Genomic DNA, 144179 nt, shown 5'->3' on the forward strand with positions numbered 1-144179 from the left:
GCACTGGCATAAAATGTTTGATTGGTTGAAATGTCATTTATGTTCAATCTGAAGGAACCTACCCACTCCCACAAGTGTCAGAGCAGACTATCAGAATTACTGAAGAAGGAATCTGCAAGCCAAAGGAAATACCTACTCTTAAGAAGCTCAATGTTACACAGATGTAACCACCAAAGGATTTTGTAGACTATTCACAGATTTTAAGATTAGAAGAGACCTCCTCTCATTTGACCTTCCGTGTATGACAGACTAGAGAATTTCACCGTTACCCTCTATTGAGCCCAATAACTTGTGTTTGATTAAAGCATTTCTTCCAGGAAGACATCCAATTTTGAAGACACCACAGGACGGAGAATCCACCACTTCCCTTGGTAGCTTGTTCCCGTGGTTAATCACCCTCACAGTTAAAAACGCTGGACCTTATTTCTATTTTGAATTTGTCTGGCTTTACCATTCAGCTGTTGGTTCTTGCTTTACCTCTCTCTGCTAGATTACAGAACCCTTTAGAGACCAATATCTTCATGGATTCCAAGGTCAGAAGGGACCATTGGGATCATCTAGTCTGATGTCCTGTATGACACCAGCTACAGAACTTTATTGATACCTTGTAATCAGGTCTCCTCTCTCTCTCTCTCTCACTGTAAGGCTTTTTTTTTTTTTTTTTTTGAGAACTCTATTTTTGTGGAGCTTCTCTGCACCCTTTTCCATTTTTCAACATCCTTTTAAAAATGTGGGCACCAGAACTGAATGCAGGATTCCAGTATTGGCCTCATCTGTTCTTGCATGAAGGATAATTTCGCTGCAATATTTTCATTGAAGAACTCACAAAACTTCAACAATTAGTTAAAACATTTTTTATATTGTCAAGACTCATAGTAATGCAAACAACTGTAACTTTATTGTAATTTCTAACTGTACCATGAAAGGCACATAAACTTCAATGTAACAAAATAATTCCGCTATGTTTCCACACGCACACTCCCTTTCTCGTATGGTCGTGACAGGAAGATCCTTTCACAGAAAGGATTATTTAGTTTGTGCATGCATATAGCTCATTATTGCAAACGTATCAGCGTAAATGTCAGAAGGCAACAGACACCAAATCCGGACGTTGACCATTTGGGGATTTCTAACCGATGCAGAATAAATAACTTTATATCATACAGCTTTCTAGTACCAAGTGTAGAATACAAGATATTGATTGCCTTTTCAACTGCCAGCACCCCACATTACAAAGATCGTTTTGCAACAAATTATGAGTATTATGACAAAAGCAATGACGTGTCTTGTTATGGGTCAATGCTGTCTATTCATGTAAGTTAACTACTTATGAATCCAAGTAGAACACAACTTGAGCAAAACCACCATGTCTGCGGAACCACATGAATGATTTCAGACTTTTTGGTTGGAGTATAAAGCAAAAGGCCCCGATCCTACAATTGGGTCCAGATCAGCAGACCCTCATGGAAACCCATGAACAATTTTAGGGCTCTGCATGATTGCAAAAGGTTTGTCTTGTACAGACTGGATTGCAGGATCTGGACTGAAAGTAGCCCGCTTTCTCGACGGCATAAAAGCACTATTTGCATAATTAATCCTTTAATTACATTCTTCCCCCTATATTTTAACAAAATAAATAACAAGAACAAATAGGGCTCATATCATGTTGGGGTCTCTTCAATGATATGGGTGCTTTACAATTTTTAGTTTGGCCAGGGTCATACCAACGCGCAGCACATACCATTTCAAGAAAAACGGGTTTGCCAACAATGAACGCGTGAAGATGAGTAGGAGGGAAACCTTACATATTGCACACCACCACTGGGGAATAAACGGACAGAGGAGCAGGTATTTTGTACAATCCTTTTGACAACAGAAACTTGGCTTATCCAATCAGTTGGCAAGAAAAAAAAAATCTGACCCTGTGAATTCAGAATAATTTTTCTTTTCCATTTTTGACAGTTGAACTTTGATAACTGCAATGTGATATAGCTGTGTATATTATATATGTTGTATAGACACTGTGTGCGGGTATATATAGTGTATATATCAAACATCCATGTATACAGATCTGTGGTCATCCCCAGAGATACAATCCTAGAACCTGAAAATTCTGCTTGTTCTGCAAGAGGGGATCATCTTTTGTGCAGGAACTCAATGTGACTCAGCAGAGAGGGAAGAAACTCCAGCGCCAGCGAGGTGGACTTTTAAAGCTTGGAGACTTTGCACATGGCCGAGTTAGATCTAGTTTTGGCTTGTGCTGATGTGGAAGGGAAAACCGCTTTCAACTGATGCAGAACCTCTCCATTGCTAGCAAGAGACACGCCCGGCACCAGGGATGGTCTCGAGGATAGCGGTGCGAGTCTAGCTCCGCAGCTAATCGGTGCATCTCCTATCACCTGCAGGAAGCGTTGGCCAGCAGGTGGCGGGTGATCCTATTGCAAAGCACCCTGCAGTGAGGTGCTGGGTGCCACCGAATGCTGCCCCCTATTGATGCGCCTGCATGCTTCACTGCTCACTCTCCCTGCACTGGCTAGACAGTACCATGGCAGCAATTGGCTACATATATCTCACACACAATGCAAACACTGATGTTATTATACATAATGGGCAACATTCACTGATATGTCCTGAATGTTCTCCCCCCACTCGGGCAATGTAAAGCCCTCACAAACTTGGCAGCAGAGTGATGAAAAGTAGCCAGTGTTTATGGAAACCCTGGCACATTTTCTAGCAAAAAAAACTATGTATCAGGCAGCAATGCTGTAGCAAATTTTGCAGTGTTCGTTATTTGCTCTATAACACTGTCTCCCGTATAGCGATAACACTGATTACGGTGCCCCCCTGCGCCAAAACTCTGAAGTCCTTTTTGTTACCAAAAACACACCCGCATTTCTTATAAAAATATCACACTCCTTATTTATAAAATAACCATTTTGTTAAGAAAAGTTTCCAGTTAAAAATATGATATAATCAAAATATGGTAAACTATGGCTGTAAAATACTAAATCCTAATTAAAAATAGGTCCTTTAAAAAGAGGCATTGTGCTGTAAATATTAGTTGCTGTAATGCTTTGCCCCATATTTACTGATTGTAAAATTATCATGACACCTGTTCATGTTAATGTCATTAGGACACTCCATCTCGAAAGCTGCACCTGTCGCATTTCTGATAGAACATCTTCCTCCTTTCATCAGAACTATTTAAATGGTAAAGTATTCAATGATGCGTGGAAAGCCTTATTTAAAAGAACAACAAAACTATGTTAACTGAAAACAATCATGCTAACAATGCAGTTGCATACATATTATTTGCAACAGGAAAGTATTTTTTCACCTTCCAGACAGTTCGTGTTAGAAAAAAACAAAAAAACGATTGTCTATACGTATTATTAAAGGAAGGAAGCATATTCTTGGTATAAAAAGTATTTTAGAACAAAAATAAAAAGGGTCTATAAAGATCCAAACATATATAAACATATATAGAATTTTATATATGTATATTATATATATTTAAGGTACTTTGGTCAGCAAACATTATTGCTACATTATATATGATCTGTTATTTTTCATTTTTCTTTAAAATAAAGAAGAAGTTTAGAAGCTAAGTTCCCATGTAACATCAATCTGATTTTTGTAAACTTTACAAAATGCTGAACAAAAGCTCTGTTTGGAACCAGATTCCAAAGGACATTTTTGGAAGAACTGGGATCACACAATACGGCAACTGCAACTGAACTCACGGGTTTCCACGGTATTAGGAACGTGCATAGCGTTTCTTGTCTAGTTATTGCTTAAATCTCATCTTCTTGATACTGGCATTTAGGATATTTACATTTCTTTGGCCTGACAGAACACAACGAAGGGAGTGACGTTTTCTTTTTAGCATCTACAGAAGCTAAAGCGATGGCTATACAACAAGAGGCAATGGCATCTTTAGGAAAAGAAAAAAAAAAAACCTAAACAAAAAAACCCCCAAAACCAAAAAAAGACAAACCTGACCAGACTCAAGAGCCTTCCTGAGGCAGGAATAAGAACGTAGGATTATCTTTGAATAGGTTAAATAAAGAAACGATGTCGTGCTTCTCCAAACTGAAATAAGATCATCAGTATTTTGCACCAACTACTTCCAAATAAGAAAGAGAATTCCTCTCTCCCTCTGACTGATTAACCTAAACAGGGCTTGGTCATGCCACACAATCTCTATCCCTACTGCCTGGGTACTACTCAAAGTGCAGTGGTAGCTAAAGCCTTGATTTGTAGTAGCAAAGGGCCAGGTGTGTAGGCAGAAGGAAAAACCATATGGCACCAGACACATTTCAAGGAAATATCAATAGATTTCAAGTCTTTCTAATAGTGCAGGTAGCCAGTCCAGCCACAATACAGCTGTAGAGCTTAAACAACGAACTCTGGAACTTCATCATGGGTCAGATCCAAAGAGAGGTATTTGCTCGTTCTTTTGACTGGGAAACTGTCCTGGATATTGATACACTGCTGAGCCAAGCAGCTGTTACAATAGAGACCGTCTTCATCCAGTTCGTGGCCACAGCCAAACGTGTAGCTCTGAGCAGTGTCCGCTAGCTGCAAGAAGTCTTTTTGGTAAAGCCGGATGTCATCCAGGCTTAAGCTGTGCCGGTCGGAGGAAGTCTTTGGTTTTCTGCAGGCGGTCTGTACAGAAGAGATTACAGGAGGAGCGTTAGCAGGCATCAGTTGTCAATCTAAAAATTACATCACTGGTGCACCTGTGTGGCAGCCAGACAGCACCATTATGCACTTGATGGTCTTCGCTCACCCTAAATATAACTCTCCCGTTACATATACGGAGATATGGTGAATGTGACCAGGGACTGAGGGGGAGATTTTTAAAGGCAAAAACAGCAGTTAGGTGCCAAGTCAGCAAAATTCAGGGGTCAAATTCTGATCCTACTAAAAAGTCACTGGCAAAACCCCCACTAACTTCAGTAGGGTCAAGATCTCACTTTAGGTGTTTGGACCCATTATAAAGATAGAGGCCAGCTGCCCAATTCAAATCCAGATGTGGGGTTGGATTTCAAATAACCCCTAGATCTGGGATCTTGGTTTGGACCTCTCTCTAGACAGCGATAACTTAGTCTGGTACAGTCATTCAGGAGAGCAAACAAGTCAGATCCAGCATTGTGAGTTAGCGCATGTCTATTCTGGAGCGGAAGGTGTAATTTCCAGCTCAAGCAGACATTCCTGTAGTAGCTACATCGCTGGGGTCCTTGGAATCGTCTCTGCAGACAAACTGAAAGCAGGATATGGGTGATGCTGGGGTGTTAAGTGACATTGTTGGAGCCCATACTGCTGTATGTCTCTGGACAAAGGAAACTTCCTGGGCATTGTAACACACCAACATTCGGGATCAAGATTAGTGATGAATTACCTCAGAAGGGCTGTGGGTTTGGTTTGGATAAAGCACTGGGATATAGGGCTGGTGTATTCCAATCTATTAAAGTCTCTGGGATCTGGAGATTTGATCTGATGTTCTTGTAAGGTTTCTAGCATTCCCTGTTTCTGACGTGGTGAGAAATGCAGTGGGAAAAGGCTCTCCCTGCTGTTTGCTTTCAAAAGGCCCAGGTTTGCAAAAAGGAAATATAATGTTTTTTCACCCCCAAAGCTAAAATTTACCCAAACTCTCCGAAATCCCATATGAATTTGGAGCAAGGTACTGGATGGCTTTTTTCCCCCCCTCCAGATTGGTTTTTCCATGTCTAATCAAGACACGTCATTTGCTTTAGATCTAGCCGTATGTCTGAAGTCTCAATGCATGCATACCTGAGGCAACGAGTCGCTGCTTTGACCACGAAGTCTCACCACTGTTTCTGAAGAGCTGGATGTGGATGAGCTCACTTCCTTTACGATTAACCCTGAATTAGGAAACAAGGAAAGAAACAGATCTAAGTCTGGAGTGATTTAGAGTCACCTTCTGGGTTGCCAGGATACATTGCTGCCTGGTTAAGTTACCTTACGGAAGCCACATTTAAAATTGCACAGATGAAGTACTTGGTATCAACATTTTTGTCACATCAAAAGAGATCCTCTTTAGTTACTCGGGGCCATATTCATAAATTAATCTAGAGGGAGTCTGCACTGGTGTCTCTTCAACATGTATGTTACGCCAATTTAGCCTCCCTCAGGCACACAGGACCAAATTCAGAGATGCTGAGTATGTTAGATCCCTTTACATTAATCTTGGACTCCTCTGCTTACACACAGGACGTCACTGTGTATGTAGGTCCAAGCAATTGTCAGTTACACATTAAAAGGCCACAAGAAAGATGCAAGAGGCTGAGGTTTTCCCGCCCCACTTTAACTTGTGTCTTTCTACAGCTCCTCAGCAGATATGACTCCCATCAGCGGAGCAGAGAGCATTTCAGAAGCACGTGGAGAAACTAAGTATAAAGAGTTCACGATACTCCCTGCCTCCGAATTTGGCTCCTTGAGTTGCTTCTCTAGCCACAGTCGAGAGCTGAGATAATTGAAACTGAGTCTGTATCTTTTAATAAACTCCTATGCAAAATGTAAACAAAGCCAATTTCTGATTATTCCTGAAGTAAGAAAATAAAAGAAGGAACCTCTGTATTCTGGCACTATATTGATGCTCCAACGGAGCCCCAAGGTGAAGGGTTCCACTGAGGTTGGTAGGAGTTTTGTCATCAACTTCAGCGAGGCCAGGATTCCTCCTATGGTTTATAGGTGGCCTGTGACTGAGGGAGAAAACTGGGATGACAATGCCAGGAGACTCCATCAGAGCTTCACTGATTTACACCTGCTCAGGATCTGGCCCTATATGCTGATGGGCTAACGGTGTTCACTTTACAGTTCTGGAACTACAAACTTCAGTCCACGGTTTTCTCACCTTAAGAATGCATCAGGTGTTATTGTAACCATTACAGCGATCTAATCTTTAGCAGTTATAAACCCTCCCCATAACCTCCTGCACCCAGTGAGAAGCTGAAATGTGATTAGTACTTAGGAATAGGAATTTCTTCTTTTCTAGGCGTGCCGCAAAAATCTGAAGTACAAATCCTGACACGCCTGGGTCAGGGCCCCAGTGCATAGCGGCAGTTCACTGACACAGTCTCTCTAGAGGGCAGGGTGGCCTTCATCTGACAACGTGCTGCTGAAAGAATGGTGAAGCTGACAGAGGAGAAGTGCTGAAGCGTTCTTGTCCTTTGAATGAAGATGGGAAAGGGAAGTGAGATCAAGGAAAGAAACTATGAAAATGGAGACAAAATGTGCTAAAGTATCTTCATTTGGAGTGAAGGCCAAAATGGCAAAACCACCATGCAGGTCAGTTTAACAGTGCCGTTTACAAGAGAGGTTTTACTTTCTATCTAGATGAAAGAAGAAAGGGCACTGTGTAAAGATCATTAGAACTGGTGCTAGTCATTCTGAAAGTAACGGAATTCATTTTTAATCTCTCACAAATTAAGAGACTAAATGGATATTTAGACACAAATCACAATTTTGTCTGACAAGGTTTCACCTGCAATTGTTACAAGCAACACCTACAGCTGCTACAGCTACAAGAGACTAGAGAAAGAGATGATTCCTCTCTATTTTTTCCAGTACGTGCCTTTAGTGGCCTTGTGCATAGAGTCAGTTTCACCATTCCCCCTGGAGAGTCAGTAAATCTCCGTTCAATTGTGGGCCTGTCACCCAGCAACAAAGGAGTGAAAACCCCATTTAATAAAAGGAAAATGGGATTGCAGAATGACAGCGATTGCCAGAGGCCTTCCAGGGCAGGTGCAGAGCCTGCATCTTCTTCCAACTTATTTCTGAAAAGGTCTAGATTTCAAGTCGATGGTGTCCTTCAAAATGGGAATGGATCATAGAAAAGTAAAATCCTCCTAACAAACAGCCTTTGGCTCAACTGATCACATCACCTAAGAACCCATTTTACATAAGTAAACGGATCAGATTTTCCATAACGCCGGACATGTGCATCTGCACCATGGTAAAGTGCATGTTCATATAGACAGGATCTGCACGGGATTACTGAAATTACACACGCAATCGGGGAGCTGTGCACGAAACAGAGCTGGGCAAGTGCACACCTCAAGTTCTGAGGATATGACATGTTTTGTTCCTCAACTCTTGGACTCGAAAAACAATTGGGACACTCTGTTGGGCCGAATTCTGCATTGTGTAAGTGGGCTAAACTTCCAATAGCTCCAAAGGAGAGAGAGATGCTTACACTAGGACTGAGTTTGGCTCAGTATGTCTATTTTTACTCTATATGAAATTCACCTGTGTGCATAAAGCTTTATTTGGAGGGATTAGGTGGGACTGAAGTGATACGGTATGTAGACTTTCTGCCGGCCCCCTGCAAAGAGGTGAATTTCATCCTAGATGTACTGATAAAAAATTACATATATTACAAGCTACCGAAGTGAAATGTGCTTTTAAGATCCTCCCACTCCTGGCAATCCCTTATCTTAAAGCATCACCATGGTTTCCAGTACACATTCATCTGATCTTTAGTTTGACCCACTGCTACTGTGCAAACTCCTCGTTGCAGGTCCCGTGAGTGGTTGCCTTACGCAAGTTTCACTTGACTCAAAATTAAAACTGGCATTTGCACCATCGAACCCAATGCTGCCACACAAAGAAAAGGAGATGAAGGGAGCTGGAAATCCTGCTATTGACCTCCTCCCCCAAAAGCAATCTAGTAGACTGTCCCACTTTGTGCTTTTATCTCACACCTGAAGGTAAATTCATGGGGATCTGACCTCCTGAAAAATCTGACTCCAGCTCTGTTGTGGCATTTGTCAAGATGACCCTTTTTCGAATTGCTTCTCATCCCCAGCAGTTCCACCTATGTGCTCTTAGTGATTTCACCCACCATCATAGAAAGCAAGGTCAGGCATTTCCCCGTGGCATTTTACCTGAGTGTCCGTTAAACTTCCGTGACGTCAGCATATCCTCAGTGATGTAGATACACATGTCTGGGCTAACCTCGAGGGGCGACTCATTTGTCTGCTCCAGCTCCCGGGGGTCATCCACCAGCATTTCTATTTCTGAAGCCGAAGAAGAAGAAAAGATTGAATTATTTTCTAACATGGAAAGAGTGCCAGAAAAAAAATCCAGAGGCTCTCGGAGCTATACAATGGTTTGTCCCTACTGGCCAGCAGCTGCCGCATAAAGATAATTCTTGAGTCCTAAAAAGCAGCAGTGAATGCCAGTCACGACTGCAGAAATGCTTGAGAAAATGATCATCTGTTATGTGTGTCACGGTCGCACCTACAGGTCTAAGCCACATGGTTGCTAGGTGCTGCACTAATGAGCTGAGGGTACATCCACACAGCAACTGGCAGGTGTTGTTCCTAGCCCGGGTAGACAGACCCACACCAGCTCAGCTCAAGCTAGCGCGCTAAAAATAGTAGCGTGACCGCTGTGGTATGGGCGGTCACAAGTCCAAGCTTGCCCAACGGCCTGGATTCAAGCTCTGGTAGCTAGCCCGGGCAACTGCCTGTGCCACAACGTCCACACTGCTGTTTTTAGTGCACTGGTTTGCTCCCCTCTAGCATGTCTGTCTACCCACCTCTAAGCTCCAGTGCGGACAGACTCCCAAGGGCCCAATCACCCGCATTGTGATGCTGCAAAGGGATGTCTGGGGTGACACGCAGGGGAAATCATTTGCCTCCTGGCTGTCTTTGGCCAGCACTCCATCCCACCAGCAATATTCAGCACCATGACTGCTTCTGACTGGATGCTGTGATGCAACAGCAAGGCTCAGGGTTCTCACGGCACGGCCCTGATTCTTTCCCCTGGTGTCTCCAGCACCCTCCCGAGCGATTTCAGGCTAGGGTGCGAGACTGGCGGGGACGAGCTGCTTGGAGCGAGCACAACACCGAAAGCGGTTTCACTGCCAGCGGCACTGACGTACCCGTCTAAGCTAGGAATCTGTTCTCTCCTGCGCAGAGCCTATTTCAGAGGCTCCGCTGTGCACGGGTGGAACGCAATGACCCTGACGGTTTGGTGCCAGATCTGTTGCAACTCGGCAGCCAGCGAGACAGACTGCAGAGAGCGCATGTGGAATGGAAGCCATCCGCTCGGCTTACCGTCATCCTGAGAGTCCTCCTCCAGCCGGTCCTTCCCACCGCTTTCCACCCCGGAGGTGTGGGAGCTGCCGTGGCTGGTCGTGGAGCTGCAGGTTTTCAGTTTGCGGTGCACAGCGGTGCCCAAGAAGCTGTCCTCCGGCCCCGTCTCCCTGGGCTTGGTGTCCGCCTCGATGCCGGAGGTGTGGGAGCTGCTATGGCTGGTCGTGGAGTGCCGCGAGAGGCGCTTGTGCTTGGCACTGCCCGCGCTGCTCCCGCTGGCTCGGGAGCGTTTCTCCAGCTGGTCCATGTCCAGGTCCACGGTGTCGCTGATGTAAGACTCCCGGTACTGCTTCTTCTCTGCAAGGCAAGCCAGCAGCATGGTCACTCCCCCATGGGAGCCTGGCGGGCTGCGAGGGGCGCCAACGCACCCGGGATGCGTACCGACCCTGGGCCAGATTGGGCCTGCGGACAAGAAGATGCTTGTTCCCTCTCCTCCCCACCCAGTGTCTCCTGCCTTTGGGCAGCTGCTAGGCAACCCTGCAGCCCCTGAGCTGTCAGCGGTGCGGGGACAGGGCCATGGCCCTCAGAGCAACTGGCTGAGCACACAAGTGGGGACCGGCTGCCCCGCGGGCACGATGGCAGGGGCACTCCCTCCCGAGGTTGTATTCGGACACCCCTTTCTCTCCCTCCCCCCACAAGGGGGTGCACAGCCCCAACGCCGGCAGGGCCTGAGCCCTCCCTGGTAGTTACAGACTGCCTTGGGTCACGCAGTGCAAGGGATCACTGACACGGCTCCCTCCCAACACCTCTGGAGCTGACCATCCCCAAGGAGGGGCCAGGAGAGGGAGATGGAGCCAGAACCAGCCCCACCCCCAGCCTGTGAAATACCAGCTACACAGGACCATGCAGGATGCACCCTCCCCTGTAATCCCGGGACCCTGATGCACAATCCCACCCTGCAGCGCATTAAGGCCCAGTCAGGCCTTATTGATGCAGTGCAGCTATCTAATTATGGTTGTGTTTATCGCAGCACAGGGCCTCCTCCTGACTCCTCCGATGGCCAGGGGCCTTATCAGTAGACCAGCATCTGTCTACAGCGTGGTTATCACCCAGCTTGGTCTGCTGACGCTCAGCCCACACAAACAACGGCATGCAGATTTCCCGCAGGGAGCACATTCTTGATCTAAGTGAGCTGCAGGCTGCGTCCGGCCAGGCTCTGACTGGGAACACGCTGCACAACACGGGTCCCCAGACAGCCCCTCGGGTGGAGGTGAAAGGGATTTTTAGTGGCACCAGTGTGCCAGGGTAAATTCAAACCATTCGCACGGACGTGACTTCAGGATTGGGGAAACTGAAGGCAGGCTGAGTTTCAGGGCAAAGCCCGGTTCCTTGCCTGGCTGCCTTTCGCTGGAAAAAGCGGCGCGGCAGGCCAGAGGCTGAGTGCACTGGGGAACTCAGGCCGTGACACATGGAGATCAGTTGCCCTCCTCATGCTGGAACTGCGAACTTGACTACGCCCTGCCAATGCTATCTGCTGAACAGCAAAGGCTCATGCATTTCTACACACAGCTCTCTGCAATTTGGTCCCACTGCTGGCAAACAGCATGGAGTCCAGGGAAACGGCTCTGGGCACGCAACGGTGCAGGGAGTGGGGCTGAATCTCCAGCCCCAATCTGTCTATCTGCTGTGCAAGCCGGCCAGCGTCACCCCCATGGGGTATAGAAGGGCAGTAGCTCTGATCCCCCACCATAACCCACGGCTTGGGGACTCACATGACCCACACTGGCTATGCCACCTGCACTCTCCCAGCCTACTCTCAGGCTCTGCCTCCACGCTCTCCTAGACCGTGCCCATCGCCATGGTGTCTGATCTCTGTTGTGGGGCTTGACTGCTTGGCTCCGGATTCCCTCTGCACTTCCTAGCCCTGTGGCACCATGGGGAGATGGCATTTCTGCCTGCTTTTGGCCCTCACACGGCCACAGGGAGGGGTTTGCCCCTTTGATACTAACAGCCGGGGCTGAAACTTCCCCTGATTTCAAGAGCACCAGGAGGTGGGGAGCTGCTTGTCCCAACAGCCCACAGTCCAAGTCCCTCCTCCGAGCGCGGGTGGGAACTCGTTCAGAAACCTGCGCACACAAACTGTACGGCGCGCGAGCCGGAGCGGGAAACCACAGGAGCAAGGCCAGTAGGGCCTGCTCATGCTTAGAGCGTGCCGAGGAGCATGGGTGCTGCAGAAGCAGACGCTGGGGCCTGGCACGGATGGCAGTGCCCCCACTGCGCCAATTCAGTCCTGACACGAACCCTTGCTAGAGGCCACAGGGGAGGAAACTGCAGCCGCGGGCAGCAGGAGAGCTGGTCAGAAAGGGTCCGAGGAAACACTGTTCTCATCGGAATTTGCCAGTTCAGGGAAATGAGAATGTTTCTCACATGTGGTCCGATTTCTCCCAAGAACCCACTGAAACCCTGCCAACTGGAATGCCGCAGGGCTGGCGACCCCAGGGATTCCAGGCTCTGCGGCTCTGGGTCACCTCTGGGCCTGCCCCGGGGCTGGGTGGTCTCTGGGCCTGCCCACCAGGTGGACTGTCCTGGGGCTGGGGGGAAGGGGGCAGCTCTGGGCCTACCCCGAGGGACTCCATCCACTTTCATGGAGAATTTTGAAATTCTTGGTTTCCCTCCATGACCTGGAATAGCCTTCCTCCACCCAGCTCTAGACAGCAGCTCAAGCCAGACGAGAGGTTGCAGCTCCACTGTTCGGAGTCAGACTGTTGTAAGCTGCGGGGGAGGAAGGGGGGAGCAGTAAAACACAGTCTAGCCCGATTAAAAAACAGCCGAGTACCTTCATTCTCCTCAAGTTTCCGGACATGCCGCAGGATCGGCTGCAGGTTCATGTAGAGGCGATGGCTATTGCTGAGAAGCTGCAGGAGGTGCCTGGAACGCATGGGACAGCCTGTATAGTAGATGAGTTTCCGGGCCGATGGCAAACCATCCGGCAAAATCTCAAATTTCTTACCCTGTGCGGAGCAAGGAGGAAATATCAGGATCTGCACTGCAAAGGTTTGTAAAGGGAGGCATCCAGCCTGGAATGCAGAGACCGATTACTCTGTTCCCTTGTGAAAGGTAAAGGGAGCTTCGAGGGAATGGTGGGAATTTGCTCTATTTAAGAAGACTCCTTGAAGTTACGAGCAGAACAATCAGTTACCCCAGGGCACATTGTCTTGCAGTGAGACAAACATAGGAAACAAACACGGTTTGCTCTGCATTACACAATACTGCCAAAATCCATGCCCAGTGTCAGGGCTGGCAGGTTCCCACGGCAAGACCGGGCAAGAGGTTTGGCTTCAGTTAATTATTCAGTTTCACAGGGGGGAAAGTAGTAAGTGCACGAGACACTTCAGCAGGAGAACAAACAGATGCATTTACACAATTTAATACACAAACAATGCTTAATGCTCCTGTGTCAGGCAGGAGGTTAGACAAGAGGATTATAATGGTCTCTTCCGGGCTTAACATCTATGAATCTTTCTAGCACCAACTCTGCTCTCTTTGGTGTGATGGCGAGCTTTGCCAGTGATTCCAATAAGAGTGGGCCCTGGTTTAACAAGTTCCCAACCTGTACATTCTATTTGATGGTTGAGCTGTAATGATCTAAAGGAAATAACAGATGAGTTACTCTGGATGAATTATTTCCCCCTTTACTAAGACCATAAGAACAGCCATACTGGGTCAGGCCAATGGTCCATCTAGCACAGGATCCTGTCTTCCGACAATGGTCAATGCCAGGTGCTTCACAGAGAATAACAGAACAGGCAGTCAAGTGATCCATCCCATCACCCACTCCCAACTTCTGGCAAACAGGGGCTAGGGACACTCAGAGCATCAGGTTTTATCCCTGCCCATCTTGGCTAATAGCCATTGATGGACCTATCCTCCAGGAATGTATCTAGTTCTTTTTGGAACCCTGTTACAGTTTTGGCCTTCACAACATCTCCTGACAATGAGTTCCACAGGTTGACTGTACATTGTATTGACTTTAAGATGCTCACATTTAAATACCCAGCAACCAAGCAACTTGATGGATTGGAAGAGATTCTAGCAAATTTTCAGGAAAGCAGAGTTTCTAAAACTGCTTTCATACCTGTACCATTATGGGGAAAAAGAATCAAACCAGGACTATTCATATTGATTTTCCTCACAGCAACATTTCGTTATTGCTCTCCAATTCAAAATGAGTTCACACTTGAGATTTAGCTTCTTGCTGTTGCTAGGTCTAGAGTGCAGAGTGGGGGGTGGGCTAAAAAACCCAGAAGAGGCTAAAGGAAACAGACTTTTCCCAATCAGGTGCAGAGTGTATCTGTGATCTTAGAGCTTAATAAAAGGTATGAAGGACTTTGCAGGCTATTGTGTTTCCATGAAGCAGTATTCCTCAAAAATGTATCTGGGCAAAAATGTCAAAAGTAGCTAGAGATTTGGAGTTTCTCAGTGTTTAGGTGCCAAATCTGTGACACCTTAAAGAGCCTGTTTTTCAGCAATGCTGAGTACCCGGCCTCTGAACATTTTGGCCATTGTGAACACAAAATCTTAAGTCTAAAATATTCAGGACTCCCACCCAGCTCAGCCAGCTCCTTCATGGCTTGGAAACTATTGTTACAACCCACCAGATAACAACCCAGCTTGTAGTCTCACTTCCCTGTCCTAAGAGCACTGTAACATTTGCCTTTTTCTGTACGAGGTTCTGATACACTGGTGTATTACAGGGAGTAATTCCACTGTTTTCAGGTTTTTGAAAGGGGTTGTCTTCAGTGTTGTTACATGTATGTAACAGATCAGAATCTGGCTATATGACAGTCACAGATTTGTAAGATATACAGTTAAGTACAAAGCTGACTGCGAGGAGTTACAAAGGGATCTCATAAAACTGGGTGACTGGGCAACAAAATGGCAGATGAAATTCAACATTGATAAATGCAAAGCAATGCACATTGGAAAACATAATTCCAACTATACATATAAAACGATGGCATCTAAACGAGCTGTTGCCACTCTCAGAAAATCTTGGAGTCATTGTAGACAGTTCAGTGAAAACATCTGCTCAATCTGCAGCGGCAGTCAAAAAACTGAACAGAATGCTAGGAACCATTAGGAAAGGGATGGATAAGATGACAAACTGTCATAATGACACTATATAAGTCCACAGTATGCCCACACTTCGAATACAGTGTGCAATTCTGGTTGCCCCATTTCAAAAAAAGATACATTTGAATTGGAAACGGTACAGCAAAGGGAAGCAAAAATGATTAGGGGGTACAGAACAGCTTCCATATGAGGAGAGATTAGAAAGACTGGGACTGGTCAGCTTGGAAAAGAGACAACGAAAGGTGGATATGGCAGAGGTCTATACAGTCATGTATGGTGTGGAGAAAATGACTAGGGGAGTGCTATTTATCCCTTCACATACCACAAGAACCAGGGGTCACCCAATGAAATTTATAGGCAGCAGGTTTAAAACAAACAAAAGGAAGTATTTTTTCACATAACGCACAGGCAATCTGTGGAACTCATTGCCAGGGGATGTTGTGAAGGCCAAAAGTATAACCGGGCTCAAAAAAGAATTAGATAAGTTCATGGGGGACAGGTCCATCAATGGCTATCAGCCAAGATGATCAGGAACACAACCCCATGCTCTGAGTGTCCTAAACCTTTGACTGCCAGAAGCTGGGAGGGGATGACAGAAGATGGATCACTCGATAAATACCCCTGTTCTCTGCATTGCCTCTGAAGTGTCAAGTATTGGCCGCTGTCAGAAGACACATACTGGGCCAGGTGGACTACTGATCTGACCCACTATGGCCATTCTAATGTTCTTATAGGCAGTTTGCAGGTTAAAGGGAAGCTGATGAAAGATAGGAAGAAACATCACTGTTAAAAAAGAAAGATCATATGTTACGAACCCCTGATTGTTCTGTACTCACCACAAATACAAGTTTTCCCACGTTTGTCCAGGGGAAGTCATAAAGCAACTGTCTTTCTTCATTTAAATTCTGAGAAACAAATTGCACACAGAGAATGCGGTTTAAGAATCCTGAGACAGATTCATTACTTTTACTGACTTATGAACAAGCTGAACACAGCTGATAACATCTTTCACCCGCACGTTCAAATTTTGAAGCACTGTCCTGTAAGGTCTCTAGTGTAGACATGGCTTAAGTTTCATGAAGCCATCCAAAAGGATAAAATTCTCTGTGATGCACATAGGTTATTCTGCATTCATTCATTGCCTGCCAATCCCAATGACATCAATGAAAACTCAGCCTCTGGAATGCATGCAGAATATCCAACACAGATCCAAAGTGCAGCTCAGAGAAGAGGATTCTGCTGAATGACTTTTCTGTAGCTGACATCTCGCAGAGTCAAAGCAATTAATAATATTTGCACCCTTTAGCAATTTGCTCAGGAAGACGTTTGTCTGTGCAAATTCAAGTGCTGTAATACACTGTAAATTGTTGATGATACCTACTGGCGTGTGCGTGTCTTGCAGGTTCCCCTCCGTGTTACAGATCTCAGCTAGGGAGCTGTGACTCTTTAGTTCATGCTGTTGGCTCTGGAGATTCCTCAGTTCAATCCTTGGGGCACTGGCTAGCAGTTTAGCACATTTCTAGCACAGTTAGTGTCTAACAGTTAATTTTTACTAGATGATTGACCCAAACAGTGATTGTTGAATTTCAAAAGTATTTGAGAAACTTCTGATTTTAAAAGAAATAATTAAAAAATAAGCAGGAGTCAAAATGGCCAACTTCCACTGGTGAAGCAAAAGCCACTAATTCTTGACGATGAAACCTGAGGTCATCAGGTGAGGAAAATGTATCACTATTTTCATTTCAGACAGCCTGATTTCAGCGAGAATTGCTCAAGATATAAGAGCATAAATGAGAGCAAAAATTGGCTGATGGATACATTTAGCTACGTACCTGAAAGATCTGTATGCCCCGTGTTGTCAACCCAAGGGTTAACGAGGCTTCGATTTCCCTTTTGTCCTAAAAAAAATCCACAGTGCTTTTAGTAAATAATTTTCAATATAAAATAAACATCATACAGTAGATCCCTGAAGAGAAGAAAGGCAATAGCCAAGGCTGTCATTTTGTGGGAAATAACTGTAGCATTATGCTGTTTAATAATTGCATGTGGATGGCTCATGCTTCTTGGATACAATACGTAAAAAGGATTTGGGTGAGAGTTATTGGAGGTACTGGGCATCCGTTGCTCCTCCCGACTGCAAATGGAGTTGCAGGTGCTTGGCATGTCTGAACAATCAGGCTCATACAGATATAAATAAAAGCACAGCACTATCAAACAAATGTGAGAAAGAGAGAGAGATTTTATATATAAACAACATGGTCTAGAATTGGTGATACACACACACAGTTTTGACAGCGCTGCGATTCTCAGATACAGGCATGAGAACCCCCATCAAGAATTCTATTACACTCCCTGTCAAAGCCACCCAAACATTTTCTAGTTTCAATTTCTATAGCAATATATTAAGCCCAACTCCTCTGCATTTCTGAGCCAACACTTTTGCATTCCCATTTGCTACCAGGAAAGATTTTGAAACCTAGAGACAAAGATCGCACAAGTTCCTGTATCACTTAAGCCTACTGCATCTGTTCCAAAAACTGAATGTGTTTGAAAGATCTACAGTGTATAAATCTACTCCTACTGTGTAGGTATCTTCTCTAAATCACTTCCATCTGCTGTGCAGTAACAAACACAGTCTCAAATATTCTATACTAGATGTTATGTCATTAAAAATGCACATCAATTGCTGGGTTTATTTGAAGCACTTTATGTAAATAAATCTAAGCAAACTTCTTAACTCAGACCCCCAAAAATAGGACTCACAGAAAAGTGACAGAAATTAAAGACAGTTCTGGAAGAGGGGCTGTAAAAACCTTTAGGTTTCTGCAGAAGACGTTTTAAAAGAGAAGCTCAATTGTCTTTATTTTTAAAGACGACCCATTGTCTGATGTTTAGACAAAAACTTAAGAGGGAAGGAGAGCATGCAGAGGCAGGGCTGGAAAAGCCTCTGATGCATGTTAACCCTGGACATTCAAGACACATTAGGCATTATCCATCCAGGCAAACACCCGTGTTGGAAGGTGTGTGATGTCATTATTGGGCATCATCCGTAAGGGTTTCACAAAGACCGTGGCTTGAGAATAGTTACTGTTACAGGCATCCAGGGCTGGATCATGACTCTACAATGTGCCTTGTGTAAGGGCTGGTGCATCACTGTAGCGCCCCAGGAGCAGACCGAGATACTGGGATCCTCCATGGCTTCCCTTCGCTGTGGTGGGAGGATCAAGTTACCCCTCCCAACCCCCATTCACCTGGCCAGCTATTCTGGTCAGTGAGTATGGATGGAACGGGATGGGGGGCCCCCTCTCAGCTTACTTGTACCCAACAAGGGGTACCAGGTGAGTAGCCAGAAGTCACTATCTTAGCGGAGGAGGAATGGGAATGGCAGGGTGGTGATGATCCAGCCCTAAGGCAAAAATCAGGTAATCATCACACCCATGTGCCTGAGTGTGAAAGTAAGAGGCTCCAGATGTGAGTTTGCCCCAAACACAGAGCACTCTGACAGCGGAGCCATCCCTACCATTCTAACGGAGGATTTGAGATTCATTAAAGAGATGGGTATTTGGGAAGGGTTCCCCCCCTCCCACAACCCCCAACATTCACATGGCAAAGCCAAAACCAGGCATGTAACAATACATAATCTGGGCCATTATTTCAAATGCTCCAACGATTGACACGTACTGAATCCTCTTACAGGCAGGAGAATGCTGACGAGAGGAGAACTGCCCCCAAGAACCCATCATTGAAGACATTGGAGAAATCCTTTTATCCCAGCAACAGGCCAGCTGTGCAGCCGGTGGAAGTAGGCATGGCTCTACTGAAGGCAGTGGAATGTTGCCGATTTACAAAAGGGGCTTGACACTGCAAGGGAGTCAACGGGGCTTTTGCCATGGACTTCAACGGGAGCAGAATCAGGCCCAGGTGGGGATTTGGAACAACAGTGCAATGAAAAGACTTAACAACTCAATTGAACAGTTCAGGTCCAGTGACTTCAGTGAAGTGACCCCTGATTTCGGCAGAGCACTTGCTTAAGGTTAAGTACGTGCCTAGGCACACGTCGGTGTTCTGTTGAATCGGGGCCTAGGTGAACAATCATTTAACTTGGCTTTAGATCATTGTAACTGCATTTCACGGAGTTACTCCTGATTTACGGCTGCATAAGCAAGAAGAGAATCATGGCTTGTGTGTTAACACAGCAGTATTAGGAATGGTTCTGTCAGAGCTAATGCCGGCCTCTGTTGAAGCGCAACTGGGTGGTGTTTATTAATGCTCCGGGGGGAAAAGGAAGAGAGACACGGAGGAAAAATACACGCTGCTTTCCTATTTCACCCATTGAGCGAAAAAGAGGGTAAGCAAAAGTAGGTCATTTCAAGCACAGACAACATGGAAAAATAAATCTCGCAGCTGTTTCCAGCCGGATGCCATCTCCATAGTATTCAGCATTCGAATCCTCTTTAATAATTCATCATATCTGTATTTGTAGTTTGCTGTTACTCAGCTCTCCAGCAGACAAACTTCTTCTCTTTAATGTGAGGACTATTACAAAACGTCTTGTGAAACATCAGGCTGTATCAAACAAATTGCTTCATTCCCAGGAGGAAAGAAATGTAAATTTGTCATGGGAGGATGAGAAATTACCCCAGAAATCTTGTATGCTACGCAGCATCCAGCTCACCCTTCCCATCGGTATATTATGCCTGCTTTTCATCTGGTCTCCTCTTAACTTTTAAAAATAAAAGCACTATAAAAAGCAGCAATATCCGGCCTCTTGAAGGTAAATGCATCACTGATCTGCCTCTAAGACTGAACCATGATAATGATCAAGTGACATCTCAAATGCAGCACTTCCCAAAGCATGCTAGAAATTATTCAGCAGCTGTCCTTTTTAATTAAAAGCACCCCAAATGAAAAACATATCGTTTGCCCTGCAGATTTGCCACCCTCTCTTACCTTATACAATCTGTAGTAATGAACAGCGACATCATCCAGCCGGACGGCCTCCTTAATATATTTAAGATGTGCTTCGGAGGCCGTGAGTGCAAACTGATCTTTGTGCATGTTTGGAATGTGCTTTAAGATGTAGTCTTTCCCTCTCTTTGTCAGCACCTGTTAGAAGAAAATCAAGAGACACCAGTCAGTGCCTGCTCTTGGGATGAAAGCAGCAGCCTGCAACTGGCCTGCTGCTTCTGAGAGGCAGGAAACCAGTAACCATTTTTTTTTAAAGTTAGGTTTCCATGTGGGGTTATGATCTATTGTACCACCTGTTAGTCTATTGCTCTTAGACATTTGCACAATATCTGAGCATCTCACCATTCCCCTGTGAGGCAGGGCAGGGCTAATATCCCCATGGGGAAGAGTAGCAGAGAGAGAACAAGTGACTTGCCCAGGCTCACACAGGAAGTCTGTGTCAGAGGAGGGAATTGAACCCCAATCTCCTAAGCCACAGGCTACTGCCCTAACTACTGGGCCATCCTTCCGGCTACCAGCTGTCACCATGTTCTGCGGCTGAACCGGCAACACTGGGAAGCCACTGAGCTCCTCCTGCTAGCGCCGCACAGCTAAGGAGCTGTTACTTGGCACCGAAAAAGCAAAATCAGGGGCAACAGCGAAGTATTAAAGCAGATCCACTGACCAGAGTTTCAAAGACAGACTGGGGCACAACAGCCTCCACCCCGGGGTGCTGCCGAGCAAGTTCCTGGCTCAGCATGCTTTATTTTACCTCGAGCTGCCCAGGGCTGGATGGTGGCAAACAGACCCAGCCCCCGCCTTAGGGATAACGCGCCAGCAGACTGTTCCAAGGGGGGGACAGCACTCCAGGACAGCCAGGGAAAGGGGGGAGGCAGCACCAAGTGCCCCGGGGACATAGGAAGGAAACCACCAGCCTTTCCCCACTGCTATCTGCGCCTCGCCCTCCACCAGTCTTCAGTCGGAGAGAGGCTGCTGCAGGCCCCTGCATGGCCTGTGCCCCGAGGGGGTCAGACTAGCCCATCTAATGGGCTCTCCTGGCCTTTAGCACTATAAAGGACGACCTGCTCTCCCCCTCTCCTGTGCCAAGTGTCCTTAAACCTCTCTCCTGCCAAGGGTAGAGGGACCACCTGCCGGGGGAGGTTTCTAAAAGCCCTGGGGTGAGGGAAGAGCAAGACAGCACCCAGGGCCCAGTGCAGAGCACACCGAAGTTGAAAGACCCCCCCCCCCAACTCCAGCAGGCTTTGGGTCAGGCCACAGCTTTTCCAAAAAGTTCAGCTCCCACAACTGGGGCCAGGTTTTCCCAGGAGCTCAGCACAGGGGGATGTCGCAAGGATTCATTAGTCAGGGCTTGCACAGTGCTTAGCCAATGGAGGAGAGGTCTATATATGGTAAGTGCTGGGGGCTATTATTACTCAGTGGATCTGTTCCTACACAGGGCTGAAATTCCTCCCGATCGCAAAAGCACATTCGCACAGCCCAGACCCTGACTGTGGAAAGGCGCTGAGCTCCCTTCCAAACCACGCAGAACGCAGTGTTTAACTAAGCCAGGCATGTACCTTGGGCTTCCACTCAATTATAAATACTTGGCCCTTCCACGGCCCTGAACAATCACAGCCATGGTGCAGGCGGCTACCGATCACCCCCATTTTGCAGGTGTGGAAGCAGGAATGGAGGGGTGAAGAGGCAGTGCTGGGAATACAACACTCCCCACTCCCAGACCCACACTCCCACCACCAGGTACAACATCGCTGCCCTGCAGGATTGCCATTTGCTTCATTCCTTCTGGCTACCAGATGTAGCGGGGGTGTTACTGGAAGAACGTTCTGCTGCAGGATGCTGGACCTCAACAAACCATCTGACAGATGATCCTGGAATCGTCACAAACGGATCCAACAGCATGAAATGCCGAGCACGGGCTCTCTTCTCCATTCACGTTTGCTGTAGCCAAGAGGTTAGGTCCCCGAAAACCAGCAATAAGGGACTGTGACGTTCGAGGCCGGGAGTGCACCTGCTTTTCAGCTGCAGAAGGCCACCACGCTGCCTCATGGCACTGCTAGTGTGTTGTGCTCCACGGAGCGTGTGCTAGGCTGGCAGAGCCCCTTACTGCAGACGCTTCTGTCGATGCAGTCCCAACACCACTGCCCCACCCGACGTTAGCTATGCCGGCGAAAGCACTCTTCTTCCTGCCTGGGTGTGCCGACAGCTCTGTTATATGGCGTGTGTGTGAACTTTTCCACACTCCTAACCAGCTATAGCTCTGCTAGCAGAGCTTCATAGCACAGACCAAGCCCGAGAGAGACAGAGACCTTCCACTCCAATGACACGCCTGTGGCAATTTGCACCAACGCCCTTGGAAGCAATCCCGTTTAGTTCACCCATACAGTCCCACTAGTCAATGGGCGTTTCACAGAGGTAAGTTCAAGGCAGAATTTGACCTACCAACATAATCAAATGGTACCGTTTTCCAACAATGTATCACCCCTACAGACTGAAATTCTAGAAGATCACATTACATTAATGCTAGTTTTCATTTTATATATATAAAATATATGTATTTATTTGCCATTATACGTGGCTATGGACTATATTCATGCTGAGTAGTGGGTTTTATCCTCTGAAATTTCAGACACTGGGCTAAGACATGGGTATAGCACAGTTAGAACATAAGAACGGCCATATGGGTCAGACGAAAGGTCCATCTAGCCCAATATCCTGTCTTCCTACCAGGTGTCCCAGAGGGAATGAACAGAACAGGTAATCACCAAGTCATCCATCCCCAGCTTCTGGCGTACAGGCTAGGGACACCATCCCTGCCCATCCTGGCTAATAGCCTTTGATGGACCTATCCTTCATGAACCTATCTAGTTCTTTTTTGACCCCTGTTCTAATCTTGTCCGTCACAACATCCTCTGCCAAAAAGAGGCTAAAACACGGGAGTGGGGAGGTATGTGTTTTTATTTTCTATTCTTATTAAGTTTGACTCTTCCATGAATTGTTCACAATGTACACAAGGTTCTCTGGATATGAAAGCTTGCACAGAGATCTTTACATTAACAATCATTCAGAATCTGTATGCAGAGATGCGGCCACGCTCCATAGACTCCACCTCCGAGAAAGCAGCCAGTTATTTCACCGGCAGCAAGATGTGGCTTAACGTGTGGCTCCTGGAAAGCACTTCATTTAAGCAATTTTCAGGCGATAAAATGTGAATAAATATCACAGTGCAAAGGGCCGTTCTTGAGCCCTGGCATCTGAGGCAGGGAAGCAGGCCAGTCTCACAGAAAGCCTACTTAGGTATTTAGCAGAATCGAAATAGTACCAGCTGAGCACTTCACTTTGATGTAGCTCAGTCTGAAATCCATGGTCAGAGATAAGCATGTGTGGATCTCATTTTACCAGCATAACTATGTTGGTTAAGTATGAAAAAAACCCTATGCTCCTAACCGCCAGAAAAAGCCCCAGTGTCAATGCAGCAAAGTCCTTCTGATGATGCAATGTAGTTTGGGGAAGGGGTATAGTTATACCAGCAAAAGAACTTTTATAAGCTGCATCTCCACGCAGAGGATTTACCCCAACAGCTGTACTGGCAAACCTTTCCTTGAGCAGATAAGGTCTTAGTGTTCACAAAGAGAAATACAGTGATCCACTATAGACAGTTATTCTTGACCATTTTTCAAACAGCTTATTGCCCCGTTCTTAACTAAGAGAAAGGACAGAAAACACCTACGAGCACGGGTGCTTTCCTTTAACAAAGCTCTTGGGAACCCACAAAGTTGCAGCAGGATTATTCTAGTGCTCAAGAAATAGGACTGACTCCCCAAAAGCAGATTTTTACTTCCATTTTCAGCTAGCGATTTCGAAGTCAAACACCCAAATACCATTAAAACTCAATGTGAACTGAGTGCTTAACTCCCTTAGGCTCCTTGGTAATGCTTTAAGGTAATTGTCAAGCATTTCAGCAGCTGGTTATGAGACCAGTTGGCTCAATTCTGCCCATTAAGTACACCCCACTGTACTAAAACAACTTTCCGAAGTGATTTTTTAGATTCTGTGTGGGACATGCAGTGACTCTGGGCTAAGAAAATGAGGCGATTACTCTTCAGCTAAATCGGGAGTTGTCCGACACCAGCGAGCTCTGTTAAAGAGAATAAGGGCAGCAATCAACAGGGACAACAGTGCCTACATCTTTATTAACCTTTTCATGTTGAACATCCAATGGCTACTGCAAAACCATTGACACGGACGAGTCACTGTTATGTTGATTCACATCTACCAAATACACAATATTATATTAAAGTTCAGTCTCTTTAATTGCTCCTCTTTAAAACCAATATATATTCACAGCTTCTCTCCTCTGTTCTAGCTGTTCAGAGCAATTGATTCTTTTTAAAGTCTGTTTACTGGAAAGCACTGATTCAGAAAAGGACTTTGGGATCAGGGTGAACAGCGACCGAAGAGGATTTTCCCAGGGTGATTCAATGGCTGAAGAGCAAAAGCAAACCCTGTAAGTATAAGCAGGGGCATACTGAGTAGAAGCAGGCAGGTGTTAACGCTGCAAATGGCACCAGCGAGGCTGCGACTGCGACACTGCGTCCAGTTGCGGTGGCCACACTTCAGAAAGGACATTGACGTATTGAAGGGGTACAGGGAAGAGCTCTGAGAAGGATTCGAGATAGTTGCTGAAAAATTTTCATTTCTCGATGAACCTCCCCCCTGCCCTCACCAAAAGGCATCGACATGGGGTATTTCCCATGGAAATTTCCATTTTCATGAACAAGCCGTTGTGAAGAGCTCTACTTGCCTCTGTTCAGGACAGACGTACAGCTGTGGGGCACCATGACGGGGTGTATAAACCCCACACCAGAACTGAAGGAGTTAAGGAACAATTCTGGGCCCAGACAACTCCACCCTTCTACCCCTCCATGGCTGGCTCCAGTTGGAGGCGGAGCTTAAAAGGGAACCAGATAGCTCAGAAGGGGCCAGAGAGAGCAGGGCAGAGACCCATCCTGAGAGCTCCTGAGGGAGGGCTCTGCAGAAACCATTCGCTGGGTGGAAGAGCCTGCCTGCTCAGCCTTGTGGGGCTGCAGCTGCTGTTATTCGCTTTTCTTTTATTACCTTCCCTCAGACTTCAAGCCTTTGGGTGGGAGGTGGATGGTAGGAAGCAGCCCAGGGAGAGGCAGCCTTGAGCTCTGCCTTAGTCACTGTATGCCTTGGGTGAGTCACTCTACTCTCCTGCCTCAGTTTCCTTATGTGTAAAATGGGATTGTTACTATTGTGGCACATGAAAGATTAGTTAATGGCTGCAGTGTGACCGTTTACACTTGTCAGGTGTTATAGATGGGTTACATATCATTTCTGTTCACTTTCAAGCGAGCTGAGACAGTGAGAAAGGAGCTCATTTGTCTGCGGGTTGTTGACCGTTCTGTAAAGGATTTAAAGTTTAAAGAACTCCCAGCTGGGCTGAAGGCTTGTATGCACTGTTCCATCCTGATGCACTTTTATACCAGGTGAGATGTAAACTCCTGAAAAGGGAGGTTTGAAATGGAAACACTGGCTCAACCCTGCTGTAAGTGTGTAATCAGACTATTTCGCGAGTGCACTCATGTTTTCAGTGGGGGGTGTCATCTGGAGTCTTAACATACAGAGAAATCTCACAACCTGCCAGCAAAACACATCAGAGACTGCAAGTTGTAACGTTAACACACAGGCAAAGAGAAATAACCATCCATGCACTAATGAAAGTAAGGCCCCGTTCCTGCAAACACGCACAGGGGTAAAGTTACCTATGTGCATAAGGGTTTGCAAGACTGGAGTGCATGATAGATGCAGATTGGATATAGCTGAAGAGCTATGAGGAGTCCCAGAGAACTGCTAAAAAGGCCACAGTAGCCTGACATATTTATAACAATTTGCCTTAATTTTAAAAAAAAACAAACCTGTTTCTGGTAGAGCCCCCTTTAAACAGTATCATCTGGCATTTAAAAATCACCCAGCAGGGTTTTATGAAGGCATTGCTGTTCCCCTGCTGATGTTTATTAGGCTTTTCAGCAAAGGGGAAACTGACTAAGGGCACAGTCCAGTAATGCAGTTAAGCCCATGCTTAACTTAAGCACCTGAGTAGTCCCAGTGGACCACTTGCATACTTAAAAGCTAAGGGCTCTTCTGGACCAGGGCTTCTAAAGGAGAAAACAGGGAAACTGACTATACATGAGGTGCCATGAAAAACCCAATTGACTAAATTTCACGTTTCAGAGTAGCAGCCATGTTAGTCTGTATCCACAAAAAGAAAAGGAGGACTTGTGGCACCTTAGAGACTAACAAATTTATTAGAGCATAAGCTTTCGTGGGCTACAGCCCACTTCATCAGATGCATTGAATGGAACATATAGTAAGAAGATATACACACAGACAGAGAAGGTGGAATTTACCATATGAACTGTAAGAGGCTAAAAGAAAAGGAGGACCTGTGGCACCTTAGAGACTAACAAATTTATTTGAGCATAAGCTTTCGTGAGCTCACGAAAGCTTATGCTCAAATAAATTTGTTAGTCGCTAAGGTGCCACAAGTCCTTTTCTTTTTGTGGATACAGACTAACAGGGCTGCTACTCTGAAACCTGTAAGAGGCTAATTAATTAAGCTGAGTTATCATCAGCAGGAGAATAAAACCTTTTGTAGTGATAATCAAGATGGCCCATTTAGACAGTTGACAAGAAGGTGTGAGGATACTTAACATGTGGAAATAGATTCAATAGGTGTAATGACCCAGCCACTCCCAGTCTCTATTCAAACTCAAGTGAACGGTGTCTAGTTTGCATATTAATTCAAGCTCAGCAGTTTCTGGTTGGAGTCGGTTTTCGAAGCTTTTCTGTCGCAGAATTACCACCCTTAAGTCTTTTACTGAAATGAAGAGCAACGACTTTTCCCCACCCGCGTCTCTCAGCGACCGCGCTCTGGTAACTGCAGCAGGTGATGGTATGACAACATTCTAGGACTGAAATGCGAGTTGCACGTAGACTGTGTCCCTTTAACTTCGCACCTGTTTTCTGGTGCAGGAGAAAGACTGGACCCATCTTGGCATTTGGTTACTTGCACGCCGGCTGGCTTCAGCGGCGGGGAGCGATGTAGAGAAAGCAGAAGAAGATTTGCACTGCCCGCTCCATGGTCGTGCAGGAAGGGGGCTGCCAGAGAAGATGGCTGGGCCAGGAGGTGGGCAGGCTTGAGTGAGATACATTCCTGTAGGCTTCTTTATGTGGAATTTTAAACCCATTAAAAACAAAAATTCAGGTGTGGATTTCCAGTTGGACGGTGTGATCTCATCTGTAGATTATGCTGGTCCTGCAGTACCACTGGGGACTCTCTGCTCTGGATAGAGCTTCCACGGTCGCACAAGTTAGAGACTGAAAACTTCTCCAAGGCAGGGCTGCAGCCTCCTCTGAAGTGTGTCCAGCATGGCTCTCGCCCAATAACGACACCACCACCTATCAGCTAGCCACAATACAGTCCCAGGCTCCACGCGATCAAACACAGCAGCAAATGGACCACTTGCACCTACTGTCAGAGTATGGTCTTAACAGCACCTGCCACGCCCATGTGAAGACAGGGAACTAGCTTTACTGAAGCAAGCGTTCCATGCAGCGTGTTTCAGAGGTGCGGTGGGTACATGCGCTGCCTAACACCTTCAGTGCCCTTCTTTTGGTGGGCAACTCACTGGTGGATTGTCATGGCACACAACATTCCTGTGTCGGGCAAGTAGTGTGAATGTCTCTCTCATGTAACCAGCTGGACATCCTCCTTCGAGCTGGATCTGTAAGTTCCACAGCGGTCACCGGACAGCAATAATTATGAATGAAGCAACCCCAGCATCTCCCTCCCTCTCAATCTCTCACACACACACCCCCCAAAACCTCCCAGGGACCTGAATTTTCTCTTTGGAGAAGGGGAGGAGGATAGCCTTCCCAAGCATTTGCAGACATGGGGACGCAGTCAGTATGTGTCACCCCTTCCTCCCCGCTCTCTGCGCAGCCAGGAACGGGAAGGAGAGGTGAAGCTGCTCATATGCAGCCCCGCAGCTGCAAGGCCTCCTGTGTTTTGTCTCCCGGCCCAGCCTCCACGCCCCACTCACACTGCTGCTTGTGGCTGCTCCGTGCAGGCAGGAGCGCGACCAGGAGCTGCGAGGAGCCGCAGGGGCAGCGATGGGCAGAATGCACGAGGGAAAGACGCGCTCTCTCTGGAAAGCCCAAGAACCACACAAACCCCCCACCCATCAGAGAGCCAGGGCCCCCAACGAGCTGGGGCCAAACGGCCCCACTCAGCACACTGGGCTGCTCCCTCCACCTCTGGACGGCCACACGAGCAGCTGTGCCGAGAGCAGGAGAAGCAGGGACTCAGATCTGGAGCTCTGGCATCCCAGCAATGGCTGGGTGGTGGAGCAAGAACTTGCCAGCTCAGCAGGGGCCCAGCTGACCCCGCAGGGCAATGGGGTGTGTGCGGTAGGCTGACCAGATATCCCGATTTTATAGAGAGAGTCCCGATATTTGAGTCTTTTTCTTATATAGGCTCCTATTACCCCCCACCCCCGTCTCGATTTTTCACACTTGCTGTCTGGTCACCCTAGTGTGCGGGCACAGAGGACCGAGTTTGCACCGTGCCCAAGCGCTCACGCCGAATGTACAACCTGGCTTCGCTATCCCTGCAGCCCATAGCACTCACTATTACTATCCACTCACACTACTCCAGTGCATCCATTGCTGCTCAGGGGTAAACAGGCCCTTGCTTTGGGCTACCTGGGCCAGCTGCATGCTGCGGAGTTCCCATCAGCCCATGGCTTAGTCCACAGGCCTTTCCAGTCTCACTGCTGCGAGCCCTTCCCTCTCTCCGGAAACCTGAGTGCACTGAATGTAGAATCATAGAATATCAGGGTTGGAAGGGACCCCAGAAGGTCATCTAGTCCAACCCCCTGCTCGAAGCAGGACCAATTCCCAGTTAAATCATCCCAGCCAGGGCTTTGTCAAGCCTGACCTTAAAAACCTCTAAGGAAGGAGATTCTACCACCTCCCTAGGTAACGCATTCCAGTGTTTCACCACCCTCTTAGTGAAAAAGTTTTTCCTAATATCCAATCTAAACCTCCCCCACTGCAACTTGAGACCATTACTCCTCGTTCTGTCATCTGCTACCATTGAGAACAGTCTAGAGCCATCCTCTTTGGAACCCCCTTTCAGGTAGTTGAAAGCAGCTATCAAATCCCCCCTCATTCTTCTCTTCTGCAGACTAAACAATCCCAGCTCCCTCAGCCTCTCCTCATAACTCATGTGTTCCAGTCCCCTAATCATTTTTGTTGCCCTTCGCTGGACTCTCTCCAATTTATCCACATCCTTCTTGAAGTGTGGGGCCCAAAACTGGACACAGTACTCCAGATGAGGCCTCACCAATGTCGAATAGAGGGGAACGATCACGTCCCTCGATCTGCTCGCTATGCCACTACTTATACATCCCAAAATGCCATTGGCCTTCTTGGCAACAAGGGCACACTGCTGACTCATATCCAGCTTCTCGTCCACTGTCACCCCTAGGTCCTTTTCCGCAGAACTGCTGCCTAGCCATTCGGTCCCTAGTCTGTAGCTGTGCATTGGGTTCTTCCATCCTAAGTGCAGGACCCTGCACTTATCCTTATTGAATCTCATCAGATTTCTTTTGGCCCAATCCTCCAATTTGTCTAGGTCTTTCTGTATCCTATCCCTCCCCTCCAGCGTATCTACCACTGCTCCCAGTTTAGTGTCATCCGCAAATTTGCTGAGAGTGCAATCCACACCATCCTCCAGATCATTTATGAAGATATTGAATAAAACCGGCCCCAGGACCGACCCTTGGGGTACTCCACTTGATACCGGCTGCCAACTAGATATGGAGCCATTGATCACTACCCGTTGAGCCCGACAATCTAGCCAGCTTTCTACCCACCTTGTAGTGCATTCATCCAGCCCATACTTCCTTAACTTGCTGACAAGAATACTGTGGGAGACCGTGTCAAAAACTTTGCTAAAGTCAAGAAACAATACATCCACTGCTTTCCCTTCATCCACAGAACCAGTAATCTCATCATAAAAGGCGATTAGATTAGTCAGGCATGACCTTCCCTTGGTGAATCCATGCTGGCTGTTCCTGATCACTTTCCTCTCATGCAAGTGCTTCAGGATTGATTCTTTGAGGACCTGCTCCATGATTTTTCCAGGGACTGAGGTGAGGCTGACTGGCCTGTAGTTCCCAGGATCCTCCTTCTTCCCTTTTTTAAAGATTGGCACTACATTAGCCTTTTTCCAGTCATCCAGGACTTCCCCGGTTCGCCACGAGTTTTCAAAGATAATGGCCAATGGCTCTGCAATCACAGCCGCCAATTCCTTCAGCACTCTCGGATGCAACTCGTCCGGCCCCATGGACTTGTGCACGTCCAGCTTTTCTAAATAGTCCCTAACCACCTCTATCTCCACAGAGGGCTGGCCATCTCTTCCCCATTTTGTGATGCCCAGCGCAGCAGTCTGGGAGCTGACCTTCTTAGTGAAAACAGAGGCAAAAAAAGCATTGAGTACATTAGCTTTTTCCACAACTTCTGTCACTAGGTTGCCTCCCTCATTCAGTAAGGGGCCCACACATTCCTTGGCTTTCTTCTTGTTGCCAACATACCTGAAGAAACCCTTCTTGTTACTCTTGACATCTCTGGCTAGCTGCAGCTCCAGGTGCGATTTGGCCCTCCTGATAACATTCCTACATGCCCGAGCAATATTTTTATACTCTTCCCTGGTCATATGTCCAACCTTCCACTTCTTGTAAGCTTCTTTTTTATGTTTAAGATCCGCTAGGATTTCACCATTAAGCCAAGCTGGTCGCCTGCCATATTTACTATTCTTTCGACTCATTGGGATGGTTTGTCCCTGTAACCTCAACAGGGATTCCTTGAAATACAGCCAGCTCTCCTGGACTCCTTTCCCCTTCAAGTTAGTCCCCCAGGGGATCCTGGCCATCCGTTCCCTGAGGGAGTCGACGTCTGCTTTCCTGAAGTCCAGGGTCTGTATCCTGTTACTTACCTTTCTTCCCTGCGTCAGGATCCTGAACTCAACCAACTCATGGTCACTGCCTCCCAGATTCCCATCCACTTTTGCTTCCCCCACTAATTCTACCCGGTTTGTGAGCAGCAGGTCAAGAAAAGCGCCCCCCCCTAGTTGGCTCCTCTAGCACTTGCGCCAGGAAATTGTCCCCTACGCTTTCCAAAAACTTCCTGGATTGTCTATGCACCACTGTATTGCTCTCCCAGCAGATATCAGGAAAATTAAAGTCACCCATGAGAATCAGGGCATGCGACCTAGTAGCTTCTGTGAGCTGCCGGAAGAAAGCCTCATCTACCTCATCCCCCTGGTCCGGTGGTCTATAGCAGACTCCCACCACTACATCACTCTTGTTGCACACACTTCTAAACTTAATCCAGAGACACTCAGGTTTTTCTGCAGTTTCGTACCAGAGCTCTAACAGGAAACATGTAACAGGAACATAGGCCAGCCAGGGATCTTCTTGGTCATCAAGCCCCCTGCTACCACAGGCCACCCCGGCACATAATCCCCCATAGGCCTCTTGGGACAACAAACAGCGAGCATTATGGTGAAGGAGAAACACCACAACCCTGATGTCCAAGCACAGCATCTGCATTCAGACCCAATCACGAGCCCATTTGTTTGCCCGGCATGCATTTTCCACTATGCCTGAACATACCCATCTTCCACCACTGCCCTGACGCGGGATCCTGCCACGTGGAACGGATCAGAACAATGCTACTGGCAGCTACCACCACTTGGGTTCCCTCTCGCCTACGAAGCTCCCATTCAGGATATTTCTCGTTCCGATTCACTTCGCGCTCCCTCCGCCTTTGGACACGAGTGGGGGAAGAGGGCGGTCATGCACACGGAAGCTCTCTGCCCGGGGGACAAGGAGACGGCACCTACCCATGCAGGGAAGTAAGCCTCCGGCTCGAAGTACTTCCCATAGTGCTTGTTCCTTTTGAAGTTCCCAAGGTCGGCCTGCAGCGCGAAGGCTGCCAGCAGGAAGTAGGCCTCCTCGCGCAGCACACACTGGGAATGCAGCAGCTCCTTTCTCAGGTGCCAGTAATAATAGTATCTGGCTGCTCGGTCACTGGGGAGAGAAGAGCAGAACCGTGAGCGCATGCACGACAGAATGAACCTGCCCCGCGGACCGTGGGCCCGTGACGCAGACCACACTGCTCAGCAGCACCGTTCCCCCTGCAAAACCAAGTAATTTCCAAACGCTGGGGCGGTGGGTGTCTGGGAGCGCTGGGAAGCCACACGGGGGCCAAATGCGCCTCCGGGCTACGTTCTTCGCTGGCCCCATCTCAGAGCTCCCCACAAGAGGGCGGGGCAGAGTTTCCAGCCTTCAGTACACATCAGAGGCTCTGCCTGTGACTCAGACCCCTGCGAGGCAGCAAGCACGAGGCGCTGGCGTGAAGGAAACTCAAGGGAGGGCATCTGAGGAGAGGGCAACGGGGAGGTGGGGCCCGCCAGTGCAGGGAGGGAGCTGCGACCGGGAGCAGAACTCACAGCTGATTCGGGGGTGCAGAGCAAAGATGCTGAGAAAGGAGGCAGGGGATTGCAGGGAGGAATGGGGGGGGGCAGGACGGCCGCTTATGGGCACTGATGTGGTGGGGACAGCTTGGGGAAGGAGGGAAGGAACTGAAGCTATAGCTAAAGGGCAGCCAGAGGGATCCTGCCTGATTCCCATGTCCCTCTCCAACTTACTCAAAAGTTAGCTGCTCCCCAGACCCCTCTCATCCACTGGTCCAATGGATCTCACACAGCACCCGCCTTCCTCCCGTCCCCATGGTATCTCTGGGTTGGCTGAGTATAGGCAGATCTTGCCTGAGCACAGGACAGTGGGGATCAGGAGGGCACAGGTGCCCTTACATCTGTGCGTGCTGGGCAGGTACAAGAGGAGAGGGAAAGGGGTGTCTGGTGCTGTCAGGTGCTTGTGGCAATGTTAGCTCGGTCTCTGGTTTCTATCTCTCCTTGCAAGGAGGGAGTTGTGCTGTCAGGGGAAGAGGGGCAGGGCCAAGGAGCAGCAATGAGACAGGCTTGTGTGGAGGATGCTCTGCCATGCACCGAGACTGGGGCTGCTTCGGGTCTGAAGGCTGCTTCTGACCGAGCTAGCATCTTTTAATGGCTCTACATTTTACTCTTAATTGTTCAGTGACATTTCCCCCGCACATTATTAAGGAGCTCAGACATGGGACCTCACTCCTAAGGTGGGGGGCAGCGTCGCTCCCTGCCACGGCGGCTGGCGCAGACCCAGTACACAGCGACAGCTGTCAGTCAATATCTCCCTGTTGGGCTCTCCCCATCCCCAGGGCTGGGAGCCGGGGCCTGGATGGGCAGGATCCAGTCGCTGCAAAGGATCAATCAGATGCGGACGCATGGGAGGGACCTATCGGGAAGCAAACCAGTCGGGGCTCTTTCTGGATCTGCAATGTCTGCGCCACAAAAAAAGCTGGACATTGCCTCCTATTTGAAAAATCCACCCGGACAGAGGAGCAAACAAGAGGCAAACTCGGACGTACGGTAACCCTACCCTAGAGAAACTACATGACCACCACGCAATCCCGCCCTAGCAGAGGAAGTCACCACAAAAGAATTCTTAGGTCAGGGTTCTCTGTTATGCACACATCTGTGTTTGTGTGCACTGCCTGGGCAAAGGACAGGGGGTTACCCATCTGTAGCAATACAGTGGAAAGTTCATGTAAACAATACATAACTGAGTCAGGCTCTTAGTCATTGCCCTCTGTTTTCTTCAGTGAACAATTTCTCCCTTTAATTAAAATGGGTATTCCAAGGAGTCTGCAAACCCTAAACACAATCACAGTCGTTCTCTACCTTTATTGTACCTCCAGGACCGAAGCTCGAGCCAGCACCTCTTACGGTTGGCAAATAAAATGTTTGAAAACTGCTCAGCTCTGAGCTGTGCTGGAGACTCTACCATATTTCTAAGCAGTGACGAGCTTCATAGGAGGAACATATTGCAGTTTTAGCTACTGCACATATCTATTGACCTATTCCTGACATCCTTGGGCCACATTCTGATCTCGCAGAGACCCAGACCTTCCCAATGGGTTTATTTACACATCTCAGTAGTCCCAGTGACCAAGGACTTACACTGATAGAAACCCAAATTCTCAAGAGGTAGGGGTTGTGTAGAACTTGCACACACAAATATGCACGCCCAATTGCAGGCACACGTTGGCTAATAGGATAGACGAGGTCTGCCAACAAGCAAAGGGATAGCTGCGGCGATACTAGCTTGCGCGGTTAGAGTAAAATGCAGGGCCAACCATGGGTGCACGACTCCATGCAATTTTGGGATGAGCCATGTCACCCTTCTTTTTGGAAAGTTCGGCTCTATGGCATATATTGTTAATTGAACAAAAGCTGAATTCTGCCTGCTTTTTGCTTTACAGTGGAAAAACACAATACGTTGTAAACCAACCTGCCCAAACTATATCACAAAAGACTCATTGTATCTTGCTAAAGTAAAAAACAAAACAATTTCTCCCTGCTCAGACCAGCCATACAGGAGCACTTTGCTAATGTTAATCTTTATAAGGATAGAAATATGAAATTGATCACGTAAAGGCTAGTTACAAATAATTTTTTTCCCTAGCAATCCGCTGTTACTGGGGGTCTATGACAAAGTTACAATACATGCAATGAACTCTAACCAAGTAGGAATAACCCAAGATATTTTCTATTTTTTTCCATTAACAATAAAGCATTTTTTGGTGCAAAAACGCATTCTTTGTAATATTTTCCCCTTACCTGATCAGTCTGCCATTTTCCACATAATATTGCACTCGAAAGTGGATAATCATCGGGGGACCAAACTGGTCAATGCCCTGCAATAGGGAGAAAATTATTCAGAGTTCCTTCCCCAGAGGATATAAAGAAACCATTGAGAACATAATTTTTTGCAAAGTTTTCTGTGAAATCAGAAAGATAATGCAATCTTTGATGCTCTATATTCTGTTTTCTCAGTGCAAAATTTATCATGACCACCACATCCAGGAAACCAGAGAAGGTGGAATGTAGATCAAAGTCGGGCTGTTTTTCTAAATTGTACATTTTTTATAAAAATGTTTTGAAGTTTTCAAAAGTTTCCATTTTTTGGGAAAACTTCCAAGGGAAAAAATATTTAGCCTGTTGGCTGCTGTTCGATCTATTTTATCCCTTTATTTTTCATGCATCTTTTGCTGAGTTGCCAATTTCATATGGTCAGGTTAGCCACAGGGTAGGATATATCTCAAAATGAGAAAGCTTCAGATTCCGTTTCAAAACGGAAAAGGTTTTGAGTTCAACAGTTACTGGATTTCAAAAATGGGGCAAGGGGAAATTCTGAGAAAAATTCTACAAAAATTTAAGAGAAATAATTCATGTTGTTCTGAAAAAAAGGCAAGATTCCAGTTATGAAATTTTCAAAAATTCTGTAAATTAAAAAAAAAAGACATTTCCAGCAGCTATAAGGGGAAGGGGGGACAGACGCCATTGTTGTATTTGGAGTTTGTTATTTTAATGCATTTTTTCCTGTTCTCTACAACTGTCATAAATATAAGGGAAGGGTAACAAACTTCCTGTATACAGTACTATAAAATCCCTCCTGGCCAGAGGCACAAAATCCTTTTACCTGTAAAGAGTTAAGAAGCTCAGGTAACCTGGCTGGCACCTGACCAAAAGGACCAATAAGGGGACAAGCTACTTTCAAAAGGGGGGTGGGGGAGGAAAGGTGTTAGTCTGTCTGTTCTGTGTGCTTGCCAGACACAGATCAAGGAAGCAAGCAATCCATCTCCATTAGAATTAGTAAATACTAGCAAGGGAATGCATTAGCTTATTTTTGTTTTGGCTTGTGATTTTCTCTGTGTTGAGAGGAAGGTTTATTCCTGGTTTTCTTTTTGTAACTTTAAAGTTTGGCCCAGAGGGAAATCCTCTGTGTTTTTGAATCTGATTGCCCTGTAAGATTATCTTCCATTCTAATTTTACAGAGGTGCTTCTTTTACCTTTTTTCTTTATAATAAAGTTCTGTTTCTTTTAGAATCTGATTGGGGTTTTTTTTTTTTTTTAAGTGTCCTAAAAAAACCCAAGGTTGGTCTGTGCTCATCTTGTTTATTCTCAAGCCTCCCCAGGAAAGGGGGTGTGGGGGCTTGGGGCGATATAAGGGGGAGTAGGAACTCCAAGTGGTCCTTTCCCTGAGTTTGTCTAAATCACTTGGTGGTGGCAGCATTACCTAATCCAAGGTACAAGGGAGAATTTGTGCCTTGGGGAGTTTTTAACCTAAGCTGGTAGAAATAAGCGTAGGGGGTCTTTCATGCGGGTCCCCACGTCTGTACCCTAGAGTTCAGAGTGGGGAGGGAATCCTGACAACAACCTACAAGAGATGCCGTAGAATATGTCTAGGTTGGAACTTTTCTGCAGAGATTCAACTCACACTCACCCCCATTGCTTTCCTTTTGGGGACCTCTTGTCTCTCATTACAAGAAACCATCCCCTAACCATTCTTGTCTGACGTCTCCTACCCCAGAGCTTGGTATATGGGTTGACTAGCTTTGACAGATCTGCCAGTTATCATGAGGGTTAATGCTCTGGGATCCTAATGTAGTTCCCAAATGTTCCCTAATTTAGCCTCCCAGACATCCTGCAATCCAGCAGTATTCAATTGCCATCTAGGTAATCTTTATTTTCTCAAGCTTTTCATTTATAAATCACTTAACAATTGAGAATTTCAGATCCCCTCTTGTTTTGCAGGTAGACAGGCCACGCATGAAGAAGTCTTTTTGAGCAGCCCTATGCCACTCTCATCAGTAACAGTTGATTCGTTTTTAATTAATTTTGCATGCTTCAAGTTTTCCTCTTCGTCTTATAAATTATGCACCCTTCAAACCTTCCCCTAAGGTATAACGGCTCCAGCTAGGTGAAACATGGAATCTGTAGAGAGGAAATAACTGGCCCCTCTCAACCCAACTCTTACGGTCATACCTTGCTAGCTTCTTTCTTCCATTCCTTTGGGCAGTATTTGTAGAGTTTCTGTGATAATTCCATATACACATGTTCATTGTCTGCATTAGAAAGAGTGGAGATAAGAAAGGAGAAAGCAAATGGTTCCCCAAGATTTCTTTTAAAAAACGTACTATAAAAATTTCACACCCACAGTTATGCAAGCTCCCAAATACATTTCAAAAGAAGAAAATGCAGCATTATTTAAACACTCTCCAGCGTAAACAACACATCCACATATTTCCTGTGGAAAAGTATCAGATCTTCATCCATGGCATTGGTGAGTATTCTTGATCCTCACCTTTCTCATACCCTAGAGCAGGGGTCGGCAACCTTTTAGAAGTGGTGTGCCAAGTCTTCATTTATTCACTTTAATTTAAGGTTTCGCGTGCCAGTCATACATTTTAACATTTTTTAGAAGGTCTCTCTCTATAAGTCTCTATATTATATAACTAAACTATTGTTGTATGTAAACAAGGTTTTCAAAATGTTTAAGAAGCTTCATTTAAAATTAAATTAAAATGCTGATCTTACACCGCCGGCCCGCTCAGCCCGGTGCCAGTCTGGGGTCCCAGCCCTGTCCACATACCCAGCCCTGTCCACATAGAGTAGGTACCTACCTTCTCCCTGGTTCTGGCCCATTCTCTTCTTCTCTCTGCACTGAGATGAAGGTGGGAGTGCACTGAGAACAGGGCTGGGGGTGAAGGAGCAGGGTGGGGATTGGGGTGCAGGGTCTGGCCAGGAGCTAGAAAGAGGGAGGGGGCTCAGGGTTGGGGTAGGAGGTTTGGGTGTGGAGCGCTTACCTGGGCAGCTCCCATTTGGTGTGAGGGGTGCAAGTGGGAATGTGTGGGGGGGTGTGCAGGAGCGCCCGTTTGGTGCTCAGGGTGGGGGTGAGGATGTGGATGTGGGGGTGCAAGAGTCAGGTCATGGGGTGTGGGGGGCTGGGTATGTGTGGGGGGTGCAGGAGTCAGGGCAGGGTGTGTGTGAGGAGGGTGCAGGAGTCAGGGCACGGGGCTGGGAGTGAGAGAGGTGCAGGTGTCAGGGCAGAGGGCTGGGGGTATGTGAGGGGGGTGTGGGGTCAGGGCAGAGGGCTGGGATCGGTTGCAGGGAGGGAGAGAAGGAGGGGCAGGAAGCCTGCACGCTGGGGGGAAGAGACGGGGGGGGGAAGCTTGCCTGCCCTGCAAGGAGAGAGTGGTGGGCAGGGGCGGAGAAGAGTGGGCCGGGCGGGGCCGGATTTTTAATTGCACGCTGCTGTCCCCGGTAGACAGCAGCGCACCATTAAAAATTGGCTCGTGTGCCATAGGTTGCCAACCCCTGCCCTAGAGGTCCTAGAAGCTTCTTTCTGGATTCCTTGCAAGAGCCAGCCCTCACAGGTAGAAGCCAGTGACTATGCAGTGTGGCAGCATGTTCTTGCTTTCTATAGAACTACAGCACTATAAAATATTTATTGTGCTTACTCTTATTAAAAGGGACAGTAACATCTTTGGTGCTTTGTTCAGCCCCACTGTTTGGGGTCTCTGAGGGTATGTCCACACTGCAAGTAAAAACCTGCAGCTGACCTGGGCTAGCTGACTCAGGCTTGCGGGGCTTGGGCTAAGGGGCTGTTTATTTGGAGTGTATACCCAATGCACAGCTACAGACTAGGGACCGAATGGCTAGGCAGCAGTTCTGCAGAAAAGGACCTAGGGGTGACAGTGGACGAGAAGCTGGATATGAGTCAACAGTGTGCCCTTGTTGCCAAGAAGGCCAATGGCATTTTGGGATGTATAAGTAGGGGCATAGCGAGCAGATCGAGGGACGTGATCGTCCCCCTCTATTCGACATTGGTGAGGCCTCATCTGGAGTACTGTGTCCAGTTTTGGGCCCCACACTTCAAGAAGGATGTGGATAAATTGGAGAGAGTCCAGCGAAGGGCAACAAAAATGATTAGGGGACTGGAACACATGAGTTATGAGGAGAGGCTGAGGGAGCTGGGATTGTTTAGCCTGCAGAAGAGAAGAATGAGGGGGGATTTGATAGCTGCTTTCAACTACCTGAAAGGGGGTTCCAAAGAGGATGGCTCTAGACTGTTCTCAATGGTAGCAGATGACAGAACGAGGAGTAATGGTCTCAAGTTGCAGTGGGGAAGGTTTAGATTGGATATTAGGAAAAACTTTTTCACTAAGAGGGTGGTGAAACACTGGAATGCGTTACCTAGGGAGGTGGTAGAATCTCCTTCCTTAGAGGTTTTTAAGGTCAGGCTTGACAAAGCCCTGGCTGGGATGATTTAACTGGGAATTGGTCCTGCTTTGAGCAGGGGGTTGGACTAGATGACCTTCTGGGGTCCCTTCCAACCCTGATATTCTATGATTCTATGATTCGGGCTTAAATTGCAGCATAGGCTCTGGGACTGTGGGAGGGTCCCAGAGCCCGGAACGTCTATACCACAATTCAACAGCCCCTTAGCCTGGGGCCAGCTGGCATGAGCTAACCACAGGTGTATAACTGCAGTATACTATAGACATACCCAGAGTGGTTAATGCTCCCTGACAGCGAGGGCCAGAGCTGAGCTGAGCTAAGCAGGGAGATGTGTTACAGGAAAGTCACTTGCTAGGCGAACTCAAGAGCCGCAAACAGAGGCGGCTAACAGGAGAGTTTTGGAGGGAGTGTGAGAGGCTCTTTTTCCAGGTTCAGCTGTATTTGCTATTTCAAGATGGCCAGCCATGGAACAATGGTGGTGACCTGCAATGGATGTCCCATGTTTTCTTTCCTGCCTGAAGCCAGAAGGGACTATCTGTGCCTGAAGTACAAGCTAGTGGCTGTGCTGGAGAAAAGGATTCTTGGATTGGAGGAGCAAGTAGAGACAAGGAGGAGTTCCTAGACAGCCCAGTTCAGGAAACACCAGCACCCCAGGTTCAAAGAGGAAAGGAGCCGGCCACCAAGGAGTTGGAGAGGGAGGACGTCAGAGAGGTGACCTGGGAGTTTGCAACCACCAGAAACAAGAGGTCATGGCAGAATCTGAAGTGGCTGGAGATAGATGAGGAAGGACAGCCTGTGGCTTCCAGGGAGATGACGACCAGGAGGAATTACACAGAGCTAGAAGTTTCCAATCGATACCAGGTCCTCAACGTGAAATCTGTGGAAGAAACCTCTCAAGATCCAGCTGGTCCAAGGGAAAGGAGGGATGTACAGGGCACACCTGGGGCTGGCAGCTTGGCCCAACCTGTAAGAATATTAAACTTGCCCAAAAAGATCTCCAACTATCCAAGGGAGACAGACAATCCTTGTTGGGAGTTCAGTACTCAGAAGAATCTAAAGAACATTCGTCAAGAGACAGGCGGACAACAGGGTGGCGTGCTGCTTTCCCAGAGCTAAGACATGAGATCTTACTCTAAGACTGGATAGGCTTCTGAAATGGTCAGGCAAGGATCCACTGGTGATGGTTCATATTGGCACTAATCACACCATGTTGCGGGATATATCTCAGATAGTCGATCACTTCAGGGAACTCGGAAGCATGCCCAAGTGATCGTCTCTGAGATTCTGCCTGTCCCACGAGCGAAGGAAGCCAGAAGATCTGGCAAGTGAACCATTGGCTAGGTAAGTAGTGTAGAGTTTTGGTTAAGCGGAACATTGGTTCCCCTTCTGCTGAAGTGGAAGTCATCTTAACTCGACGCTCCCCCTGTCCCCATAGAAGATGGTCCAATCTCCTCAGGGACCGGCTGGCTTGAGTAGTGAGGAGTATGTTAAACTAATAATAAAAGGGGAGGGTAAAAAGAGGGAAGATCTGAGCACTCAGCACAAAATCAAGATGAGAACAAAATTAATCAAGGAACCAAAGGACATTATCTATTTCTGAGTCACTGATAACTTAGAAGAAAATGATCCTGAATGCTTATGGGTCAGTGTCCAAACAGATAAAGCACAGGATGGGATATTAATTGGTATCTACTGAAGACCACCAAATCACACCAAGGAATAGGATGACCTTCTCCTTATGTATTTATCTATAAAGTATAGGAAAAAAGCTGAATAATCATGGGGACTTAATTATGAGTGGCATATGCTGGAAATCTCATACCATCAGAAATAAAACATCTGTGGACTTTCTGAAGATTAGTCACAACAATATCCAAACTCAAAAAAGTGTTGTATCCAGCATGGGGCAATTCTATACTAGACCTCACCTGAATCACATGCAGGTGAAGTGTTGCTTTCATAGCCCTCCTCAACTCCTGCCATTGCCAAATGGATCTCAAAGATTGGAGCCGCTACCAGGAGCTAGATTTTTCCTGGGCAAGGCAGCAAGGCCCAGATCCTCAAGGGTATTTTGAAATCACTAGAAGTTAGGAGCCTAAATACCCCTGAGGATCTGGGCTGGAGTTCCAAGTGAATTATCAAAGCCTTTAGAACTCATGCAACCCTGTAGACCCAGTCCCCCAATTTGATTTGCATTATCAAGGTCTTCATTGGATAGTGTAGTGGGGTGGCTGCCCCATTCCCACAGAACAGGGGTTAAAAGCAGCTCTGGAGAGGGCTGCATCTGAGATAAAAAGAGTGAGAGCAGCTGAGGGAGTAGCTGACCACAGCTGTGACCAGTCCAATCAGGCCACAGCTGGCCCGGATAAAAGGGCTGAGAGAGGAGCCAGGTCAAGAGTCTCACTCCAGCCCTGGAGTGGGAAGGGCCTTGCTGCCTTGGAGCAGGGTACCGGAAGCAGAACTGTGCTGGGGAAGGGCAAGAGGAGCTGGGGAGCTCCAGCCTAGCACCTCCACAGGCTGAGGGACTTGTTAAAGGCCTAGAGAGGTACTGGGGCTGCAAAGGTGCAGCCCGGGGATAGGCAGAGGCAGCTGGTCCAACCCCCTTGCCAGTGATGAGTGGTTTACAGACTGCAGTCTGCTACAGAGAAAGGGGGCTAGAGACGACTGGCAGTAGCCACTGAGGCAAGGGGGACACAGGAGGTGGGGGTTCCCCTGGGAGGGGAGACCCAGAGTGTGGGGACTGCTGTGGTACCAAGGTAAGGGGCACCAGGGTCCAGGAGGGACATGGGGCCTGTGGCAGGCGAGACACCGGCCAGCAGGGGGCGCTCTGGAGCTGGAGTTGAGCTAATTCCCGGATGACCAGCAGGAGGTGCTGCGGCGGTGAGTATGCAACCTGCTACAGATAGTAAACACTTCTCAAATAAACCCCAGCCCCTACATTTCTGTTCCTGAGTAACTTCAGAAGAGAGCAGGGCATTCTATGTACACCTACACTGCATTCTGAGCCCAAGTCCCCCTTCCATCCACAAATCAGTCTGACTCGGCTCAGCAAGCACTCAGGCCTCCGGTCCTAGGACACTGCGAGGCAGGTGGGTCAGAGCCTGAGTCCTGCTGAGGGTCAGGTCCAAGCCCTGTCATTCTGCAGTGTGGATGCACCTCAAGATGAATCCATGAGCCAGGGTCCCACTGACCTGGGTTTACGATGCAGCGCAGAAGTACCTTCAGACCCTGATTCAGCCAAGCACTTACGCATGTGATAAAATCCCATTGACCTCAATAAGAACTAACCACATACTCAGGTGCTTTATTGAACAACTTGGATATGTGCTGAACTGGGTCTCAATGCAGCACGGCACTCTGCACATACTGAAACTCCTCTGACATTTTGGCCTCGTGCAGTTAGTCTGGACTCTGGGAGTTACCTAGCAAACACCCCACCAAGAAATGCTGCTTGGTGAACAGATAAGGAAGTAAACAATCAAGCATAAAATCTGCGGGGGGACTTTGAAGGAAACCAAAACACATTTTGACTCAAGATGTAAGGAAGAATTATTTGTTTTTTGAAGCAGTGATTTAACACCACTTCAGGAACTATAAAAAGTACGTAGGAGTGCCTCTTTAACAGCAGCAGTGCTCACCCGGGGCTTGATCCAACTCTCACTGACTTTAGTGCGGGCTGATTGGGTTCCCTGGAGGCTAGACAATATCAGAGAGCACATGACAGTTTGTTTGAACATACAGAATATATAGAAAACTGCAGGAAAATAGAACTTAAATGTGAGCCAGCTCCAAACCAGAGCCTTATCCTGTCACCAATCAGGGCACACAATGAATGGGGATTTCCGGGTGAAGAGGGACAGTGCTACAATGGACAATACTTTATATTTATCATCCCTTGTTATAATAATGCTCAAGTTGTTTATCAACATTTCACTCATGACGTGGCAGGTTTATTCCTATTCTGGCAACCAGCATACTTCTGTTGCACATCTGTATGTGACATAGCATTGTTTGAAGTATACAAGTTCAGACTGAGACTTACTTTGTATGACGCTGAGTCCAAAGAGATGACAATCCCTTAACCTCAGAAGGTCGCATACCTGGACAAGTAACTCACGACATAATATTTTAACCTGCAGCAGAAAAACACAGGATTGAAAATATTAACGAGAATCTGCCAATATGTTCTTCAGGTGTTTTATGATCTTTAATCAAGCCCCATCCTGAAGCCGCTGTACATTCCCGGCTTCCACTGAAGGTCAATGGGAGCTTTGAGTGTGTACCAAGAAATGTAAAACATTAGGCACATAAATTATGTATTCTATACCATGCATACTCCAAATTCCAGCTGATCCCATTACCCACTGCATGAGACAGACATTTAACTACCTAAAGGTGGGCCAAGATGGTCACTACTTTTGATATCAGCCTAACAAAATATTTGCCTGTAACAAAACAAAATGCTTGCTACAGGCAAGGCCTTTCACACCGACAGGTATTGGCTACAGTGCCACAGATCCACAGTCACTTAGGACCTCAAGGTTGTCACTATACTGTAGGTGGTGGCCACTCAGCACTGCACAGGAAGAACTAAACTCTGGTCTTCTCCAAGGATGAAAATCAACCTTGTGCAGAGGGCTGGTGTTAGGCCTAGGAACCACCAAAGTCCCAGGACCTTAGTTCTGCATAGTCCCTGAGAAATGCCAAAACCTACCACTTGTGCTAAAAGAAGATCTTCTTTAGTGGTATCAGTATTAGGGCTTAGTTATGACACAGACCAACAATTCCAATTCCAGCCAGTCTGTGGTTCAAAAACCCACATATTACAACATCAAGGACTCACAAGAGTTTAAGAATAAAGCAAACTAGAAGTGTCCCCCATGTTGCTGCTCCTGTTAATTTGCAGTAAAGGTTTTCTTCCCGTTGGAGTTCTCCTGAAGGGTCCGGTTCTCCATTGTCCTGCACTGTGCGCCGTAATTTACACCCAGGCAAAGGAAGTGCAATATGGATGTAAAACACTACCAACCTGATTCCGTAGCATTTCTACTCCCACCTGACATTACTGTGAACAACTACACATAGTGCAGGGGACAGGGAATCAGACACACAACTCCTAGTTCAGAATCTCATTAACCTATAGAGTGGAACAATTTTGGGTTTCTTTCTCTAGAATAAATTCCAGTCCAGCCCTTTGAAAAAGCTAAGAAACCCATATTATTGTCAAAAGGCTCCATTCTGCCTCTATGTTCACCCTTCCAAAACCAATGGGGGTTGGGCATGCATGTCAGGGGCTTAACTGGACCCAGTTCTAATGATACATAAAGGAATGGATCACACCTAAAATAACGTCACTTGAATTTAGCTAGAGCAGTGCACGAAGAATGAATTCTCAGAGCATCAAGCCCAATGAGACAGAGAGAATAAAATCCTGATGTGCCTTCAAATGTGAGTAACCGTAAAAGGAGTAATACATTTAAAACAGCAGAAGACTGACCTCTTTTAGAAACACATTTGTTAGATATATACACACACATATTTTCTGTGTCCTAAATCAAATATATTTTATATAAAATGGAGAGGTTACCAAAAAAGTGAGCTTTTGTACATACCCTCCAGTTGCCACTTTTCCACGCTGTTTGATGTAAACGGGCATAGAGAAGAAAGGCAACTGCGTGCCAAGTGGACTTCTTAAAAAAAGCCTGCTTTAAACTAATTTTGAACACTGTGTTGCAAGGAGAGTTGCCCTGGGCAGATAACTCTGCTCATCTGTCAGTCAAGTGGCAGCCTGGAGATGACCTGTGTCACAGGTGTCAGTGTGTGATAAAGCGACTCCATAAGTAAAACAGGGGCAAATCAGGACAATGCAGGCTGTGGGTACAGCATCCTAGGAGACCCAATGCTAGATGAATGCACAGGACATACCTGGGTTAAGGCATTTACCTACATTTATAATGATGTTGAGAGAATCGTCGTTGGGAAGGAAAATACAAACGCTGCGGCGGTCTTGCATGATTCTGTTATTATGGAAGTTCAGTTTGTTCATTGTGTTCTGGGCTCTCTCTAGTGGTTCAATGCAGCGCTCCGAGTCCTGGCAGAAACCTCAGGTTCAGAGCACTCAGCAGCCAACAGCTTCTCCTCATCACAAACCCATCACAGGAGGGACATTCTGGCCTTTGTCTCTGGGGGTGCCATAGCTGGGAAGGAGAGAACACGTGAGTGTCATATCAACAGGGAAGGGATCTCAGCAACCTTCTTTGAACAATGGAAGGGCTACAGAGCTTTAGGCCCTGGGACGCATTTCAGTGGAATCGTTTCCCTCAGTGGCTCTCAGCCTCTCCCATCCTGAGACCATATGTTACAACAGAAAAGGGTTCCCCGCTCCAGGGCCGGATTAACGCATAGACACATGTGGCATGTACCTAGGGCCCCAATTCGTGGGGGGCCCAACCCAAGCAGTGCTGCGACCCTGAGACCCAGATCACAGTGCCACTCATTCAAATTCGGACTGGCTGCCCCTCTGTCACGATGGGGCAGGGGGATGCACCAAATCTGAGTGAGTGGCATCATGATCTGGCGCAATGGGTCACAGCACCACTCAAACCTGGCCTAGCCGCCCCCCGTCATGAGGCCCAACCTGAGCGGGCAGTGGGGCGGCCCACGTTGCTTCTCCTTGCTGCTTCTATGGGGCCAGCTTCTGCACTGGGGCTCCCTGCACCAGGAGCCTGCCTAGCTTTGCCTTGCTTCCAGCAGCCCACATCCCCTCTACTCTGCCCGCAGGACTTGCTCAGCAACAGCCTCAAGACCTGCTACAAATACGGAGAGCTGCAGCGAGTGCCCACGTAGGGGAGCCAGCCAGGAATCCTAGAGGGATGGACCGAAGGGGTTAACAGGGCAGCATCTGTGCAGCGGGGAACCCTGGGGGACGGACCTAAGGGGGTTAACAGGCAACATCCGTGCAGCTGAAGCCAGTCACTGACTGATCTGGAAAGGGAAGGTTAACTAAGCAACATCCATGCAGCACAAGCTGGATGTACTTGGGTTACAAAATCATAAGTGCAGCTATGCTGGCCAGGGCAGGGTTAGTATAAATGCATCCCTACTGTGGGAGCATCTACTTTAGCTGGCCTGTAGAGGGGCCAGAAGTGCATGTTTGCCTGGGTTAATCTAGTCCTGCCCTTCTCTCTTGGGCACCTGCCCCTCAGGTTGGGAACCCATCACTTACACTTAGCAACAAAAAGCCAGCTGGATTTACATTAATTTCCTAACACCGTTAGGCATTTACGAAGTGATGTGGAATTAACAGCTGCAACTCTCAATACAGAAGTATTTGTATTTAGTTCGCTTGCTTTGATGAAATGCAATTCATTGTTATTCAGTGTCTTATGTGATAGCCTCTGTACGAGCTCTCTAATGCTACCAATGCATCCTCAAGGTACGTTCTGACCATCTGCCTCTCGGAGGATTAACGTGGGATTTGTTATTTCTCATTTAAAACATCCCTGCCCAGTTTTAAGGTACAGCAGCAGACAGAATTACCAAGGAATAGCAGTTTTATAAGAGGTATCGCAGACAGCAGCAAATGATGCTGAAATTTCACTGCCCCACTTCTACAGACCTGTTTCATGAAAAATTACACGGCTACTGAAATGGCCATCATATGACACCATCTAGGAGGAGTTCTCTCAGTCCGACATCATTAGCACAGATAGGAGCTTTCAGACCTTTGAAAAATGATAGTCATCTCACCCAATGTAGTGATTTTGAAAAGGGTAAACAAAAGTACCACGGCGTCCAGGTCTCAACTTTCCTTTTTGGAAACATACATTGTGTCTGTGATCCTCCCACTGAAGTTGAACACAGGCATTTTTGTGCCGGGCTGGTCTTTGGCCACGTGGGCTTGGATTCTGCGCGCACACACACATAACTAGCTGGCCATACACGAGCCATCTCATTGTGTTCAACGTGTAAATGGGTTACAAGATCAAGGCGTTAATTCCTGCTCTGTATATTTCCCAATATACAGACACCCCCTACCCCCTGCACTGTCTGCATACAGAGTCTGCACTCCTAGGAGTGGTATGTTAAAGTCTGACAAGTTGGTGAGGTTTCAATGCAAGGTAAAACGTACTATTATATCAGATTTACCTTGGGCAGACTTTTACCACCCAATCTCTTCCATGCTAAAGCTAGAAGCCTTAAGTGCTCTGCAAGGCACTCTGTTAAAACAGTCACTCACGGAAACTATTTGGACTGGGTCTTTGCTCCCAACTATATTAAGGCCCCAATTCAGCAAGGAACTTAAGCACATGGATAACGTTAAAACAGGCTGCCAGTCCCACTGACTTGTGGTATTCATGTGCCTAAATATCTTGCAGAATCAGAGAGACTTACTCACTTAAAAAACCCACCCATTATGTTACCTGAATACTGCTCTGAGTTCCCACCCATACAGGCAGTGTTGCAAAGAGGACATGACATACCATTTTACCCATATGAACAAAACCAGGTCTGAGGCCAACCTAGTACGTATCAGAGTTACACAGAACCACGAAACCTCCTAGGACCGAAAGCTCAGAGACATTAATTACAGTGGCCAAAAATTCCAACTGACTCTGAAAAGCCTTGAAATGGCCGTTTTATTCTTTTGGCTTGGTTTCAGACAAGCCTCTAAAGGGCTTTACTGGCATATTAAGAAGGGGAAAATGTATATACGGCAAGAACAAAACAGTTCTTTTTGGAAAGAAACAGGAGTGCACTTGGATTTAATTTGTTGCTGCTAGCAGAAAGAATGGGTGGTACCTTTATAACTGCTCAACAACATACCCCCAGCTCTGCTGTATTTAATCCATTTGTTTCTTCCATGATCACTTATATTCTGACCCCTGATTATTTCAGGATTTAACAAATGAAAAAAATCAAAATGCGCTTCTGTTTTTACAAGACTATAAATTGGAAGCTCATAATTCTTTCCTTTCGGGTTTTAGAGAGGCGATTTTTTTCATTCCTATACAGTTAGCATAAGTACTTCCCATTTCAGTATCCCCCTCCTCCCCATCAAAACTGTTCTATAGGAGGGATGTTAGAAGTTATTAATGTCTTATTGAAATTTGACTCCTTAAATGGTCTTAACGTCAGGAAAATTTCCTCTTAAAATATACATCAAATATCCTCAGCTGACATGCATCGGCACAGCTCCACTGACATCAACCAGCCGTGGATCTGGCTCCATATTCCGAATTAAACTGCAGTCTCTCTTTTCAGGAATTATCTACTGGTCATTAACGCACCTAGAGAACGAAGGAATGTTTCTGCTCACCCACTTTCTATGTGTTAAATTAGAAGCACCTAAAGTCTCACCACTGGGAGGAAGCCACAATTTTCTTAGCAGATTTAAGAAGGAGAAATGGGAAAGGCTCTGAGACATGAACCATCACTACATACAACATTTTGTAATTCAGCAGCTGAAAGGCTCCAGTCAGATGGGAGATATTACTGCAGTTGCTTTACTGATATAATTTGCAATGGTCTAAAGTGTAAAATTGACCATCTCCTACAGCTCCGTTTTGATCTTGTAATAAAGTGGATGGGTCAGCCCAAGGCTGCCCAGAATATGACTATGCTCAGATTCCAAGCACCTCAAATGCTGGAATACATTCAAATTTCTCTACTTCTATCTGGTGACAGGGAGAGCACATAGTGACGCTAACCCATCTCTCTCCCAGCAGGGAGGTCTTATAGCAACAATCCTCCAGGCTGACTGGCTAGCAGACAAGGGCAGCACTATCTTTCCAGCTACCCAGATGAGACTATGAAGGACAGAATTTACTATTGCTTCTGGCCTTTTCCAGGAAAAGATCCTTGTGTCCCTTGATTCTGACTTCACTTGTTTTCAAATCAGAACACTTATAAGCTGTGTTGCAGAGTAAGACATCAGTATGTCTCCGTTGTTGTTCCCCATGGATCCCATATCGAATAGGTTATTCCTTCTCATTTATTTACTTGTTTGTTTGATGTTCTGAATGCTACATTTAGAATGAAGGACGCAGTTTGGTCCCTTCTCTTCTAGTCTAGTGTATCAAAGTTCTTATACTGCACTCTCACTATGTGCCATGACCGTACATCTGACACATGCCATCCAAGGCAGCACTGTCCAATGGACAGGGTACTCGACTGGGACTCTGGATACCTGAGTTCAGACTGAGAGCAAAGTTCAACCTGGAATTAAAACGGCTTTAACAGTGAGGGTGATTAACCCCTGGAACAGATTGCTAAGGGGTGGGGTAAATTCTCCATCACTTGGAGTCTCTCAATCAAGATTTGCAAAAGATCCATTCTAGTTCCACTATAAGGTGCTGGGCTAATCACTGCATGAAATTCCCTGGCCTGCGTTATGCAAGAGGTCAGATTAAATGATCATAACAGTCCCTTCTGGGCTTAAACCTGATTAATCTTGCACTGGCTCTGCCATGGGCTTGCTTTACACCCTCAAACAAGGCACTGCACCTCCCTGTGCCTCCGTCTCCACTCCTGCCCTCTGTTTTGTCTAATTAGACAGAGCTCTTCAGGGTAGGGACTGTCGTCGCTTAGGAGGTATTTGTACAGCGCCTAGCACAATAAGGCCCTGATCATACTTGTGGTCTCTGGATGCTACCGTAATACAAAAAACAGACTTGGGGAGATTTACCACTGATAGGCCCTAAACTAACCAAACTCTTGTAATGGTCATGGAATAGTTCAAAAGAACCTGGCCTCAAATGCATGTTTATCACCATTTCCTCTCCTCAGACACTCCCTTGCGCTTTGTGGGAGTTTGAACGAGGATATGCAAAATTGTTGTTGGCCTCCTTTCTGCAGCCTATGACGCAGATGGTTTGCAATGTCTCATGTGACTGAATAGTCCAATCCAAGATTTGCATGGTCTTTGGCAGTTACTGAAAATGTGTGGATCTTGCCTGGGAGCTGCTTGCTTCCTAATGGCTCTTTTCTCCTCAAGCTGTAGGAGCCAGCTCCTGTCATGGACTTTGATATCCTGATGGAGACAATGGTGCCACTTGTTACAATAGGATATGCAAAGAAGCTTTAAATAGGATAGCAGAGAAAGCGGCAGTCTCTCTCCTTTGCAGAAAGTTCTTCACTGAGTATTTCAGTGGCCCTCAAAAAGGAGAGAGAGAGAAAAAAAGTCAGCTCAAAGCAAGATGTCTTATGAAATACTCTTCAGAGTACGTGCTCAGCATACACTAGGCACAGAAATGAAGGGGTCCTTCAGCTGACGGAGGTTTCGGTTGAATAGAAGGAGACTCATTTACAGCAGCTGCCCTTAATCTTTCTAGTTTTCCCTTTGATAAGAAAAAGAGCAGTTTTGATGGTATTTATAAAGAATAACTAGGCAACACAGTGGTAATGATATCCGGTTATCAAAAACATTTTCTTTTAAAGGGTGAGCTCTGAACAAGTAGTTTTAAGTCACCGTGATGATTTATGAATGCCCAGATAACCTACACAATGAAACATGCAAATGTCTCGCATAGAAACTACTTTTTCTTCCTTTTTATTTACGCTCGCACTGAGGAGGCTGCCCCCTTCCTTCAGCAGATATTTGCCTCCGACCAAAAGAGAGCACTGGTCTCCGTGCCAGTTTCATTTGCCTATTCTGAAAGTGCCTTACACTAAACCCTAGCCTTACCTCTGCAGTAACAAAGTCATGAAACTCAGAGTGAAGGGCCCCCTGTTAAACTCAGCTCTGAGCTGTTGAACGTAGGCATTATGCAGACATCTTTCAGTAAGGGCAAGTCAGCCCCCATGCTCCATGGCCGCAGAGTCCCCCTGGAGAACTGGTCTGATTCTGCTGGGCAGAAATGGAGCTAGGGATTGTATAGTGGGGGACATACTCCTGAGCAGAGCCTCACCCTGCATGGGCTTCCTGCACCATACCATGACGGGTGGGTGGACACACAGGCAAGGCTGGATATTTTGATGATCTTCCTATGATCGGGAGAGGGGCTGGAGCAGGCTCTGTGGCCTGGCTGTGGAGCCTCTATATTGCCTACATGGGGAAGGAGTCTTCCTCCCTCTCAACCTCTTGTATCTGCTCAGGTATTAGCCTGTCCACATGGGGCAGACACTGGTCTCAGGATTTGGGCGTATACAATTTCATGACACTAGGTAATGTGGCCTAAGGGAGATGAGTTGAGTGTTGCTAATGAAATTCCCTGAATTGAACTGACAGAATCAGTCCCGACTATGACAAACCAGGGTCTAAATAGAACAGCCACGTTAATTTCAAGGCTCATTAAAAATTATAGGGGAAAACAAAATTGCACTTGCCACGTACCCGCAGCCCTGAGACCTCAAACTGGAGAACTCCGATTTCCTCCAAACTCATTATTTGGTAACTCAGGATAGGAGGGTGGGGGGACAGTGACCTCACAGAGGCTGGTGGGATGGAGCAGAATGGAAATCAGGCTCTTCTAGTTTGCATCAAAATCAACAGGATTCTGCCCAGAGTGGGGGGGAAGGGTGGCCATAGTGTGGTGTGGGCCTGGCTGGGTGTACAGCTTGGCCTACTCATACAATGAAGTAGGTGACCCTCTACTATTCTCCCTGTCCCCCTGTAATTTCAATCCAAGGTATCTTTTTTTCCCTTCCTAAAAAGCTTCCTTCCAGCAGGAAACGTCACTGGTGCAGAATGGTGACTCTGGGATTCCTATATACACAGTCAGGAAAGCACTGGGGATGCTGGAGGACACATGGAGCTAATTCAATGCAAATTATTCAAAGGCAAAAGACTTCATTAAAAAGGACACCATCAATCTAGGGAGGGAAATCACTTCTGTCTGAATTCCGATTGGTCCATTCGAGAAGTAATACCTCAAATTATTATGATGAAGCGAGATTAGAGGAAGAGAGCTCTGTTTTTTCAGCTTGTTTACTCTGGACAGCGTTTGACAGCATTTTGCAAACAGTCTCTCAATGACTCTGCAGCAAGTATGCTCAGTTTACAAGTCTAAATATGTCCAGTGATTTTAGTGAGTGCTAATGTGAGGGCCACCCTCTGAGCTGAAACACCAGGGATCGAACTGGGGCCCTCCAGACCTAAAAGCGTGAGTTGCTCCAGCATGACCTATAGCAGAGGTTCTCAGCCTTGTTCTTTCTGAGACCCCCCTCAACATGCTATAAAAACTCCAGGGCCCAGTGGGGGAGGGGGGGAGAGACTCAGGCATAGGCGTAGTTTGACTTCTATTTTGGGTGGGAGCAGGGGCCGGCAGGGCTCAGGCCAGCTCTGAACAGCAGGGTGGAGGAAGGCAGCACCACCTCCACCCGACTCACCTCAGCAGGCCACCCACCTGTCTGGGCTGTGTGGGGTAGGGGTTCAGGTCAAAAAGTTTGAAAACCACTCAGGATGCAGGCAGGGAGTAGCTAGGGGCTGAGTGCGAGCAGGGGGGTAGCTCAGGGTGTGGGCAGAGGGGTAGCTGGGGGCTGTTTGCAGGCAGGGGGGTAGCTCGGGGTGCCGGGGGGGTAACTAGGGGCTATGTGCGGGCGAGGGGGGTAGTTAGGGGCTGTGTGCAGGCAGAGGGGTAGCTCAGGGGTAGCTAGGGGCTGAGTGCGAGCAGGGGGGTAGCTCAGGGTGCAGGGAGCGGGTAGCTAGGGGCTATGTGCGGGCGGGGGGGTAGTTAGGGGCTGTGTGCAGGCAGAGGGGTAGCTCAGGGGTAGCTAGGGGCTGAGTGCGAGCAGGGGGGTAGCTCAGGGTGCAGGGAGCGGGTAGCTAGGGGCTATGTGCGGGCGGGGGGGTAGTTAGGGGCTGTGTGCAGGCAGAGGGGTAGCTCAGGGGTAGCTAGGGGCTGAGTGCGAGCAGGGGGGTAGCTCAGGGTGCAGGGAGCGGGTAGCTAGGGGCTATGTGCGGGCGGGGGGGTAGTTAGGGGCTGTGTGCAGGCAGAGGGGGTAGCTCAGGGTGCAGAGAGGGGCATGTGGGGGGGAGCTCAGGGTTCAGGGATGGGGCACCTAGGGGCTATGTGCAGGTGGGGGGAGGGTAGCTCAGGGTGCAGGCAGGGAGTAATTAGGGGCTATGTGTGGGTGTGTGTGGGGGTAGCTCAGGGTGCAGGCAGGGGGGTAGCTCGGTGCAGGGATGGGGTACCTAGGGGCTGTGTGTGGGCAGCGGGGTAGCTCAGGGTGCGGGGGGGTAACTAGGGGCAGGCAGCTCAGGGTGCAGGCAGGGGGGAGCACAGGGTGCAGGGATGGGGTACCTAGGGGCTATGTGTGGGTGGGGGGGTAACTCAGGGTGCAGGCAGGGGACAGTTAGGGGCTGTGTGGGGGCAGGGGGTAGCTAGGGGCTGTGTGCCAGGAGGGCTCCTCCGTGGTCACTGCTCCTCAAGGGCTCTGCTGGCCACAGAGCGGGGTCCCCCTGTCTGGGCGGCTCTTACCAGCTGCATGAGCGGAGGAGCAGCCGCAATTCCGGGCACCAGCAGCAGATGGGGGAATGCCGTGGCTGCCTGCTCCATGACACCAGCAAGAGCAGCAGCTGCCCGCCTCCGGCTTCCCGCCTCTGAGACCTGGCCAGGGGATGGGGTCTCAGGAGTGGGGAACGGGGGGGGGGGGGTATGGAGCTGCCCCTGGGACTGCCCTGCTCTGGCACTGCAGTGGGGGGGACGGGACACGCAAACCAGTGCTCGGGGTTTCAGTCGCGGGGTCCTGAGGCCCCCCTGAAATCCTTGGTTGAGAACTGCTGACCTAAAGAACCAAGGCTCCACAGCTGGGAGCCGGAACAGACTCCTATCTTCTGTCAATTGGCGCGGAGGGGGACCAGGAAAACACCCTCGCCCTGGGATACGCCAGCACCACAGCCTGGGCCCGGAGCATCGAACAAAGCTCCTTGGGTCTCACACCAGCTGGAACAGAGGGCCTCTCCTCAGCAATACCCGTGCAACCCCTGGCCTTCCCATTACCCACTAGTGGCAGTTCTGTAACCCCCACTGGCTGGAGGTTACACAGGTGTGACTGACTGGACCTGAAGGATCCTTTGGTTGATAATGTCGTAAGGTGGAAGAGAACCCAGCTCCCTCTCCCACGGCTGGGCTGTCTCTGCACATCTAATGGGAGTCCAAAGCAGCAAACGATCATTTTTCCCACTACAGGCAGACGACCTGATTCTGATTATATCCAGCTGCTCCAGTGCATGAGTGACCAAGATGGAGCTCTGCTCTTGTGCCGTTCAGAAGCTCTTATCCGCGGGAGCATAGCTCCCTTTCGGTCGCTCTGGATCTCAGCCAACCTTCAGTTCCCAACTTTTCTCCCTCTTGTTAGTCCAGACAGTGCAGTTCCTAATTATGGTGGCGCTCCACTCCTGCAGAACCCCTTAGTCTGAGCCCTGCAGTGCTTCACATTGCAAGACACACTCTGCAAGGTTTCAAATTTCCACTGGAGCCATCTCACCCTCAGTCGCTCCCAATTCCTTCCTTCTTATCTTAGAAGCGCTGCAGAAGCATTATATGGGCACATCTGACTGGTACAGGTTTTTATAAACAGTGCACTGGTGTGAGCAAAAGGTTTTTTCACCATGCCTGGGCCACGCAGACTTTACTAGGAACATGAAAACCTCAGGGTTGTCAGTTCTCACTATTAATTTGGTGTTTTCTTAAAGCCCCATTTCCTGACGTAAAGTGATTCTGTGAGAATCTCGGCTTTCATTTAAAATCAAAGAGAGTTTCTAGCCTTTATGTTGAAGGGAAAAGTGTCACGATCTAATCCAAACGCACCCTAACAACTCAGATGCAAACAAAAAACCCTAACAGTTGTTATTTTTAAAATCTCATGATTTAAGACAACCTCATGATTTTGGGGGCCTGAATCATGATTTTTCAACATTTGGGTTGGCAATACCAAAAACACAGTTAATATCTAAATTGTTCCACACAAAATGAGCCAAAGGCACTGTTCCTCACCGGGATCAACAGAATTACACGAGCCTAGAGTTTCTAGGCCAAGCCATTTGGATGAAGTGAGCCAACAGAAACCATGGGAATGGTTTCCAAAAGTGAAACCCATCTCATTTTTCAGCCCCCCAAATCTTCTCAATACCTGGTCAGGTTTGTCCCAAACTTTCCAAAAATATTCTATCCTGGTCTAAAATCCGGCATGTGAAATTTCAGATGGATCAGTTTGGTTTGGCAAAGTAGAGCGTGTAGGATGAAATTCAGCTTGCAAAATCTCAGCCATAAATTTAAACTAATACTCATCATAATCACAACCACAAGGGAGAAAAGTGATTTAGGCTTCCAAGGAGGTTTTGTAAGCAGACAGCAAATTTTCACTTATGCTCTTGGCCATGCAGTGTAAAAGGGCCTGAGCATAAATGAGAATCTGGTCCAGAGGGCATTCTGAAGAGCTATTATACAACTTTCTGATCGTGTCCCTTAAAACAAAGGCTTCCTGTTAGAGGAAAGATCTTTGTACATATTAGATTTAAAATACAAACTTTCAGCTTTCAATTTGTTTTTCATAATACTTCTTGCAATGTTAGCAATTTAGTGAAGACTTTCAATCAAAAACTCTTTGGAGAAGGGAACTTTCATTTACTAGGGGTAACATTTTTCAAAGTAAAAAGAAAAGGAGTACTTGTGGCACCTTAGAGACTAACCAATTTATTTGAGCATAAGCTTTCGTGAGTTGTAGCTCACGAAAGCTTATCCTCAAATAAATTGGTTAGTCTCTAAGGTGCCACAAGTACTCCTTTTCTTTTTGCGAATACAGACTAACACGGCTGTTACTCTGAAACCTGTCAATTTTTCAAAGTATCTAAGTTCATTAGGGGTCCAGTTTCAAAAGTGACTTAGAATCCTTAGTGCCTAAGTCACTCTCTCATTGAAAGTCAGTGGGAGTTGGGTTTCTAAATGTCTAAATCACTGTCGAAAATGAGACTTGGGTAACATTTTATGATGTGTCTTAGAATACTAAGTCCCTTGGGCATGGCTGGAAATTTTACTCAATATGTTTGCATAGTGAGACTTTAACCTGGTTGGCTTTTAGCTCAGATGATAATATTTCAGTTCTTCAGATCACCTGCTCTTCCTAGGTGATCCTACAACAAAATTCACAAGTGCTAAATTGTGGCATCACATTAACTTAAATAAGTAAGAGGCTGGGCTGATAGTCACTTTGCTAAAGAATCAAGCAAAGACAAGCGGAACGGTGAGGGATTTGGGTCCTTATTAAAATACAGGCTTCAGAGACAACAGCAAAGGGAATACTGAAGAGGGAGACTTAGAAAATTGCTTTTTCTGTAACTGGTTCCTTGTTTCCAGTTTGTTCAGATACAAAAAAGGTCTCTTTAAAGCAGCAGGAAATAAAACCAACCCCTAAAAGTAAAGGAATACCAATGGACACAGACAGGAATAAAATCTAAATCTAAACCTTAGGTCAAGGAACCACACAAAGAAGAGTCAGACACACCTGTTGCAATCTCCTCAGCCTGTGGGAACAGAAACCAGGATTCGTTGCTGATAAGCACTTGCTGATACTGAGGGGAGCACCCAACGAGTCTGGTGAATTTAGCTGCTGGCACTTAAAAGGTTAAACTAAAAACTGTTCTCGGAGTCAGGCGAGAATACAGCTCCAATTCCACAGAGCATCAAGTTAATATCACATTTCCTGCTTAGACTTGAGACTGGTCTCGTCATTTAAATTAGAAATTAAAAGACTAGAAAAGATACACAAGCTGAAAACAGTGAGAGCCACAGAGCCTGCACGCATTGCTTTGTTCAGACAGTCAGTGCAGCCTGATGCAGAAGCAAACATCTCCCACCATGTGGTTCAGAGACAGCCGTTTAAGGCACTCCCTGCAAAACAAGCCAATGGCCTTAGGATACTGAGCGAAGAAACTAACTTGCATGCATCCAACGAAGTGAGCTGTAGCTCACGAAAGCTTATGCTCAAATAAATCTGTTAGTCTCTAAGGTGCCACAAGTACTCCTTTTCTTTTTTTAACCTGGGGAAAGGGCTGGCAACAATAACACAGCCCAGTCTGTGGCAGAGCAACAAGCTGTGGACCACCACACAGCTTCTCTGGTGCCTAAAAACAAGTCACAATTCCAGTCCCTTTTGGTCTCCATTTGGCAGCCGGGACTCCCCACAGTGCTCAGCTGCAGTGTGAAAAGTCTTTATGCAAGGAGTTGAGTTTAGGTCAGTTCCCTTCCCGCCATGCCCTCTCTCCTGTACACTTCACAGCGAATGATTCAGGAGCATCACACAACATTATTTAAAGCAAATAAGGTATCTCATGCATGCTATGTACAGTGTGAATTGATCAGAAGCAATTTATCAGGAGTAGCTGAGCCTGGACTACTGAGGTCTGTGTGAACACCACTCACCATGCTCAAGACCACCAGTTAATATTTTCAAAAGGGACTAGCAATTCTGGGTGCCTCAATTTCTAGAGGCCCAAGCTGAGACAACCGAAGAAAACCTGATTACCCACCAGGAGCTCAGCGCTTGCTTTGAAATCTGGCCTGTACATGGGACTCAAGTCAGGCCCCCAGAACTGAGAAACCCAAAATCTTTAGTTCCCTTTGAAACTCCTGGCCCACCGTCTTTTCACATACAGTATCCTAGCAAACATGGGCGCCTCCGCCCCACTACCATTTGTGAGATATTACTGTACTGGATGGGAGCTAGCTTTCTTTGCAGGCCACAGAAGTGCGGACAGCAAGATTGGTCTGATTTGGGTGTCATCGGGTTTGTGGTACCGTGACTCTTAGTCAGCTACAATTTCTGGTACTATTTTTTGCCCTATAGTTATTGGAGTTGATTCTTCTTCTCACTAGGGCCGATGCTACTAACCAATTGAAAAAGGAGATTTGTTTTTTTGCATTGCATAGCTCTAAACCCTAGAGGGAGAGATCACATTACAGCCTAAGGCCCACAAATCATATTCAGATAAGTAGTCCTGCTGAGCCGAATTGGGGAACCCTTCTTCATGTCAAGATTGTTTCAGGAAAAGGACCTTCTGTCGGGAGAGCAATGAGGCTGATTAGAGTAAGGAACTACCCACGTGGGTGAGCCTGCTGCTATGCTGAGCCTACTACCTGTCATGCTGACCAACACTACCCGGAAACAAGGAGACACTCCCCATCTGTTTGCATCCATCCGTTGTCTCTGGTCTTAGACTGTGAGCTTATGGGACAGGGATGGTCCTTCTGTTCTGTGTTTGTGCAACACCTACCACAGTGGGGTCCTGGACCATGACAGACTCCTGCACATATGATAAAATAACAATAAATAGTTATGAGTAACAGCTTCATAAACTGACCCACTATGAGTAAGGCAAGCAGGATTTAGCCCTGTACCTATAGAATCCAAACACCACTGGTAACTTTACCAGTAACGGAGTAACTCTAAGAACACTGGATCTGGTCTGTGAAGCTAGACGGTCCCAGTAACATTAGCCATCATTACTGCTTACTGTAAGCATGCAGAAGAATTAGTTGCTTTCCAATATTAAGCATCTCCATACATAGCACAAGCTGGGTCTCCACTGGCGTCCCGAGTTCCAGGATGGGAGTTGGCTGCTTTAATCCCACTTCAGCCCTGTTCTTAACTGATGAGTAACAGCAGCAAAATAGGAAGCGTTTTTTGATGAGAGCCCCAGAAAAGCCCAGCTGCCCTGTCTGTGTGCAATGCCCGCTGGCACTGGTCACACACTGCTAACACAGAAACCTGGGGGCCCTCTAAGTGCTACTGCAATACCAATAAAAAAAGAGGAATAAGAAATGGCGCCAGAGAGAATGCGTGCAGGAGAGAGGCTGCCAAGCCATGGCGAAGGATCCTAGTTGTATCAGAACAAAGGGAGCATTGTATTCGCTACACAGCTATAACAAAATGCAATCGAGATAATAAACTAGGAATAAATGCTGGATGGAAACACAGATACAAACAATGACTGAGTTTTTGGGTGAAGAGTAGAGGCTCTCCTTTCCTGGAGCCCTGAGAAATCCAGAGAAGGGGCAGCAGGTGGAGAAAGCAAAGTGTAATGGTGGGGTGAGTGGAACTCGTTCTAAACAGGTCTGGTTCTTACTTCATCACACTTGATGGTGTCGGGGTACAAACTTTCAGTGAGAGAAGGAATGTCAGATGCAAAGCAAGGTGTTTTGCTGATGGTGTCATATTTCCCTTCCCTTCTTAATCACCTCTAATCACCCAGCAGACCCTGTTCTTTCCTGGGGCTGTCCAGGGGCCGGTTTGCTCAGTACAGACCCCTGCTCTCCTCCAGAGTCCTTCCTTTTTCCTCCCGCTTGCTATGATCACCACAAATTGTGCCAGCGGTAAGTCAACGTGTCAAACAGCAAACGGTGCTGGGCAGTGGCTGAATGGGCAGCCACCCATCCAACCCAAGAAGGCAAAAGCACGTCTCCTACGTTTAATGACTAGTCTTTGCCATCTCTGTAAATGGAAGATGCAGTCCATTCCTGAACCCAAGCCTTCCTCCTTGCCAAAAAATCAGCAACCAGTAGCAATGCTCCTGGGCCAGCTCCCCCATTTCCCTTGGATTTCATAACAACATTCGCAGAATAAGGCCTGGCCTACATTTAGAAGTTAGATCAATCTAGCTACATGGCTCAGGGCTGTGAAAAACGTTACACCCTGAGTACCGTGGTTAGGTCCACCTAAGCCCTAGACTAGACGTTGCTGGATCGACAGAAGAATTCTTCCTTCGACCTAGCTCCCACCTTTTGGAGAGATGGCTTAACGCCCGAGACAGGAAAACCCCTTTTGTTGACGTAGACAGCATCTACGCTACAGGAGCGCAGCGACACGGTCACGGCTGGGCCGCTGCCGTATAGACGTAGACCCTTAGAAAAACAAAATGAAAGCATGAAGAGTATCCTTTTATAACGGAAAGTTCACACCGTTCCCAGGGCAGGAAGACCATTCAACATTCAGAGATGCAACCTCTGGCTGTTACCTATCAACTCACATCCACCCAGCAGTTCCTGGTCCAGCAAATGCTACTGTCAAAAATGCCAGAAGGTGCTCTGAAGGGTAGGAGATGAGCACGTCAGAATAACCAGATCACTTGATTTTTACTTGAGAGGGAGGCCTTACTTCTGAAAGATCTCTACAGCGTAGCTTGGGTGCACAACCACAATTCCTCTGAACTAAAAATGCTCATTAGTCAGGAAGGATCAATTAAATGGTCCAATAGCGAAGAAGGAGCTTACTAAGGACACTGGCCATAAAGTCATCCCTTGCTTATCAGAAGTTAAATTTTAGGGACCAATCCTGTACCCATTTTTCTTCCCTCACTCCATTTGTCTGCAACATCCACTTGGCGCCTTGTCATAAAGCTAGTCTGTGAGTTCCTTTGGACAGGAACTCTCCTGCTGTTTGCTTGTACAGGGCCCAGTGCAAACGGGCCCTGATCTGTGAGTGGGACCCATAGGCAGGGCTCCTTTTCAAACAATAACAATAGTTCCCCACACACCAAGAACTCCCAGTGAATTTGAAACTTTAGGGAGCAAACGGTCAGCCAACCGGTCATCTCTCATTCACTATTGCGATGTCGACTCCCGTGTACCGTCCACCCAGGACACCAACCTCCAATGCCTACTTGCTACACCGTCAAACAATCTCCTTTGTATTTTCTCCCATGCTGCCCCACATGTCTGGCAGGAGCTCCCCATAAACACCCCCCAAACTAACTGTCCTCCTTCAAATCCCTCCTTGGAACTCTCCTTTGCTGTGGTGCTTACAAAAAACGTGATTAGTCTGAGACCAGTGCCGAGCCTCTTGACCCAAATTGTCTCACTGCCTCCTTGTATTCTGCCCGTCTGTCTGCATCCACCTTTTCTTACACTTGAATTATCAGCTCCTGGGGGCAGGGACTGTCTTTTTGTTCTGTGCTTGTACGCGCCTAGCATGGTGGGGCCTCGGTCCTTGACTGGGGCTCAGAGGTGCTACGGTAATACAAATAATCAACAAAATGACTAATCTCAGATACCTGAAAAATTGGTTTCCATGTTGAAAGAGATGCAGGCACTTGGGTTTGGTCCAGTAAAGCTCAACTTTTAGGCTAAGTGTCTTTGAAAGGCACCATACAACCAGGCTGTGCACACTTATAGAATTCATGAATTTTAAATTCCAAGATCCACTTGCTTTTTTTGACAAACACCTGTGATATGAAGCCATGTCAGATGTAGGAACCAGGCACAAAAATTCCTTTCAAACATGATGCATTTCTAGCAGCCTGTATCCAGCGGGGGGTGGGGTGGGGGGGTGGGAGAATGCTGGACTCTGGAAAATTCTTTTCAAGCATCTGCTTCTTATTTCTACAATGTAATCTTTGATTCCTTCATGCATGGGCCTTCCACAGAGCTCCCTTTGGCACATATGCCGTGCTGTTTACTAGTGAGCGATTCGACTCTGAAATTCCTATTATCTGGCAGTTAAGAATGGAATCTGCACATTTAAGTTTGGTTATCCTGTCCCTAAAATATCTGCATCTGTTACCTCTAAGAAGGGTCCTGACCCACTCAACTGCCCTGGACGAATTCCATCCATTATTTGATCAGAGAAGGCATTAAAAACGCAGGGCCTGATTTCTAGACAAGCCGAACACGCTCAGCTTCTGCTGACTTTAATTGGATCGGGGGGGGGGGGGGAAGGGGGGGGTTGCTGAGCTCTTTGGAAAAAAAATCTGTCTGTAAGGAGCTAATGCTCCCACCCAGCGGTGGATGAATGGAGGGGGCAGTGTGGGGGCAGTTTAGCTCCAGGCCATGTTTTCCCTCGTCTCCGAGCTCATGGAAATCATAGAATCATAGAATCTCAGGGTTGGAAGGGACCCCAGAAGGTCATCTAGTCCAACCCCCTGCTCGAAGCAGGACCAATTCCCAGTTAAATCATCCCAGCCAGGGCTTTGTCAAGCCTGACCTTAAAAACCTCTAAGGAAGGAGATTCTACCACCTCCCTAGGTAACGCATTCCAGTGTTTCACCACCCTCTTAGTGAAAAAGTTTTTCCTAATATCCAAATCCTTCAGCTCCCACTCCAGAGGGTCAGGCCTCCCGCTCCAGACACCACGCGGGAACTGTTGGTGTTCCAAGCAGCATTATCTGCCACTCAGTCCCCTCAATAGGCTGTGCTCCGCATCTGCACAGGGGGAAGGTCACGGTCGCTTGAGCAGTGCTACAGAAGTGGAGGTAGATCACAGCTCACCACAGGGGAACAGTGCCCCCCCTGCAAAAGCTCTGGGATCTGTGGGTTGAGAGCAGAGCTTTCTGCAGATCCTTAGCCACTGCAGGTTGGAGGTCCGTGCCCCCAGCTCCTCTGTGGTCCCCAACTTCCTGAGCAGACCCCTTGATGGAAACTCCATGAGGTTCACCTTGGATCACCCAACCAGGGCCTCTGCTCTGCTCACGTGTTTCCTGTGGCCGTAGAAGGCTGGTTATTTCTCACACCATAGCATCATTTTTCCTCATTAGAGCACAGATTTCTTCCTTCACCCCAATCACACCCCCTGCCAGAACACACCGAGTTGGCATTGTCATGAGAATGCTATTTGTGACCACCTTCTATGGTCACTATTAAAACGCCCGATGAAGGGAGAACAGAGAACATCAGTTCAGAGCAATCGGCAGATAAACCCTGGAGCTAGTCTGCACTGCTCCGATTCCCCGCAGTGTATTGTTCTCATTGTGTGACACATTTATTCCTCTTCAGAGTGTTACAACAGATTTTCCACCTACTGTATTTAAATAGCAAAGGGATCATCATTGATGGATACGAGAAACAGAGTTCTGAATAAGTCCTTGCATATTTTTACAACACAGATGTTGCCAAATGTTTTTCACACAGCCACCTTAAAGCATTAAACGAACTCACTAGCCACCGACTCCTGGCTGAGCCCTTAATTCTTAAGAGCTACTAACAGGATAAAAAGGAATGGATGAATTGAGGGGTTATACAATAAAGATTTGTACAAGGAAAGTAAAGCAAAGCAAGGATGAAATGTCCAACTGAGGGAGAGTGGAAAGATGAAATTTACCATGCTTCACTTCACTCTGGAGGAATTTTTTATTTTTAAATTTTAAAAATGTCTTCTTCATGATACATCATGTCAGTGTAGGTATGCAGCAAGCTACTGTTACAAGTTTTAAACCCCTCACTTAATACAACTTCTGCTAACCAAAAGCTGGATTAATTCAATTCATGTTTGCGGTTGCCACATAATTAAAATTGTCTCCAATTCTGCATGCATTAAAAAGTTTCCATGTACTGTATGCAAGCAGATGAAAGACCTTCATTGGAACAAGAGCTCTTCATTATAAATATCAGATTATTTCATCTGGCACAAAAAGCCAGAAATTGGATGTTGAAAAACCAAAGTAGAAAGAAAGAAAGAGAGGATTTGCCATATTGAATTAGATGATTGGACCATCAGTTTCCATACCCCACCTCTGGCAGTGGCCAATAACTGATGCTTTGGAGGAAGGAAAAATGAACACACAATAGCCAATTATGCGCTGCTGTATATGGGGGAACAATTTGTTCCTGAGCACAGCAGATGACTGTCAGATCCTGAGCATCTTAACACTGGTATAAACTTTCGTGGCTTTAATAAAGACAAGAGAGTTACTCCAGATCTACAGCACTGAGGCCAAGATCAGAACCTGGCCCAATCGCTCTGCAACTGACCATATGACTAGGGTACCCTTATCCGCAGACATTAGCAACGGTCACAGTTCTCCAGACCCTTTCTGAAACCCAGCCACAGGATCTGATCCCAGGACGTCCTTCCGCACTGTTGTGCTTATGTCTCATTCTGAAGCCAAGAGGAGAGCTGCCAGAGCACGTACCTGAGCACAGGGAGGATGGAAAGGTAGGGGGTGCACTTACACAGTGAGCTGAAAAGGAAAAGTCACACCAAACTGTGGACTGCTCTGGGAAGGATGAAGGCAGACTACTGTTTGACCCTTCAAAAGGACAGATCTTAAAGTTAAATGCTCAAAAATGTAAGTCTGATAGCGTGGCAGACCTTGGGAGACAGGCCAGTCCTTGCTTACAGACAGCCCCCCAACCTGAAGCAAATACTCACCAGCAACCACACACCAGAACCACTAACCCAGGAACCTATCCTTGCAACAAAGCCCGTTGCTGACTGTGCCCACATATCTATTCAGGGGACACCATCACAGGGCCTAATAACATCAGCCACACTATCAGAGGCTTGTTCACCTGCACATCCACCAATGTAATATATGCTATCATGTGCCAGCAATTCCCCTCTGCCATGTACATTGGTCAAACTGGACAGTCTCTACGTAAAAGACTAAATGGACACAAATCAGACATCAAGAATTATAACATTCAAAAACCAGTCGGAGAACACTTCAATCTCTCTGATCACTCGATTACAGACCTAAAAGTGGCAATTCTTCAACAAAAAAACTTCAAAAACAAACTCCAAGGAGAGACTGCTGAATTGGAATTCATTTGCAAACTGGACACCATTAAATTAGGCTTGAATAAAGACTGGGAGTGGATGGGTCATTACACAAAGTAAACCTATTTCCCCATGCTTATTTTTTCCCCCTCCCGTTACTCACACCTTCTTGTCAACTGTTGAAAATGGGCCATCCTTCGAAAGGGTTTTTTTCTCCTGCTGATAATAGCTCACCTTAACTGATCACTCTCATTATAGGCCAGAATTCTTGTGCCAAAGTCGGTTTCTGCACAAGCTAAATTAGGACTGTTAATTTAGGATCAAAGGGGTGGCACTCCTAGGATTTAAATAAGTGTTTCTGCAGGTGCTTCGGATCTATCCTGGGCTGCTGAACCCTTACATTTTGGGGCAAAGCCTGTAGGGAAGCCCTGCCTCTCATGACAGAAGTTACCCAATGTAAATATATGAAGGCCGTACGCTGCAGCACAAAATAAAAGTCTACTGGAGTTACACTCGGAATAAGCCAATCCTGTTACTCCAGGGAGGCGTACCCCACCTTAGATGTTCAGCAAACAGCGCTTGGGGACACTAGTTATTGCCAGGGTGGGGAGCTATTGGAGGGGGAAGGCAGAAGTCACATGGGGCCCGATTCTCCTTTGCCCTGCACTTTGGGCACTCATTTACTCCACCGCACAGCCAAGCTTTCCACCTGATTTGCACAAATAAAAACGAGGGCACAAAGGCCCCGATCCAGTTCCCACTGACATCAAGGCCCTGCATGGCCACCAACAGGAGCTGAATCAGGATCAAGATGCAAGGCAATCGAGAATCAGGAATGAGCTTCGAAAGATTTAAAAAAACCCAAACATCCAGACAAACACTGAAAACTGAGCAGGTTTCAGAGTAGCAGCCGTGTTAGTCTGTATTCGCAAAAAGAAAAGGAGTACTTGTGGCACCTTAGAGACTAACCAATTTATTTGAGCATAAGCTTTCATGAGCTACAGCTCACTTCATTGGATGCATCCGATGAAGTGAGCTGTAGCTCACGAAAGCTTATGCTCAAATAAATTTGTTAGTCTCTAAGGTGCCACAAGTACTCCTTTTCTTTTTACTGAAAACTGAGTAAGTTCCCCAGTATCAGCCCAAATTCTCCGCTCAGCTCTGGTGTAAATCCAGTGACCTGGCCCCCATAATCACCTTATCTGAACGCCTTGGTGTCTACTTCTCCTCACAACTCCTGCTAAGTTTCACACTCTACTGATCACTGTGGAGCTGCTCTGCTGTCACTCCTGCAGCACCCAGGGTTTCAGACTCCTCTGTGGATGGATTACCCCTTGCCACCCCCTAAAAGCCCTTCTCACTGGAATGTACAGAGCCCCGGCTGAGCTGCACTGCACGGGACAGACTGTCAGCGATGCTACTTGCAAAGGAGATTTGGCTGAAATCATGTGTCATTTTCTCTGTTCAAACACAGAAACAAAACAAACTGATATCTTGAAAAGGGAGAACAGTTCCTGCTGCACAACACAGTATCAATCATATCTGTTCTGGTTTGGATGCAGAACGCTTGGCAGTTTTCAAGGTCCAGAGCCTCATCTGGTATCAATTGGCAAAGTATATATCTGCATAGCTCCATTGTAAGTATGCAAAATCTACACCAGCTGAGGAGCTGGCCTTTCATGTTCATTTGTAAAGATACACCTTCATCTGCCGCCAGTTTCCTGAAGAAATACATTTCTGAAGGCTCAACTATTCAGGTCCAAATTCTGGTTGCTTTGTGCACATAAAACGCCCACTGACAACTGCACCAGTAAGGCATTTTGTCTGCACTAAGTTGTTACCCCCAAGGAGAAAACCAATAGCTTGTTTAATGGGACCCAGAATTGCTAAATCTTCTTTGTTTCAACCCAACACCACGTCATGCTAATATCAGGAAACCTGTCTGTATTTGCTTCTGAATCTTTGAGGCAAAGTGTGATTTCCTACAAAAAGACGAGAACCAAAACCATTTCTGATTGCTACCAACCCAGAAAATATCTGAAAACATGACGTTCCACTAGATGTATACGCTGCTGAATAAAGGCAACACTGCAAAAAGCAATGGAAATACACGGGGCCTGCTGCTTTAGCCACACATAATTGAAACGTTGTTATGTGTTTTTGTTTTTTTAATCATACCAAGTAACAAGGAGTGGGTGGGGCCTTGTCTCTGCCCTGCCTCATAACACACGAGTCCGTACAGGAGACGTAATCTGTGCCAGGTAGAGGGCTGAGGCAAGTACCTTGTTCCAGAGGAGTTGGGGGGCAGGGGAACCAGGGACCAGGGTGTGACTGAGTCACAATTCACTCTCCGGTCTGTTCCTAGGGCAGAACCTATAAGGGTACGTCTACACTGCAATTAAACACACGCGGCTGGCCCATACCAGCTGACGTGGGCTCAGGCGTAGGGGCTGTTTAATCGCAGTGTAGATGTTTGGGCTTAAGCTGGAGCCTCTGCTCCAGGACCCTGCAACGCAGAGTGTCCCAGGGCTCTGGCTGCAGCCCAAACCTGAATGTCTTGAGCCCCGTCAGCCGAGTCAGCTGGCCCTGGCGTCTAACTGCAGCGCGGACATACCCTAAATCCTGCCCCTACATTCAGGGCTCATGGTGAAGCCACAGACTAATACGGAGATATTAAAGTGTCCATCTTCCACGGTGAACACCACCGAGATAAACCTGCGCTCTGTCCATTTGTTTTCCCCCAAATCTTTCCCAAGTGCTTAAATCTTCAAGTACAATTTTTAAACCGTACAAAGAGCTGCAGCTGAACACAACGGCACGGATGTGTCTGAACAGCTTTAAAGGGAGGGGAGGCAGTTAGCGCAGACAGACTGGGGGATTTGCCTTGATGACAGCGACAACCCAACCACCATCTCCAGAAGAGGGGAGCAGCCTGGCTGCACTAACCCCATGCAAAACACAGACTAATTCTGGGCCTGTTCCACCAACTCTTACTCGCGTAAGCAGTTCTTGCTCCGACAGCGCTCTCACAGGAACCAAGGGCAACGCCTGAGTGAGGAAGGGCCCAATCCTGCCAGCCTACGTGGTTACATTTTCCCTGTGGGCTCGATTGTGCATGGTGCTGACTGCCCTCAACTCCCTCAACTCAGCAGGAGCTCAGAGCGCTCAGCATGTCGCAGGATCATGCCCCAAGCATAGAACAGGGTCAGAGTCCGTGCTGTGCTTCCCAGGGGGCATGACACACAAGGAACGACTTGGGGGAGGGTCGGGGGCAAAGATGGCTACCAGCCATTTCTGCATCCCCCATATTCTCGGTCAGCTGGGGGCTGATGCGGTTTCTGGCACAGATGCTACCCACGCTGCTGATGGACTGCCCCGCAGCCTGGAGCAACCCAGAATCTTCGTAACAGTCAGTGCTGCAGAAACACCTCGCCAGCCCCAGACACTGCCCCATCACCAGGCTCTGCAAGGGTCGAGGGCCATGTAGTCCTGCACTGCTCTGGTACCAGGAGAATTACCCCCCAGCAAGTTGCAGTCGCTTTACAACCCCAATATACCTCCAGAGTGGGGAATAAGGACCTAGGGCCAGAATCCCACCCCCCCTCTCTTTATACAGAAGTAACAAACCAGCACCAAGATCAAATGGGAAGCAAGTTCAGGACCTATGATCAATTGTCTTCCTACACCACAGTAAGTCCGCCACTCTTTTTTGGCTCCTGTTTCCCTCCAGCGTATCCTTACAGAAGTTCCTATGTGTTGTTTTGCTTTATAGCCGTAACTAGCAAAACGGTTAGTAGTAAGACATGGAGCATCCCTCATCCCATACAAATGATTAAATAGCGACACCAAGGCAGAGCTATGTTTATCAGTTTTTAATATTCTTCAACAGTAAAATTTCAGGAACAAAATCTTACTATTTTGTCCCAACGCTGCTGCAACATACAATATCTTTCCCTCTGATGTATAATAAATCCCAGCAAAGCTGAGCTCACCCTGGCATAGCACAAAAATGGCACTACATTGTCAATGAATATTTTTCCACAGGCAGTGTGGTACATTCACCCCAGGACTGTAATTAGCGAGGAGACTCTGAAGGCTGTAACTCTTCCTGTTTTGAAATGACCCATGTAATATTAATCAATAGAATGGGTAAGTTGAGCACAATTATAGTGCAATTTAAGGATGGTTTGTTGTATCTGGATGGAAACAATTATCCTACAAGGCAGGAGCTTAGGAGGGGAGACATAATTATGTTTAAAACAGAGGCTGTTGGGTATTAGAGAAGAATCAGAAGAGCTAACTGGATCAATTAGTATTGTAGTTAATAGGCAGGGGTATCATGTACCAGGCCAGCTGGCACAATTTACACTGTGTTTGTATCCAGAAGTTCCAATCTGTACTGATGACATTGTTAAGGGGGAACAGACAAAGAATTGCTGGACAAGAAGGCGGCACTCAGCTAAGTAAGTCTGTCCCGTTTGTTTATTTTAGCCACATGGACAATCCTTCAGCATTCTCTCCCTCTAACTTATCTAGTCAAAATATCCTGTTCCCTCTTGATTTCCTATTTATAGATGCCTAGACTTTAAGGTCAGAAGGGACCATCATGATCATCTAGTTTGACCTCCTGCACTTTTCAGGCCACAGAACAGGTCTCACCCACTCACTCTTGTTATAAACCCCTAACTTGTGGCTGAGTTATTGAAGTCGTCAAATCATGGTTTAAAGACTGAGTTACAGAGACTCCACCATTTACACTAGTTTAAACCTGCAAGTGACCAGTGCCCTAGGCTGCAAGGGAAGGCGAGAAACCTCCAGGGTCTCTGCCAATCTGACCCGGGGAAAATTACTTCCCAACCCCAAATATGGCGATCAGTTAGACCCTGAGCCTGTGGGCAAGACCCCTCAGCCAGACACCTGGGAAAGAACTCTCTGTAGTAACTCAAACCCTCCTCATCTAATGTCCAATCACCAGACACTGGAGATATTTGCTGCTTGCAGTCACAGATCAGCTACATGCCATTGCAGGCAGTCCCATCATACCATCTGCTCCATAAATTATCAAGCTCAGTCTTGAAGCCAGTTGGGCTCAACCAGCTTTATTAAAGCCCTTCACAAGATTTCATCGGTCACTTCTAAGTTTTCTTTTTTCCTTTTTCAGAACAGGTGCTCCGCAGGGCACGGGACTGTGGGTGGGATTTAGAAAAGTGCCTCAGGCAGCGAGATGCCCGGTTCCAACAGACATCAAGGGGAATTGGGCACCTCATTCCAGCTTGGGTCTTCCTGTGTGAAGAGTGGGGACTAATACACCTGAGGCCAGACATGGAGACTCTGGCTCATAATTAACAGTACTGTTGGGCAGATTTTTAAATGTATTTAGGCACCTAACTCATTGACTTCCATGGAAGTGAGGCATTTAAATACCTTTAAAAATCTGGCCTTAACACCACAAGCAAGCCCACCCAAATCACTGCAGTGATGCCCTTTGTCCCAATCTGGTCCAGAATAAGGACAACGAATAAATTCAAGCTTTTAGCCTCTCTTGTATCTATGTACATAGCCTCTTACATAGAGCTTTTCACAACAAGTCTAACAGGAAAGAGAGAATATGTATACATAAGGATATTTCCCATGAGTCCCATTGGATATCCCTTACTCATGGGAGCAGTTCCAATGAAGATACTGGGACGACCCACTTGAGTGACAGCTACTTAGTGTGAGGGTGCAGAATTGGGTTCTTTAAAAGAACTCTGCAAGTAATATGCGAAAACATGCATTTGAGGAAGAGACTTCTCCCTCCACGGCTTCTCTTTCTACAGTTAAGTAATAACCAGTGTTTTATTAAATCACAGCCACGGGAATGTCTGGGATGTCATACATTCAGGCATTATGATTTGGCTGCAGGAGGAGGCAGAATCCATTTGTTTATCCACAACTGTAATAAGCAACACAAATGATAAGTGGAAATATTCAGAACCCAGTTATGATCCCACATTATACTGAGAATTGTCTTTAAAATTAGCAACCATCTTAGTTGTTTATGCTGCACTCCTTCCATGGCAATATCTTTCCAATGGAAAGGTGTCCAAAACGCAACGAAGAATTCTAGACAATATCTCCTCTGTGCCTAGCACAACAACAGAATATAAATCCAAAGAAATGATTCTCTCTGTCTGTGACACATTCCTGTACCTTGTTTATTTTCCACTGGACTCAAACAGTGAGCTGACTGATTCAAGGATTTTTCCACAACATACTCTCAAGCCCAGAACCTCAAAGATATTTTAACTCCTAACTTCCATTGAAATCAATACAAGTTAGAAACCTAAATACGTTGGAGGATCTGGGTATAGATCCTTTTCTTCATCAGTAACGTACACTGCGTGACTGCTCCTTTACACACACACCCAGTGCGTAATTTGTAATGAAACAGGTGCCAGGTCTCAAGCATAATGTATGCAGCAAGCCCAGAGGTGCCAGGGCCACGAACTGCCAAGCCTAGAGGTGCCGGGGCCCAGCCTTGGCACACATTAAGCACTGCACACCCACATAGGTGATATACAGACAAGCATAGTGGTGGCAAAAGTAAACCATAAGGTAATGTGCTGACCGTAATTAAAAACATTTTGTCCCTGGTTGCTAACGTAACCGTTGTCATTGGTGTCAGTCAAGAAAAAAAATATAACATTTTACATTTCCTTAGAAATTCTATTTGAAAATTTTCCTCTAGTTCCATTTGGTCTGCTTGGTTTTGCAACAGAGCAGCAGATTGATTCATCTACTTGTGTCCAGGCTCCTGGTCCCCTACTTAAATATTTACATCATTGCAGTATTTGAGCACCCACCGAAAGACTAATGGAGTTGACTGGAACTTCTACTGGGGTTATTACTCTCCTCCAGAAATTTCACAAAGGAAATGTTTCCCTATACCAGTAGGTCTCTCATAAACTCTTTCCAACTAAGAATTCTAGTTCCCCATCACTTTTTAAAATGGACCATTCTTTTCTTCACCTTCTGTTTACTGGGATTATAGATAACAATCCTGCCTTTAACTCCTTAATCCAAGAACCAATGTTTCCTTTTTGGTCCAATGAAAGTACTTTTAATTTGTTTATATTTTTTCCTCCAATGCTCTTTCCTGCTAGAATGTTTACATTGTTGAAAGCCTTCTGTGTATTGTTCCTACTACTCTTCATATTCCTTCTTAACTCCATTGACAACCGTTGCCCTTTCCCTTGTTTAGGCTTCCCCAGGATGAATATCAGCTGCAGTTTCTTCAGCTGTTTATTAGCTACATCTCCTTTTTCCCCATCCAACATTACAGAACTAGAGCCAGAACAGTTTAGTACTTTGCAATAGAGAAAGATAGTATCCGCCTACAACATGGTCCAATCGGTATCAGCACTGCAAGATAACCAAAAGCTTCTTGGAAGGCACATGATGGGCCTGATCCAAAATCTGCTGAAACAGGGGTTCTCAAACTTCATTGCACCGCGACCTCCTTCTGACAACAAAAAATTCCTACCCAACCCCAGGAGGGGGGACCGAAGCCCTGTGTGTGTGGGGGGGGGGCCGCAAAGCAAAACCTTGAACCCCACGGCCCCGGGAAGAGGTCAAATCAAAGCCAAAGGCTTCAGCCCCAACCAGGGGGCCTGTAACCTGAGCCCCGCCACCCGGGCTGAATCCCGGGGGCTTTGGCCCCGAGCTGCTGCAAGTCTAAGCCAGCCCTGGCGACCCCATTAAAATGGGGTTACAACCCACTTTGGGGTCCCAGAAAAACTTTAATGAGTTTTTGACAGACTCTACTAAACAAACTCCATTCATGCTGAAATGAACAGAATCTGATCCTTCAAATTGAGGCCCAATCTTGTTCTCACTGAAGTCCATGGCAGCTTCGCCCTAACTTCAAATGGGAGAAAGATTAAACCATAAGGAATTACTTTTTAATCCCTGAAATGATCTTCAATGGTATTCCATAAATGAGCAACCAAATGGCCAAAAACAGAATGGTATTGAGGGGTTTTTCTACAACTGACTCGGTATTGCCTTTCTTAAATAATCCTGTATAAATTTAGCATCCTTACAGTGAGCACACACTACAAATTACATTACTGGCTGCTTACATTTCAGATGGAAATAACCTCTACCAAACCAGAGCAGCAATGTGCTTTGTTTCAATTGACAATGTTAATAAACTTCACTTCCTCAGAAGAAACAGGGAAAATGCTGATTGTTTAAAAGAAACATTATAAACCAGAAAGCGCATAAAGCTAGATTAACAACCAGGCAGATATTTTAACAGCCATAATTTGTATATTCCATCTGGGGTCCACAGCATATAAAAAACAGGGAGGAAGAAGTTGAGATCATCTTAATTTGAAATTCACATATATTTTTACATCTGGTCTGAATTAATCTGTTCAGAGCACTGACTTTCATGTAAAGGAATAATTGCTTACAGATTTTGATTTAAAAGAAAATTTCATAGAATCTCAGAACCACAGGGTTAGAAGGGACCGCAAGGGTCATCTAGTCTAACCCCCCTGCTAAGATGCAGGACTTGTTGTGGAATTCTTAGTTTCAATAAACTAAGAGTTAAAAATTAATATGACCAAGAACTCCCTTACAAAGTGAGATTAGAAACAAAGTACGTGTCCAAATCTGAACTCACCATCAAAAGTAGCTGAGTTAAAGGAAATAGCCTCAGTTTCAAGCATTTTGTCCAAAAAGGCCAAACTAATCCACAAATTTATCCTCCATTTAAGAGGGTCAGAGATTTTATAAAGCAGTGTTAAATCAGCCTAGGAATAGAAAAGGTCTGGCAGTTCAATCCGCACAGTTTTGTAATTTTTCTTATCAGGAAAAAGGGTTTGGATTGGCGTGAAAATATTCTTATGAAAGTAAAATACATCAGCCTCATACAAAAAAGCTGACTCCTGTCCCAACAAGACAAAAACATATTCAAATGTTTTTGCTGCACTAGCCAAGTTCTTCACACTGACTAAATAGGTGGGGCAAGTAACACCACTTCTCACTATAAGATCCTGTTTTCAGTTGCTGACAAAGTTGCCAAACTTTAACCATTTGGACTGAAATTTTTCATACTGGGTGTTTGCTTCAGACAGTTTTTTTGGGGGGAGGGGCGGGTATTGTAAATTAAAGCCAAAATGGTTCTGTCATTTCTGAGAATGAGACTAGGGAAAAATACATTGTTTTGCCCATGTTACAAAATTCCGCAGACTTTTCTTCTGAAAAGCTCTAGCGCCCCCAGACTTTGGAGCAAAAAACTTACATTTGGCAGGGGGGTGGCCTTTGCGCAAGGGATGTGCCTTTTGCTGTCCCCATAAAGAACTGCCCAAATTTGGCCAAGTTATAAGCCTCTGGGGGAAAAAAAAAAAAATCTCAGTTTGCACATGCTCAGTAGAAACTTAGATTTTAGCAGCTGAAAGACACCAAAGTTTCTGTTCACACTGAGCGCGCTCCAGCCTACAGCTCAGCAATACTTTCCCTGAAACTGCAGCTCTGGGCGAGGCATGTAATTAAAGACTGTATCATAATACTCATGCACAAGGAGGCATATTAAGGTTGCACAGGCAACCTGAATTCTGTTTTTTCCTAACTTCTGAATGCTTGACTTAGCAACCTTAATAGTGTTCTTTTAATATAGTTTTTTTGTGTACAATATTTTTTTTTTTAGAAGAGCTGCTAAGTCCTACAGCAGAGATGACCCATACCTGCTGACAGTTGGGGGTGGAGAAGGGACGAGGCAGAGCGAGGGCAGCCCTGGCTTCAGCTGTGTTACTGAGCATGCTCAAGCCATGTGGACATACTCAGTACAAGCCAAGCAGCAAAACTGGGGAGATGGGGGGGCATGTGACCCTGCATACCGCCCCCCACCATGCATAACCTTTGCCCTACAGCAACTCTAAACTTGCACACTCAACTTTTCCCCCTTGCAACAATGTTGCTAACACACACTTTGGGCATGTCTACACTACAGCAGCACAGCTACTGGGGTTTCTCCGTCACTGTAGTAAATCCACCCCTCAAGAAGTGGTAGCTAGGTCTATAGAAAAATTCTTCCATCGACCAAGCTGCATCAACAGTGGAGGTTAGGTCGACCTAACTATGTTGCACACAGCAAAAAATTTTTCACAACCCTGAGCAATGTAGCTAGGTCAGTCTAATTTTTAGGCAAAGACCAGGCCTTCCTGTCTGCTTCAGCAGTGCTTCCATAAGAAATGACAGATGTGCTGATTGCTGTAGTCACCCACTGGTCAGATTTTTATCTACTCTTGCAAGTCAATTAAAACACTAACTCAAACTCTAGGTATTTGGCTGCCTGGACAAGATAGCATGCGGATAAAATAACTAGATAATAGCGCTCCACTGTAGACGTCTTTCTTGCTGATATATTACTCCAAAAAGAGTTTAAATACAGATTTTAAAATATTTCATTTTACTTTCTAAAAATGTATTACTTAATTTTCAGTACTCAGTACAAGAGTAAATATTTAAGGCCCTGATTCCACAAGACTCAGGTTCACATATAACTTTACTCATGTGAATAGCCCCAAACGTTACCCCCAAACTGAGGCACTCAAAAATCACTAGTCACACTAGCAAATCTTGGGGTAATATGTCCCAGTTTAGATGGTAACTTGCTCCCTATTGGACTACTCTCATGAAGAAAGCTAAGTATATTTGCAGGACTGGGACCTAAATTTCCACTTTCTCACCAACAAAGTGCGTCATTAAAAGGTTAAGCAGTTTTATCTACCAGACTTCCATAATGCAGAGAGGATTCATCTGTTTTATTTCTTTTATCGGCCACACATTTTAACAAAACTGTCTTACCAGTTTACTTATAAGGTGTTTTCCTACAAAATCCTAATAATGTGTTATGAAATCATCAAATTAACCCTCATAATTCGCTTTAGGATCCCATTCCTACCTCCACAAAACGGTTAGCAGAACTACTGATTAAAACGGGAGCAGGCGAAGGCTAAATCTGATTTTGAATAAATCCTACTCATATTAATGAGCGGCTATATTGATGTCAATAGGCATACTAGTGCAGGAGTAAGAACTGCTCCCGTGAGTTAGACTAGGAAATGCAGAGAGCCGAAATGACAGTTCAGTATGGAAAAGTCTTCCTCTAGAAGTACCGATGCTGTTAAATTTCAACTCCCAGAAATCACTAAAAGGAAATGACTAACATTCTTGGAAAATGAAGCAACTTGCAGTTTCTCCAACACCACTTACTAATCCCTAAAATTGCGCCCTGTGGCAATAAAGAGTAGTTCATGCAATAAACAGCAACATTAAAATAGATGCATATGAAACCAAAACACTGAAAATGTCTATATTTCCCAAAGGAAAGGAACAGGAAAGACAATCCACGGAGATTTTATTACATCATCTCAGCTTTTCAAATCACCGCATTGAAAAGAATAAAAAACCCAACATTTAAACTCAAACTTGTATAGGACAAACACACAAAAAGTGCTTTGAATGTTACCCTGCTAGAAATAATGGAATCTACTAACTGGGTTGACTTTTATTTTCAAAGAAAGCTATTTCTGCTGTTACATTTGTATCATATTCAATCCCTCACCAAGACATTGGCTTTAGCAAAAATGTCAAGGTTCCTATGATCACCAACTTAACAGGTGATCCGTCTAAAACTACCAGCCTTCATGTGGGCTTTAAAATCTCCTTGTTTTGACACATTTCCACCAGTTTGTGCCTTCAATTCTTATTAGGGTCAATGGGTTCGCAACTTAACATCCCTATAAAGGTCTGATTTTCTGAAACACCCACCTTCTGCAAAGCAGGTCCCTTTAAGGTCTCACCCAAACACAGAGGCACCCCAAATCACTAGCCACTTTTGGAAACGATGGCTCCTAATTATTTGCATTTTAGCAGCGCCCTCTAGGTTCAAGTCACTGTCTACACACCTGCCCTGAAGAGTTTCCTCCAGGCTCGCACTCCCCGCACATGTCATGCAAAGTGCCAAGAAAAGCGAGTACCTTCTTATTATTAGTTTTCGCGCAACTCCTGGAAGCCCCGGGCCTGGGCCAGGACCTCACTGTGTAAACACAAGACAAAAAGCTCATCAACGCCTCAAAGGGGCTTTATCTTTATAACCCAAGGCTAGGACAAGCGGGACCCCCGGACAGCGGAGGGGCTGGGCAGAGCCCTGCCGGGCCGCTCCAGGGCGGGCACTACCCGGACGCGCCGTGCCCAAAGCTCGCCTCCCGTTCCCACAGCCGCGTCCCGCCGCAGTCCTCGGACAACGCGAGCCCCGCGGCGCCCCCGCCCGCCCCGGGGACCCGCCCCGCAGCCCCCACGCCCCAGCCAGGCGGCGTGACAAGCGCCCCCCGAAGGGAAGGGAAGGGGGCGCCGGCCCAGCGGGGCGAGGGAGCGGGGGTCCTCCGGGGCGCCCCCCCTTCCCAGGCCGGTCCCCTCGCCTCGCCTCGCCGGGCCCGAGCCGCTGCGGTACCTGGGCGAGCGTCCCCCGGGCTGCCGCGCTCCGGCTCCCCGCTTCCTCCCGCCGGCCCCAGAGCGCGGCCAGCTCCGGAACGCGGCCCCCGGCGCCGCCAGCCGGGAACGTACCAAGCCCCGGGCTGCGGGGGAGGAGAGAGGCGGGCGGGGGGGCAGGGCCCGGGCGCTCCGGCAGCGCGGCGCGGCGCAGCGCCCCCCGCCGGCGCGGCGCAGGCCGGCCCCAGGGCCGCCCCCTCCTCTTCCTCCTCCCCCTCCCCCGGCGCTGCGGCTCGGACCCCTCCGCGGGGCAGCCCTTGGTACAGCCCGGAGAGCCGTCCCCGTCCCCCCCCGCAGCCTCTGAGGGCATGTCTACACTGAGCCGCGGGAGTGACTCCGGATTGAGCCTCAGGCTGGCCGGGCCAGCAAGCCCCCAGGAGCCGCGACCCAGGACACTGCTGGGGGGTCAGAGCCTGAGTCCTGCTGTGGCGGGGGTTCAAGCCCTGTTATTCTGGAGCGGGTCGCCCCAGCCCAACAAAGCCAAGTTTTGACGAGCCAATCAATAGTCGTTGGGTTGTAAACCAAACTGAAGAGTTCTGAAGAGCAAACAGGCAGTGGGTTGTAAACCAAACGGCAGAGCAGTTCCACTGAGAACGGCTCAAACCACGGAGTAGTTTTCTGCCCAGCCACAGTTTGTGTTGCCCGATTATATTCTGCAAGTACATGCCCACAGGGGCTGGAACGAGGGGTGCAGCTGCACCCCCCTGGCTTGAAGAAGATTCCATTATATACAGGGTTTAAAGTTTGGTTCAATGGCTCGCAGCACCCCGGCCCTATGTTCCCGGACCCCTGTAGGTGCGCTTCCCCCCCAATAGACATCAAAGACACCGCTAGCTCATCATTAAAACAGTCATGGCATAAGCCCAATTGTGCCACCTTTGCTCATATTGTGTAGTACCTTAGGGCAGTGTTTCCCACACTTGGGACGCCGCTTGTTCCGGGAAAGCCCCTGGCGGGGCCGGGCCCGTTTGTTTACCTGCCGCGTCCGCAGATTCGGCCGATCGTGGCTCCCACTGGCCGTGGTTCGCTGTGCCCGGCCAATGGGGGCTGCGGGAAGTGGCGCGGGCCAAGGGACGTACTGGCTGCCGCTTCCCGCAGCCCCCATTGGCCTGGAGCGGCGAACCACGGCCAGTGGGAGCCACGATCGGCTGAACCTGCGGACGCGGCAGGTAAACAAACTGGCCCGGCCCGCCAGGGGCTTTCCCTGAACAAGCAGCGTCCCAAGTTTGGGAAACACTGCCTTAGGGCATGACTCAGTGTTAGTATTGGGCAAAACATTTAAACTGGCACCAGTGGGATTTCAGCACATACTTAAGTGCTTTGCTGAACAGGGATGAATGTAAGCATTTTCTTGTATCAGAGCCTTATTATACCAATAATCCCATTGCTTTTCAGTGGTACTCAGACAAGGTTAGTTAACTGAATTTAAGTTACATTGCTATCTGCAAGAGAAATGCCTTTGTTGCATTGGATTTCAAAAGGGAATCATTGCAAAAAGTGGACATTTAATTGTGTAGGCAAAGATATCCCTGAAAGATTTTGGATTAGTCAAACAAATGAGCACAAAGAAAAGGAGTACTTGTGGCACCTTAGAGACTAACAAATTTATCTGAGCATAAGATTTCGTGAGCTACAGCTCACTTCATGGGAAGCATGCAGTGGAAAATACAGTGGGGAGATTTTATATACACAGAGAACATGAAACAATGGGTGTTACCATACACACTATAACGAGAGTGATCAGGTAAGGTGAGCTATTACCAGCAGGAGAGAAAAAAAAACAAAAACCTTTTGTAGTGATAATCAAGGTGGGCCATTTCCAGCAGTTGACAAGAACGTGTGAGGAATAGTAGGGGGAGGAAATAAACATGGGGAAGTAGTTTTACTTTGTGTAATGACCCATCCACTCCCAGTCTTTATTTAAGCCTAACGTAATGGTGACCAGTTTGCAAATTAATTCCAATTCAGCAGTCTCTCGTTGGAGTCTGTTTTTGAAGTTTTTTTGTTGAAGAATTGCAACTTTTAGGTCTGTAATCGAGTGACCAGAGAGATTGAAGTGTTCTTCGACTGGTTTTTGAATGAGCACAGTACCAGGAAAAATATGTTCTACTTTATTCTACCATATGAGTGGACTGATCTGGTAAGAATACCATTGCTTTCTTCGAGTTCTATTGAGAATGATCATTAATTTTAGCTCAAGTCACCAAACATTTTAGCACCTGTGCTTAAATGAACAAAGTTGTTGCAGGTCAGACATCTGGAAAAGGCATATTCAATATCTTTTATGTTCCTCTTAGGATCGGTTCATGATCATCTCTATATTGCTATCTCTTAAGACACATTTGATGCCAAATAGTAATTGTGTATCTCATATGGAAAGATAAATTAGTTCTGCTTAATATCTTGGAACATAAGCACAGTTTCTTAGCCTGCCTTTTCAACATCATTTACAGCCTTTGAGCTTGCACATTTTACGCATTATGAATAGTGCATTTTCTTGGGGTATGAAACCTTGCTACAAAGACATTGAGATGATTAGATAAAGCAAATGAAGTATAATTCGAAAGCCTGGATAATTTACTGGGTTTTCTTATCTGTGCTTATAACAGGATGTACAGTACGTATAGCAATACAGTTAACATGCACATTTAATTTACATATATGCTAAATGGTTAAGTGAAAGTTTTTGAGCCAGATTCTCCACTGGTATAAACCAGTATACCAGTGGAGGCCAATTGTGCCATACCAGTTTACACCAGTTGACAATCTGTTTCTTTATGCAGAGAGAAAAACAAATAAACTTTAGCTGGTATCCTCTCTATCTTTTTTTTTTTTTTAAGACAAACAATAGATCCATTAAAAATTCTGGAATTAATACTATTAAAAACAGGACATGGAAGCATAGACGGAAAATGCAACTGCAATAAATTAAATTATATTTGGACAAGATGTAACAGAGTCTTAACAATGGGCTTTTCTCTGCAAATTTCAGAAAGGGAGCCATTACTGTGGCTGAATATCTCATTCACTTAAAATGCATATAAATATTTTGAACTAGGATATATTTACGTTAACAGAATTGAGTCTGCAGGGCCTAGCAGCTGCTTTCTACAATCCTGTGTCATTGCCAGTCAAGTTGCTTCTGCAACAGCATTTCAGTAGTAGCATTGTTGATGGCAAGAATAACTACACAACTGTGCAATGAAGAAACCTGGCTTACCTCAAGCAGATTTTCCTATAGTTTTGTTTAACCAGTTGAAAAATGTAAGCAATGACCCAGAGTAAAAAATGAATTCATCTGCCCATGAGCACCAAGCCCACTAAAGAACATTTGAAAACATTGGCAAACCAAAGTTAATTGAGCCATTTAGTACAGAGATTATTTTTAAACATCTTTAATTCTATGCATTTTAGGTTTGTGATGGGATAGAGCACAATCCCTTGTCAATATACTTTATAATTCTAGGCCATTGCAAAAAAATTAACATAATTAGTTAAGATGTTTTTTCATGATATAACCATGTGTATTATACCACACTAATTAAATCCAGAGGATTGGTTTTTTAACAACATGTGAGCTTTCTCTTTATATTATTATTTAATATTTGCATCTGCACCTAGAACTCTCAATCAGGGATTGAGGTCCTGTGGTGCTAAGTGCATACCTATAATTAAAAGATAGCCTTAAATAACTTACTGCTATGATATAATATAATAGAGTCTAAACTACTGCACACAATATATCAACACATCTGACAATAATACAGGCCTACAGTGTGTAGAGAGATGCTGGACTGAGGGCTTCACCAATATAGTATGTTCTAACACAAACAAAAGCTTTGTTTAGTGATAATTAAGGCTGCCACCCACCCAAAACTATACTGAATATACATAAGAATGGCCCTACTGGGTCAGACCAAAGGTCCATCTAGCCCAATATCCTGTCTTCCAACAGTGGCCAGTGCCAGGTGCCCCAGCGGGAATGAACAGAACAAGTAATCTTCAAGTGATCCATCCCCTGTCACCCATTCCCAGCTTCTGGCAAACAGATATAAAAATATAAACTTTAATGCTCTTCCATCTAATATCTTAAAATTCATAAAGCCCTCATCAGGAGGTTCTTAAGTTTCTTACATCTCCTTTTCCAGCTTCACTTTTTGCCTAGTAATAATACCTAGTGCTTGTCATTGGTAGATCTCAAAGCCCTTTGCAAAGGAATTCAGTGTCATCTCCACTGTACACACGGATATGAAGTTTGTCCTTGTGAAAGGTGCTAGGTTGACATCACTCGAGGCTGAAGTCCTCTTCCCACAAGAGCCTATAGGCCCCAACTCTGAAAAGCACTTCCCCACGGGTAGAGCAATGCCAGCAGGAATATGAATTTAGGACCAGGACAGCAAGAGCGGCAGCAATAAAGCTCCCTGCATTGTCTTGATCGAGAAGGAACCCTACCATGTTCAGTGTCATTGCCTATACTGAGGATGTGCATGTTTTACATAATATACGTCTAATGTACCTGGGTTTATGCACTTCTGGGTAAGTAAGAACCATTTTAATAATGTGTCTTCTTTATAAACTTCCAGAACCACTGGTACGTGTTATAAAATATCTCCATGAACTTGTTTATGGAGGAATCAACCACTTTTTATTCCGCAAGCCTTATTCACGATGAGTAAGTAGTAATGGGACTGCTTGTGTGAAGAAGGGCTGACAAAATAACGAGGGGTCTGATTCTCTGCTCACACATGCATAACTCCATTGTCTTTTGTGAAGAAACGCCCCCCTCTTCATGCTGGGGAGAGGAGGAGGTGAGATCAGTAGTAAGGCTAACGTTTCTTTAGCATTATCTGGCTTGGCTGCAGGGCCAAATGCTTTTGTTTCCAGTTACATTAAACCTTACTGAGAAATCCTTGCATGGACCGTGTAATAAAAAAGGAGTTCTGTTAATCTTGAAGGGGGGAAGGAGTTGGTTTTTTTCTGTATCGATGTTTTCATAGCATCATAGAATATCAGGGTTGGAAAGGACCTCAGGAGGTCATCTAGTCCAACCCCCTGCTCAAAGCAGGACCAACAGCAACTAAATCATCCCAGCCAGGGTTTTGCTAAAGCATGACTTAGACCTTAATTAAAAAGAGCTGCTCTCTACAGAGTCACCACCATATATTGTTTGCCATAAACTTTAATGAAGACTTGGAACATTTTTTTCCCAGAGGATCTGGGAAAGTTCTTGCTGCATCTCCATACAAGCTGAGAAATGGCATCAACATTTCAATGCAGTATACCGAGAACACAGGGATAAATTTGGCCGTTGGACTGCCGTTAGCTTCTTCCATTAGGGTCAATGCCAGCACATGAAGGCAGGCCGCACCCATGGCTTCTTTTGAGCACACATTTCACTGAGGGTATGGATAATGGAAAGCAGCATCACATACAGTTAAAACCTTTATGTCCCGGGGGAAAATATAGTAATAAAAGTGTGACTGTGTTGGAGAAATGCTGAAGCCTCTCGATTGTTGTCATGAGTAACACCACAGAGTGCCCTTTTTACAACCAATATTCACAACCCGCTAGAGCAAATGAAGAGATCACTTTAGTGCTCCAATAATTAAAATCTTGAAGGTATTTCTTGAGATCGTTACAGCCTGACATTTTGGGAGAGGCTGGTTCTGTCCTTAATCTTTTACGATCAAGTTTAGAATAGGTAAAAGTTGCACTCTCAGTGGGTCACAGCAGAAGCCATTTGCTAACGATAAAGCTTGGGCTTTTGCTGCTCTCAGCAGGACAGTCTCATTATATTTTGGTTCTAGAAATAGCCTCCGCCATTCTAAAGACATAATTAAGTCTTTGTCTTACTTAACAACTTGCACGATAGATGGGCATGAATGCATGTTCATGCATGAACACACACACACACACCACACCACACTTTCCTCCATCAAATAAAATTCCCATTGACTTCAGTAGGAGTTTTCCCTGAGAAAGGAGTTCAGCATTGGGCTTGCACAGGTTCATTGCAGAAAGAAAGGAGGCAGTGTTGCCTAGAGGAGAGGGCACTAGAGTGGGATTCAGGAGACCTGGGTTTTATTCCTGGCTCTGCCACTAGCCTCATGAATGATCTTGGGCAAGTCACTTTGTCGGTGCCTCAATTTCCCATCTATAAAATAGGGATAATGACACTGCCCTCTTCTGTAAAGTGCTTTAAGATTACTCATGAAAACCTTTCTATAAGTGCATGGTATTATTATTTTTATTAACGTTTTGTAGTATCAACAGTTTTCAAATTAAATAGGAGACTCATTTTGCCATTCAAGGAACAAAATGTGTTACCAAACCACACAGGACACTGAATATAAAATACCTATCTGTGCCCTTTCCCTGGTAGACTTTCCCAGCTAGCCTCTCACATTATTCCTACAGTGCTGTGTTATTCTAAATTCCATCCATTAGTGGAATTGGTCTTCATTCTGCCACGGAATCAGCACCAGCCTCCCTCATTACCTGGCTGAGCTGAAAATAACCGGTAGTATGCTCCGGCTATATGCCATACAGCTGAAAGAAAGACACAAGCACGTATGAGGGGGACTCAAATCATAAACCTTTGCAACATTCATTTTAGATTTATGAAAACAGTCTTAAATTATGTTGACATTTTAGGGGCTGTATCAGCTATCTGTGCTAGGCTGTAAGTGGTTTATTCCTGATGATTGTATCCCCCATGCCACCAACTCGAATTTTCTCTTGTAAAGTTATCAAGTCATGTTACATTTTGGTTTGCTGTTATCTTAGTCTGCAACTTTGCCCTATGGCGATCCAAAGAGTTACTGGCAAATCCAACAGAGAGGTTGTTTTCTGTCTTTGAGTTTTGCATCTGTGTAAAAGCCTGGGTCAGTGAATCTCTCTTGCTGTTGGTTCCTACTACTCTGGTTCAGTCCATTAGCAGAAACTGACTGCATGCTGGAAATCTGACTTCCATCCTCAAGGGTCCAATCTTGCAATGTGTGGAGAGTCCACAGCTTCCATTGCAATCAATCACAGGTGTGGCCCTAGGGAGATAAAAACTGTCTTCCACAGGGAAGTGGAGTATGGAGTGAATTGTAAAAAGAAAAGGAGTACTTGTGGCACCTTAGAGACTAACCAATTTATTTGAGCATGAGCTTTCATGTTCATTAAAAAATGAGGTGGATGATTGCAAAGGTTAAACTCTAGTGAATGTGGGGAGGGGCTGGGTGAGTTTGCTCAAACAGCTGCCCAATGCAACTTAAGGCTCGTCCACATGTGACAGTTTTGCATTTTAATTATAGATGTGTTTTTAAACTGATTTCGATATACTGTTGCAAACCCCTGTGTGGACACACTTATTCTGACCTAAACCAGGCCTATTTCGATTTAATTTAAGTCAATTAGGAATCAATTTAAGCTAAACTGAAATAAAACTGTTTACACGCAGGTTTGCGCCGGTTTAACTAAATCCGTTTAAAACCCAATTTACATCAAACCAGTGCAATTTTCTTATTCAATAAAGCCTTAGTTTTTTCTTATCTTCTGCTTAAGATCTCTAAGCCTTTCCTACCCATCCACAGTGCTAAAACTCTTGTCCCAGCTCTCATGATCTTGCGTCTCAATTACTGCAACATCCTTTTTTCTGGCCTTGACAAATGCACCCTGGCCTCACTCATTTCCTTTCAGAGTGTTGCTGCAAAGATCATTTTCCTAGCCTGTTGCTTTGGCCATGTCACCCCCTCTTTGAATTCCTCTGCCGCCTCCCTCTTCTCTCTTGCATCAAGCAAAAGCAGCTTGTCTTCACTTTCAAGGCCCTTCACGGCCTATACCCACCCGGCCCATCATCTCACATTCACTTTCAATCTGTCAGTGCTTGTCTCCAGTCGGCCCACAATGCCAGCTTCCATCAGCCTCTTGTTACACTTTCAAAGGAGCAACTTCGGGCTTGCTCCCATGCTGTCCCTCACGCTTGGGAGAAGTTCCCTGTAAACATTTGCAGAGCTACCTCATTAGCCACCTTCAAAACTCTCCTTTGCTGTGATGCCTACAATGAAGCTAACAGGGATTAGGTTACTGATGTGCAGAGAGCACTGCCAATCACGCTGACCAACGCTGTCTCATTGTTTCCTCGTGCTCCCTCTGTCTGCCTGGATCTGGCTGCTGACTCTTGTCTTAGAGTTAGATTGTAAGGTCCTTGAGGCTGCAACCATCTTTTTGTGTGTGTTTCTGCAACACCTAGCACATCAGGCTCCTGGACTCCAGGGCTATGGTAACACAATAATAATATTAAAAGTTGTGATCTCTAGCTGAGCCAGGCCTCTCGGACAGACCATCAGTTGCAGCAAATTATGGGGTAGTCTTTTGATGTTAGTAAAAATGTCCAAGCATGACCAGTTTGAGCTCACCAAATGCATTTGGCTTGGGATCTTAATCAGATTTGGACCCAGATCTCCTGAGATGGAAGACATGGGAATTAACCAACCCAATGTACCTACCACTTAGCAATTCCATCTGCAATTCTGGGTCTTCCACTGAGTTTGAAAAAACTTCCCAATTGTGCGCAGGAGCTGAAAACAAAGTTCTGCCCTGAAAGAGAAGTCAGTTCGGGTTACAGGGGAAACTGACCCACTGTCACCTAAACTGATTCAACCTTTAGGCTTTGTTTGAAATTGCTGGAGTTGTTGATTTCAAGCTAAATTGTTAACTTCACCCGGCAATGATCAATGATAGCTGGATGTGTCAGCTGTCGTTGCCAGGCCAGTGGCAGGCAGCCATCAGAGACTCAGGCAGGAATGTCAGAAATGCAGAATCACACACAGTTCCAGGATCCTGGACTGTCCTTCCCTCTGCCTGCTGGCAAAGTGAGCCTGGATTCCCCTTAGTGAGGCCTAGTGTGCTCCATGTAACACACAGCACGAGCACACAAGTCTACATTGCTGTTGTAAATGTAAACTTCTTGCCGAATGAGAGTTTGGGTTCTGGTTTGGCTCCAATAGTCCACTCCCATCTGAGATGCGTTCCCCAGACACTGCAGAACCATAATAATGCCCTGTCTTAGCTGGGGAAGCCAATATCTACCACACACAGGGGTTAGCAAAATGAATCAACAAGATCTGGGCTGAGCCAAACAGTTCCTGAGGAGAGCGAGGTTAGACTGGAATGAGAGGATAAGAAATAAGATCCAACCTCAGTTCACAAGAAATGTCTGAAAGACTGAGAAAGATTTAAGGATCCATTCTCAACTTCTCTTGGTATATTGGAATTTACATCTTGTCTGTAGCTCCTTAATCGAGATGAAAATACTGAACAGCTACTGTTGATATGGTGTGTTCTGACCATCATTTACAGCTGCCTAGGACTTAGAACCATTTCAAAGCTCAGAGTCAAATTCTCATGTCACGCACACCAGTCCAATCCCAGTGAAGACAGTGAGGTTGCACTGGTGTAACGAAGGAAATGTTGGCTCTTTATGCCTTCTGATGTGCAGATATTTAAGGGACTGTTGGTTAGGGGCCTGAGCACAAGAATGAGCAGTAGGAACTCTTGATTTGCACTGAAATATATACAAGGCCAGATCCTTAGCTGGTGTCAACTGGCAGAGCTCAGCTCTCCTGACTTCACTGAAGCTATACCAGTTGACACCAGCCGAGGAATGGGTTCAGGATTGCATTTGAAATTCACATGATCTGATGGTGTTTGTGCTAGGAACAAACATGAACTCTCCCTCCTGTTGTGTGTTAAATGAGTGAACTAGTGACTACCGTCATGAAAACAAGTGCAATATTTGAGGGCGGACACAGCCAAGAAGATAGTATGATTGTTTTTACACCTCACTCCAAAGATAGACTCGGTAGTGTAAATAGCAACAGGACTTGGTGAATATCTTCAAGAGCTGGTAGATCTGATGCCTGTACATTTAAGAGTTATCTTACTTTGCAGAAAGGTCAGACCAGTTTTATGCCTGTGGCTGTGTAATTGCGACCTGGAATACTTGCTAATATAAAGGAGAGAATGATGTCTTTGTCTGCTGCATGGTGAAATGCACTAAACATATTTGGATAGTGAATGCTGCTGAAATAAGTTGAAAGTCACAGTGCTACCATTCGCCACTCACTATTCATCCAGCCCTTCTCATCCAGGACACACTATTAATGGCAAGTATTTCAGTCAATGATTTTAGCCTTTTTTCCACTGGTTAATTATTGATAAACATTTTGGGCCAGATCCTCAGCTGGTGTAAATTGGCATAGCTTATTGAAGTCAGAGCTACACTGACCTACATCAGCTAGCCCTTGAATTTTTACATCTCTGATCATTATTTGGAATTGTCTACTGAGCCCTTTATGCAAACATTTCCCCCTCTGGGTCATTTGCAAACCACCTAGTAGATAATCAGGGATTCCAAGGCCAGAAGGGTTCAGTGTGATCTAGTCTGATCTCCTGTGCAACACAGGCCAGAGATTTCACCCGAGAATTCCTGCACCCAACCCAATAGTTTCTGGTTGAATGACAACATTCTTTTAGAAAGACATCCAGACTTGATTTAAACACACCATGTGATGCAAAATTTACCATGTCCCTGGATAATTTGTTCCAATATTTGATTGCCTGCAGAGTTAAAGATGTGCACCTTATTTCCAATTTGAACTTTGCTGACTTCAACTTCCAGCCACTGGATCTTGTTATGCTTTTGTCTGCTAGATTAAAGAGCCCTCCAGTAGCAAAAATCTGCCTATGGAGGTACTTCTAGATCATGATCCAGTTGCGTTTCTCAATCTTTTGTTCATTAAGCTAAATAGATTGAGCTCCTTTAAATTTTTAATGTAAAGAAGGTTTTCCAGACCTCAAATCATTCTCACTGCTCTTTTTTTGAACCCTTTCTGATTTTTTCAACATCCGTTTTGAAGCGTGGACACCAGAACTGGACACAGTACCCAGTTATGGACTCACCAGTGCTATATAGAGAGATAATACCACCTCCCTACTCCTGTTCGATATTTTCCTGCTCATGCACCCAAGGATTGCATTAGCCCTTTTTGCCATAGCATCGTACTGGGAGATTATGTTCATTTAGTTTCCACCACAACCCCTACATTCATTTCAGAGTCACTGCTTTCCAGGATACAAACCCCCATCCTGTAAGTATGACCTACATTCTTTGTTCCTAGATGTATGACCTTGCATATGACTTGGGTGAACAATCACACATACCGAATAACAAATAGGCAAAGGGAAACAAGATGGGGGAGGTAATATCTTCTATTGGACCAACTTCTGTTGTTGAAAGAGACAAGCTTTCGAGTTACACAGAGCTCTTAGGCAAGACTCAAAGGAAACAGGGATATAGGTAATTTAAACCTTGGTGCTTTCATTCATGGAAAAAACTAGTAACTGACTGATAGAAGTTAAAAAGGAACTACCCACATGGGCAGGTTATTCCATAATCGCCCACTAGGGAGTTTCTTGCACCATCCTCTGAGGCAGCTGGCGTTAGCATTTGTCAGACAGGATATCAGACCTTTCATAGAATCGTAGGACTGGAAGGGATCTTGAGAGGTCATCTAGTCCCATCCCCTATGTTCATGGCAGTACTAAGTATTATCTAGACCATCCCGAACAGGTGTTTGTCTAACCTCCTCTTAAAACTCTCCAATGATGGAAATTCCACAACCTCCCTGGGCAATTTACTCCAGTGCTTAACCACCCTGACAGTTATAAAGTTTTTTCCTAATGTCCAGTCTAAACCACCTTGCTGCAATTTAAGCCCATTGCTTCTTGTTCTATCCTCAGAGGTTAACGAGAAAATTTTTTCTCCCTCCTCCTTGTAACAAACCTTTTATGTACTTGAAAGTTATCATGTCCCTTCTCAGTCTTATCTTCTCCAGCTTAAAAACCTCAATTTTTTCAATCTTCCCTCCTAGGTCATGTTTTCTAGACCTTTAATCATTTTTGTTGCTCTTCTTTGGACTTTCTCCAATTTGTCCACATCTTTCCTGAAATGTGGCGCCCAGAAATTTCCCCAAGACGATCCCTGTTCTCTCTCTTTTTTTGTGTTCTCTCATTCTCCTTTTTCAGTGACCCCCAACCCAGTTGGGGATAAAAAACACAATACAGTACAAAAATACCTCATCAGAAATCCCCTTCCCCCCCAAACACAGTCTCTCTCCTCTCGTCACCCTCTGATCCAGTCTGGAAACTCCCGTGTTCCTCATGCTTCAAGATGGGGATAGGAGTCTTGCTGGTCCACAAGCCTGCAGCATGTTTTCCCCATCAGTTTACTTTGCCTTGTTGGATGGTGAGTAACAAAGGATCATACCCAGCAGCCTTACTGGTGGTTCAAACTCTGCTCTCTCAATAGCCTCAGCCTGACAGCATCTCCCTTTCTTCTTCTAGCCTTAGTCCCATCTACTATACGAGGTCGGCTCTTCAAGTCCTTCTCCATTCTAGTCTGTCTTGAAGCAGTTCCTTGGAAACTCCACAGCTAATCAAATCCTTTTGTTTGACGTCCATCTACTTTTGGGTCTTCCAACTCTTCTCTTCCCTTCTGCTTCTATATTTCCTATATAGTCTTCCAATCGGCTGGTCATATGGCCAAGCTATCTAAGCCTGGACTCCCGTAACTTTTCTATAATTGGTACCACCTTCGCAACTTCCCTAAATGTGTTCCTTTCGAACATGTGCTATCCTCATAACGCCAAGCATTCATCTTAACATTTTCATTTCAACTGCATTCAATATCTGTTCCTGTCTCTCCCTCAGTGCCCAGCATTCGGAGCCGTACAAGAATGGAAGTCAAGTCATCACCTTGTAGATCTATGATAGACAACCTATTAAACTGAAAAGTAAGATCACGCCGCTCACTTGTTTCCATTCCTTTCCTGTTCTGATTATAAACTGGCTGTTGAGTTCCCTTGTCAGGATCAAGCATACAGGGTGATTTCCTGCATAACTCTGTTTGATCCAGAAGAAGCAAACTAGGAATGAGGGGGAACACAGTCAGCTGGGGTTAAAAAGAGAAAGTAAAGCAATCGACCAGTTAAAAGGTATGGTAGAAGCCCTGCATGGTGCCACCTGAGAACTGCCACCTTCAGGCATCTCTTCCCAGATTGGGAATAACTTGAGGTGATGTCTTGTGTTAGGTCTGAGTGCACATGTTCATGTCCTCAGAGTGTCCAGCGTGACGATATCCCCAGCTCAGAGGAGGCTGCCCGTCCAGCTCTCCAAGATAACGGTGCTGCCATGGTAAAGTAAGTGAGAATGTATTGTGAGTGAAGAGACGGGTGACAGCCCCACCTGCCCGGCAGTGGGGGAAGACAGCTCCATGAGAATATTTCATTCCAACGAATAGAGCATATGGCGATTTTATGAGCAGGGTTTTGTGCCGGTCCTGTTTTTTGGCAGATGGCAGTGGTTGGTTCTTTTAGTGGAGCACTTGCCTTTTTGCCAGACACTGCTGTGTAAGAGTCCATCCATCGTGCCAGCCCTTAGAAACGGCCAAGACAGAGACTTGCCCCATGCAGTTCAGTTCGAATTCACAGATCTTTTAACTGCTATCTCCCTTCCCTGCACCTTCAGTACCAGGCCATCCAGCCTGCCCCAGCCAGCATGGCAGAGCAAAAGGGAGGGTGAGGATAAGACTCTCCAATACCCAGGGGTTAAAGGAAGGCCAACAGGTGGAGCACAGCTCTGCCACCAATGCCCGGCCTTCCCGTTGACAATACAGAGTTTATCATAGGACCAAAGATGGCAATGTCTTGGACTGACCCCAGGGTTTGAACCCAGGACCTCCAGAGTTAAAAGCATGAGGCGCCGGCATTTCAGCTAAAGAGCAGGGCTAAGATCCCCAGAGGTATTTAGGCACCTAAGTCTCTTACATGGGAGCAGCAGCAGATACATAAGCCTTTATGTGGAGCAGACAATGGAGAGTGACAACAACCCGTATGTTTCCAGTGTGGTTCCCAGGCGCTGGCTGCGCACAAACATAGATGCCCAGTAGCCATTGCTGGGTTTTGTTTTATTTATATATCTTATAATTACACCCCCCAAAAAGCTTTCAATGCCTTGGAGCCATCACATTGTGCTACTCTCTGCTCCTGTTGTAGTGTGAGAACTGAGGTACACTCCGGGAGCCGCTAGCCAGGGCACCAGGTTTCAAGGCCAATGCTACCCACCTGCTAGGCTCTAGATAATCATCGTTCTTAGCATTTACACAGCAATTCACCCGTTCAAAGCTCTGTACAGATGCCAACTCACTACAGAGAGAGAATACACCTGACGGCCTGTCAATCAACTTCTGGACAGGCGGAGCGTTCCCTGCGGCACTGTTCGTGCATTCGAAAGAGGGTTTTGTTTGGTGCACATGAGCTCAGGCTCCAGGGGACAGAGGATGGTGGCGGAGGAGAGCTCAAGGAACAATAATATTTTCATAAAAAGAAGAGGAGGACTTGTGGCACCTTAGAGACTAACCAATTTATTTGAGCATAAGCTTTCGTGAGCTACAGCTCACTTCATCGGATGCATTGCTCACTTCATCGGATGCATTCAGTGGAATGCATCCGATGAAGTGAGCTGTAGCTCACGAAAGCTTATGCTCAAATGAATTGGTTAGTCTCTAAGGTGCCAAAAGTCTTCCTTTTCTTTTTGCGAATACAGACTAACATGGCTGCTACTCTGAAACCTAATATTTTCATAGATTAGTATGATATATTTGTAGCATTAAGAGCCTGGGTCAAGACCCTGTTGTGCCAGGCGCGGTACAATCACAGAATAAAAGAGACAGTCCCTGCTCTGAAGAGAATTATTGTGGTGACTTGTATTGGACACTAGTGGGGGGAGCAGAAGCGTGGAGGAAAGAGAGAGTGAGCTCAGAGAACTCAAAGCACAATGGAAGCACTTGAAAAGGGCATTATTGGGCTAAGTATCATGGGCCAGATTCTCAGCTGGGATAAGTTAGCATAGATTTCAGTGGAGCTGCATCGTTTACACCGGACGAGACTCTGGCCCTGGATTTTTAAATAATACATTTTCTGACCTAAAATCTAGGGCCAGAGCCTTAGCTGGCCTCAGTCGACACAGTTCCACTGGAGGAATGAAATCAATGGATCTACACCGATTTACGCACGCTAATGACCTGGGCCCTATATTTATGCTGGTTGTTTACTTTTTGGCTCTGACCTGGGCTCAGGAAAGTAACCAAAATAGCAGTCTTCTCTGGGATCTGCTGGGAGCAGGAAGAGAAGCAAAAATCATCAGCTAAATGATCTGCATGAAAGACTGGCTCAGTGTTAGGACGTTCCCCCGTCTTACAGGGGATCAGGAGGAGCTGTTGCTTCTCTCCATGCTGATGTGGGTCCTGACAGACAATGATGGACGGTGAGAAATGACAGTTCAGCCGGAGAAGCTAGAATACAGTGGAAAAAAAGAATATCTGAACATGAGTCCCCACGGAATCCTTCAGACCTGCTTAACAGGCCTAGCATTGCCTGAGAAGGGGGCAACCAGCAGGGACCAATTCAATTAGCATCAAACCAATGGGGGGAAAAAGGCAACCCAGAGATTTAAAGGGTTACTTGGCTTGCCCTCGCTTCCCTTCTTAGGTTAACCCCTCGAGTAATAGAGGGAATACCCAAAGACCAGGACTTTTCATGCAGCTCTTGAAAGCATGACATTTGACGGCAATGCACGGACTTCTGTTCCCTTCACAATGTTCTGATTTATCTATTTAAAAAAAGCACCGAAAAAAATATATGATTTTCAAAAAGCAAAGGCTGACCCATTTTCAGTGGTTCAAAAATGGATTTTTTTTGTTTTGTTTTGGTTTCTGATAAAATAGTGTTGGCATTTGGTTTTCTAAAACTGAACATTTGTACTGAACCCCCCCTCCAAAAAAAATTAACCCCACCCCCATTGTTTTTTTGGTTTTTGAAAAGAAAAAGATTTGCCCCCAGTTTTGTCTTTAGTTTTTCTCTCAAAAAACTAAACATTTTTGAAAGGATATTTTGAAGAAAAAGATCTTTTGTAAACTTCCTGACAAAAAAGAAACAACCACCTCCCCCCACTCCCTACAACTATCATTTTTCAACCAGCTCTACCAGTCAGTTATTTGGTCCTTGACCCCACATCCTATTGCATGAGAACACTGCAGCAACAACCTCTCCTGGAGTGGCTATAAGACATGTTAAGAATATAACACTTTTCTCTGTTGACTTTAAGCTCTCCGTGTTCTTGCAGGCTTTGGTGGCAAGTTATTTGATGAAAAAAACAACAACAAAAAAACAGCAAGCTTGCTTTCCGGGCAAGTTCCCGCAAGTTCCCATGGCTTTACTTTGGGCTCAAAATGAATTTTTATCATCCTGCTGAGCCTAAAAGTGTGACAAGCTGAGGAGGGACAAGGTGTCTTAGTTCTGCAGTTGAGACGGGCAACATTTCTTCTGGCTGAAGGCCAGAGTCTGACATGGCTCAGTCAATTCGAGTCTTAGGGCTACAGAAGGTATTTAGAAAAGTTAGCCTTCTGGAAACCAAATGACTGTGTTTGAAAACACATCAGTTATCCGGCAGTCATTTAGGAGGCCAGAAAGTCAAGGTGTTTGCCATGTGATGACCATTCCATTTCTGCCTGCCCAAGTATGAGATAGTTAAGGAAGTCTTTATTGGCCATGACAGCCAGGAGGTTTAGAACAGAGGGCAAGGAAAGATGGCTGCCGTGAGGACATTCTGGGGATGTATTTTTGCAATGTCATGATGACACTTGCCTGAGCTAGCTGTTTCCCTTTGGCTGTTGGCCTCCTATAACATGCTACATTACACACTGTGCTGTTGGGAGAAGAAGAGAAATAAAAAGTAGGCATTTTGAGTCTGATTACAACGTTCAGAACCACCCCTCTTTATGGCTCTTGTCGTCTAGTTCCATTCTTGGAAGCCTTTTGGCCAAAAGCAGGGCGGGGTGGGGGGGTCGTGGCGTTTGCTGTAGCAGCTCATGGGATCTGAAGACTTCTTTTGGGGGGGGGGCAGTGTTCACCAGGGCTGGAGCTTCTCAAAGCTAATGCAATCCAAATACTAATACCACCATCTCAGGTCTAAAGCTATGGCAGACGGCCATTTCCAGTGCTTTACCTGATGCAGTTCAGTGGAGGGCTTGATTTTGGGGATGGCTAAAGATTCTATTTTATTCGGGTCATCTTCGGACCGATCAGGAGTCTTGCACAGAAAGTGCTTGACTTTACTTATGCAACCAGATTTACTCCGTCCTCTGGTGCTGAAGTGGTAGAGGAGCTGTGTTAACGGGGAGTAGAACCAATATAGTCGAGTAACTGGGCCAGGGGAGGCATTTATCCCCCAGGAATTACTGATCCATTGCACCACTTACTTTATAAAATTGATCTAGGGAATCCTCTTTTGTCAGATCTTTATACACAAGGATTTTGCTGTAAGCACAGCGTTTTAAGACAATCATATAAAGTACGAGAGTCAATATTTTTATTCTTAGCAACAACTGTTTATTCCTTTGTGCGGGGCTTTGTAAAGACACCTATTTTCAACAGGGAGTAACTAAGCGGCAGGACATAAAACCAGTGGTCATGAGCCATTTGGATGCTGTTTCAGAGAGAGCAATGCATTGTTGGCAACCGGACCTAGTACTGAGTGGTTTGTCTGTCTCAGTCGTTAGACATTCCTTGATATGCATGACTGTAGTGACATCATCATCGACAACAGAGGGTCCAGGGGGAGGCAAGATCTGGATACACCTAACACATGTAGGCCCCAATCCTGTAATTGGATGTGGGGGCAGGACTTTCAATCGCCTGGAGCTCCAGTGACTTCAGTGAGATTTTGCATAAGCAGAAGGGTCTGTCTGTCTGCAGGAGCAGATCTGACTGCAGGATCAGAGCCTTCACTTTGGTTCACAGCACTGGATCAATTACATTGTTCTACCTCTGTCATTGGCAATTGCATAGTTCCAAAAGAAACTCTTCATCGGGGGTGGGGGTCTCTCTCTCTCTCCCCCACCCCACAGAGGGCACATGAAGTATCAAGTTAACGTCAAGGAATCAAAGAGTTAAAAAGCAGTGTGTCTGATTGCTACTCTGATCCGGGTACACAATATTCTATTTAAAGACAAATCTTCACCGTAAATTAACAAATGACTCCTTGTTTGCCCAAATGTCACTATGGGATAAATGTCTACCCTCAACCACATCAGTTCCACTGCTGTAACTACAGTCAGAATTAAATGAACACAAAGTTTGGTTCATCCCTGGTGTAAATGCATTGACTTCATTGGAGGTACAGGTGGAAGGAATCTGGCACTTGAGATCAGATTTTGGTCTCAGATTTACATGGGTGTAACTATTGAAGTCAGTATAGACTTTCTCCAGTTGGAGTGATTCAGTTTTACAGTAGTGTAACCCAGATTAGAATCTTGCCATATAGTTTTAAAATAACCAAAACGCCCGTGCTAAAATGGGACATACCCCAAAATGTTACTAACAGATTCTACCCGGAAACCTAGTCCTTTTTCACACTGTCTTGTTGTTTTACTTCAGATCCATGCAGAAATGCCACCAATTTCTGTTTTATGATGTCTCCAGCATGTTTTAAACTTGGCTGCCATCTCACTTCATCTCATCTGAGCCCTTGGTTCAAACCACAAGCATGACTAACTCACCAATTATGCAAAAAGAAAAGGAGTACTTGTGTACTTTTTGCGAATACAGACTAACACGGCTGTTACTCTGAAAACTCACCAATTATGAGATCTTGAAAATGTTAGCAACATGGAGAAGCTGAAATTTATGCTGAATGGGCCTTTTGTCATCCAGTCCAGGATCTTACTACTGTGTTTTTACTGTTTAAGGGGGTTTCTAAACTGCTGCCTTCGAGTACTAATAATCCCATTACTCTATGCAGTAATATTTACTTGGGGGCAGGGGTAGGGGGGAAATATTTCTTATAGTGACACTTTAATTGGCTGCAAAACTTGCCTTCTTACCTATAATATAGATTTTTCAAGAATAAATAGATAAAATGCTTGGGCAATCTTACTATGTTTTCTAATCTATCCATCAATAGCTATAGGAGGGATACAATTTTCAGAAGTGCCTAAGGCCCAGGGTTAGGCATCTAACTATCTTTGAGGATCTGGGTCTAAATGATTTAGGACTCTAAGTGCCATTTTTAAGTGACTTAAAATAAATAAAATAATTATTCCGAGATCTTACATGGCATTTTTCATCAGCAGGTCTCAAAGCCCACTCACAAAAGGTCAGTATCAACCTTATGTGTACAGATGGGGAAACTGAGGCAAAGAGGTGACTTGCCCAAGGTCACCGAGCAGGCCAGACCTCCTGAGTTCTAGTTCAGTGCTCCCTCCATTAGGCAATGCCGCCTCTCATTTCAACTAATTTATGGGCCGTCACAGACCTCACTGAAGCTGATAGGTGTGCTAACCATCTTTTCATTTAGGCTAAATGAGTGAGCAAATTAAATGCCCTATGGTTTAATAATAGCTAAAACAACCAAAGCCACTGCCCAAGGCCCCAACCACTAAGGCAAAGCCTGAGTAGTAGGTGAGCCATGAGGCCTCCGAGGTTTCCCTGGAGTCGGATTGCACATTCAGGCTTAGAGCACTGATTTGGTCGCAGTTCTCTGTTGGAAGGTGTGTGAAAGGAACCAGAAAGCGAGCAGCCAATGAGAGAAGCCGGGTAAATGTGACCTTGGGAGGGAGTGAAGAGAGTGCTTCTTTTGGGCAGAGAGCTGGCTGGAAAGGCAGGCTTAGAATTTTCATGGGTTCCTCCAGCGTTCAGGGAAGCAGGACTTTGCGTAGGTTCTTTGTAAAGAAAACAGGGTTATACTAAAGAAATACTTGATTTGTATAGTCAGTTTCTCCTCCTAACAGAAATACATTAAGGCCTCAGATATTGGCTAACTGCTTGGCCCAAGGGTCAACAGCATGTATTAGATTCAGCTGGGCAGGTGGAGTGCTCATGCATGGCCCCAATGTTCAGAGGCATTGTTTCAGAGTGTTTTTCAAAGAAATGCATCAGAAAAAAATAGTTTTTGACCATGAAAAGCAAGTAGGGTGACCAGATGTCCTGATTTTATATGGACAGTCCCAATTTTGGGGTCTTTTTCTTATATAGGCTCCTATTACCCCCCACCCCCGTCCCGATTTTTCACATTTGCTGTCAGGTCACCCTATTCACAAGTGACATGAGACTGTACCATCGTCTTTTACCTACTATCCATGAATGCAGAAATAACACCCTTTGCCTTGGTACAGGTTAGTTAGGACAAAGTCACACTCCACTACCATGGGCTCGGTGGTTTAACAACACATGGCCAGAGAGTCACTTTAGAGAACAGTCTGCTGATTCTGCTAGTCTTGATTCCAAAGCTTCTGCTGCCCTAGAAGATGAGGCCTCTACTTCCTCTCTGGTTGGTGTCACCATGGCAATAAGTCAGAGACTATGCTTAGAGCTGTCCCACACCAAGAGGAATTAAACCAGTGCTAATCCTAGAAGATGCATTTACTGAGGCAGAACGTCCCTAAGCGTTGTCAGTTGCTCTGAGGTATTGGGCCACGTAAGTTCCACCTACCTGGAATCTGGTCGACTTTGGGAATCTGACATTGGTTGTTTGTGACCCAGCATTCTCCGCTCCATCATGCCAGCTCCATCGAATGCTCCTCAGTCTGTATTTACTTTGAAGCTTGTGCAAATACTGTCCTTGCGGTGACCTGGTCTGTCTTGGCAATGGTGCTGCCTCATCAATCGAAATTCACATTAACGAGCAACTCTGTCACGACCCTGCGAGGTTCATGGGAGCAGACATGCTCCAACCCTACACCTGGCAGCCTACTGGCAACAGCTGACCTGGGACCCACAAAGCCCAGCCCCCAGTGTGAGGCTCCGCCCCTTAGGTCTGATTGGCAGAGTCCCAGAGCGGCTGATTGGCCCGCTGGCCCTACTTAAGCCAGCAGCAGGAACAGGAAGCTGTCTGACCAAGTAGGCTCTGCCCTGCGTGCCTTGTGCTTCCTGCTACCCCGGCTGGATTTCCCAGCATTCTGACCTGGCGGGACTCCAAGCATCTGACTTGTGGTTCCCCACCTCCATTTTGTCTCTTGCCTCTGACCTCATGGTATCCTGATCTGGCCTCAATCTGGGTCTTGACTTGTGGTTCTGACCTCCTGGTATTCCGATCTAGCTAACTCTGGACTCCTGTCTCATGACTGTGGCATCTGGCTGCCCATGACCAGCTGTGACAGGTAGTGGGCCACATTTTATTCATGAGCATGATGCTTCGAGTTCATGGGTACATGGGATTCTTTCACACCTTTCCGTTCCTGCCTCAGCACAGAGGGCTAGACTAGATAACCTCTCGAGTTTCCTTCCAGCCCTATATTTCTATGATCTTATTCCATGTGATCAGAGCAGTTTGTACCACACAAAGACAATACCTACACTTGATCTATTTATTCACTATCATCATCATCATCATCTGTATTACAGTGGAATCTAGAGGACTCCACCTTGATCAGGGCCCCACTGTGCCAGCTGCTGTTCATACACTTAGTGAGAGGCAGGCCCTGCCCTAGAGATCTTACAATCTAAATAGACAAGACAGCTAAAGGCTGCAAGAAAGTATTATCCCCATTTTACAGATGGGGAACTAAGCACAGAGAGGTTAAATGATTTGCCCAAGGTCACACAGGAAGAGAGTGGCAGAACTAGGGTGTGAACTTAGAGACTTTAAGGTCATTAAGGACCATCATGATCATCTAGTCCAGGAGTTCTCAAACTTCATTGCACCGTGACCCCCTTGCTGCCTCAGGTGGGGGGACCAAAGACGAAGCCCAACCTGAGCCTCGCTGCCCAGGGCTTTGGCTTCAGCCCTGGGCCCCAGCAAGACTAAGCCAGCCCTGGTGACCTCATTAAAATGAGGTCGCAGCCCATTTTGGGGTCCCAACCCACAGTTTGAGAACCTCTGATCTAGTCTGTCCTCCTGCACATCACAGACTACAGAACCTCACCTAACACTCCTGTAATAGACCCCTAACTTCTGTTCCATGCATTAATCAGGAGACCGTCCATCCTGTTTCTTTCTCTTCAGTCCCAAAGTGTTTGCTCCTTATAAGTGAATTTATTCCCTCTTGTATCCATCACCAGGGCTGTGCCTGCTTCACACTTTTCAAGCTAGTAGCTAATATCCACTGACTCCAAAAAAACCCAAAACTAGATTGATTTTGTAGAATTACAATTTGCATAAAAGTCCTCCTAGAACGCTACATCCTGCTTTGTATCCTTTCTCCCCTGTCTCTTTATCCTGAGGCACTGAGTACAATCCTCTGGGGTGCACAGCGTTTTTAATTCCATGGCCAGATTCAATTATAAAGTGGAACCAAAAAGTTGCACATTGTATCTCTCTATTTACCAGTCCAATCTGTGATTTCTGGATGAGTCCAGCCCAGTTTTCTATAGCTCAGTGGGAGCAAGGATGATTAATATGATCTGGGGCTTGGGAAACTGTTTGTTGCATCCTGCAGTGTTATTTATTTCTGCAGAGTAGTGGCTGTCCTTATTGTACCAGCTTCACAATAATGAAGAGTAAGAGCTAGTTTGTTTTGTTAACACCTCTAATAATTCTCTGTCACTGTACTCCGCAAACAGAAATCCAGGGCAAGACAGCATCTTTCAGATGAGGTTGGTTTTGCTGATCAGCCTAAGCACCCGTAAGTATGTAATGCCTTTTGTGAGCAGCTCAATGCCGTTATGTACACAGCTGAAGACTGTAAGGAATAGCAGCAATGTCAACATCCTTTGTTGATTTAGTGTTGTAGCAAATTGTGGACACACAGCATCCTTTCATCTTCATAGTTTTCAGTGAGCTAGGAATTTGTGTCTGCAATTAAATGCGTACACACGCTGCTGTCAGTTACATGGGTGTAAATGAGGACAGAATTTAGCCCACTGTATATAAAAACAAGCTGTGTATGTGTGTGTGTGTGTGCAACTTTTTCATCAGGCCCAGGAGCAACTACGATATCTGTCTTAAACTGCCCCTGGCCTTCCACTTTAAAATCGTCATTTGGTCACATAGTGCCTGGAAAAATGCTCCCCCACTGCTTGCCCTCTCCGCAGTAAAGCCACTGACGGCCCCGCTTTTCCTGCTTGAGTTTTGATTCGCAAGGTCAGTCGTCCCACATTCCAAAGGTAGGTGAAAAAATGTGTTTGGAGAGCAGGGAATTGTGCCAGAACAATGACTCATTGTGTAAGTATCAGCCAGTTCACTAGTGGGTCATTGATACAGCAATACGGACATTGTCAATCTAAACAAGGCCAGGCAAGCGGCTGATGTCACATGGGTTTGCCAGGATTCTGGGCAGCCCTTTGAGATCACTAACCTGAACTACAGCACAGCTGGCTCACCGCTCTACTTTTTTATATGATGTTCCAGTGGGGCTCTATTCACAGCCAGACCCTCACTCACGGGGGTGCCATTGATTTACACCAGCACATGTACACCAGATTTTAACCTCTTCAGTGCTGGTATTTAGGGAATCCTGATCAAATTCCCATTGTCTCCAATGTGGCAGGATCAAGTCTTTACTGCCTGACAATAGGCACAATTTTCTCCATGTCCTGGGAGAAACAACATAGATCCCCCTATGCCCGACACAGGCTACTTCTCTGGATGTTCCATCAGGCTCAACAACTGACAAGTGTGCTCCTGCAGAAGTGGGTGTTAGTGATTAGCAAGGACCTTTTCTTCACACTACCTGGCCCCACACATTCCCCTTCTGAACTGACAGGAATGAGGCAGTGCATGATAGAAAAGTCACTCATCAGGAACAGATTTTGGCCAAAAAGTGCTGTACAGTGACATCAGGCCTGTACAGTAAGATCAAAGCCCATGGGGCATGGGTCATTTGCAGGTTTAATCTAGTACAAATGGTGGATTCTCTGTAACTTGAGGCCTTTAAATCATGATTTGAGGACTTCAGTACCTCAGCCAGAGGTTAGAGGTCTATTACAGGAGTGGGTGTGTGAGGATCTGTAGCCTGCAATGTACAGGAGGTCAGGGATGGTCCCTTCTGACCTTAGAGTCTGTGAGTCACTGAAGTCAAAAGAAACACTCCCGTTGTCTTCAGTGGGCTTTGGATCAGCTCCTTAAGCATTATTATTTTCTATGTAGCTCAGCTGATATATGGTACATATATATAGATGCCCTTGTCTATATTAGGCATACTTCATGGTACAGTGAAGCCTGAAGATCAAGGAAGCCCCAATATTTAAGACTCTGTGTTCATTTGGGAGGAATACTCCAGAAGAAATAATATTTATATAGTGCTGCTGGAGAGAAGGCCCCTGCCACAATGAGATTACCATATGATAGAGGGGATGCCGCTAGGTACATTACATACTATCATAAGAAGAAAGAAGGTAAGACGTTCCAAGGCTCTTAACTCTTAGCCAACAAAGTCTCTACTTTGTCACAGGTGGGTAGGACAACCTTTTGTCATCTATCTCTCTGGATAAATGAACAAGGGAACCTTTGGGAGCTGACCAATCCCCAATCGCTGCTAAAACCAGGCTGTTTCAGTCAATGTGCAGATTATGAGACTATTTGTAAGAGATTTAAACTTTCTTTGAAACAATCATTACACAATGCTTAGACCTTCTGGGCAGGAACTGTCTCTCTGCTTTGTATTTGTACGGCACCTTGCACAATGGGCCATGAGCCATGACTGGGGCTTTAGGGCAATACCAATAATAATAAGAAGTGAGGGCAGGATAGTGCCTGATTTGAACACTTTCACTAAAGGAAGTCAGTGAAGCCTGGCTCTTTTGAGTTTTCTACATTTAGCTGATCGATGATCATGAAAAATCCAGCTCATGGCAGATGCCATCAGAAATTGGGACCAGATCATCTGCTGGTATAGCTCTATTGATGGAGCTACATCCATTTCCATCTGTCGAGGACTTGGCCCTGGATGTTTACTATATTGCCTTTACTGTAGCGTTTGTGGTATTTCTTTCCTGAGAAAAGATGATGAAAGAAATAGCATAGAGCATTTCACTAGTGTCACCCACTCATCACTTATGGACAAGGATCCTCACTGAACACTTGATCAGTCTGAACCGTAATCCTCTTTCTACCCTCAAGCAAGTGTCCATGAGCAACAGTAAATGCCATCATCGGAATGTGCATTCACTGTACTAGAGTTATGGTCAATGGATTGCGCAGAACTTCCAGACACACGAAAAATCTGCAGCAGCTTCCTGCCTGTCTCCCCCAGCAGACAGGTGGAGAATGCAGACTTTAACCTCATTGACACTGGCTGGAAATCCAGAGTCACACCACTGAAGTCAGTGGCGTTACATTAATGTCACCAAGATCTGAATTTCTCCCAGTGCATAGAAGCACGACTCAAGGAAGCGATTGTGTAAACTGTTCTTGGTGCTACTTTCAAGCTAGTGTAAAGCTGGGAAAAGCAAGGTTTCAGTTCCTATTCTCCATCTAAAAAGGGCGAATTGCTCTGTTCTCTGTCCCCTGGCGGTGCTAACGCTGGTTTCAAACCTGGCACTGCTGCACATACACAAACAGATGCCCAAGTGAAGGTGGGTTTAATGAGGCCCAATTACATTCTTACACACTCCCATCAAGAGAGACATTTCTCTGGATCCTCGTTGTGCAGAACATCAATCTTACGGGGTCAGCCACAGGCAGTAAATCTCCGCCGGTTGGAAGCAGCACGTGAGAATTTATGTCCCCCATTTGAGTTCCCATAAAACAACATAAATACATCACAGAATTAGAATGTTACTCAACAGGAACGAGAGGAAAGGGATGGATGGCCAAGGCAATTCACAGCAAGGGGCAGTGCATCAGCTGTACCCTCAGGCCCTGTGTAAGGATCTGGAAGACTAGAACCCACTAGGCCAGACCACCCATGTCCCGGATGTGACACTAGGAGGTGCTGTGACCCTGAGAAACCCCTCTCTGGCACAATCCTTCACCCACTCCTTCCCTGCTGGGGTGGGGGAGGGAGGGGTAGTGAGTTGCGGACGGTCTATACTAGGAGTTGAACACAACACTGGCGCCCCCTTGCTCTGGCTAGCAAGTAGGAAAAGAAGGGGTGTGTGGGGGGGGCACCCATCTTCTCCAGAGAGCAATACTGGGTGTGCAACATCCTCTTACTTCCCCAAAAGGTTGTTACAAGGAGGAGGGAGAAAAATTGTTCTCCTTAACCTCTTAGGATAGGACAAGAAGCAATGGGCTTAAATTGCAGCATGGGTGGTTTAGGTTGGACATTAGGAAAAATTTCCTAACTGTCAGGGTGGTTAAACACTGGGATAAATTGCCTAGGGAGGTTGTGGAATCTCCATCGCTGGGGATTTTTAAGAGCAGGTTAGACAAACACCTGTCAGGAATGGTCTAGTTAATACTTAGTCCTGCCGTGAGTGCAGGGGACTGGACTAGGTGACCTCTCAAGGTTCCTTCCAGTCATACAATTCAACGTGCTGAGACCTAAGTAGCTTTCACAGGAGTGCAAGGGGGATTCTTCCCTTTCCAGGCACGTTGTTTTTTCTTTTCTTCCAGCTTTCTGAAGCAGGGTCCCGCGATGGGCTTAGAAACCTGCAGTGCCCCTCACGCTGGCTGAAAGAGGGGTGGGATGACTGCACTGAGCAGGCCTGCTTTGGGCACTGATGTGCATGCTATTTATGACGTATCCCCCAGCATAAAAGCCTCATGCAAACTGCTCTCAGCATGCCCCAAAGGCCTAATCCAAAGCTCATTGGGGTCAGCAGAAAGCATCCTATTGACTTCAGATGCTAGGTCAGAGCCCAGACTGAAGGAAGCTTGGCCCGAAGCACAAGGAATCCCACAGCTAGTAGGTAGCCTTGGAGCAGATTAAGCTTGTGAGTGCTGTGTCCTAGGCTCTGCGTGGGAGCAAGCTGCCAGAGCTGCAGTTTTCCCCATGGCATCTACTGCCACTGTTGGCAGTGAGCATGCCTGTGCGGCACTTCACCCTGGCTTTACAGGAAGGGGCTCTGCTAAGGATCGCATTTAGATTTAATGAAGCAGCTGTTTGAATGTTAAATCAGATGCAAATTGCTTATTAGAATATACTAGCTGGGATATGAATGGCTATGTACAAGGATCCATCTCTAGATTAGTCAATAAATATTAGACCTTAGTAAATAGATTTTAAGAATCCAGTTCTACTTAATTAACAGCCAAGAAGTGCAATTAGAGGCAATCCAGCAGACCGAGCCCTCGCGCTGTGAAACACACTGGCCATGTTTGCATACACGGTCGTCATACAGTAATATTCAGCTCTGCAAAGCACCCAGAGCGCTGCATGAGAGGCATCACGGCCTAGTCCCAAAGCCCTTTCAGTCTTTCTACTGGCTACAGTGGGCTTTGGATCAGGCCCATCGGCCTGGCTCACGCTCTGAAGGCACTGGGACACCACGCCTGCCCAGAGGGCTGCCTGCATGGATCCAGTTGTAGGATCGGACCTGGGAGTGAAAAAAGAATCACTCCCGGGCAGAGCTCCCATGCACCTCCTGGGCCCTGCACGTGAGGCTTGAGTGGTGCCTAGCCCATGTAGAAGCCCTCGCTGAATTTCCACCCTAATTAGACAATTTTAATTAAACGTTAGCTGATTGATGTATTGAAGTTAAACACTAAGGATCAAGTCCTGGGCCCACTAGAGCTAGCAGCAAAACTCCACTAAAGTCCGGGGAGCTAATTTTTACTTGTTAGATTCAGTCGCATAAGATGATTTGTATTGCATGTGTCTGTATCTTCCCATTGTACCTTCCCATCTATCTTAGGTTTTTCTAAGGCAACTACCCACAGGTGCTGACTTTTGTTTTTGCTGGTGGGTGCTTTTGAAGAGGTGTGTTTGGGGAGGGGGGCTCTGCCAGTTTTGGGGGCAGGCTATTTTCAGCATATTTATACACATCTTTTATATTCCAGTGATTGACTGTGGGTCTATACCTGGTATCTTAGTGGGCGTGGGGGACCTTGGGGGAAGAGGCGGAGCAGTGGCGGGAAGAGACAGAGCAGAGGCGGGGCCTTGGGCCGGAGCAGGGGTGGGGGTCACAGGGCTTCTAGGGAGCTTCTAGGGAGCTTCCAGCACGCCTGTCCAGCCTCCCGAAATGCAAGAGTCACATGCTGCCTATGACTGTGGCTCCTGGGTGCTGAGCTTTCCCTAGCTTTTTCGGCGGGTGCATGAGCCCAGGAACACTCACGGAGTCAGTGCCTAGGCAAACACTGGTTTCACTGTTCTATGTGTGGTTAACTAATTACTAAGAACCTATTTTCTGATGTTTAATATTAGACACACAGGAACTATTCTAATAAATCTAAATTATGTGAGTAATTCAATGCATTTGAAGTATTGCTCAACTGTGGTCTGTTAGAGATTGGTTTGCTTAATAATATAGCTGGAATCCGAGTTTCTCTGTTTGCCGGCTCCATTTCTAATCTGGGGGGAGATTTAATTTTAATTCAAAACTTTTAGTTGCCAGCAAGTTAAGTGTCTCCTCCATCTGTATCTTTTGTTAGAAAGCTGTTTGTAATTTAGGGTTGCCACATCTCAGGTACAAAAAGCCAGGACGTCAAGCATGATCCTGAGCCCATAAAACTGGGGTGTACAGAGCATCCTTACAGACTTCCCACGACAGCCACTCAAAAGAGGGACGAACCAGGGAAAACCTGGACATTGGCAACTTTATTCTGACTCAAATCCTCCCCCCCGCCAACCCCCGCAGATTAAACAAATCTACTAGCGCTATTTTATGCACAAAATGAGTAAAAGCCACATATCACCTGGAATAACCTCAGCCTCTGATTGGAAAATCTGCATTTACACTGAAAAACCAAACATTTGTTTGCACTAATCAAGGAGCCTGATTGCCAACTACTTGATTTGCACATGCAAAGATCTGTTTGTGCATGCAATTTGGGTAATTGCACATGCAGACGGTTGGCCATGCCAATTATTCTGCACATGCGAATTTAGAGGCTGGTTTGAAGCAGGTTGAAAAGGTGGCTCTAAGGATCCAGCTGTCAATGGGCTTTGCGTCAAGTCATTAAATAATTCAGAGCTGCTTCTAACCTAGAGCTACACACACGGTACAGGGCTCATGAGAGCAATGCGCTCAGGCTTTCTAGTGCCAGCAGAGCTAGCGCAAGGCTCCAGGATTTTTAATCTGGCAGAAAAAATATATTCCCTCATTCAATTCCTACCTTATTTTGGGTTTTTCCTCTGGCTGTACCCTCCTTCCCCCAGGTTTCCCATGTACCCTGCATGGGACCAAAATGATGGTGCAAACACTCCACTGCGGCAAGAAAGAAAACACTGGGTGGGGGCAAATCCTCTTTCCCAGTCCCTGTTTTCATTCTTGGTTTGCTGATTACGTTACGCCAGGAGCAGCGTATCGGCATTTAGACACAGCCCTTTCCTCACACGTGGAGTGGCTCCGTCTCAAGGAGGCGCTGCAAAGCAGGGAAGCCTTCCCGTTCCTCCCAGTTATAACCTTAGCCTGGCAATTCTTAACCAGGTGCTCGACTCCCTCACTGGGAAGTGGTGAACGGCTTCCAGCTGAGCCTGCAGCCATGTCCCCGATCAGGGTGGTGCTGTGAGCACTCTGTCATCGGGTTAGAGAAGCAAGTAGAATTCCTTGCTAATGCAGTAGGCTTTTAAACGCATGCCTGCTGTGAGACAGGGCTCCAGTACTCAGGGGAGAGTGAATGACAGATTGACGCTAACTTAGATTTCACATCCAAATCTAGATCCTGAGCAAGCCACTGTGGGAAGCATTTTGAAAAGACAAGCGGTCTTACATAGAACTGTCACTGCAATGGAAAGGAAGCATGGACAGCTCCGAGTGCTGTTAACTGAGTGGGGCACAAATCCTTAACACAATGAAATCTAGTGCCTGATGAACTAAGGAGAGTTATGTTATGACTGTTTATTGCAATGACCAATTTATGGATCTGATCTTGTCAAAACTTGCCACAGTTGACACATTAAGACAACCTGCCTTTGACTAGCTTTGCCTTGTGTGTAATTGTCATTGTGGGTATGTCTATGCTGCACACTAAGCTCAGGATCTGACTCAGGTTTGAACCCAAGACCCCGTTTGTCCACACACAGATCTGCCTGATTCGGGTCTGCAAGCACTCAGGATGTGGGCCCTGGGACCCTGCTGGGAGGTGGGTCAGAGCATGAGGCTCGGGCCCAAGCCCTGTCATTTTGCAGTGTGGACGCAGCTCAAGCTGCACATCTGAGTCAGACAGTCTGTGTAGTGCAGTGTGGACGTGTTAGCATGGCTGTTAGACCAGGTACAGCAATTGTAAGCCTAGGTTTACAATGCAGTGTGGGTGCTCAAGAGCAGGTTTCAAACCACTGAGTTGACAAGCACAGGTCCCACAGATCTGGGTTTACAATCATAGAATCATAGAAGATTAGGGTTGGAAGGGACCTCAGGAGGTCCAACCCCCCTGCTCAAAGCAGGACCAACCCCAACTAAATCATCCCAGCCAGGGCTTTGTCAAGCCCAGCCTTAAAAACCTCCAAGGAAGGAGATTCCACCACCTCCCTAGGGAACCCATTCCAGTGCTTCACCACCCTCCCCGTGAAAAAGTTTTTCCTAATATCCAACCTAGACCTCCCCCACTGCAACTTGAGACCTTTACTCCTTGTTCTGTCATCTGCTACCATTGAGAACAGTCTAGAGCCATCCTCTTTGGAACCCCCTTTCAGGTAGTTGAAAGCAGCTATCAAATCCCCCCTCATTCTTCTCTTCTGCAGGCTAAACAATCCCAGTTCCCTCAGCCTCTCCTCGTGAGTCCTGTGCCCCAGCAGCAGGAGGGCCAAGGAGCCAGAACAGGCCTCGGGTACGCACTGTGCCAGAGCCCCTCCCCCAGCTCCTTACCCCCATTCCCTGCTGGCTCAAGGCTTCTTCCACCCCCAGCAGGGAGAGGGGCTGCTGTGGGTTCCAGGCCCACTCCCCGCCATGTGAGGTGCACGGTAGGTACCAGATTCCCACATAGCCCCATGGGGGCTCAGCTACCACAGCTATGGAGGCCACATGAGTACCTGAGACTTGGAAGGGCCGTGCCCACGATCACCCAGCCGGGCAGTGTTAGGACTAGAACCCAGGTCTCCTCGCTCCCACTCTCAGGCCTGCTCCACTAGACCGCACTGCCTGTCCTGGCAAATGGGGTCTGCTCCAGGGTGCAGGGCCATTCTCCGGCCCCTACACTGTGCAGCTGTGACTGTGGGTCATGTGATGGAACCAATTATCCTGAGCAGACTTGGCCAGGAGAGACGCCGTTTGAAAATCCTAGGACGAGCTTGAGTTTCCTGCTACTCTTCACACATTCAGGCATAAAAGGAATTGAGAAACCATCAGATGCACATCTTTGTCAGGCACATACCCCTTGAAAATAATAAGAAGAACTGTGTTCCAGGAGCATGGAGGGGCTCAATCAGGGATCACACCCCTTTTGTACCAGGAGCTGTACAAATTTGCAGTGAGAAACCCAGTCTCTGTCCCAAGGACCGTACTGCATTTGGCCCCAAAGCTATAACTGGATCTGCACCTGTGGCTTTAGGAAACAATGGTCCTCCTCTTAATACTTCATCTCTACTAAACTATTCAAAAAGACTTTGCTGGGATAGTCAGCAAATCCCAGCGATCTCAGCTTGTACTATCCATGTTCCTTGCGTTCAGTTTCCTTTGACCCACCAGGTTCCTGGCAGGCAGAATGCAGCAGCATAGCAGATGGGTATATCCAAGGTGAAATCAGCCTGTCTTCTTTTAAATGCAAGTGTCACATGGCACAATGTCAGAGGAGAGCCGGGTGGTAGAAAGAAATGTAACCGAATATGGCACAAGAAATGCACACTATAAATAAAACATGTAGAGGAGGATTTTGTATTCCCTGCATGACCACACCCCACCCTATCTACACACACACAGATGCATACTCTACTATCTGTATCCATCCACATACACGGTGCCAGGGCAGTTCCACTGTGCAAAAAGCAGGGGAAAACAGGCTTTGGGGTTTGTACCCAGCGAGAGCTCCCTGCAGACCCGTGCAATGGGGATCTGGCTGATCCCCTGGTCATTGCTCTGAGAGGGGAAAAGGGGAAGCCATGTGGAGGCTCTTCCAGCCCAGAGGTTGCAACAGCAGCAGCCTGGGAGCAGTGGTTTCTAGCCCTCAGTCCCCAGAGTAATGCCACCTGGCTGCTTGGGCTGTGTGCTGGGGCCAGAATTTGGGGCGTAACCAAAAGGCCCCAGCCAGCCGGTCGGCTCTCGCCCTGAAAGGGCTTCAGCCAACATGTCGTTTGTGTGACTTGTGCACGGCCCGGCAAGGGGACAGATCTGAAGGCTTGCAGAGAAGCGATGGTAAATCAGGCCAGGCGCTGACGGCTGACGCAGGGATGTTACAAGTAAGCCCTGTGGAAAAATGTAACAAAGAGACCCCTGCCACTCTGTCCCTGCCATGCCGACTTCCCCCTGCATCTGTCAGCATGCGTCCCGGACGCTCTGTGTCTGCAGCTACCTCATCAGCCTCTGTGAGACGCCTCTGGCCTGCTGCCAGAGGGGAGAGGGCAAAGGCCAGACACGGGAAGGAGGACTGCAAGAGAGAGAGAGTGAGCTCCCCTCCTGCTATCACTGGGTCTTCCCCAGCTGGCATTTTTAAAGGGCTCTGGTCAAGGTTTAATGCTAAGAGCATCACGGCCACGTGGAAAAGCTTCCAGGATAACCTCCCCAACAGCTAGCTTAAGCTCCAGGCGTGCTCCCACTGACGGCAACACTACCATGAATGGGGCTGGGTCACCCCGCTGGGGAAAAGCAGGAGGGACCAGCTGTGAATCGTTCCCACAAGAAGTGACAGCAGCACGGAAGAATCAGGAAGCCCAGTGAGGATCCAAATGCAAAGGGAGCTTTATGACTCTTCCCAGGGCCTGCGGGTTGGAACCACTCTGGGAGCTGGAGGGCTGTTCATCACACGCTTGTCTAATTAAAGTGAAGCAGGAGGGAGTTGGAGCGACAGGTTGACTCACCTTCCCCAAGGCTAGCTAGTTAGACTGGCGTGTGTGGGTGAGTTGCAGGGTTGGAGGGGGAAGCAGATGCCTGAGTCATGCTCCCACTTAAATCAATGGGAAAATTCACTTCAGAGGGCCCCTGAAGTCAGGCAGGCAAAACTGGGAGGCAGGAAGAAAGCAGGATCTAGGGCATTACTACTGCTTTACCGTACACCACGCTGTCAGGAGTGCACAGGACTTTCACAGAATCTCAGGGTTGGAAGGGACCTCAGGAGGTCATCTAGTCCAACCCCCTGCTCAAAGCAGGACCAACCCCAACTAAATCATCCCAGCCAGGGCTTTGTCAAGCTGGGCCTTAAAAACCTCTAAGGAAGGAGGTTTTTGTGCTAGTTACACGAGGTCCCTGCCCCCAGGGAGCCTGCAAACTAAAGTTGAGTTTACAACGTCATCGGCAGAGAGTTTGTCATCTAACGGGGGCGTTGCTGGAGCAGAGATGTGGGGCAGGGGGCAAAGAGCAATCAGAAGCAGAGGGATGCGTTAGGGCTATGTGTGAGAGGCCCAAAGCACCCCAGTGAAATCACCATTGTCAGCAGGATGTATTGGTCCCACCTAGACGCTTCATTGTGCTGGGCGCTGTACGTATGTGTCTACACACAGTCCCTGCCCCAAACTGCTAATCATCTAAGTAGAAATCAATGGAGTTGGGTCACACCCAGGGAGTGCAACAAGAACGGGATCTCCAGTACATACAGGCATGATCCCAAATGGGTCTGTTTAAACCGCAGGGGCTCAGTGCTGGCCCAGTCACAGGGGTGTAGCAGCTACCCCAGTGTAACTCCAGGCAGACCGGAGCAATTGCTGTTGGAAGCACATCACCAGCCACAGCAGGGGTGTCTGTCTTGTGTAGTATTTAAGGACAGAGAAATGGGAGGAGGATACTGCTGTGGATCAGCAAGCCACAGGGGGTGAATACTGTCCAGGACCAATGGCTTGTTGTGATTCACAGGGGCATGACCCGGCTGAATCCAAAGGAAATGACCAGTGTCAGGGACAGCTGCAGCAGGAAGAGAGCCTGAGACATAAGCCCTTGTATCAGAGGCCTGGTATGAGGCAGGACCTGCTTATGGAATTTGGCAAGAACAGGGCTGATATTGCAGACATGCTCATGCCTAAGAAATGCTAGGCACAGAGTGCTCACGCAAACACATCCCAGTATCAAATGGTACCAGAACAGCCCGATATCAAGGATGGTACAAAAACATTCCCCAAGGATAGCAGGAAAACACTGACCCCTCCTAAAAGATAAGGATGATAGTATGTAATAGAAATGTTTTGATTGAACCAACATGGACAAGGTGATAACTAGCCAGGTCAGGGGGCAATGACTATATCAGAGGCACTACTAACTTGTTTGTAATGGGGTATAAAGAGGTATCTCAAAGGGAGTGTCTTTGTCCAGCTGAGAGGGGAATGGAAAGTCCTGCCATTCACTGAGCTGCATCCGTTGTCGCGGGCATACATGTCTTAGTATCCTCATAGAGTCTGACAGATGCTATTACCGTGCTTTGTCAACAATAAACCTGGCCTGGCGCCTTCGTACCTTAACGGATCTTGTGGTCATTGGGCGGTTCGCTCCAGGTCTGCTGTGCTGGCTGTCTGCACAGAGCTGGGGCAGCACACAGGGAGAACACACACACATAGCCAAACATCTAACCACACCGGTGACCCACGACCGCTGATTACATCCAAGCTCTATGAATTGCAAGAACAACCCCACAGCACCATGTGTGACCCTTTTCTAGCAGAGGGCTGTGCTGCTGGGGAAATAAACCCAGCCCCTTAACAAAGGAATAAAAAAGGCCCGTACCAAGATCTCCCCGACGCAAGAGACTCCCAGAGCCCAGCAGAACTGGATCCCCCACACCGTTTCTTCATTAGGGTTTAAGCATGGCTGAGTCTGGGGAGGAGCTGAGAGAAAAGGTTCAGCTGTGAAGCTCCGTTCTGCTTTCTTACAGATGACGTATGTACTGCAGGAAGAGCGCTCACGGCTTGCAGGGTTTGCTCCCGCGCTCGGCACACTCGGCCCCATGTAAAATGTACGTTCCCCTCAAATGTTTGGGCCTGCAGAGAACATTCAGCCAGGAGCTCAGTTCCTGGGGGCAGTTTGGAAAGCTGACCATCGGTTCTCTGGTTAGGCTGTGGGATGCCTCACTGCAGAGTCTGTAGGAAACTCAGGAAGAGAAGGGGTGTGGAATGGCAAGGTTACTCACCTCATAGGAGGGGCAGAGAGAGAGAGAAGGAAATACTATTTTGTTTTTAAACTGCTCCTATTTGCATGGGGTACTCTCCACCCCAGCAATGCAATTTGCCTGGACATGAAACCGTCAGCCCTGAGGCAACTGCAATCAGCACAGAACATTGCAGCACATCTCCTCAGCAACACGGGCTGCTGCGAGCACATGCGACCTGCTCTCTACCCTGGCTTCCCAGCGAATATCACATCAGACACAAGAAGTCGGGTGTGAAATCTGGGCCCTGCTGCAGTCCGGGGGAGGTTTGCCACTGATTTCAATGAGAGCAGGGTTTCCTCCTTGGTCCTTCCCACCAAGGCATTTAATGATCTGGGCCTGGGGTAAAGATCACCTAAAGCATCAGGATGAAGGTCGTGGTCAATAACTCCACTCCTCAGGCATAATGGAGCTTTCTGCTGCAAGGGCAAAACTTGTCTGTGGGGGAGAGGAGTGTTTTGGGGGGGCTTCTTCCAGACTGTAGAACAAATTCCCACAGGGACTGCCACAAACCTCACCCCCTTCCACTCCAAGTGCCACGTGAATTTTTTCCCACCTGCCTTCACTAATGTAAGCCCAGGGCACAGCACACCAAAATACACATTTAAAGATGTATTTTTAAAAAATCCACATGCCATTTTTCCAGGAAGAAAGGAGGGAGGGAGCAAGGAAGGGAGGGACAGAAAGAAGTTCAGGGTAGTTGCTACTCATGTCACTCAGTGTCCTTCTGGAAGTCATTGGGACTTCCCGGTGATGGGTGCAATACACTAACCAGAGCAGAACGGCAGCTAGGGATCCACTACAGTCTATCATGGCATGATGTCTTGCCCTGCCGCTGGCTCTTCATGGTTGCAGGGGGCTGCCTGCATGGCTGAGCTTGCAGGATCAGAGCCCAGGTTTGCAGAAGGCACAGAGTTGCTGTGGGTCAATATCGCTGTTGCACAGTCACACTGAGTTTGCATCCTAAAAATCTTGATGAGCTGTTATTATTGGAAAGACACCAGCTACTGTGTTCTAAAGCAAACACCCGAAGGCAAAAGGGAAGAGTCTGTGTTATGTGCTGCTGGCCTGAATATTTTCACTTTGGAAAACAAAGTTGTTTATGAGCTATACAAGCACAACAAAGCAAAAGCAGCTGCAGCTGCTAACTTCTTTTATGTGCTTTGTTTCTCTCCTCAATTTTTATGATCCAGACATAAAGCTCTGGAAAACAAAGGTTTAGAATAAAAGCACTGACCCCAGCTTACATAGTGGCATAAAATAGACAGCTCTGATTCTAATTTTATCTCTCTAATATGAGCTAGCGATATCAGTATAGAATTACAGCAGTATCTTTTATCTATGTGTGCAGACAGATCACAGGTGGAGCTGGTACAGCGTCTACAGGTAAGGTTGCCTGACACTTCCCATTATAAGACCCTGTTTTCAGTTGCTTATAAGTTAGCCAAATTTTAGCTGTTGAGACTGAAATTTTCCATGCCAGGTGTGTGCCTCAGGCTGACGTTTTTTGAAAAGTTCCAGCAAAAATTGTCAGTCATTTTCAAGAGAAAGATTAGGAAAAGATATGTTGCTTTTGCCCACCTTGAAAAAATTCTTACAACCTTTTTTGGTGAGGCTCTAGTGCCTTGAAATAAGGCCTTGAAACATGTCAGGAAGGTCACCTTGGTATCAGGGATGTGCCTTATGCCGTCCGGTGAAAAACCGCCCAAATGTGGCCAACTCGTAAGCCTTTGAAAAATTCAGCTTGCCCACACTTAGTAGAGATTTGTTGGAGTTTGGCAGCTAAATTCTTGAAGATTTTGTCTGTACTGAGCATGCTCCACCCCAGGGCTGAGCAGGGACTTTCTCCGCAATTGCTCCTCCAAACGGAGGAGCAGGGCGCTGTTGTGCTGGACACAGGAATTGTGAGCCGGTAGATTGTCTCCCTGGTGCCGTCGGTGCTCCCTGCTGGGGTCCAGGCAGCGCGGGGGAGGAGGAAGCTGGCTGACAGAAATAACAAGGGACAAGAACTGGAAAGGGGTGGAATAGAGGGGGTGGATTGGTACAAGGAGTCTGCGGGTGGAAGGGAAGACTGGGACGGGCACCTGGGTGGGAAGGGGTGGGAAGGGGTGGGGCGGGGGATGTTGCAATTGGATGGGCAAGGAGCCAAGAACTGGGGAAGACTGGACTGGCACAGGGATAGGCTGATGGGGACAGGGCAAAAGGGGTCGGGCTTGCGGGGGAATAGGGGCAGAAGAGTCTGTGACCACTAGAGCACACCCCCTGCACAAACCTGGAATGGAACCCAAGATTCCTGAGTCTACTCACCCCTCTGCTGTCAGCAAATATCCCTGCCCAGCAACGTGAATTCTGGCCTTTTCTAACTTCTGTGTGCTTGACTTTGCAGCCTTAACGTTCTTTTAACTTAGGTTTTTTTGTCCGTAATACATGTAATCACACATGCAGAAAGGGAGAGAGAAAAAGAGACAGACATCGGTACTGAAAGGAGGGGAGTGTAAAAAAGACCGCAGATGGGTGAGTATATGAAATAGCCCCCCCTTCATCTCCTAATGACAGAGAGGGATTTCATTGTGAGAAGGAATGTTTGCATGGATCAGAATGTAGTCAGGAGAAAGAAGTCTCTGTTGATTCTGCACTTAAGTGACTCTCTGTTCCCAGAGATACAACAGCGTGCAAGATTTTTTCCCAACTTGACTACATTTCTCAGCTCTGGTCTAAATGTGTCACAAATTCCAGCCATGTGGAAGAGGCAGGACACTAAGTGGGTAGCTTCTGAAGGGGGAAAAGAAGCAGAGTTGTAAAGGGGAGACTTGTTTCAAGAGGAAGTTCTGGTTGATGCAAACTCGACAAAGCTACCCCCATCCCCAAGCAAGTCAGTAGAAAGAGACCCACTGACTTTCAGGCCCTATGTTGTCTGGGGAAAGCAGGACTTTTAAATGTCATATGGACCACACCTGGGGGCTGGCCTTTCAAAAGTGTCTAATGCAGCAGTCCCATTACGAGCAAACCATTAGTGGGGAGGTGCTGCCTTTGAGTGAGATTGGTCTCCCAACTCCCTTAGGCTCTTCTGTAAACCTCCCCTCATGCATTTAGTGCAGCCACACAGGCTGTGCAGTCCCTATGGCTTGCACCAGCCTTTGCAAGAGAAATACGTGGAGTTGGTAGGACCTAATGAAAGCACTGAGTTTTCAGACAAACAAGCATCTAATTAACACTGACAAGGCCTCCAGGTAATAAACACTGAAAGTTCGTCACTCTGAAGTACGTGCTGAGTTTGTTAAATACCAATTTAAGCAATGAAAGGTGACGTTCCCCACCCCCATGCAGGTAAACCTGTACAATTTTCACCACCAAAGAGTAATCAGCACTTTAGCAGTAAAAGAAACAAAAAAAGAGTCCACCCAGAGTGGACAGTTGGGAATGTGTTAAAGACACCCTACAGGACGTTAGGTTACTCTCTGTTCACACGGCACCACCCATTTCAGTCCGAAGAATGCTGCCACATGGCTAGAGGTCAAACAATGGAGAACCCTGTTTTCCTTCACTCTGTTCTCACGTGAGCCTGGCACTGAGTGAGGCCAGGAAGCCCTTTTGATTGATCATTTGTGAGGCACGTTCCAAGTTTCTCAATTACATTTTACAAACTAATCTCCATTCAACTGGCTTCTTGTGCTGTACAGCACCTAGCTGATCTGCCACTGGGATGCGACTCCCACCATTTCACCCGCTTTCCCACGCTGTCCTCAGACTTCATCCTGCTAAGAGCTACCTCCAGCCAGCAAGGGCTGGACACGGTCCCCTCAGAGCTCACCCACATCGTCCCAAGCATTCAGCGAGATGGGACTCAGTCAAGATCAATGTAAGGCACTCTGATTATAGAATCATAGAAGATTAGGGTTGGAAGACACCTCAAGATGTCATCTAGTCCAACCCCCTGCTCAAAGCAGGACCAACACCAACTAAATCATCCCAGCCAGGGTTTTGTCAAGCCAGGCCTTAAAAACCTCTATTCCCTCCATCCCCCATGGATGGAATATGCTGTCTTCTCCACTGGTACAGGGAGTGAAAGAGCAAACCTGCCTCTCACAGAGGTTGAAGAGGTAGCTTAGAAACAATCAATCATTTTCCAGGCTATTCAGACAACAGCCTATTGTACATACACTTTTGTCTTATTTGTGACATAGATAGCATGGTTTGTTATGCAGGTCAATTCACGCAGGTAAGAAATAGAATAAAAATTCCAGGTTGGTTTCTCAACTGGGATAAGTTGGCATTGGTTCTAATCGAGCTAGGCTGATTGTGAGCCAGATTCTCAGCTGGTGTCAAAGACCTGTGTGTGGTTGGCAAAGCTGATCATTCCACCACAAAATGAGGGAGACCAGGGCCCCACCTTACCCCTGTTATTTGGGGTGAGTTGTTTCTTCTAAACTTTCACTTCCATGAAAGCAGCATAGCACAGATCGAGTGAATATGGCACATCTGAGCAGGTTCGTCAAGATTACACTGAAGATCTGCTATAGACATCACATCTATCTTCACCCCCATCCCTCCACTCACATACCACACATATACTTTCTGATGAGAAGACAACTATCTCAACAACTGGATGAAGCTAACCCAAGGAGCTGACAACCTCACATGCGGCTGTATTTCGATACCCTTGCTCACTTGGGATAGACCCTTTACTGCACATGTGGTCCCACTAAAGTCAGCGGGACCATTGGCAGGTGACCATGCCGCTCAGACACGAGTGAGGGTGTGGGAGTGTGGCCCACAACTGTGATCTGAGAACAACTGAAGTCAAGGGGAGTTTTACCATGGACTTTAGTGGAAGCAAGTTCAGGCCTTGGAGTAATGTCCGATCCCCAAGTAAGTCTCGCCATTGGTAGCTTGGCACCTGGGGGGAAATCCTGGACCCACTGAAGTCAACGCCAAAACGCCCATTGACTTGAAAGCGGCCAGCTTAAAATAAGAATTGTTAATTCTTTTATTGATCAAAAAGAAGTCAAAAGCTCTACACTAAGATCACGCTACTTCCTTTCTGGGGAAGCGTGTCATCCTTCTCGCACAACGAACGGAATGCAGCCCCTTAAGCCTTTCAGATCTTGATCGTTTTCGGTGCCCGCCTTTATAAAGGTATATTTCTGAACAGTTCTGCTGCGGTGTCTCGGATTTCGCTTTACAAACCAACCACGCTGGTGATATATGGGGATTATAATGGGGTTATACAGTGTGAGCTGAGCTAACTAAGCAATATTCATTTTCTTCTTCATTCTGTACATGGAACCTGGGTAGTAATTTAGGGAGCCCAGCTCTGACAGCGTATGCACATTTAATATATTACATACAATTAGCATTCCTATTGCTTTTGCAGAGCTCAATCCTGCATTACTAATCAATGCATCAGGTATTTGCTATCTGAAAGGACAGATGAGCATACCAGGAAATCACGGGAAGGCATCTGTCTAGATCGGGAGTTAATCTGATGTTCACAGAAATGCACTCCATGAGGGATTGAGTTAATTATGTCTTGAAAAGGCTGGAACAAGTGATTCCAGCCACATTGTCACATGCCAAATTGGGGTGCAAAGTGAGCAGACCACACAGAACGGCATCATCCTGAGAATTTTACTGTCTGGGCCTCGTATTCCTGCTACGTGGCTTGGGCAGCTGAGCCTTCTTACGGAGTCACTAGGCAAAGTCTGGTCTATTGCCATCATGCTTAGAAAAAAATTTAAAGCAAAAGGCCTTTAGGATTTTCACAGTGAAAACGATTTCTTCCAGAGGGCCAGATGTTATCTAAAACCCCAGATACACAAAAGCAATTCTTGCCATCATTCAGTAGACAAATTCTAGGTAAGGAAACGTGGAGAAGAATAAAATCAATAAAAAAAAATACCTGCAACCTCGAATCTGGGTCCGTTAGTTGGGCTAGTTTGATTTGTAGGTCATTAGGTGAGCTCCATATGGAAAAGTCCTATGGAAATCAATACAGAATGATGGCATATTAAAACCAACCTTTAGAATTCCACAATAGAGCTGACTTTTGCTATTCAGCTGGTGTGACAGCAGAGAGATGCAGAGCTACTTCTGCTGACTCATCAGACCAGGTGAGCCCTACTAGGTCCAACCTACATCTATAAATCAGGGGCAGAGTGGGGTTGGGAGTTGGCCGAGCCTCTCTCTAAGGCTGAGAAAACTGGGAGCAGGGGAAAGGAGGTTCTACAGGAAGTCTAGGACCAAGCAAAGCTCCAGAAAAAATGGATACTATATTTTATGTTTGAGTGTGATTCAAGTTAATGAAAAAGGCAAACTGCAGGGCAGTGGGAGAGGGAGTTTGAACACTAAGCACATGTGTGTGTATGCACGCACATTTGCTTTGTTAAGAGTAAGGTGGAGTCTCTAACCTGCACTGTTGGTTTAAAAATTCAATAGAATCTCTATTGTAAAGAATCTTATTTTCTGTGAAATTCCATGGCATTTAAGAGTCATTTCTAGAGCACCTCATGGCTTTCATCCTTCTGTCAGGCTTATCCATAAGGGGCATTTTAGATTCCCTTTCTTTTTGCCTTCTGCGGGTTAGAAAGGCATTCGTTTCAGGCCTGCCTTTCCCCTAGTGTGATTGTAATATTCTCCATGCAGAGCGACATCTGCCCTGCTCTAAGTGACAGCTTGTGGCTAGACATCAGATACAGCAAGAGAGAATGAGATTTATAGCCAGGTCCCTCCTCACTCCATGACATCATGGCTGGAAAAATAACAACGCCACAATCAGGCTTGATGTCCTCACAGTTAAGAGAGGCAAGGAACCACAATCCAAGCCCTCAACTGAGTGTCCTACCAGAGGCCAGCAAGAGTGGAAATCTCTATATCTCACCATGCCTATTTCTGCTTTAGTGACTTTTGTGGACAGTGCAAAGTGGAACATGATGTGTGTTTAGTAGAAGGTGATGAAAATCAAACATCTCCATCAAACCAGACAAAACTGGAGGGAGGAATAGCTTATCGATATGTCCATTTACTAAATTTTAAAGAGTTTAGTAAAGCACAACTTTCATCTCTTGTCAGATCCAAAATGGACGTAGGGACTGATTGTGGTGGCTAAACCGAAGCCTGACTGATTAGAAGTGAAAACCTTTAGAACCAGCCTGCTTTCGAGCCTCCTCCCACCCGATCCCCTGGGTCTAATTCCAACCACAATCCCTCGCTAGCAGCTCTGGGCATTCATTTCCAATGAGTCTGCAAAAAAATAATCATCGAGAGAACAAAGAGCCTCAAGTCTGTGAATGTGGCCAGAGATGCAGGGAGAAATTCCAGGTGTTTCTTGTTTTCCACATCAGTGGCTCCAGCTCTGCATTGGCTCTTGTTTACACAGCACTTCCCTAGAGCCAGACTTCTTCAGAGGCCTTACTTTAAAAAAAAAAAAAAAGGCAAACTAAAAATCCAGGAGAATACAGTTTGTACCTTCTCGTGAAGAAATGCCTGCACTGTACTTGTGCTGGCTGAAAGAGCCCTCAGGTCTAACCCAGGCTGGTGTGATTTATTAGTAGTAATATCATAACTAATAATCATATCTTATAGTGAGATTGCACCTTTCCTCCCACAGTATCTCTAAAGTTTCACATACTGCATGTAAGATGTACAAGCATGACTTCAACTGCCAGTGTAATGCAGCCACCTCTGGAGTGTAATACGGCAACTGACAGAACTGCAGCTTAGCACAGGCGATCTAGAAGAACATGTCTCACTGAAAACACAGGGAGTATTTAGGGCAGCAGAATGCACTTACCACATCTCTGTTGAGAAGCGTCACAGGATTTTTAATAGTCTTGGACCAAATCAACCTGTCCACGGGGAAACACAGAGGAGCAGGCCAAGCCGAAGAAAACTCTATGACTGATCTTAGATACTTTCAGGGCCGCATCAGCACTGTATCTATCCCCACAACATCCTTGTGAGGCAGGGCCGTGCTATTATCCCCCCAGGACAGCAAGGGAGCTGTTGCACAGAGAGGTTAAGGGCCAGATTTTTAACGATACTTTAGTCAGTGATTTCAGTGGGAGTTGGGCACCTAAACACCATTAAAAAGCTGGTCCAAAGTGACTTGCCCAAGGTCCCACAGGAAGTCTGTGCCAGCACAAGGCATTGAACCCCGGTCTCTGAACTACTGGCCTAACCATTGGAGCATCCTGTCCCTCTCAGAGAGTTTCTCCTAGAAATCCATGTGATTAAATGCACTGGACCAGGACTCAAGAGACCCTGGTTCAATTCCCAGCTCTGCTACATGTTTCCTGTCTGACCTTAGGCAAGTTACTTAAGATCTCTGTGCCTCAGCACCTTCCTGGACTCATGGAGGGTCTGGTGAGGATACATCAATTGATGTTTGCAAGGGGGACAATTTAGGTACCTGGACAGATATCTCCTAAAGGCCCTAATGCTAGGCATTGCTTCAGTTCTTACTCAGAGTGACACCAAGTGAATCACTACCATGCGGAGCTTGCGACTTTCTTTGGAGATCTCCCATCCAAGTAGTGTTGCCAACCCTCCCGGTTTCTCCGGGAGTCTCCCGGAATCAGGCCATATCTCCTGGAGGCTACTAAAGCCAAACTGGGAGATTTTAGGCTCTAAAAGCCCCGTGGGGCTAAGGCAGGGATGCGCTGCGGCTGGCACGTCCCTGAGGCCCTGGGGGGAGGGGGCAGGGGGCTGGCAGAGTGTGGTCTGCCCCCTGCCCCTCACAGGGGCCACAGGGATATGCCGGCAGCTTCTGGGAGCAGCGCTGGGCCAGGGCAGGCAGGGAGTCTGCCTTAGCCCTGCTGCACCGCTGACCGGACGCTGCCCAAGGTAAGCACCTCCTGGCTGAAGCCTGCTCCCCATACCCCCCTCCCGCACCCCAACCCCCTGCCCCTGCCCCAGCCCAGAGCCCCCTTCCACACTCTATACCACTCGGTCCCAGCCCAGTGCCCGCACCCCAACCCCCTGCCCCAGCCCAGTAAAAGTGAGTGAGGGTGGGGGAGAGCAAGCGACAGAGGGAGGGGGGATGGAGTGAGCAGGGCGGGGTCTTGGGGAAGGGGAGGGGCCTCAGGGAAGGAGCAGGGCAGGGGACAGGGCAAGGGTGTCTGGGTTTGTGCGATTAGACATTCGGCAACCCTATATCCAAGTGTGAGCCAGTCTCAATCTCACTCTACCAAAATCAGAGCCCAAGGTGTGGTGGCTGAATTTACAGAGGCCATTTAATGCTGCATATTGAAACCCTGCCTTCTGCCTTTGATTTTTACCATGCCGCATCATGAGTGGATCTTTACGATACTGATCTGTTTGCATAACTGGGAGGCACTGAAATTGACTCCCTCCACAAAATACGCAGCTTTAATCTGCATCCAAAGAAACATATCTTCTGTTACACTCAGAAAAATCTTGCAGTAACGATCATCCAGGTTAGATTAAAGGTCAGCCGGGAGACCCAGCAGCTGAATAAGGAGGATGTTGTACATGTTTTCTGGAACCAGTTTGCCTTATTTCTTAAATTCATCATTAAACAAAGCTTCCCTCCTTTCTCCTAGAGGGGTCTCATTGTTCTTGCACTCCCTAGGTACAACCCTTCCTTAAAGGACATTGCCACTGCGCTGGGTATTTCTAGGGAACTAAGATCTCGTAAAGCAGACAGCGATAATCCTCCTTTTGCTGCCAAAGCATCGTCATCCGTGTTTACAGACAAACCATTGTAAGGGTCCCTGCTTCTAGTGAAAGCGCCCTGAACAACGGATGGAGCGGGCACTGCTCTCAGGCTAACTAATGGAACCTGGGACCTTATATGGCCTAGATCCTAAAGGTATTTAAGCTCCTAACGTCCATTGAAATCAGTGGATGTTAGGACCTAAATAGGTTTGAGGTTCTGGGCCCTAAAGTCTAGTAGAGCTGCTGAGTGGTTGATTCACTGATCCTAAGGCCAGACAGGCCCATTGTGATCAGCTGGTCTGACCTCCTGTATGACACAGGCCAGAGACCTGCCAAATAACTCCTTGATCAGAGCTCTTAGAAAAACACCCAATCTTGATTTTAAAAATTGTCATTGATGCAGACTCCACCAGGATCCTTGGTAAATTGTGTTAACAGTTAATTACTCCCACCGTTAAAAACGTATGCCTTATTTACAGTCTGAATTTTTCTAGCTTCAGCTTCCAGCCACCGGATGGTGTTAGACCTTCCTCTGCTAGTTTGAAGAGCCCATTATCAAATATTTGTTCCCCCTGTAGGTAGATACAGGCTGTGATCAAGTCACCCCTGAACTTCTCTTTGTTAAGCTAATAGATCAAACTCCCTGAGTCTATCACCATAAGGCAGGCTTTCTAATCCTTCACTCATTCTCATGGCTCTTCTCTGAACCCTATCCCATTTATCTTCATCCTTCTTGACTTGATACACGGTTCAAGTCTCTAACAAAGATAGGTAGGTTTCAGAGTAACAGCCGTGTTAGTCTGTATTCGCAAAAAGAAAAGGAGTACTTGTGGCACCTTAGAGACTAACCAATTTATTTGAGTATGAGCTTTCGTGAGCTACAGCTCACTTCATCGGATGCGCATCTGATGAAGTGAGCTGTAGCTCACGAAAGCTCATACTCAAATAAATTGGTTAGTCTCTAAGGTGCCACAAGTACTCCTTTTCTTTTTTTAAAGATAGGTAGGTCCCTCAGGGTAGGTTTTCATTGGGAGAGATCGGGTGAGTTCGGCAGGCTGGATGGGGGCCAGCCTGAAGTGGCTGTTTGCGTCGAGTCTGTATAAATTCTACCTACACTTAACAAACTAACTGTGCATGTGGACAACGACAGCGGCTGATTGTGCATCACCCTCTCACGTGTGGGCAGTACCAAGCAGCGCGAAGGAGTGGTTAAACCAGCAGACCTGGCTATGGGGGAAGGGGACATTGCTGGGTTCAGGGGCTTCCTCGGGTGGCAGAGAGCCACCTCATCCAGAGGCATCCCCTGCACGGGAGGTGTGCCAGAGGCATGGCCAGGGAGGAGGGGATATAGCCAGGGGCAAGGCATGGAGACAGCTGGTCTCTGCTTAATTGTTGCTCTGCTAAACCCAAGGAGTAAAGCTTGTGAATTACTGCAGACAGGGCAGGCTGTAGTGACTGATGGGGCTTTCTTGCCTACCCGTAGGAGGTTCCTGGGGAAGCCTGGTCTGAGGGGGCACTGGCCGCATTGCTCCTGCAGGAGACAGGCTTTCCAGGGGCTGCGTGGAGCCAGCAGGCCAAGTGTTCGAGTGAAGCCCCCTTGTCTCTGACAAGATCCCTTGCCCGAGGGAATAGACCCCTGTCACTTCTGCAGGAGAGAGGCACAGGGCCCCCCTAGACTGAACTGCACAGACTTTCCCCAGCCTGCCTATGGGAGAATGGGGCCAGCGGGTTATTATCTGGTGAACTCCAAGCCTTAACTCTATGCATGCATCAGCACACACATTTTTAGCTTCCCTAGAGCCATGCGAGCACAGCTAGGGACCAGATAACCTGAATGCATGGTACCCACAACTAAACAAGGCAGATCAAGGACTGATCCTCCAAAGTACCGAGACCTTGAAACAGTATCTGAAAAAAATCCTCCCATTGATCTAAAGAAGGCTATTCATTTTGGGTGGTACTTTTTCAAGCACCTAGGGGATTTAGGAGCACATCCAATGGGACTTGTGCTCTTCAATTCCTTAAGCACTTTGGAAAATCCCACCCTTCAGAGATACAAGTGTTGGATCAAGTTCTGCCCTGGTGAATGCAGGTGATGAGACCATTGATTTAAAAGGAGTTGCATTTATCACAGCAGGGCTGGATCTGGCCCAGAGGCTGAGAAAGAGAACAACCCGACATCCACTGGAAGGTTTTATTCAGGGAGGTTGAGAATGCACTAACTGTAAACCAAAGGGAGACAGTCCCCAAGCTCTCAAACCCAGGTCTCTTTACATGAATGGCGCAGGTGACTGCAGGTCATCCAAGGGCAATGTGGGGAACTAAAGCCAGGGTGATGAATTAACGCACACCCTGTGATAGTGACGCATCGGCTTCGAATGTGTTTGGAAAGATACTGAAATCAAAGAGCGAAGATGATTTGTGGGGAGGGGGCAGGAGAGGTGTGAAGAGTCAAAGGTAGCCCAGATGTTCCCAGCGAGGAGCCAATCTATGGAATGTGGGAGGCAGCTGGCTCCTTGCTCCAAACATCTGCAGGAGTCTCACATTCCTAAAGTCACTAGGAGAGGTGCCTTACTGCAGCCCTTCATGCAGGCTGCGGGGTGTGGGGGGGCGGGAAGAGAATTCAGGCTGCATTTTTGCATTCTCATTAGGGCTGAGATGTGTTGTCAGGTCAGTCCCATGCAGACAGGTCTCCAGGCTTTTTTCCTCCTCTGAATCCATCCCCTCTGATTGCAGGAAGGCGAGAAATAGCGACACAGACCTTCTTCCATTTTTACAATCCGATCGCAGAACAAAGCCATTTGCCGAAAAAGAGGCGTGAGCCTGTGCTCCAGCTCTCTGTTGGTAAACTGCATTTGGAGCACAAGGGCTAGCAAGTCCAGCTGCAACAGAGCAGATCAGACCAGACGATCACAGTGTTCCCCTCTGAATGAATTAACTGTCCACTGTGTGGTCAGACAGGGCCGAGCTCACCTCCGCGGTGTTGCACTGGTGCAGTAAGAGAAGGATTTGAACCGTGTGGTTGAAACAACAGATTAAAACGTGCCTTGTCACTGTGGGATAAACACCAGCAGCTTGATTCTCCTTGGCCTGGGCCCGGCGCACTCCCTGGAGCGCAAAGGGAACTCAGAGGGGCTGGGAAGTGTTCGAGCCATTTGCACATGGGGTGTGTGTAGTGGGGGGGAGGAGGGGAGGGGCTTTGTGGTAATGTTTGCTACGCCGCATAGGGCGGGAGTGCTCTGCACATTCCCCTTGTCCTGGCCCAGCGGTTATCTCCTCAGTGGCTGCGTCTAGCCACGCTGTCCTCTGCTCGTTAATCAGCAAAGTTAATGGAAGAAGTGCACCTCGCACTCGGAAAGGGAAGCAGTGAGGTCTGTCATCCTGATCGCTGGGGGCACACTCAACGAGGGGGCACTGCTGAAGACATTGGGCTTAACTGACTTTCCCAGGACCCCAGAGTGTGTCAGTGACAGGGCACTGAGCTTCATGGATGTACGGACTCTTCCCGCCCTGCGGACTTCACTGCATGCAGATAAGAAGCTCTTCCAAACGATCTGAAATGCGAGCTCTCTGGCTCTCTCCAAGGCTTCAGACGTCAGCAGCCAGGAAAGAATTTCCCCCGTTGGGTCGGGACGGAGAAGCAGCTTCAGGGCAGCTTGAAGTTCAGCTCAGCAACACCGAGCGTGTGTCCTGCTTCTTGGGGAGGAGGTGGTGTGAGCAGCTTCATCCAGACAGAAAACAGGATAAAAGAGAGGCTGAGGGCGAGCAAGGAGAGCTTGGCAGAGATCCAGGGAGCTGCACCAAACAGCTGGGAGTGGAAACATGCCGCGGGGGGAGGGGGGGATTTGTTTTAAAGTAGAGTGAAAACCAGCCCTCTTTCGACCAGCCTTCCTAACCCAGCTTGATAGCAGTGGACATCCCTTCCCAGCTGCCACCGCTGGCTACCCACCACAGGGCACTTTGCTCCTACCTGGGGCTGAGGGCACATTTCACTGCACTGGGATGGTCAGGGCCAATTTCGACAAGCTGCTGGGCTGAGCGATGGAAGGGCCGTTGAGAGCCGGTTCCATGAACATCCTTCACGCCTCCCTGAAAGGCCTGCGAATGCCAACACGCAGCAAGGGGGAGCGCATCCAGACCATGTGGCTTTTCTGCTCCTCTCGCTTCCTGGGCTGCCCCGTTCCCTGCAGCGGAGTCCCTCCCTATTTACACTACCGCCGTAATCAGCCACTGTCATCTGGGTCCTGTTAGCATGATGACTGCCATCTTGGCCAGCCCCCTGGGGACCTTCAGAGCTGAAAGCATGGCTCTAGGGCCTGAGCTAAAGACCCAGCATCTGCAGCAAGGGCTGTAACAGACTCACATCCTCATCAGACTGGGCACGGGACCAGGGGAAGGGGCATATAACACACTAGCAGGGGGTCATGGGGGAAAAACCTCAGCTGCCCTTTAATGAAGTGCTCTTAGAGCAGGGGACTGGGCATCAGAAGACCTAGGTTCTACTTGTGACCCCTGCTCCTGGCTTGGCCAACGCTCTTAATGGCTTTGTGCCTCGGTTTTCCCTTCTCTAAAACATGGATAACCATTCTAAGCCAACTCTGAGAAGCACTTTGTGATTAAACACTAGGGAGGGCCACAATCCTCCTGTTGGACGTGGTGCTTTCATTTCCTCATGTCACAGACACAACCCTTCATAGAGCGGGTTATTTAATGTGATGTTTTCCACACATCATGTTTTCCACAAGATATGTCCTTGTGTTTGGACCCAGCAGCCTTTGAAGGGAAGACAAACACCTCCTGAGTCAGGCATCCTTTAATCTTTCATTTCTTGCTCATCTATAATGGGAAATGTTGTTGATGCCTGTCTGTGCTGACTGCAGATGGTGAAGGGCAAACGGGGACTCATGGAAAAAGCCAGTGAGCAGGTCACCAGAAACCCTTTGCTTTTTGGATACACTACATGCATCCCATGAAGTGGGCTGTAGCTCACGAAAGCTCATGCTCAAATAAATTGGTTAGTCTCTAAGGTGCCACAAGTTCTCCCGTTCTTTTTGCGGATACAGACTAACATGGCTGCTACTCTGAAAACTAAAAGGAATGCAGAGAGAACAACCTGGCAATTTCTGGGCCATTCATTTTCAAGAAGAACCTCTTACTGAAATCCACAGAGAGTCCTGCTTAAAAACCAGCAACATGTGTGGGTCCTTTCTTATTGGGGTCCAAGAACTGAACCTGATGAAGTTAGAAATGTTTCTAGGAGTTTCTCCATTAGGAATGTTGCCTTAGAAGAGGTTATGATGATGCTAATTCAGAATTGTCATGTTTTAGGGCTAGGTCCTGTGCCCACTGAAGTTAATGAGAGGTCTCTCCTTGATTTCAAAGGATCCAGGATTAGACCGTTAATCCAGGATTATCAAAGGAAGTTAGGTGCCCAGCTCCCATTGAAATGCAGTGGGGTTTGGTGCCTAACTTCCCTTGGCTCCTTTGAAAGTCCCAGCCTCAGTGTTTCATTGTGTCTGTTTAATCCCCTCAGTCCCACCCAGGAGACTTTGGCATGTTCACACGCACCCAGTTTGGGAGCAGCCCGGCTTTCCAGCCCCACGCCCTTTGTCTGTAGCTCATCTACTAGGCTGAGCCTTAGGCCGAAATCATTTCAATACACTGATGCAGTCTCTTTGCCAGCTTAGGCACCAGCTCTGCTTTTCGGGCCCTTTGTAATTTGTCTGACACCTTGCTCCTGGCAGGTGTGATTCACAGCGGGGGGGCTTTGTCTATAGTACATGTTTTCTTCCATGCGCTGTTTGTTCACTACAGTTCTAGGATGTTGGGCCAAATCAAGATCTATTAAACAGAACTCACCTTAAATCATTTGAGCTTAGGCTGCTAGGAGGGACTTTTGATTAATTTCAGCCCTTGATATGAGAAGGGACAGTAGCATAAACAAAGCCTAGCAAATGCTAGGAGCTATAATGGATGACAAAGACACCAGGGGCTGTATTCAGTGGTTCTAATGACCTTGTTTTGTTCTCTGCTGTTACCACATTTGGCAGGAGATTGGATTCATTTCCATAAACCACTGTTCCCCTGATTTATACCTTACATGCAGGTTGCTAAACATACATTTCTGGATCACTGGCTTTCTTCTTTAGGTCCCTAGTGATTACAGGGAGGTTGCATTACCCCCCGGGGTAATTAATAATAGTACTTTGTGCTTACACAGAAGTTTTCATCTATAGACTTTTGCTTTACAAAGTAGCATTATCTCCAAATCTCTAGGTCTGGTGCAGTTACTGGGGCGTGCAGTGGGAGACGAGCGTGGCTTTCCACCACCCTGACTGTGAAGCCAGTTCATCTCTTGGCAAAAAGTAGAGACATCTGATGGTTGCTCTAACTTGTTCAGCTAGAAATGGCCCGCAAAAGTCTGCGACACCAGACAGGGATTGTTGGCGCACAGCCGGATTTTGGACATGCCCCTCAACCCAGGAGCTGCCCGGAAGAGAGAACTGGAACCAGCACTAACTAGCTCTATGCCACCCAGGGGTTCCCCCAGACCAGAGGAATACCCAACGTATTAGAACAGGGCCAAAATCTGACCTATTATCCTTGTTTTCCATACAGAATATAAGCGAAGGACGGGAAGGTTCTGTGATTTGACAAAGTCACACAGCACATCAGTGACAGAACCTACATGGCTTGATGCCACCTACATGTTCATTCCACTACAAGACCATCTGTACTTACTGGAGCCCCAGCAGTAGAATATTCTCCTCTTCAGGAAACCTTTTCCAGGAGCCATGCAGAGAGAAAACACCAGCTTCCTGGGCTCCTACCACCTCACCCCCACCCTTTGTATCAGCATCCATAGCCTTTAGATGCCCCTGCTTGGCAAATGTTCTTAGTTTTTGCTATTGTGTCTAAGCATTTGGTTCCCCAGTTTCCCACTAGCGCAACAAAGCAGTCTCATTCCCTGCCATTGGAGAGACCTTGGGCATTGGGGCGCCTCGGTCCCTCCGGTTCTCTGCCTGCGGCACACAACAATTTAGTCTCCAAAGGACTGATGTGTGTTAGTCTAGTGAAACTATGTGTTTCTATGACTAAAGAGTGGGTCCTGAATTTCACATAGTGAGTGCAGTGTGGGGCCATAGGGATGGCTGGGGTCTTCTTGATACCACGGCTCACAATAATTTCAAGGAGCGTTTAGCAGCTTAGCATATCAATTAGTATTTGAATAGAGTAAGAAGATTATTGGCGCAGCGCAGATGAAGAGCCACTGCTGGGTCGATGACGATAACTCACGTGCTCTCATCCCCGGACTGAAAGTCCTTATGAATTTTATGCAGAAGAAGTTACTATTATGGATCTACAGAAGCTGCTTTTCTAAATGAGTTCTCCAAAGGCACTAGATCCCCATTCTGGGCTGATACACTGTAGTTTGAGAGCTTTGGGTATTAAAAAAAGCCATTTTTTTGAATTAGAGATGTATAAAAAGCATAGCCCAGAGTGAATTTTTTATGGCCAAGTTATAAACTCTTCAATGTTGGGGATTAACGTGGAGACATTGATACAACATTAACTACTCTGGCATAACCAGCCCTGCTGGGCGTTAAAGCAGGGCGTGGGGGACAGGGCATACAGCCAGCAGCTCATTTTAATCTGCACGGCCTGTATAATCTTGCTTCTCAGTGATCTGCACTACAGAACAGTCCAGGGGGTATTTTTAGAAACACAGGGCTCAGTAGTTTCTGCCCCAGCTCTGAGAGCTTTAGACCCATCCCCTGGAGAAAATGAGGCAGAGGGGGAGCCAAGTCGATAATGTCATTACCTTCTACCCCTGAGCAATGGCAGGGTGACCTCCCTAGTGTCCAGCCATCATACATGATCAAGCCCCAGTGAGAAGTTCCTGTCCTACCAGCAAAAAGCACTTGTTAAAAACATAACAGCGGCCATACTGGTCAGACCAATGATCCATCTAACCCAGTATCCTGTCTTCCAACAGTGGCAGGTACCAGCCACGTCAAAGGGAATGAACAGAACAGGGCAATTATTGCGTGATCCATCCCCTGTCGTCCAGTCCAAGCTTCCGGCAGTTGGAGGTTTTGGGACACCCAGAGCAGAGGGTGGCATCCCTGACCATCTTGCTAATAGCCGTTAAGGATTCTATTTTCCATGAATGTATCTAATAATTCTTTTTTGAACCCGCTTTCAGTTTTGGCCTTCACAGCATCCCCCGTCAACGAGTTCCACAGGTGGATGGAGCATTATGTGAAGAAGTACTGCCTTATGTTTGTTTTAAACCTGCTGCCTATTGATTTCCATCAGAATGGTGCCCTGAAATGCCAAGCCATAGGTCCAACTGGGCTGGGAGCAGTATGAACGTACTAGGGACTGGTTTTCATTAGCCTTACAGAATTTGTACATTGTATGGCACTGACCAAACACTGGGCCCTGCCAAGGTTGCTCTGTTCTGGTGGAGCAGCACAAAGCCACCTTGAATCGGTTCTAAGGCGACAATGGGGGATTCCCCTAGTTTGTGAGAATTCTGGCCTGGCCCCTTTCCCAGTGCAGAGGGCATGTCAAGTCCAGCTCAGGTGGGGCGAGAGAGTGTGATGGGGCCGGAAGGAGCGGAGTCAGAGCAAGATGCACTCTGTTGCTCCCTGGCCAGCAGAGTGATCACAAAAGCGTGCTGTACCTGGCATAAGTTGAAGCAGATCCATGAACTTCAGCACCCACCTCTGCAAACATTGTGGCCTTTTCATACCATCCCTAGTGGTTCCCCTTTGTCCATGCACAAAATGGCACACCCTGCAGTTAATTGTGGACACAGCCACCACCCATTGCACATTTCCATGTCCAGCACTCAGGTACTTTGATGTCTATATAGTAGCGTTTGCACCCACTGTTAATGGTGCACGTAACAGTAGCACATGGAGTCAGTGGCTATTGACTCCTGGCATGAGCCTTGAGAATGCTGACCCAGGTCATGTGACTGGAACCAAATATATGGAGACTGGTTTGAGGCCTCGTTCCGTAAATCTCGACAGCAACTCACTAAAATAACAAAGTGGGTAAATGAAACTGTCCCCGGTCTTTTGGCTGGCTTTTCTCCATTGTGTAATAAGCCAGTTCACTGCTGGAGAGCAGGAGCATCAAAGTACTGTTCTTCTAGAATCATAGAATCATAGAATCTCAGGGTTGGAAGGGACCTCAGGAGGTCATCTAGTCCAACCCCCTGCTCAGAGCAGGACCAATCCCCAACTATATCATCCCAGCCAGGGCTTTGTCAAGCCTGACCTTGAAAATCTCTAAGGAAGGAGATTCCACCACCTCCCTAGGTAATGCATTCCAGTGCTTCGCCACCCTCCTAGTGAATTTTTTTTTCCTAACATCCAACTTAGACCTCCCCCACTGCAACTTGAGGCCATTACTCCTTGTTCTGCTACCACTGAGAACAGCCGAGCTCCATCCTCTTTGGAACCCCCTTTCAGGTAGTTGAAAGCAGCTATCAACCTCATTCTTCTCTTCTGCAGACTAAACAATCCCAGTTCCCTCAGCCTTTCCTCATAAGTCATGTGCTCCAGGCCCCTAATCATTTTCGTTGCCCTCCGCTGAACCCTTTCCAATTTTTCCACATCCTTCTTGTAGTGTGGGACCCAAAACTGGACACAGTACTCCAGATGAGGCCTCACCAATGTCGAATAGAAGGGAATGATCACGTCCCTCGATCTGATGGCAATGCCCCTACTTATACAGCCCAAAATGCTGTTAGCCTTCTTGGCAACAAGGGCACACTGTTGACTCATATCCAGCTTCTCATCCACTGTAACCCCTAGGTCCTTTTCTGCAGAACTGCTGCCGAGCCATTCGGTCCCTAGGCTGTAGCGGTGCACAGGATTCTTCCGTCCTAAGTGCAGGACTCTGCACTTGTCCTTGTCGAACCTCATCAGATTTCTTTTGGCCCAGTCCTCTAATTTGTCTAGGTCCCTCTCTATCCTATCCCTCCCCTCCAGTGTATCTACCATTCCTCCAGTTTAGTGTCATCTGCAAACTTGCTGAGGGTGCAATCCACGCCATCCTCCAGATCATTAATGAATCATTAATCATTCTATTGGAGGTCTTTATCCAAACTCTGCCCTAGCAAAGCCCCAGTATACAATGATGCTAAGTATGGCTGGGAATTAATCTAAATTTGATTCCCATATGGGAGTCCATATTTTTCAAACAGAAACAAACCCAGTTACACAGGCAGAGTTTGGTTCTGGTTTGAGCTGGGCACAATCACCAAGTTAGGATCCTGATTTGGACTCAGATCCAAATGTCCCCAAAGCACCAGAGTAACTGTCTTCTGACTTGACATTCAGCTGATTATCTGCGTATCTACAGTCTCTCTGAGAGGCACATCACTTGGGAATTTAAGCATCACAAAGAACCAGCAATCACATTCAGATTGAGATAGTAACTTCAGCCTGAGTTCAGCTGTTCAAATTTATGTCCATCTCTAGTTCTTAGCACCAAATACTCCAAATACTAGCCTCACTGTTCTGTGTTAGAAATTAAACTGCGGGACTTCACCTGAAAACACCTTCATCATGTCAGTCCTGATCCATCTGCCACTCAAATCAATAGCAAAACTCCACTTGTCTTTGGTGGAGCAGGACCAGACCCTTTGTAAAATTAAAATATTCCTATTTATGAATCTATTGAATATAAAGCTGCTACATAAAAATATTAGGCCTTCTCATTTGCATTGAGCTGCAAGTCCAACATAAGGTGATAATACTCCTCAAGTAGCAGCTTCTTTCTGAGGAGTTGGCCCCTACCTACCAGCCATCCCAGTTGTGTGCACGAGAACCAGCACAAGTCCCATGCAGCAGCGCACAGAAAACCCACCTCCGCCCGGGGGTGAACTTCGCTTATACTGAATTTATACCAGTCATTTGAGCTGCTTCTGCCTCACTCAACCCAGCTATTGAAATGCGGCACACGCAGGGCTTCCCAAAAGCCGTGTGCTGCTGTACAGCGGAAGCGAGCCATTCACCCTTTCCTCGTTAAATGAGCAAGTCACGTGACTGGGCCATGATCATCTGTTGGCTCTGGCAGCCCACAGGAAATGAGTTCTTGGGATCAGGCCACAGCAGTCCACACCACAGAGAAACCACCGCCAAAGTCTGCGCTGATTGGTACCGTGCAGCAACTGACGGGGTCCTGAGGCTGACTGGGTCAGGAGAACGAAATGCCTACAGGTTCATCTGCCCCTTAAGGGTAATGGGACCTAGCGGTCAGCCCATCCCGAAATGTGGATGGCCCTTTAAGAGTTTGAACGGTCCAATATCTCTATATAGAAGGAGAAAGGGAGATATGGACAGAGAGGAAGTTGTCCCAGGAATGAGTGGTGTGTGGGAGAATAATCCTGTTGCTATATCTTTAAGGGCCAGGAGCCTTGAAGAGAGGGTGGGGCAAGGCTCCCCACTCCCCCAATCAATTGGGGACCAGCATAAAGGCTGCCTCCTCTGTTATAGCAGGACAGACACTAGGAGGGAAAGGGTGGGCTGCCGAGCAGCCTAAAGGGTAATTAAGGAAAAGGAGCCAGCTAGGGGAGAAGCCCCAAGAGCTGGCTAAAGGGCCCAGAGCTGCCTAACCCAGAACTCAGCTCCTGGGTAAAGAGACACTGTCACTAATGAATACAGCCCCAGTTCGCAGAGGAGGGCTGGGGATTCTGGCTTAAGGAGGGGTTGAAAAGGGATAACCCCTAAAAGGAATGGGGAAGGCTGCCCAGACTAGAGACTGTTTTCAGGTGCAGGACAAGAAGGTCTCCTGAAGGAGCCAGCAGGACTAAGCCTGAAATGATGAATGGCCCTAGATGTACCTGACTGAGCGTGGGTTTATGGAAGGTCAGTCTGGACTTGTTCATAACTTGGGTGAAGGGAAGTGAGGCACGGGCTCACCTGCAGCACCAGACCTGATGGAAAGGGGGTGCACCAGGGTGACCTTCATTCCATCAGACCCTTTCACCCCTAAATGTGGCTGATCCATTTCTCGGCTGAGGCACGCTGGAAAAAAATGCCATGCAAAATGTACTGAATTACCAAGGCACAGCAGGGGTGCAGGGAGGCTGCCCTTTTAATAACAAGTTATCTGTATTTCTCAGCGTGAATTGGGCCATTTACAGTAAGTTTGGAGTGGTTTTTATTTCAGTACATGGGCCAGTGATGTGCAATCAGCCATATTCTAGAACTAAGACATGACTGAAAAATTCTGTTTGATTATTTACATTGATTAGGGTGGCTAGTCTCTGCTTGGGGTGGGGGAGGGTTAAATATATATAATTCTGCTTTGTAAAATTCCTTTCTAAGAGCCTGAGTAGTAGGTGTAACATGGAATGACTGAGTTTGAGAAAGTCATGAATTCTTTTGGGTACTATTTTTAAAAGTGCCAAAGACGCAGATCCTCAAAATTATGTAGGTGCCTAACTCCCATGGCTTCCAACTGGAGTTAGGCGCCTAAGTACTTTTGAGGATCTGGGCCTTAGGCCTTACAATGCTGAGAGGAGCAGTACCCACATACTTTTAAAAATCTGGGCCACAGTCTCCTACGTCCCACTGACTTTCAATAAGACTTACACTCCGAAGTCACATAGGGCCTGATCCTACACCATTGAGGTCAGTGGAGGATTGGACCCTTTGTTGTTTTTGAAAACTTTGCAATTCATCTGTATTACTTAGATCACAGGATACTGACACTAAGCATACCCTGGAACACTGGAATACATGAGATGATAAAATATGCCTTCCTATTTCTCATGTGCAGATGTTTTGAAGACTTGGGTACCTTATCATATATGGGTACTAGAGACTTTGTATAGTCCTAAAATGATCAAGCGACATACTTTCCCTCTATTTTTTGCACACTGATCGATATACCATACGTGGCATGAACACAGGCAATCCAGCACATCTTTTAGTCGTTAGCCAAAGCTTAACGCAGATGAACATATCAAAATCTCATGCTAGAGATCAAGGCTTCCCTACATGTGCACAGGGAGAATACATACCTGGACACTGTTACACATTAAACAGTGTTGCTGCTTTAGGCCTAGCCGCAGTCGGAAAAATAGCAGCTCTTCAAAGTGAGATTTGGAATTTTGCAATGGTAATGTAGGTTGCTCAGGGAAAGCACAGGTGAGCAGTGTATATTCCTTTTGAAGATCTGCAAATCCCAGGATTCTTGCACAATCTTCTCTGCTACAAAGACAACATCACAGCCCTAAAGGCAGACAGAGGTATGAAGCCTTAAGCAACTATAATAGCTTGGTACTGGAATTTGTGGTGTCTATCTAAAACGGACACACTGTGGCCATACCCTGAGTCAGCATGTTCTCTCCACGGCTCAGGAGGAGGAATTCTACAGTTAAGTAACTGTGAGAAACCCCAAATCAGAATGTATCTGCCATGATGAGCAGAGTGGTTGTAGCTGTAACAGTCCCTGGATATTAGAGAGACCAGGGGGGTGAGGTAATATCTTGTATTGGACCAACTCCTGCTGGTGAGAGGGAAAAGCTTTCGAGCCACACTGAGCTCTTGTGTGGCTCAAAAGCTTGTCTTCTCAGTTCAATCCAAGATATTACCTCACCCCCACCTTGTCTGCCATGATGAGCAGAGTCAGTCAGATGCTATGCCAGTATCTCCTCCGTGCCTCACTTTTCCCGAGTCACCATTAGATTTAAACTTGTGTGAAGCGAACTGGATTAGAACCTTCTCCTCCTGCTATTGGTCCAAATCACCTACGCTGTGTCTCCTAGAGAACTGCCTTTGGGCACTGGTCTGAGGTAAAAAGAAAAGGAGTACTTGTGGCACCTTAGAGACTAACAAATTTATTTGAGCATAAGCTTTCGTGAGCTACAGCTCACTTCATCGGATGCATGCTGTAGCTCATGAAAGCTTATGCTCAAATAAATTTGTTAGTCTCTAAGGTGCCACAAGTCCTCCTTTTCTTTTTGCGAATACAGACTAACACGGCTGCTACTCTGGTCTGAGGTGAAGGTCTCATCCAAAGTATTCCACAAACTTCTAGGCCACTGCAAGCCATGCACGCTCTCCCCACCCCTTGGATTTTCAGGTAAGTTGCAGGGCTGTGCCCTCATTCCATGAAGGCTGAGATTCGTTAAGAGGCCTGAGGGAGAGAGGAACGCATCTCCCACTGACGTTCCTTGGAGTTGGACACCTGACTGTCATAGGTAGCTTTGAAAACCCCAACCTGTGTCTCCTTCCTGCATTTTGGGCCTGCTCCTCAGAGAGATCTTCTGTTGACTCATGTCCTACTTTCCAGTTCACTGCGCCAAGGTAAAGAAAGCCAGCTGCTTCCATCCTTCCTCACCCTCAGAGCATCATAGACCCCCTTTTTTAGGACCCCCGTCACACACTTATTTTTCTCTGAGGTTGAGTAACTCAGGCAGTATTTTTCTGTTAGTAAAATATCGTCTATTATCCAAGCTCAACAAGGTCTGGATAAGTCTTCCCTGCATCCTTCACTCCGCCCTAGCACACCCGGGCAGCAGCAGCGGGAAGTTAGCCAGTACCATGCAAACTGACTGTTCAAAGAAAACAGAGGGGGAAAGCACAGGAGAGACAGCGGGGACTGAAAGAGAGAGCAGAGTCCCTGTGTTATATCTGAGATGTTTCTCTAACACAGTCACGGATAGGCCAGTTGCTAAGGTGTAAATAGTGAGACATTTTCATCACTCTGAAGGCAGACCTTATTTGCTGGAGTAAGGAAATAAAGCCAAGTGACAGCCAGCTCCCACCGGCTGCATTCCACAAGTTTGTTCAGCCCCAGACAACGTGCTGTGTTTGGTCTCTCCTCAAGTCTCCCTCGGAGTCTGTGATCGCTCTAGCGTGGCCTCTTGCTACTGGCTCCGAGGTGAATAGCAGAAAACAGCCAATTATTTTATTTTCTATTTAAAGTCACGTTCATGAGAGGCATTGTGAAATGGCCCCTGCACTTCAGCTTCAAAGCCTATCCTGACTTTGGTCTCCTCACCCTGATTGCAAGCTGGAGGGCTGTTATTGCTGATATTTATGTCTGATGTGCCCCGGTTGTGACCTCATTAACCATGCAGCTGCTACTGCAAACATGTGGTGAAAACTCCAAAGGAGGAGATTGTCTGAAAACTGCATGCTGCCCTTTGTGTAACTTATTTTAATTCTTAGGCTCAGATCTTCAGTGGTGTAAATCCGAGACGCTTTTCAAAAGAGCTACACCTATTTACACCAAAGAGCCAATCCTTACTGCTGCCCTCTTTCACTCACCCTTTATATTTAGTTTATAGGAGCCAATTTTGCTCACCAATGTTGCTGATTCTGATGACTGCATGATAAGTAAGGCCCTATTTCATTGGCAATATTGTGGCTCCCACAATATTAGGCTTCTGCTGCAATTTTGTCAGCTGTGTGGCTCCTGCTGTGATCCTGGGGTGGCGGGGGTTCCCACTGTCAGCCCTGCACATGGCGGGGGTTCCCACTGTCAGCCCGGGGCAGCCGGCGGCCAGGGGCCTGCTGTCAGCCCGGCGCAGCCGGCGGCCAGGGGCCTGCTGTCAGCCCCACACATTAATGACTGTAATATAATTGCATCAAAATGTCTGGTTATCAAAAAAAAATATCATCAGGTACAACGTAATATTTGAGTGTTTACATTGTTCCATCAAATTTTTCTTAAACAAATAGGTCTTTTCTGGCTTTTCCAAATTACCACAATTAATCAATGTCCATTATTACTTTTCCAAAATTTTCCATTTTGTGTTTGCAGTTTAGCCACCATTATTTGACAATCATCCCACAATTCAAGTAGGGCCTTAATGACAAGGCTATTTTAGTATTAAAAAGGACACCATCAGCTGTATAAATCCAGATAAAGAAACTTGAGAGCTAGTCAATTTTAATAAACAGGAGTTCATAGTCTGAGCTATAACACCTGCTCTAGTTCCCCTGAATGCATCTCTGTGATCTTTTTACAATCTGTTTCCTGGGGGGGGTGACGAACTTCATGGTGTGGCCACAGAACAATTTGCAGGATTGGGGCCTAATGGATGATACATGGGTAAACTGTGAACCAGAACCAACAGGGATTGTGGCCACATGCACAAAAAGATCATTTGCGAAGGATAAGAAACCCCTTTAGTCAGAAAAACGGAAACACTTCCCCTTGATCTCTTAGTTACAGTGAGTGGGTAACAATAGTAGATTTTTTAAATCACACTTTTGTCTGTTTAAGTTAACCATGCCCCTTTAAGGAACTAGAATTTATCCAGCAAATGCCAATGGAATTTGGACTTTTCTCTTGAGATGAGCTGGAGAATTCTGAATTAGATATTATATATCCTGTTAAAGGAACACGACCAACTCATATTTGGTCCTAAATGTAGGTTTTACAAGAACAAGCTCTCAGAGAATTTAAGAACACTCGAAATGTTTGCTTCTTGTAAAACAATTCCAGTGAAAAGAGTTTCCCGGCAGTGTCTGCAACCCCAAAATAGCAGTGCTAAGCCCCTGAAAGTGAAACTGATTGTAAATGAAACCGGGTATCAGTTTAATCTGACAGTTTTTCTTTCAATTGCTACTGAATAGCCTAGGCTCTTATCAGATGCTATTCTGTTTCGGTGTATTTTGTAGCCAGCTTTAAGATTGGTAATTCATATCTCTAACTTGTAAGAGTCAAAGTCAGGACTCTATATTTATTAATGTAGCTCAACCTCACCCTCAAATCCAGTGTAATGCATGTAGAGATCATACAATAATTTCGTCTCTCTTTTCCTACAGAAATTCATTCAAAATACCTGCCAGGTGTGGTGGATACTGGGTTATGAGCAGAATGAATCATTCTTATGGCCTCACTAGCACATTGTACAATGTAGCAGAGAAATGCACAATTGACATGGAAATACAAGAATCATAGAATCATAGAGTATCAGGGTTGGAAGGGACCTCAGGAGGTCATCTAGTCCAACCCCCTGCTCAAAGCAGGGCCAATCCCCAATTTTTGCCCCAGATCCCTAAATGGCCCCCTCAAGGATTGAACTCACAACCCTGGGTTGAGCAGGCCAATGCTCCAACCACTGAGCTCTCCCTCCCCCAAGCTGTCATGCTAGTCCTACTTCACACACACAAGTGCCCAGCACCATCGCTCAACCCACACCGAGCTCCAAGAGAGTGGTCATGGTCAAAAAGCAAAGGAGACATGGCCAGTGGAGACGGTATCCTTCCATGCCCACAGCATACACTCAGACATGGCTTTGGGAACGCACAGGTTAGTGTGGCCAGAGGTGAATGGGAAGATTAATAAAGAATTAAAGGAGGGTAATGTAATTAATGCAAATCACCCTGCATTTATGGAAAATAGAGCCTGTCAATCTAATTTGATATCTGTTTTCGATGAGATTATAAATTTGGTTGCCATTAAATGCAGATTTATTGAAATTGTTCATGGGAAAAGGTTGGTTTTGATGAATTTCCTGACTTGAAAAAATCCTTTTCAAAATTCCATTTTGACGCCTTTGAAATGAAAAGTTTCAGATTTCTGTTTTGAAATGACTTTAGTATAAAATAAGTTAAATTTCTGAATAAAAAAATTTAAAGTGAAAGAAAAAGAGGTCAAAAGTGAAACATGTCAAATGTATTCAAAGGAAATGTTTCAGTGACCTGAACCTATCCTCCCACCCCCCGTTCATTCATGAAAATTTTTGGAAAACTGGTTTAGCCTTAAACAAGAATTCCTGCTGTTGGCCTCACATAGCCCAGATAGATTATTATGGTGTGATCTGTGGCTTGACCCTACCAGGCACTTGCTTGAATCCCTGTTGCCCATTGATCTGTAGCATTCAGGGTTTGCCAAGACAGTTCCTGTCCTGCATCGTGGCTGCTTTCACAGCAGTTGTATAAACAAACTGATACCTTAGTGTGGGAACACGGTGCTCCGTGAAACACTGTCCACTCTTAGATGCACACCAGCCCACTGACGTTCCCAGGCTGGGCACAGCTGGGATGGAGAATCTAGCCCTGTCACTGTAGATCAAGAGGTTCACTAGCTGACGAGGAAGTACAATAGGACTGGATCTTAGTGAAGCCTTTCTGAATGCTTCCCATCCTTTATATTCCTTTACCCTCTGGCCCCGGACCTGAGCCAAGGAAGAGTGCAATTTCCACCTGGTGTGTTTTACGCCGGAAGAGCTACTGCACAAACAGAGCAAGAAGGGGCACGCCTTCTCTTTAAGAAAATGAAGGATCAGGGACAGCAAATGTTCAGTGAGTGTTTCAGTTACCACCCACCCTAGGAAAGAAAATTCAGATGGGTTCCATAATTCTTCATTTGATTCATTAGAAACAATCCCAGAAAATAAAGCGTATAAATATGTAAGGAAAATGGCCCCGCATAGCTAGCTTCAGTAAATCACCTGATCAACCCTGTATACTTAGCTATGCCTCATTCACAGTTATTAAGATCTTTCTGCTGTTAAAATATTATCCACCCATCTGGGTAAGCCCAGACTATGGCTAACCTACTTATTAGATGAGCACGATGACTGAACAGTCATGAATGTTCATACAGCCCACACATATTGGGTGGGAAGGTTGCCACCCACCCAGATTTTGTCTAGAGAACCTAGTTTTGACAGGTGTGTTGCAGTTCCCATTGTTAATCCTGAATGTGTACACCCCTCCAGGGTCATGAACAGAGCTGGGAGAATCATGTGGGGGAATTTAGCCCATTTTCCTAGGCACTAATTTTCTGCAAACAGACTACAATTTTTATAAACCTGATGCACTGAAGATAATGGGCATTTTGCCAGTGATTTCACTCAATGTGAGCAAAGCCGGGGCATGTTTGAAATATTTCCACCAGTGGTTTGGGTGAACAAATCTCAGGAATGGCTGGCTCGCTCTCTGAGCTGTGTGACTGTCACATGGTACCGTGACTCTTCCCTGATTGGATGACTTAACCTTTATAAACAGTCCATTCACTTCTGCCCCAAACAAACTGGATTCCATGGTGACAGCAATCTGGATTACAACCACGAAAATTACTTTCCCTAGATATTCCTGTGAATAAACCCCGGTCGCACAAACATTGGTGAAAATCAAATCAGGAGGTGGGCAAGTCCAAATGAAACCTGGTTCTAATGAGAAATCACTGGAATGTCCTTGCACAATATTGCTCACTAGTGATCATGTGAGGTTTCTGGTGCCATCTTAAGCCAGACAAGTACCACTGTCCTGATTCCTTGGTGCCTATCCATAAGACACTGTCTGGCAGATAGATTCTCCTGCTCTAGAAAGCAGAAAAGCCTTAAACTGGACAATGCCAACCAGCAAAAATCTTTTGAGTTCCAACGGCAGTTTCTGGTGGGAGAAAAGCTGACAAAGAGCCAGTGACCTTTGGTGCCTTCCCCCAGACCACAAGCAGAATGCAAGCCCCTGCAAGCCTGTGAGTTCATTGTCGTTTGCCCAGTGGACTCCCGTGGAAGAGCCAGTGGAATAAAAGAGCAGAGGTGCACTTCACACTGCTCCAGGCACCGCAGCCAGCACAGCTGCTGAAGACAGAGGGGAAAGCTCCAAACAAGCTCTCCTCAATCCAGTTTTGCTCTGTGCATAGAGTTTGGAGCACCCTTGGGACCTCCAGGCTGCAGGATTCCTGCAGTTCATTAGACCTAGGTCTGAGCACCTGGGGATGTGAGAAAACCTGGATTTGTGCAGGAAATAGCCCAACTTGATTGTCATGCACATTGTGTAAACAGTTGTCACTTTGGATGGGCTATCACCAGCAGGAGAGTGAATTTGTGTGGGGGGGTGGAGGGTGAGAAAACCTGGATTTGTGCTGGAAATGGCCCATCTGATGATCACTTTAGATAAGCTATTACCAGCAGGACAGTGGGGTGGGAGGAGGTATTGGTTCATATTCTCTGTGTATATATAAAGTCTGCTGCAGTTTCCACGATATGCATCTGATGAAGTGAGCTGTGGCTCACGAAAGCTTATGCTCTAATAAATTGGTTAGTCTCTAAGGTGCCACAAGTACTCCTTTTCTTTTTGAGAAAAGCCTCAGTGAGTCAAGAATGTAACAACCAACAGAGCTGGCCCTGGCTGTTTTTCTACCGAGGGTGGAAAACGTTTTTGGCACCCCTCCCCCAAACTCCTGAACCAGCAGAGCAAAAAAGGCAGATGAACCTAGTGATGTGGTGCCCGTCCTGCCTCCCCCAAAGATGTGCTGATTTGTTACCCCGATCACCCACCCCCTCAGGCCAGCCCCGGTAGCCCATCTCCTCAGCAACACCAGCCCTTAGAGCACATGGCCTCCTCTCATCCCACTGGCTCCCCTGAGAATACTGGGTCAAGCCCAAAGCCTTATCTTCGAGGCCGTCTTCATGGCACCAGCCACCAGAACCCCTCGCTCTGTGACAATGGTCAGGTGCTATGATGCTGCCAACCTCAATGCTGAAGCTCGTGGGAGCTGGAGAGAGGGCCAAGGCTCTGGAATGCATAGGGAAGGTAAGAATAACCAGAAATTTCATGCCCTGCAGATCCAAGGGCAAAACACACATCTGTGACTTAACTCCCTATCTGCAACTGAGATCAGCAGAGAGCAAGAGAACCGAGGAAGAAAAAGAGGTGCAGACAAGAAGGAAAAGAAATAAAGGCGGAGGAGTGGGATGGAGGGAGGCAAGGAAAAAGGAAATAAAAATTAACTAATGCATTTACCCAGCTGCGTTGGAAAATTTGGCATCACACCTTTTGTATATTTGCTCTTAATTCTATGAAAGGCACCCAGCTACCACTGTGACGAGCAACATTATCCATCCGTGGTCAGGTAGAGGGATACCACATAGTCTGGGGATCCACCAGCACTCAAGATTTTCATGGCCACACTCAACGGCCATCTTTCAGGGATAGCTGAGAATGAAATAAATCCTGGCATCAGGCAGACAAATGGATTATTTGATTTACTAAATGGTCATTTCCACCCCAACTCCTTCCCTCCAGGAATGCTCTCCTAACTCCTGCTAGTGAAAAAAAAGGTACACCCAGCAAAGCTGTTTCTTTGTGAAAGAGGGCTGTATTTCAGAATGGCACCTTTGGCCTGAAGCGAGAGATGGGCCAATGTTAGACCCAGAGCTAGATTAAGTGCAAGCTAAGGTTTTGGATGTGGGTTCAAAAGGCTGAGCCTAAGCTAGGGTTAGGTTTGGGATTTGCATCTAACTCATGCAAGATGCATTTGACCCAGACGCCCACTGGTGGTTCGTGACTCTGTGTCAACAACTTTTGTCAGGCCTGCTACACTCACCGCACCTAACATGCTTGTCATACTCTGTATTTAAAAGGTGCAATGTAAGGTGTCATATAAACAAAAATTTACAGCCCGTGACCTGTCTGTGACTTTTATTACATACCCCTGACTGCTGGGGGGGTGAGGGGGCAGAGGCCAGTGGCACCAGCTGCCAGGGGCCACCGTGCAGCGGCTGCTCCAGCTGTCCCCAGGGCCGCCCACCCGCCGCTGCTCTGGCCGCCCCCAGGACTGCTGCTCGCTGACAGCAGCGACTGATGGGGCTGTCCCTGGGGCTGCCTGAGCAGTTAGGCCAGGGGCTTGGGTGGCTCTGGGGTCAGCCCCACCAGCCGCTGGAGAAGTCACGGAGGTCA

General features: G+C 46.7%; 1 protein-coding gene across 11 annotated transcripts; it reads right to left on the minus strand.

The window, feature by feature from the left end:
* Positions 1-839: 839 nt before the first annotated feature.
* FRMD6 (FERM domain containing 6) lies at positions 840-109393 on the minus strand. Of its 11 annotated transcripts, XM_073350149.1 has the most exons (16): positions 77426-77566; positions 76953-77011; positions 74213-74300; positions 45440-45689; positions 43538-43628; positions 37240-37319; positions 35032-35108; positions 32158-32344; positions 20151-20306; positions 17033-17098; positions 16037-16105; positions 12904-13078; positions 10089-10424; positions 8913-9044; positions 5797-5888; positions 840-4668 (listed from the first exon to the last, which is right to left on the minus strand). In XM_073350149.1, the coding sequence occupies exons 4-16, from the start codon at positions 45536-45538 to the stop codon at positions 4396-4398; spliced, it is 1833 nt and encodes a 610-aa protein (XP_073206250.1). In that variant the 5' UTR covers positions 45539-45689; positions 74213-74300; positions 76953-77011; positions 77426-77566; the 3' UTR covers positions 840-4395. The 11 variants fall into 11 exon arrangements, 10 of the variants coding, with proteins under 10 accessions (XP_073206250.1, XP_073206253.1, XP_073206248.1 ...); XM_073350152.1 differs by lacking the exon at positions 76953-77011; XM_073350147.1 differs by lacking the exon at positions 74213-74300 and having other exon boundaries at positions 77426-77565.
* Between the last annotated feature and the right edge of the window lie 34786 nt (positions 109394-144179).

This window comes from Lepidochelys kempii, chromosome 6 (genome assembly GCF_965140265.1).
Source record: "Lepidochelys kempii isolate rLepKem1 chromosome 6, rLepKem1.hap2, whole genome shotgun sequence".
NCBI classification, from domain to species: domain Eukaryota; kingdom Metazoa; phylum Chordata; order Testudines; family Cheloniidae; genus Lepidochelys; species Lepidochelys kempii.

Excerpts from the sequence above, each read along its gene's own strand:
- FRMD6 (XM_073350155.1), bottom strand. The coding sequence starts at position 45,538 with ATGAACAAACTGAACTTCCATAATAACAGAATCATGCAAGACCGCCGC. Across the intron at positions 17,099-20,150 it reads ATTACTACAGATTGTATAAG|GACAAAAGGGAAATCGAAGC; the intron begins GTAAGAGAGGGT and ends GATTTTTTTTAG. Across the intron at positions 5,889-8,912 it reads GAAGTTTAACGGACACTCAG|GGTTAATCGTAAAGGAAGTG; the intron begins GTAAAATGCCAC and ends TTCCTAATTCAG.